The 144,179-nt window shown below is 45.3% G+C and overlaps 1 protein-coding gene across 1 annotated transcript; it reads right to left on the bottom strand.

The window, feature by feature from the left end:
- Window positions 1-41,783: 41,783 nt before the first annotated feature.
- LOC115328120 lies at window positions 41,784-129,555 on the bottom strand. The gene is made up of 4 exons (XM_042293165.1): window positions 129,551-129,555; window positions 54,885-55,066; window positions 43,139-43,261; window positions 41,784-42,151 (listed from the first exon to the last, which is right to left on the bottom strand). Exons 1-4 carry the CDS (start codon window positions 129,553-129,555, stop codon window positions 41,784-41,786), a joined length of 678 nt encoding a protein of 225 aa, XP_042149099.1.
- Between the last annotated feature and the right edge of the window lie 14,624 nt (window positions 129,556-144,179).

Raw genomic sequence — 144,179 nt, 5'->3', positions numbered from 1 at the left:
CGAAAGACCGAGGAGATGCCACCTGTTACTGCATGAACGCTGAACTGACTTCAGCCAGCGCAAGATTCTGTGGAACTGAGGCTGAGCTAGTGCAGCACTGGGATAAATCGAACATTCCAGTTCAGCGTCCAAGCAACTTCCGATTGAATCTAAGCATCAGTTCTTACATCATTTGAACTATATCGGCTGGTTCAAGCAAATCGAAAAGACCTAGTGTGACTTCCCACAACTATGCACTTAAAGTTTGCTTGCAACAGTGTGTTCCTTGAATTTCAGTGTCTATAAAAATTATAGACCCAGGAGCAGGGGGACAAAAAGGAACGGAAAGACACGAAGCTCCGGAGCTTTGTCTGTCGGTCCCATTTTGTCCCCACGCTCCCGGGTTACTACGTCTGTCCTTAACCAGCTCACCTGCTTGTTAACTAAAATGAAAGTATGTTCTATGAATCCAAATATGTATTTTCAATTATGAACAAGGGCCTCCGATTGCCTAGAGCCTCGAACACATTTCATGCCCAAAAATGTCACCATGGAAACGAGTGAAAGGAACATTGAACACACTATTCTGGGCCGGCGGTTTTTGTGCGAAAGAAAGATTTTGAGCCGCAATTGTTGTTCTGGGCATGTGTATAAATTAACAACACGGATTTGACATCAAGAATAATTTAACAAATTTAATATCCGTGTCACCACCCTTCAATGGTCCATTCATACGTGATAGGAGGAATAGCCGCGATGAGAAGGTAGTTTAGAAAAAATGGGCAGTACTCAAAGGACAGAGCCGAACATAGTTCGGTTGCAGCAGCTCTAGTGGACAAACAGACTGTTTCACAACTTTGCTAGTGCCAACTTTTCGTTCAAAAGAAAAAAATAAGTGCCTCACAGCTCCGCCGGGGAGCCAGCAGGTCCTGCGAGCAGGCCACTGATATCATGGACCTCCCCGAAAACCTGCAGGGATTAGCAGATATTTGCGACGCGGAGCATGTTGCTGTAAAACCTCCATAGTGTGAATGCATCAGAAAGCGCAAAGCGACCTAGATGACTGTGACAAGGTCACTTTATTTTTCTTCATATATTGAAAGCAAAGAAGGAGATAGGGATTCTTCATTTTGGATTTGCGCTCGGAGCTTCACGTTCCTAATGCTCGAGCTAGTCAAACTGTGACCCTTCAACAGCCTATAACACTGAAAGTTCTGAAAGCCTTGGAATATTCTATTCCATTCATTTCGTCGTAGCAGATTGCAACTTCGAAAGCCATAAGGTTTGAATATCTCACCAAGTATGAGACATCTGTGAGAAGTGGGCACTTACTGCTGACTGCTGCCAACATGACTCGAGTCAGGGCCCTCTTGGCCACAGCGCCCTTGAAGCGCCGTCATGGCACCCCTCACACTCGGCCCATGCAGGTCCTCCCTGCCGAAGATTAGCTTCGTGTCCTCTTTAACGAAGATGGAGTCTCCCCAAGCTTTCCTGACGTGATCAGTTTGTACTTTTGCACCAAGACACCCTGGCCAAGGTGACCTAGAAATAGATAGAAATGCTCTACAGGAAATGCAGCCAACCATTGGCCCTGATCTCGATCTTTCGGAAACATGTGCAGACGTCTGCCGCACAATGACACTTTTTTCGGACGCAGGACATGCGAGGAAGCTCTTCACGCAACATCTTGGTGGTATTCTCTTCGGAGCTGATCACGGAAATTCACCACGGGCACTCACTACTCATCTCCAGCTTCTCAATGTACAGAACAACCCATCTTGAGGTGCAGAACAGAGAGTGGAACAAACATAACTGCAAAGGAATCGCATAGCAATCAGCTCCAGCCATGCATGTCGTCTGCTGTACACACAAAAAAAAAAGGACACGGAAGGGAAAACAAAAAAGCTCACGGTCGGGTGTAACCACGTGACCTCTCCCCACTCACTCTCTCCTCTCCACTTCTCCGACCTCCATTTCAGTTTCAGTTCTAAGCAGTTGCGTTTTCTGGCTTTAATAAAAATATATGTCACTCTGTTGCAAAATATTAATTATGTAGTCTTTCGACACCATAATAGATCGCCTGGAAAAAAATTAAACTTTTTTTTTTTTTTGGGGGGGGGGGGGTGTAAGTGTCCGTTTAGGTGAGTTCTGAGTGAAGAGCGAAAGAAGGGTACCAATTATAACAGAAGTTTAATCTGGGCTCGTGGTACACGATTTATAAAAAAGCTCGAAATAAAACAAGCCCACCAGATAGAAAACGTTTCAGAAAAGCGCCGATTACTTGGGAAGAAATATCTTATCAATGCCCGGTTCTACTCTTTACATTCATCAGCATTTTGAAGCAGGACGATGGTTCCATTTAAGGAAGCATACAAATAACCTCATTCAAGGAGCTGTGGAAACCATAAAATGTAGTCACTTGCCCAATATCTTAAATGAATATTCAATGAAATTCTGAACTTACCTCATCATCGACCTCTGCAAGCACTGGCACACACTCTGGAGGTGCCTCCCGTGGGCCTGCTACAAGAACCGCTGCTGGAAAAGCAGCATCAGCGGCCGGTACGGGTCGAGTGTGATCTACACCAGCTTGCACAACGCGAACTGGAGCAGGAGCACCAGCTGCAGGAACTGCTGCTGGGCAAGCTGAAGGAGCTGACCCAATACCGCCAGACGGGGCATTGTCCACTGCAACATAATAAAACACTGTTTAGAAACAAGACACGGTACAGGATTTGACAGATTTTTCGGACGCGAAAAATTCAGACATGGTTGGTTATTCGGACATAAGCACTTTCCTGGTCCGTTGATGGCATGAGGGCTTCATAGTACTTCATGCCACAGAAACTATTGGCAGTGTGCCAATTTGTTTTTCCGTAACACACCGGGACTGGAAAAGTGGTGCGAGCAGAACAAAAAAAAAAGAGGACGAGACACAAAACAAAAAAGAAAAAGAAGAAGAAAGAAAATGCGCTCAAATTCGCCGGCTGTGGGCGGCAGAGAGAATGTTTACAAAAAAATACCGGTGAATAGCTAACGAATATTCATACCTAGCACTTCCGACGGTTTGCGAGATATAAGCTCAATCTTTCTGACGAAATCCAAGGCTGTAAAATATCGTCTGGCTACCTTTAACCACTTGCACAGTTGCGTCGCTAGGCGCAATCTGCCGCCCGATTAAAGTTCAGCTTTGTTGGTGCTATGGTCATGCCTACGACCAGCTTCCTCACTCCCTCCTCCTCAACAAAAACTTCTTTCTCCCCAATGACGAAAGGACGTGCTCATTGGAAAGTGCATAATTACAATGTTGGGACCGACAGAACAAACTTTCACTTAAAGCCTCATCTATGCGCACAGACCATAGTGTCTTGGTATGGACATGATTGTTTGACGAACTGCAAAAAAAAATATTACTCCGGTCAAAACAACAGTGCTGCCAAGCAAGACGGGGTCATCGACATCAGCAACAAGAAACAAACTCTCAAAGCTCCATTTACACCCTAAGAGAAGAAAATAGAATTATAGACACCAACTCATTGATACATTGAGGCCACCCTGTAGTATATGCTTACTTCTGTTTGCGACCAAAAAAAATTAAAGTTACTTTTGATCCCTCGGATAAAGTGTGAGCACATAATGTGTCGTGTGTGAGGTGGGCAACTGAAAGTGCCTCCACGCTTACCCAGTAGTGCCAGCAGCTGCTACTGCAGTCTTCTTGATAGCGTCCTCTCTATCTGGAGCTCCTTCTTCAGGTTCACCACCCTCTGCTTTGCCGACCGCAGCTTTTCAACCAGTCAGGCATGCTCCACAAGTGACACAGTGGGCGTCTTGTCCTCCGTCTTATTTTTTCTTGTACTTGCCACCCACTGCAGGGGATGGCGACATCTCAATCTGGAAAAGAAAAAAGGTCCACGCATTTCAATATTCATTTAATATGAACTTTCAACACATGATTCGGACACACATAGTTCACATTAAATTGCCCCCCCCCTTTATTTTCTAGGTGTATGTTTCGGCCCTATACCTGTGATTGCCCCCTCCCCCTAAAAGAATGCTTCCAGATGCCCATGACCATATATCCGGTATTCACTGTCATTTGAGGAAATAATTGCGACATCGCGCTTTACACACTCCAGTGTGTAAAAGACGATACGTGTACCTGTTGGCAGAAAACACTGTATAGGTAAACGAAATAGTATGATAAAATATTGTGTTAAAAGGTACTTCTCATTTAGTTAGAAAGTAAATTATGATTATATATTACTTTGCACCCAGTGTACTTGCTATGAGGTATGTGAACTCTCAGTTACTTTGCACTTGCAATCCAGTACTTTTAAATACAATAGCATTTATAAGCAAACCCTATGCACTTTAGGTCTCCGTTGGTCCGAGGATTTGTAACTGCTTTTGAAAACAGCATGCGCCGCCACATTATAACTCAGAAAAGAAAAACATACCGCCGGCACTGAGCCTCAAACCCACAACTGTTGGGGTCTAAGCCGGGCATCGTATCCACTTCACTACGAGCACACACTGGGTGCAGGTAAGAGCTCCGTTGATGCATGTGCCAGTGACTCAACCCCGTTGTTGCCATAGCAATGAGTGTCACATCTGGTCGCAGTCGCGCATAGCCACATCTGAGGAGAGCTCTGTGAACCAGACTTGAGCATCATCTATCGTTGTCGGTATGCGAAAGCAGGGGACCTATGTTATGTTGGACTTACGAGAAACTAGAAACAGAAGTGACGTAGTGGCAGGAGACGCGTAACCAAGCAACGGCGCACACCGCGAAACCGCCCTTTTTGACGCCGTGACGACATGGCAAGATTGGCATCTGTCACTCACTTGAGAGGCGTCAAGAGCCAACCACCGAAGAGCGGAAGTAGCTACGCTTTCCCGGTGTTACCTGTCTGTAATCTAGTCCCTACGCAAGCGTCTGTTTCTCCGGCAACCGGAAAGGCATTTTCTGCTTTTAGTCAAGCGATGGCAGCCAATCCCTTGCGGCGGCGACCTTCACATCGGCTCTTTTTTAAAGAAACTTGTCAAACTAAAAAAATACACGTGTTCTATTGAAATGCACAACTGATTTTGTAGCGGTTCCAGAAAATATTAGATGGAGTAAACTCGCATAAAAGGTTAGAACAACATGCGGGACGCTGATGAGCGCCTAGTTTAAATTACTGGCGCTCATGACTGCTCAAGAAACGGGAGGATGTGGCCTCTCTGGTACGCGGCGCAACTGAGCTGAGCACGGCGCTGTCCAGAGATGACAAAGTTCGTCTCCGGAACGAGCTAACCTCCCGGCTCAACTTCCTCGCGCCTCCAAGGAAGGAGCCGGAAGGTTGGAAACGCTACTGGGCCATGCGGGGGTCGAAGGCGCGGGCGCGGGCGCGGGCTACGGAGCTGGCGAAACAGGCGAGGTAATTTGCCCAGTCTACTCATAGTGTGGACGAAGCTATTGAATTACTTCCTTTACCCGCAGGCAAGCAGGGGGCGGAGGCGCCCGGGTGCGCTCACTGGCGTCATCATACTCACGTATTTTGACGCTGGTGTGCGAGGACTCGGCCCCGGGCGCTCCCGGGTTTTCCTTATTTGAAACCAAGAGGCCTGCACTCTAGCCACAACTTGGCACCCACCTGAAACTGGCCTCCGGGTTTGTCATTTTTCTTTTATCGCAATAAAGTGGAGATTTGGGCCAGTTCGTTCATTGCTAACAGAAAAAGCGACGAAAAAAACACAGGGACGCGGCCGAAGGGAAACAGGACAAGGTGCACTCTCAACTGAAGTTGAATTTCCAATAAACTTCAGTTGAGAGTGCATCTTGTCCTGTTTCCTTCGTCTGTGTCCCTGTGTTTTTTGTTTGTTTTCTTATATCATTGTTGATCTCAACATTCCTCTGCTATGGAATCTGTCATGCTTCATGTGTGACAAAACACAAACGAAATGGCAGTGTGCTGAATTAAGTGAAGTGTGAAATAATGTCTGTGATATATCCTGGATAATGACGAAGAATTTATATGGTGTTTACTAGTCCATGCACAATTTCACTTTAAAGGAAGTATAGCAACCTGTGTTTTCAAACATGTTTATTTTTCACGTTACGGCGTTGTTCCAAAAAAAAAAAAGAACGCACTTTCAAAGACAAACTGCTTGTTGTCTTCTTTATACACTCAAACTGACACAAATCCGATATGCGATTATCGATACACCTGGCTCTGTGGTAGCCATAATAGATTGTAAAATGGAGCAGGGGAATGGAAGTGTAGAGAAAATGAATCAATGTCCAAACCCGATACAAACAATATATTGCAGTAAAACAAGCAAAACGGGTCTCACCAGTAGCCTCATTGAGTTCTCCGTTTCCTACAAGGACGAGCCAGATGCCCTGTTGGCTAGCTAAATAAGCCTACAAAACCTTCTGTTATTGTCCCACGCATTTTATGCACCCTGCTTGCAAATTATAAAAAAGGCTCTATCAACATCACCGTGATGCACCGAATAGCTTCTCGGAGGCAGTTCTAGATTTCATTTCATTTTCATTTATTTACTCTCAAGGCCGAAGCATTACAGAAAGGAGTGGTGAAGCAAAAAAGAAAAAAAAAAATACAACATTAACATAAACACAGCAGAGGGATTCCAAAAAAGGTTGTAAACGGCACTTTTGAAACTGTCGGTGTCAGTGATTGAAGCGATGGAGGCGGGGGGGGTGGTTCCAGTCTGTGCAGGTTTTGGGAATGAACGAGTGGAAGTGCAAATTCGTGCGGCTGCCTGGGACGCCAACCTTGAACTGATGGTCGCTGCGGGAAGAAATGTACGATGGTGGCAGAAAGAGAGAGTCACTGAGTAGAGAATTGAAATGATAAACCTTATGAAAGAGACTAAGACGAGATAGTTTACGACGCAATGAAAGATCGGGTAAGTTAAGATTAGATTTCATAGAAGTGACACTGGCAGTTCGAAAGTAATTTGAGAAGATGAAACGCGCGGAACGGTTTTGAATGGCTTCTATTTGAAGAATAATGGAGTTAATATGAGAGTCCCAGATTGATGATGCATATTCAAGCTTTGACCTCACAAAAGTTTTATAAAGTATGAGTTTCAAGTTAGTTGGGGCTAAAGAAAAATTACGCCGTAGATAACCGAGTGCGCGATTAGCATTACTAGTGATGTAGTCGACGTGATCTTGCCATGAAAGTTTAGCAGAAATGATAATGCCAAGATATTTGTGGGACGAAACTTGGGTTAGGCGAACACCGTTAAGTAAGTAGTCACACGGTAGGGTGTGATTTGAATGACGTGCAATTCTCATTGACTTACATTTGGCAAGGTTAAGTCCGTAAAGGTAACACGGTGCTTGTGCGATGAACTGTGCAAAGCGTTGGAGTTGACACTGTGGAGCTTATGGACGACTATGACTGTGAAGCAACAACTGAAGCACATACTGCCATGGGGGGGGGGGGGGCTTCTCTGGTGGCGAGAGTGTCAGTTGAGGTGAGGACGACGGGGGGTTCGCTGTCGCCGTTGACGTCCCTGATGGGCGGGACCTCCGTTGTGGGGACGGACTCCTTGGCGCTGGTGGTGTCCCTGGTGGGCGCGACTGCCATCATGGCTTGCGTGGGGCTCCAGGGAGGCACGGCTGTGGCGGGTTCGGAACTGGGCAACAAGGCGCTGCCTCAGAGCCCTGCCCCTGTCCGAAAGGCTGACCCGAGGGTGGGCAGGAGCCAGCCTCTCGTCATCCTTGACTGACCCCTCCGAGCTCGGCCCAGACTCCAACCCTGGCTCGTCAGGGTCACAGTCTGGCTCGGGTTCTAGCTCCCTCGATGAAAGGCAGATATTGTGGAGCACTGCACACGCCGATGTAATGACGGTGGCTGTTGTTGGATGATAATACAGAGTCCGATGCCTTTGCAGACACTGGAATCTGCTTTTCAACAGCCCAATGCAGCGCTCCACAACCGAACTTATCGAAGAATGTGCCTTATTAAAATGGTTGCAAGCGGTGGAGGTGGTGTAGAATCCAGGGACAGGGGTGATGAGCCAAGGCTCCAAGGCATAGCCGCTGTCACCTGCAGAGTCAGAGGAGGAAATGTATGATATTAACGCTGTTGTCTTTAAAAGAATACTTCAACGATAGTTGAAATATACCCGTCGTGTTCAGAAATAGGCTGAATATGATCCACAATACCCGTAAATGACAATTGCCCATTTGTATTTTGAGTCTGATGGCTGCATATTTCGTTATAAACAGCCCACACTGGCAAGCGCTCGGAGAGCAGCCAGCTGAGAGCACGTCACATCCGGTGCATTTGTGATGTACTTTATCTCGGGATGAGCAAAGCTGCGGTGAGGCAGACGTCGTCAGGATGCCCTAGCTGTTCCAGTAACCAAAGCGGTCGAAGCACGCCAGCGATCGGGCCACCGCAACTAACCCCAACGCTGCTTTGTGTGAATTTTGAGCGAAGGGTTAATATTCTATAAACTTAGGACACACAAAAGAGAGTCCCGTTGAGTGTGGAGTTCCTCCCTTCACTTTTGTGCTGGTCGTACAGCTGTCCGTATGACGTCAGGTTCAAAGCATGTATAGTTCTAGGTAAGACAGTTATCATCACCACCTGTCAAGGTTCCTATATTCCGTTGCAACCTAAGAACGAAGGGCGAGGGTAAGACGGGCCGGGGAGGAGGAAGCGGACGGAACGCTGGAGAAGAGAGGGGGAAACCTCCTTCTCTTTTTAGCGTTCCGTCTGCTTCCTCCTCCGGGGCCCGTCTTACCCTCGCCCTTCGTTCTTAGGTTGCAACGGACTATAGACGGGCATTACAAACGGCTTTAGCGACATCTAGAAATTGCTCTTTGCTAATTGCCTAATTTTTTTTAAATGCCTTTTTGTGCCTTTTTTAACAAGATATGGATGTATCCGATGTTATACTGCTCTTTTAAACACTTATAAACCAAAAAATAAGCACCGAAATTTCGTTGTACTATTCCTTTAAAATTGTTGACAACTAAGCAGGTACAACTGCTGTTTGCAACCTTTCCCCCCGTAGTTGACAGCTGCGTCAGAGTGTTTCCAAGGAGACGTGTCACAGGTATGGCCAGAGCGCATGCCAGTTATCCATGTTCGGAACAGTATATGTGATATTGTAGCTTATAAGTGGTGCAGAGCCATCATGTAAAGAACCAACAAATAAAGTATGCTTACCGAGCAGGAGCCTGCCATCGTCTATCAGCCGGCCTTGCTCGAAGTTGCTCCGGAGCCACGAGTAGCGCCACGCGAAGGAGTCGTGCAACGACCCAGGATACCGTGGGTCGATGCTCATCACCCGGCACTCGCCGTCACACCTGCAATAGTGAGACATATGTCGACATTAATTCAGCTGAATCCACAAACAGTTGATTGCACTCATTGTCACGGGGCCCTGTCAAACACTATTTACATGCTGACCAACACATCACCATAAATTATGTGGTTTACAAATTTAAAGTATTAAAACAGCGCAAAAAAAAAACAAAAACAAAAACAAAAAAACGACGGACTGAATGAAGGAGGACACAGACAGAGCGCTGTTTGTGTTACAAAGATTAAAATTACATGATAAATAGCCACTACCTTTGATCCACGTAATAGTGTAGGCAAATTTGTTTTTTTCTTCAAAGGAGAGTTTACACTTTATCATGCAGGATAGGGACTAATGCTTAACAGCTTAACACGACATGAAAACAAACAGAGATCGAAAGCTTTTCAGCTAACAAACCCTCCCTTTCTTCGTCGATCAAACGCTTGTGCGGAGGATGAACGAGTACTAACAATTCACAACTCTCATTTATAAAATGGCATATCCACACCGTATTAGCGTTACGCTCTTTTTTAATCCCATTCAGAACGGGCATTGACCTATAGCTAAAAGCGCGAGCTAGCTGCTTTGGATAAAGCCCCGACGGCTGCACGAGCGCTCGTGCAGCGAGTGTTCCAGTCGAGCCGTTCGCGCTGGCACTTATGCTAAGGTGAGACGTAGTATATATGTGATCGTACATACCCCCATCCCGTTCAGAGCGTAGAATTGTTTGCGGCACCAATACGCCGCCTTCGTGACGGTGGGGTCGTTCTGTGACGGGCCGACGATGGCGATCATCGTCCCGTCGACGCAACAGATGACGTCGGGTATCCTGCCGAGCCGTTGGAAGCCCCTCTCAGCGTCGTCCCTCTTGCCGGTTGTCTGGGGAAAGTCGATTCAGCCGCGCCGGATCCCCAAACGCTGCACAATAGCGAGGGACACAGCCCGCACAACGATGCCGACTGTAGCCTGATTCCTCGCTATGTGCTCGTCGCTCGCCACCATGCCCTGAAAGCTCCCCGCACAGTTTGCTCCCCGTGGCGTAAAAGCGAAGTGCGCACAACACTTGCTGTTCCACAGACATTACCGTCCACGAACCTCGCAGCCTCAACTCTGGCTCCTCGCGCAGTTCGTCGCACAAACAACGGACCACATTCTTGGTGAGACGGTACTGCCTCCGAAAAGCTTCCTCCGGTAGTTCAAAAGCATCGCGGTGTCGCGGTGCAGCCGGTGGAGCCTTTCCGGAGGGGAAAAAAAAAGTTGAACAATAGAAAGACTGTCGCTCTGCCTCCATGACGCCGTGTTTCCAATTTCGCTACCGCGAAGAGACCATCGACAGACTCGTTCCCTTTTCAGACGAAACACCGAGGAAACGATACGTCAAAGTGATGTCACTTCCGGTCGGGGCGATTCGCCGTCTCCGCCCACATTTTCGTAGGGAACTTTTGTCATTCGAGCCTCAACCAATCAGACGCGATGTCGTCACTTCCCTTTCTTTTAGGAGAAACGAAATATTTGTCCAACATAGGTCCCCAGGTCTCACCAGAGGAACATACACGCAAGCGTGCTGAGGCACAGCGACAGCAAAGTGCCTAGGGCACTTCGGAACAACAAGAAACATGTTTGTTGAAAGCTAGAGAGGAAAGTAGCAACAAGAGGACCATCGAAGCTGATGAAGATTCAAAAGAGGAAACTTTGGCTGTAACGCAAGCAGGACGCCAAACAAACGAGGACGTCTTGCGATAGTGGAGAAGAGATGCACCTTCGAGTACAACGAGATTGAGACTTAGAGCAGGTGAGGACGCCTTGTAAGACTGAAGAGGGCCAAATTCAGATATAATGCGGTCGAGAAACAAGCAGGAGAGTATCTCTTAAAATTGAAGACGGACAACTTCGGCTACAGCACAATCGAGACCAGGAGTGGCCAAGCTGCGGCTCATTGTGTGTTAAAGTGCGCCTTGTGGTCCACTTTCATAGAGCGTATCTACCCACCGGATCTGTGTAATAGAATAGCAAGCAATTTAAAAACGAATGCCTATACAAATAGTCCTGACCAGCCATAATGAATGGACACAATTACTCATCAGGCAAACAAAATGCAAGATATTCCTTAGTCTAACCGTGCAATTTTACCGACAATTACTGCTGACTGGTAACAGAAGCGAAGTATGGTGCCGATTTTAAAAAGGGACGCAAAAGACGAACTTAAGGCCGCTGGTTTTGAACAGAGTCTAAGAACGAGGTAAGAAAAACAGTTTAAAGGCGCACATATACCTCGAACCTTGAGTCCAATATCATAGGGATGGCAACGAGCTTCTTTTTCAAGGCAGCAACCAGCTCACCTCGTGTCTCTGTACGACAAAACATGCACATTGAGCTACATCTCAAAGTTGTGTCTGTCCCCCTTGCCCCCCCCCCCCCCCCCTTGTATCGAAGTTTATAAATATGACCGTTCACCAGCTAGTCTGCGCTATAACCCTTGTTTCAACAAGTCTTTTCTTCTATATTTTTACAAATTAAATGCACCACCTAGTCGAACTTTGTGGTAAAGTTGTCGTAGCTTACAAAGCCGATTTGTTGTGATTTATTTTAAATGTCGTGGCTGCCATCGGGAGCGCCCTGTAGTTCAACAATGTAAAACCCTTCGTTTTGCCGCCCAGTTCTTTACAAATCCGGCGCAAGGACATATTCGTGCCCATCACATTTCGCGAATTCTAGACGCCGGAACGGGGGACGCCGGAATGGGGGCCCCACAAATTTCCGCTTACCACGTGTCCTTAAATTTCGCTCATTTTTGGACGTGTAGAATTTGCCAAAAATTAGGGGCTCGCGAACATTAGAGAGTTTTCGTAGACCGCCTTTCCCCCTCCGCCAATCTTTCCGCAACGAAGAAGTTACTACTGCGCCTGCACGCCGACAGCCTTGACTGTAGAGTTCCAGGTATATAGCGAGTTGCGGAGGGCGTTGCGCGACGGCGAAAACGATCTACGAAAACTCCTTATTAACGGTAAACGTTGTGCTTCGAGCCCCTGATGCGTAGAAAACAACTTACCATTCCCCGACGCACGCTCCAACAGCCTCCCAGTAGACGCTTTTCGGCACGTCGGGGTCGAAGTCGCCAACGCTCGCCGGTTTGAACTTGATACGGTTCACGCTGACTATTGCCTTCGCGCCATCAATATAAATCACGTACGCTTAGTACATATCGACACCGATACACACCGATCGATATAGCCCTTACGTCAATGCGGCTTTGGTTCAGAGAACTGGCCAGCTGGCCAGCGGCGCGGGTACATAAGGATTGGATTGGATCGAAGAAATAATCTGCCTTAGTTTATATTAGTACTATTATTACTCAAAATAGTTTTAAACACTGAAAAGCATAAAAACTTACCATGTTAAGTTTATTTCTTGTTAAGAAAAACATTGTTTGTCCGTCGTTGGTTGTTTTTCTGCACTCTGGCCAGCTACAAAATCCAATCCAATCCGATGTTAATAAACCGAAACCGAAACTACCACGTTACAGGGCTCAAAGCCATGAAGCAAACTCTCGTTTATCTCGGCCTCGCTTCCCATGGATTTGGTTTTCGCATTTTATGACTTTAAATATGCATGTCATAAAACCTAACATGCAATTTTCTGATTAAAATTCTTTATTGAAAAAAATATCACAGTTTAGTTTCGCGGTGCGCGCGTTTCCGTCGAGGTCTGATAATTTCTGGTCGCGTTAAATAGACCGATCTCACCGGCCAGTTTGACTACGCCACCGCTGCCGCAATGCAGCGAGGGAACTTCAGTCTTTGGGCACGTGCGACCACCTGGCTGGAGCTCTTCGCGTGAAGAGCACGAGAAGGCACGAGCCCTCGCGTGCACGGCCGTCTGCCTCCTGTGAACTAAAGTTATGGTGGCTTTACGCATGCGCCCAACGCTTAGTGAGATCGGTCTATTGTGTATACCGGTAGAGCCTGTACAAGGTTACCGACCGCCCATTTAAGTGCCGGCGCCGGTAAGGCGTTACCGGTCGCTCCGATACGTGGTTGCTGTTAGCCGCGCATCGATTACTGGCCACCGGTACGTTATTACGGCCCACCAGTGTGGCGTACCGGCTTCGCCTGTACGTGTTCACTCGCCGCCTGTACATGATAAGGGCATCCGGTACGGCGTATCGGCTTCGCCGGTACGTGGTTGCTGGTTACCGGTGTGGCCTAACGGCGGTGCCCGTACGTGTTTACCGGCCGCCTGTACATGGTATGGGCAGCCGGTACGGCGTATCGGCTTCGCCAGTACGTGGTTACAGGTCGCCGGTACAGTGCTACCGGTTACCGATATGAGAATACAGGACTCCGGTGTAAATCGGTATAGGCCGGTATACATTTGTACAGGTTTTTTCAGAAAGGAATCTTTGGTATCCCTGAGAACCAAGACGAAAAGAACAAAGATTTAAAATCGAAAGTATTCACATATGTTTTCCAAAACCGCCTTGGAGTTACAGTAAAGTCGATCGTACGAAAGCACAGAATCAGGCGGAAGCAACCCAACGAAATTCGGCCACTAATCATGTACATTGCAAACTTCAATGAATAAATAGAAATCTTTCGCAAGTGCAAAAAACTGAAGGGCTCAAGAATCTCTATTTCAGATGACTTTTCACGGACCACGATAACCAGACCAAAGATGCTCTGCGAAAGTGCGAAAGCAGAGAGGATGATGGCGCCCGGGTAAAGCTCGTTGGAGATAAGATTAAGATAAACGATGATTTCTACTCGTGACATGACGAGGATGACTGCCGCGTTAAGCTTAAAAAGAATAGATCCGATAATAATGAAGGGTGACTCGCTGAACAAAAACCGCGGAATTACGTGTCATAAATCTAAACGCGCGCAGTTTAGCTAATAAAGTTATTGAACTCGAGCTGGTACTAATGCTTTATAACCCCCCTGTTGTCGTAGTAACAGAAACATGGTTACACCCAGAAATAAGTGATGGAGAGATACTGCCACCTGGGTATAAGATGGTAAGAAAAGATAGAAAGACGAGAGGAGGCGGCGTAGCATTCATTCTTAAAAATAATATCGACTATGTAGTAATGAAAGACATTCAGGAAGTTGAATGTATATAATGCAAAATGAACTTTTATAACACACTCTAAGTCGTCTGTGCATTTTATAGGCGTCCGGATGCTCCTAATTCAGTCTTGGAAGCACTACACGATTACCCTAGTACTAACATTAGACTCGGAACCAGACTAATTATCGCTGGGGATTTCAACTTGCCTGGAATTAATTGGGATGAGCTTGATGCAGGACATGTGGATGTAATTAATAGCGAACTTCTTTTCGATATTGCGTTTGACAATTGTCTCACGCAAGTTGTTACGGTTTTCACTCGTGAAGTTGGAAACAGCTGCTCGTTGTTAGATTTAATATTTGTAAGCCGTCATTTACTCGAGTTTGAAGTGTCTTTTTACGAGGGTATCTCTGATCATAAATTAGTATTTTCATGTTTCAAAACTGCTAAAATTTGCAAACAAAGTGTTCTATCCAAGTGCCTAATTTTTCTGAAGCGAACGACGAAAGTGTGCTAGATTACCTCGATCTGTCATTTTCTCGGTTTTTAACTTTCGATCGTACAAGTGACGTAGATTTTTTAAGGGTTGAATTTAAACGCATTGTTACCTATTGCTTAGAACATTTTGTACCCAAACGGAAGAAATCAATAAAAAAAGCGAATCCATGGGTAACCCGAGAGATCGTACAACTCAAGCGTAAAATAAAACGCAAACGTCGTAAAAGAAAGGAAACCGAGGAAGAGTTTTTAGAGCTTTCATGTCTTTTAAAGCAAAAGTTGAGTTCAGCAAAGGGACGTTATTTTTCTGACGCCCTACCGAATTTTATGAGAAATGCACCCGACAGATTCTGGCGTCACTTAAAACCTCGGAAAGAACTATTAGAATATATAATTGAAAACAATGAAATTGTGACCGATCCAAAAGATATCGCCGATAGGTTTAATAACTTTTTCCATTGTGTGTTTCTTAATACAGATGGTGCTACAAAGAACATGAGCTTGAATGCGACAAGTAGTACTATGGGGGATATAATAATCACTGAAGAGGGAGTCTTTTCATTACCATTAAACTTAGACGTAAAGAATTCAACCGGGCCAGACGAAATACCCAACGAGTTTTTAAAAAGATACGCAGAATGGGTTTAAAAATACCTTACCATTATTTTTCGAACATCACTAAAACAACACCATATAACCCCCAATTGGCGCAGTGGGAGGGTCCTACCAATTCTTAAAAAAGGAAGTAAGCATAATATGGAAAACTACCGCCCCGTATCTTTAATGTGCATAGTATGCAAATTATTTGAGCACATTATTGCTAAAGCATTATACAAGTATTTTGAATCCTCCAACATTTTTCATTCTAACCAAGGTGGGTTTCGCCAGAAACTATCCACGGTCACGCAACTCATAGAAACATTTGACGATTTTGCCACTTCTTCTAATGAGAGAGGACAGATTGGATGCGATATGCCTTGACCTTTCTAAGGCGTTTGATAGAGTACCACACACTAAACTACTTCATAAACGTTCTTTGCATGGTGTTAATCATAACGTAATATTCTTGATCAGGGCGTAATTATCTAATCGGGTGCAGTATATAGAGGTTAATGGTGACCGTTCAATTGTATCTGAAGTGCTCTCGGGCGTCCCCAGGGGTCAGTACTCGGGCCAGTATTATTTTTAATTTACATTAATGATATCGCGGCAGAAATAAATCAAGGGGTTACTGTGGGGCTATATGCGGATGATTGTCTGGTATATTAAAAAATCGAGGGGGAAGACGACCAGCGCAGATTAAGTCCATCTGTTGGGTCTATTCAGGACCGGTGCTCGAAATGGAAGATGAAAATTAATACACAAAAAACTGTGTTCTTTCTTTTACTTACGAGCTTGATGGGGGTCCCTTGGTTGAAGTTGATAGTTTTAAATACTTGGGTGTGACACTTTCTAAAGTAAGCACATAAATGAATTATGTCACAAAGTAATGAAAAGGCTTTGGTTTTTAAGACGGAATCTGACCAGTGCTCCGCCTAAAGAGAAGTTAATGGCCTACACAACGTATATTAGGCCTACCTTCAAGTACGCTGCATCTGTATGGGACCCCTGTAGAAGAAATCAAATTGGTGAACTAGAAAAAGTTCAGATGAAGGCGGCGGTTTATTCTATCCAAATACAAGCGACTTGATTATGTCATAGATATGGTGAACAGCCTCAATCTCCCCTTACTTTCCGTCCGTCGAAAACTTGCTCGACTAAAGTTTTTCTTTATGTTTTCTCATCACCTGTATAACATTAACCAGGATTCTAGATTAACACATCGCGCATCGAGAGAACTCAGATAGGTTAGCACTAATCAGTTTGAAGTGCCCACATGTAATCTTAACGCTTATAAGTTTTTTTTCCCTAGAACTGTAAAAGACTGGAATGATCTCCCACAAAATATATTGTCATTTGACTGTTTAGATGATTTTGAGAGCGCCCTTTTGAATATGACTGATTTGGAATGATAAACAGTAGTTAAATATTTTGCTAAATAGTAGATTTCGAGTGCTGAGAATTCATTTTGTTCAGTGCTATATAATATATTGAGTGTTTGTGCTATTTCAGCCCCTTTATTTTAGGTGATATGTCGCTGAATGTTTACTGTATTGTGGTCCCGATGTTGTATGTTTCAGTGCTCTTCTATACCCCACACCTGTTAAAGCCCCGTACTTGGGGTGAACAGTATTCATAAATAATAATAATATAAAATAATCGGGTGGTCCTGTATAGATAACTGTATAGATTATTTTAGTAGGGTTCCAAAAGTTTAATTACCTGGAATATTAATATTGTATGACGGTCATCAAAAATATTCCCGTTGTTCAGATAAAATTATAATTTTAGTGCATGCGGCGATGCGTTGATGTCCAAGGAAGCTGGGGATGGTGATCAGGAAATTACTCCAATGCGGTTTGCGTTCATTTTATTAGCTAGCATATACACGGACTAGGCTCCGGCGTGAATATATTCAGGTAGATAATATAGGCTTTGACTAAAAGGTGTATTACACGATCAAACTGAGTCATGCGTGGTGGTATCGGAAAGTTCCCGGACTGGTGTCATTTCGTGGGAAATAAGAAATCTACGCGCTTGTTCCGTAAGATTTAGCTGCACGCATATCGTAAGAGTGGATGTATAAAGTAATGGGGTGATAGTACATCCATACGAGTAGATGTTTCAGGTGGTGGGGTGATAGGAGAGTTAATTCGCCTGTGGAGTTAAGAAGTTTTAGAAACCGTCTGCGTTTCGAGAAATGAATGAAAACCATGAGCAGCGGGTTTGACTGAAATTTTGAGTGAAGTTTGGTAAATCCGCAACGGGAACTCTGAAAACGCTTCGTCAGGGCTACGGTGATGCTGCTATGGGACGAAGTCAGTGGTTTCAATGGCATTCTCAGTTCAAAAGCGGTCAAATCACAGGTGGAAGACGACAAGCGTTCGGTGCTGCCACGAAATAGCCCAACATCAAAGAATGTTGCAAACAATTGCAGAACTGATTCCACTGAAAAGTGGCCGAACTATTAATGAGCTATATTAAATAGTAGAAATTGGTTACGCGAAGTACAAAGCAATTCTCATTGAAGACCTGTAGATGGACCACGTCGTCGCGAAGTTCGTTCCCAAACTCTTGACTGCCAACCAGAAGGAACGGTGTGTTGATGTGTGCGTGCAATTTGTGCCACTGAACGTGCAAACGCACGTGCAGTGCCACTGGTACGACATAAAAACCAAGTACCACTCTTCTAAATGAAAGCGTCCGAGTTCATCTAGACCAAAAAAGAAAGACAAGTGAGGAGTAATACCAAAACCATGCTCATGGATTTCTTCGATGCAAAAGGGTAGTCCACGGGGAATTTGTTTCCAAGGGGCATATTGTTAATTCAGATCTGTATTGTGACGTTCTTCAATGCCTTCGAAACGACGTCCGGCGGAAACAACTTAGACTTTGGCGCAACAAAACTGGATGTTGCATCCCCTCAAGATCACTGATTGTTGGCAAAACATCTTGGCAATCGTACCCCATCCTCCATACTCACCCGACCTGGCCCCCGAAGCTCAAATTCCTTCGCTTTGACTCCGTGGATATCATTCAACAAGAAGCGCAGAAGGTCCTCGACCGCTTCACAAAAAACGTGATCAAGGAAGTGTTCCAAGACTGGTAAACGCGCTGAGACAGATGCATTCTTTTCCACCGGTACTACTCTGAAGGACACTGAGCCTAAATCGATGTGATAACGATAATCCGTTCTGTACAACCAGTCCGGGAATATTCAAATACCACCAGTAGAATTGTCTGTTTTTGTTTCTTTTCTTCAAAGCTCATTCATTGTTTCGAGGAAAACACAAAGTATAAGTCCGTCGTTGCACTGTCGTTTCAGATAGGTTTTCATAACTGCACATGTATTTATATTTATTATGAACTATGCCGTAATTTCCATTGGATCTTTATTTCTGAACAAAACTTAATCTAACACTAACCCCTTTTCCCACGAAATTTACAGATAGGCCGCTAAATCGAGATTGTCATCTCACTAACGGGCAACAACAAAAGCAGAAAAGGAACCACTTGCTTTCATTTGGGAATTTAAATCCTCCTCCCCCCAGAGACTCGCTCATTACACTTCTTCGAATAATATCCTGACATTAGTAATCACATATTATCTTTCCGAACTCTTTTGACACCAATCATAAACATGTTGCAAACAATTATAACTGAAAGGCTTCACTACAAAACGACTCCGAAGTAATAATTTTACGTACGTTATTTGTTGCCGACTCTCTCTCTCTCTGTATATATATATATCTAGATATATATTGTTGCCGACTCTATATATATGGTCTTTTCTTTGTAAAAGCGCGTTGCTTTGAAGAAAAGTTCTAAACACTATTTACACCTATGCATTCGAAAGTCACATTGATGAAGAGAAAAATCTCTATTCAAGAATTAATATATACGACGTTGGTTGTCTGCGTTTTTAGACCTAGGCTGTCGGCACCTAAAATAAACTTCTCAAATAGTGTGCGTATTTGCACGTTATTTGAAACACCCCTAGGGTCATAACATTTTTATCAAATATATATTTATTTATATTGTTTTATTTCGGTGACATTCGGTTAAGCTTAACGTGGAGTTGCGAATCCAATTCAGAAGACGGTATATATCCAAATTTATTAAAGACATATCTATATTAAAGCAAAGCTTACGGTCACCGCAAGTCCTTAAAAAAAACTTGTCGGAGAAACATGCTCCCTACATATATGTGCTAATGTTTGGCGTCAAGTGCGATATGTCGTAAACAATTGTGAGCGTCTGTCTCAAGAGAGCCATTACGGAACTGATCACTGCAATCAACGGAGGGAGATATGCCCAATTTAAGTTATAGAAGACCTGCGCTAGGATACTGAGCTAGTTAGACATGATTATTCCCCAAGATCGGCCCAAAGATCTTGTTCAAAACGTTCCTTACGTGACATATTCGTAATCAAATGGGATCTTGATTCATGTTACGTATTTATTTTAAGTATGAGGTGTCAACAACTGCAACTCGCAGACATTTCAGGTAATTCCCTGATTTCGATTTTGAAAACATAAGACAGCAATTAACTCTGGTTCTAATACTAAAATCACGATGTAGGCAGCAGATTTAAAATGCATTAAGAGCATATATATCGTCTCCGAAAATCGTTTTATGCGTTCGCTTCTTTTTTCATAATGGAGGCCGGTTTGTTGGTTGGAAGAGCAACACTGGGATGATATACGAACATTTCACTCAGTACTTGTAATTCTTGTTGCTAAAATTTAATTTATAAATTATAGTAAAAATGCGCCTAGGAATATTGTTATGTAATGGGAGTCGTGCGCATAACGGTTTAGAATGATAAAGATTATGATAAAGATTATAGTTGCACATAAAGGAGTCGCACATTGCAACGATCTCTCATTTTGTGCCAAACCATTTACATTAAAAAAATGTATTTCTCTTGATGTACAATGGGAATATATTCTGAATAGTGGTAAAGTCAGCCCAGGTATCGGTTCCCCGTATTGTTTAATTAGAAAACATGATTGCGCTTGAAGACGGGGATATAGGAAGGACAGACACCAGTGAGCGCTAATTTTCAACTGATTTAGTTCAAGAACCTCAGCGTCGAAAAACACTGCGTCACCGCACCACATCTCAACCAATCCGTGGCCCGGCCACGGACCGCAAGTACGCCAACTCCTTATCCGCCAAGTCAATTGACGCCACACTGACACAACACGTGCCGGAACTATTTATAGCGTCAGCCTCCATAATCTATGGTGTCTTAAATAGCAACACTTGCCCATAGTTTACTAGTCTTGAGTAATATAAACTGTATGAATTCTCCTCATTTCTTCTGTGTAACACGACACCTTTCATTTAGCTCAGATCTTTTCAAAGCAGATGACCAACCGCCTTTCGCAGAGCCGAAATGGGCGATGTTGATCCCCGGGAGGAAGCGCACTTTCCTGCCTTCTTTATCAGACATTCGCTTATATTTTCGACCACTGAAACCACGCTCTTCCCCAGTAACGAATTTCTCGCTGGCCGAGGAGAACATAACCCTTAGCAAAAAGAGGCCGTACTTGAAACGAAGTTGAAATATATTGAATAGGAATATTCATTTTGTATTCATTCTGTATTATTTTGTCCACATCCGAAATACGAGCGTAAGGTATTCAAAATATATCATAAATATTAATCAGAAAAGATTTTAGATATAAAAATATAATTGCCTTCCCACTCAAGATGCCATTTGTGTATAAAAACGGCTACACAATTTTTTTTTCATTTTTTTATTGTAGATTTTGTTCCTAGAAACAAACACAAACACCATGGCACACGGAACACCCGAATCACACTCCGGATAAATGCTCTAGAGCCTTATATTGACAACATATTGAAGGTAATCATTTGGCCGGTGACCACCTCTGCACTTATTAAGATTACAAGTATTCCACCTTCTCCTCAGGAGTCTGTCAAAGTGGAAACAGTGTTTTGAAGTTCGTGGATGATATCTCTTACTAAACAAATATTGGTACAGCTAATAATAATTCGGCACAGTCGCTAAACCAATATCCACAAGAACGGCTCCTAGAAGCAATTTTATTCTTTCTCTGCGTCGCACCACTCAGGGCGAAGCGAGTCAAGGCAGTTTCTTAACTTTAAAATAGTTATTTTGCTTTTTCTTACTAGTTAACTATTTAATATGGTCGCTAACGTCACTATATTAAAGTCACTACTCACATCACGTACAATGGTGAGTTGCACATTCAGTGAACTAACATTTTGATAACACAACCACGCCAAACATATCTGCTCACAGCACTTGCAGAAGCTTTCCAGCATCAGAAGTGTTGTGGTTGTAGTTCCCGAACCCTGTTTGGGACCGGTGTGCAAGAAACTCATCAGGTGTGTTCTGGATACAAAAATGGAAACAATAACATAAACTGGGCTGATTTATCAGTGCGATGCTGCAGAAGTCAATTGACAAACTAATCAAGTGTTGTATTTAGGCACTTCAGCGTACTCGTCGATCCACATCGGCCTGAAGTAAACTTCTAGAAGGCGAGCTTTTCAATACTTTGGTAGTTTAAGTCAAACTACCAAACTATTGCAGTGAAAAGGTACTTAGTGTATAACACAACAGTATTTACGATTTCCACGTATTTTAAGAGCATTCTGCCCATATTTTTGATCGCTGCATTTTTATTAAAGTTGGAGTATATTTTGCATGAAATAAATAAATATTTAAAAAATCTATGTAAAAGGTATTTCGTGCCTACTAATTCAGTATTTACATATTTCAGAACGAATGAAGGGAACTTCAAATGTGGTTTAAATAAAGGTATTTTAAAAATATTTTCAGAGGTTTATTTTAGTACTAATTAAAAAAAATGAAGTGTAGTTTTTTGGTTCATTTTTCGTGTACTTACACTTAGGAACTGTACTTGAAATACACTCAAATTAGAACGTGGTATATTTGGAACGTATTAGTTTTCGCTAAGGGGAGTGTCCTGTTTGTACCGCTGTCACTGCCTGCTTTGACCCACGCACTCCCGGTTGTGTGCCCGTTTTTCGCCATAATTACTGCAGGAGTCATTTGTGGCAAGAAGTAATCACAGGCCGTCTTGCAGTTGCTTAGGTGAGAACTGCGCGTATCTCTACCTCAGTCAGGTCTAATCCACCAACGGCCAGCCTCTGGCCAGGGAGGGTTTCTAAATGATGGACGAGGCAGTCAAAGCAAATAGCTGCTTTTCGAGTTTTTTTCTATCTTTCCGCAGGGCCACTAAGGGGTACGTGTTGGGTTTTACACACGAGAAACAACATTCAGGGCATTGCCTACAAAATTGCGTGTTACTGAACGAATCATGCGAATTAAATACTTTTACTTGTGCCTCGGTTTATATTAGATAAGTTAGAATTGTCGCCTTCTATAATATGCGACAATCCTCACCCATATGGCAGTTAAATTCATTAAGCCCCAGCCACCCTATTCGCCTGGCGTTCACTTCTAAGTGACAAGAGGCCATAATTTTTTATAGGGAAAATTGTTATTTTCCACCTTCTAGCATGAGGCAAGTATTTTTTTCCTACAATCTATCTTGAACGACTCCTCTGCATAGTGACTTAAGTTGTTTATACCCGAGCCGTTCTCATGGTAGCGTGCCCGCACATGCATACTTAAGACGCCGCACGGGCCATCGTTTTCGGAGAACCGTAGATTTCTTAGCGGCCTTGTGACGCGCTTCATTTGTTGAATGATCCCATCCAACCGTCGCTACTGCACTAGAATGAAGGCAGTCTATTAAACGACTCCAATCGATTTTGTTATCGTAATGCGGTTCCAGGCTCTTATGGCAGTCCCCGCGTGCAAAAGGTACACCGGTTCTTAAATGTTGTGCTGGAGTTTTAGATATGCTTACTTCATATGATAGTTTTTGTCTTGCTTTAAGCGACTTCATCTTACAGGGACAATAAAACAAAAATTGGTAGAAAGTACCATTCGACATAATCATAAATATATTTCCAGTTTTTGCTTTTGAGGACAGCGGGCGACCTTATGGGGCTGTAATTTTCGCTGGCTAGTATGCTCAACGCTCGTACGAGCGTACTAGTTTCGTCTCCATGGGGTCCAGAGCACCAGGCCACCACCTTTACAAGACACAAGACCATCAACGCGCGTGGGACTCAGCAGCTCCAGCCAAGCATCACATGCTTGTTTGTTCCGCGTCTTGAAATCGCCCAATTAAGGTGCGATGTAGTTATTTTTTTCTCCTGAATATTTAACTCTATCTTTCACCTCTGCGGGGTGCACCAAGGTAAATAATCTAAATGGATGAGTGAATTTAACATTGAGAATAGGAGGGAAAACTTGTCTCTAGTGAATGCATAAGGCAGTGCGATCGTAACTCGGATGAAGCTTACTGTAAGTCGTATGCTGCTGTAAGAAGAATTAAACAATTCTTTCTTATATGAGTTATGGCTTAACCTTATATTATTATAATTTACAAGTAAATTTCATCGCAGATATGACAGTCAATTCTTCTGGGCAAGTTCCGCGTAGACGTGACCGGTCAGAAAGGGTAGTATTGATATCAACATTTAACGAAATAAATTTCGTTTTATGGCTCTGTCTCATACGCTCGGCGCTATTTCATGCCTGTGCTCCAACATCGGATAAGAACGTTCACCCTTACGGCTAAACTTAATCTTTGGTTCAGTATTTCTAGAGGGATACGACGGCGGCCTAGTCCGGGGCTGAAAATTTAAAATTCACCGTGCATTTTTCCCATCATCGGTCATTTATTTGTATGCGTCTGCTATTAAAGTAATTAAGTTTAAAGAAAGTTATCCCGAATTTTCCGCGCTGCCGCTCAGGCCTATGGCAGACCTCTTTCTCCGGAGCACCAGGAGGCACAACATCATCCAGCATCACGAACCTTACTTTCACCGTATGGCTTATTGCGTTCAAGCAATGTATTTTAAGAGCGCAACACTTAGGCGCCCGTTTCCGGGCTGAGCGGCGTCGGCATCGCCGTCGGCGTCGGTGTAACCGCATCCTATTTAGCGGAAAAATGCACGTCGCGTGACCTCTACACCAATTCTATTCCCAACTAAATGTAGCGGGAAAAATGACGTCACATGACTTGGTGTCCCGTCACCAATGAACAAATTCAGCTTCTCTGCTAGGCTTAGCGGGAGAATTGACGTCACGCGCAGAGAAGGAGGAGGGCAAGGTATGGAGGAGGAAGAGGGAAGGGAGAGGAGGAGAGAGAGAAGGAGCAGGAAGAAAGGAGGAGGAGTAGAGTGGAGGAAGAAGAGGAGGAGGGGAGGGGTGGGGAGGAGGAGGATGAGGGGCGGGGTGGAAGGGAGAGGAGGAGGAGCAGGAAACGGGGAGGAGGAGGAGGGGGGAGGAAGACGAGCAGAGGAGGATGGAAGTAAGAGGAGGGTAAGAGGACGATGAGCAGAGGAGGATGGGAAAAGGAGGATGGGACGAGAGGGTATGGATTAGGAGGAGGAGCATACCCTCCCCTTCATAACCTCTCCTCCTCCTCTTCAAAAGCTGCGCTCTAATTTTGCGTTAAAAAATTTGTAATCGTCCTTAATTGTGTTTTTAATTTTTACACATAAAACTGGTAATCAATTCGCGCCTTAGATATAACAGTACTTTATAGTGTTTCATAAGGACATCAATTTATTTTACGAAATCAATTTAATATTTTATTCAGCAGAATGAACTCACAGTTTACATAAAGTTCACATTTTCATCGTCTCACGAATTGGTGACACGCAATTTGCTGTGAACCTTCACTGTTGGACAAATTATTGAACATATTCTAATTTATGTGATTCTCGGAAATAAGTTTTGCTGAAGTATTATGATTATAACAAGAAAAGCGTGCGGGGTTGAGGCATTTAGTTCACGAAAGCATTAAATAAAAACTTGCCTTATTGAAAATAATAGACAAACTAAAAAAAAAAACAATTAGAGCAAGACATTGTTACGTTTTACTTAACAAAAACAAAGATGAAAAAAATTAATCGTCTGACTTTCCTTCGGCTTTCTTTTTTTGCATATATCTAAATAATCCAGGGGTTTAAAATTATATTTTGCACTGCCCTGTTGCTTAGAGAACGTCAAACTCAAAATTCTTCGTTTTTCACAAAACCAATTTCTCTAACCAGCCGCTCTCTGTAGACAAAAAGTACAGGATCCATAATGCAATTTACAAGTAACATCGTTGTTTAGAGCGCCTGAGTTCAGTTTTGTAACTCGCGACAAATATCGCGCAATAAAGTAAGTCACGTCTGGTGCAGATAATAAAAAGGCATCTAGAGTGCATACTCTCACCGGGTCACCACAAATATCGCACCTGCAAACGAAAATTCAGAGTCAGGCATACACCGGCTTCACTTTTCTCACCTGAGACATATCACCTGCAGAACGGAAGTAAAATTAATACGACGCAGCCTACTTAAAGAACATAATAGCGCTTCACAACAGGGACGAAGAGTAGGAACGAGACAACACAATGCGGTCTCGTTCCTACTCTTCGTCCCTGTCGTGAAGCGTTATTATGTTCTCCAAGTTTCAGTACCAACTCGCCCAAGAATCCGCATTACTCGACCCAGCCTAGGCGCAACTGGGCAGATTTATTCTTCGCTGAGCTGCAATTTCCATTTTTTTTAAGTTATTTAAACGGTCAGTATATTTTTACGAGCTCCAGGTTCCCGCAAATGAAGCGAAAATTGCAGAACTCGAGCCGCTTTTACTGGCTTGATTCGCATGTGAATACATTGAAGAAATGAAGTGTTTGATGACTACCTTTAACCATACAACTAAAAAAAAAAAAACAAGATCTTTAAAGCAATCAAGCCTGATTATGTATATTGCATAATTAGCATCAAATCACAATGAAATTTTTAGGGTTTTCAGGGGACGACCAAAATATTTCTCCTAAGCTATGGCCTAAACAAAATATACCAGAAACATATCGGCAAGAACATAAAATGCATCATTGGATCCTGTATTTTTGAGATGGAATCTCATTGAATGTGACGATCCTTCTTCACTACTTTTTAGTATTTTTATAACCTATGTAATAATTTTAGCGAAGGTGATGATATAACTTTTCTGAAAATACCTGATTATTAAACAAACAGTTTAAACTTTCACAAACAAGGTATGAAAGAAGTTGAAAACAATGAAATGGTTAAATGTAACATAAGTAGCTATTCCTTGAATCTACCAGAAACAGTCTGATGATGGCGATTGATTGGGATTGTAGTTCTCATGGCATTATATTTGGTAGATAGAAGAGTTTAGTAAAGAGCGTGTTTTAGGAAGGTTTACTTCAACACTGCAACAGTGGTCAAGGTGAGATATATAAAAACAATGTGACTTGTTAGCTATTATTTTTGACCGATTTTCGTAACATGCTAAACAGCACGACAAATAATTATCAGTAGAAATATTTACTTTTTAGTGACATATTTTTTGTGTTGCAATATAAATATTTTTAGCCTCAATATCTTCAAACAAGATTAGAAAGTAATTGCAACTAGGTTTTAATTGTTTCTAAAGCTGAAGCTTCATTCTGGAGTCCCACACAAACAAAAAATTACTGAGAAACTGGTTGCCTTCCTAACAACTCATGAGGCATTCCCTCTGTAAGGCGCTACCAGTTTGTCATAGAGATCCGGAAAAACTAATTTCTGCTTTGAAACTAATGGAAAAACGAAACCGAATATAAAATTTCTGCCCATTTTAAAAGTTACATATTTATTTAATAAAGTGATATATACTTGTATGACTGACCATTCATGTGGTTCATGAAAATGGTACATATTCGCCAAAATGGTACATATTGCAAGTTGGACGGTGGCATCAATGAAAACAGTAATGTAGCAAGCACACTTGTGTAAAAACTGCAGGTTGCCTATCATTGCAGAGAAACACAATAAATTGTCCTGTCAAGCAGAAAAAAAGTTGGCGCTAGCGGTCAGGAAAGGCAACAGTTGAAATCGCATAGAAACACTCTGAAAGCTTGCTACAAGTTCGGCAAGATGGCGCCACACTTGAAAGTGGTACAATATTGTATCATTGCCGCGACGCGGTTGTCTGAGAACATGTTCGCAAGTGGTGCATGCACAAAAGTCGGTCCCTCAAAGGGTTTGCAAATACTGCGTCAGATGGCTGGCTGTGGATGTAGAACTAACAACTCTCACTTGAACATTTTATGTGCTCATTTGAGGGTGCTGTGCACCCTCAAATGAGCACATAAAATGTTCAAAACTTATCTAGCGTCGTTTCTTATCAAAATAAATTTTTTATTGCGCTGGCATTTTGAATAATTTATGAGTACGCAATTCGGTCATTTCCTGATATATTAAACTGGTTTCCTTCATTTGTTTAAGCGCGTACTAGCACCCATATGTCGACCTCCGTTTTATATGCCGGAAAGCAAGTGTCACTAAGACCTCCACTGGTGCTGCAAATAAAAGAAAACAGACTGCTTCGAATTGATTGATTTTTTGATTGATTGGTTGATTGAACGAATGATTGATTGGAGTTTTATGGCCCAAGGGCTGCTCAGTCCAAAATGCATCAAGAGTGTATTCTATTGTGCAAAGCAAGGGTGTAGTAGAAGAAAGAGCTATTGTAGCTGGTAATGTGATAAAACTATGTAAATCAGATTCTGAAAGTGCCCCAGGCAGCACCGAGTTCTGGGCCAAAACTTGGCTTGCGTCTGGCAGTTTAGGGCATTAAAAAGCCCGAAGAAGCCAAAGTAGTCCCAAACCTGACCTCCCTTGGCAACAGTCTGGGTATCTTGGCCCTAATTCGCCAAACAAGTGCCAAACTTAGGCTTCGCTGCCGGGTAGTTCGGCTGTCGTCTGGCATCTTCGGGCCTAAATCGCCTAAAAAATGCCAGATTTAGGCTTACTGCCCGGTAGTTCGGCAGATCTTTGGCATTTTTGGGCCAAAATCGCCAAACTAATGCCAAAGTTAGGCTTCACTTTTTGATAGTTCGGCTATCGCCTGGCACATTCGGGCCAAAATCGCCACAGATGTGCCAGAGGTATGCTTACTACCTTGTAGTTCGGCAGAGCTTTGGCATTTTTGGGCCAAAATCGCCGAACTAATGCCAAAGTTAGGCTTCACTTTTTGACAGTTCGGCTGTCACCTGGCACATTCGGGCCAAAATCGCCACAGATGTGCCAGAGCTAGGCTTACTACCTTGTAGTTCGGCAGAGCTTTGGCATTTTCGGGCCAAAATCGCCAAACTAATGCCAAAGTTAGGCTTCAGTTTTTGACAGTTCGGCTGTCACCTGGCACATTTGGGCCAAAATCGCCACAAATGTGCCAGAGCTAGGCTTACTACCTTGTAGTTCGGTTGAGATCTGGCATCTTTGGGCCCAAGTCGCCAAACGAGCGCCCAAGTTAGGCTTCGCTTCCCGATAGTTTGGCTGTGATCTGGCAGCTGCGGGCCAAAGTTGCCAAGCAAGTGCCAGAACTAGGCTTACTGCCTTGGAGTTCGGCTGATGAGGTATTTGATGTACGCGGGTGGTCTTCATCTTAATTAAATAGAAATCAAGTTTTATTCGGCTGGCAACTTTATTTTATTTTGGGTGTCTCTTGATTTCTGCAGTCCAAAGGTTGGCTGAATGTTTTGACGCGGCTGGAGCAGGCTTTGCAAACGCAAATTGTGCCAGATGTTGCACTCGCGCGTAGGTACACAAGCCAATATCGGGACGCGCCGTGAGACTGGTTCGACATTATGGCGCGTTCACACCGGCGATGCGATCTAGTCGCATGGCGCGACTAGATCGCATCGCCGGTGTGAGCGCGCCATCGCAAAAGCGACCATAGCGGGCAAAAAGTGACGGGTTTTTAGCAGTCGCTTGCTGACCCGACTTTTTACGATGCACTCTAGTCGCGGAGAGGCCGTGCCAACCAACGGCGTTCGGAGCGAGAGTTTTTGAGAAGCTACTCGCGAACGAAGGCGTTGGACTCGCTCATCGCGCACGCCAAATTGACCAACTAATTACTTTTATTTTTTTTTTTTTTTTGCGATGCGATTTAGTTGGATTGCGCGACTGCTTACATTCCCGGTGTGAATCCGCCTTTACAGAAAGTGCTGCCATTGAGCTAACACTGCGCAAGACGGATGTACGCACGTTTCCACAAGAGATATCATTATTAGGCGGCGCATTGCAAAAGCGAGCGTGGCTCTGTGCGTGTCTTGCATTGTGATTGAGCACTGTCAAATCCTAGCGATAACAAAGAGCGGAAACGACCGGGGCTCCGTGGCGCAGCTCCCGCATCACAATTGGAGAATGAAAATAAAATCCCGTAAATTGTACTATTTTATACTTCGTTTCAGCTTCCGTCCGAGCACAGCCAAAGGCTGAGGGACGGTTCGCAACTTCGAGAAGCGCATTCCTACGCACCACAAAGTAGTCCGAAAAAAGTTTTTTGTTCCTAAATAACTGTTTTGTGCGTAAACAGTGCACAATATTCCAGATATCTACGGCTGATAATTATTTCCAACTAAAGGAATTAAATATCTGAAGTTTATGGTTTTATTAATATATGTAAATGCATGTGGTTTGGTGAAAGCACATACATCCGCTGGCAACACGGCTGCAGCGCTCAGTTTTTCTGTGTGATTTTGTTCCCGCAATGGCCGCATCATGTGCTTCGCTGCTTTCCTCACCGGGTCGCTTCAAAACGTCCTTTCGGAAAGGTACATTTGGGCGTCAGGCGCGAGAGGTCGTGATGAATGTCTGCTTTCGAATTCGGCAGGAGACTCCGGCCGCATCGTACCGCGATTCGCGAATGCGTTGTAAACAAGAAAAGCGTCCGGGCCACTACAATTCACTGATACGCGGCGAACTCAGGGCACCCCTTTACCTGCCGATCACATTGAACGCCGAGAAGCTGGTGAAGTGAAAAGGACTGCGCCTCGAGGCCTGGTATATCCGTACAATACAAGGAAACACCAACGGCCAGGTCATCGGGCACCTTGCGACCTGTACTTACATCTCCAAACTATGCCGAACAGGTGGAAAACTCGGACACAGACGGCAGCGGCCAGCCTACGTACTGACATCCCCTGTGACTAAATTTCAGAACGTGAAAGGGCATTTTTTAAACCTGTAGCAGACGATACCGCCCGTTGCAGACGAAATACTCGGCGGGAGCGGGCGGCGCGGACGACCAGCGGCGCAGCGGAGTGATACAAAGGTGCAGGTGACATCGCGTGACCTATTGCCGGCGTCTGATTGGGTCTGGCCAATCAGACGCCACACGTAGCTTTGGCCAATCAGCCACAGCCACAGCCACATGTAGCTTGCCACACGTAGCTCTGGCTGCGCTCGGACGGAAGCTGAAACGAAGTATAGCGTGTTGATACTTTTTAAACATCAAAAGTGGAGACACAAAAGGGACGATACAGACAGGACAATCTGAACTTTAAAGGCCGCTGTACAAACGGGACGTTCTACAGAGAAGAACCTTCTCTCCCGAAGCTGGGGGACGGGGAGGGAAAGGGCCATCGTTGGGTGGAAAGAGCGTCTGGAGAATGGGATTAGCCTCGGGGCGAGCCATCCTCTCGAGAGGGAGTGGGGACGGAGCAAAGCTGCCGTGGGGGTTCCGGCTACAGGTGGAAGAAAGATAAGCTTGTCAAACGGTGACCTCGGATACGAGGACAGGCACGTTAAAGTATTTGCAAAAAGCTGCTTGATTAGCCGGACGATCCAGGGCGGTCTACTGGTTCTAAAAGGTGACTCGGATGAAGAAAACTCGTTTTGCTCGAAAACTCTAAATGCATTCTGGACGTGAACTCTTGCCACAAATAAAAATAACACATGCATGAAAAACTACGAAGGCAACTAAGCTTTCTCCTATGATGAAAGAATGCGTGAGCGTTACAGGCAGAGTTATGTTGGCGCAACTTGCAATAAAGAAAGAAAAAAAAGTTATGTTGGCGCAACGGACAGCGCGCTAGTTTCACGATCAAGAGGGCCTAGCTTCAAAACCGGGCAGGGGGTGGTTTTTTTTCTCGTGTTCATTTTTTTATTTCGTTTATTTTTTATTTTTTTTGTTTGGTCACGTAACAAGAAAAATCACATGAACATAATTTTTTTTTGGCCACGTCACCAGAGATTTTTTTCTTATTTCTCCTTTCCTTCAGTCTTTCTTTCTTTCTTTTTTTTTCCTTTTTTTCGGTTTACGCTTCCTATCGCAAACTCTTTGCACCTATTTTGCGTTACATTGGCGTTAGCCAAATCATTTTATTTATGGCAGGGAATTCTGCCGTATGTACCTTATGTTACTATTACCAACCCTGGCTTGCAATTTCTGCTATCCAAAGGACTGGACTATGCCCTTGCTCCAGGGTACGTTCCAAAACGTGACTTCATAATTGAAATTGAAGAGAAACTCAGACATGTGCTCGATGTCACAGGGGTAAATCTCGCGAGAAGCCGCGTTGTCAGTGTTTTGAACAATGCGAAACCGGCCGGGTCAAATTTAGATCAACAAGAACGCATTGCTCTTAACAAGTTGAAGTCAGACAGCTCCATCATGATTTTAAAGGCCGACAAAGGAAAAGGAACCGTTGTGCTTGATAGGGATGACTACATGAAGAAGATCTATGAAGTTATAAATGACAGTCGCTATTTCGTGAGGCTATCGAGAGATCCCGCTGCTAAGTCCGAAAGAGAGTTAGTTGACCACTTCGGGAGCTGAAAAAGAAAGGACGCATCCGTGACAACCTATACCGTCGTCTCTTCTCCTTTGACGCCGCGACACCCAAGATGTATGGACTCCCCAAGATTCACAAACCGGGTCGCCCCCTACGCCCGATTGTATACGTTATTGGTTCATCCACTTACAGCCTTTCTAAATATCTGGTTATGATTCTGAGCCCTTTTACGGGAAACAATGAGTTTAGCGTCCGGAATTCCCGTGACTTTGTTGAACTTATACGCGCTCAGACCCTGCTACCGCACGAGGCTATGGTATCCTTTGATGTGATTTCCTTATTTACGAATGTCCCCAACGCCCTGGCGGTTGATGTCGCCCGTAACCGGTTGTTGGCAGACCAGTCGTCCACTCGCACAACCCTCCTTGTTGATGACGTTATACTCCTTTTGCGTTTTTGTCTCAACCAGTGCAATTTTAGTTTTAATGGGGACATATATCATCAGGTCAGCGGATGCCCTATGGGGAGTCCAGTTTCCGTAACCATCTTGGATCTCGTCATGGAATATGTTGAGGAAAAGGTAATGTCTGGCATTGATTTCCCCGTGAAGTTCTACCGTCGCTATGTCGATGACACTTTTGTAATAGTTAACAGAGAGAACGTAACCGATTTTCACCGCAATTTGAATAGTGTCTACCCCTAAATTCAGTTCACCTGCGAAAATGAAACCGATAGTACCTTGCCGTTTTTACATGTACGTGTCTGTAAGGGTTCTGGGAAAGACGGCTGGTTTCTCGATCGGCCGGGCGACGGTCGTCTTGTCCGGCGGCGTGTATGATGCTCCCTCCCCGGTCGTTTTGTGTAGTTTTATTTTTCTAACGGGAGACCGCGTGGGCCTTTCTGCCGTCGCGGCCCCCCTGGAGAGCGTCTCCCTGTGTCTCCCCCATCGGGATGATCCCTCGGGAAGAGATGTTGTTTTTTATTTTGAATCTGGAGGCTTGCGCATTCTACGCGGCTTCTTGGGTTTCAACCTGGGGGTTCCGGAGAGGCGCCGCTATGTCTGCAACGGGATGCACGGACGAAGTTACGGAGCTGTCGGCTGTAGTCCGTTGGCAAGTTAACAAATGTGTATCGACGCCCTTGCCAACTACTGGACGGTGGATATCACGTGGCTCCAGCAAAGCTTTGAAATGATTGGTTGATCCTCGCCCGAGAGTGAGGGGGTCAGCGTCTTCAAAACTCCGTGACGGGGGAAGAGAAGCCCTTTCTGGCTTGGACTTGGACTAATTTGGAGGACGGCGATTTTCCTTTGCTTTGTATAGACCGTGTACAATAGCTCGTAACGTCTAAATAAACGGTTTAGATGAAGTCCTCCCGCATCTGTCGCACTCTTCTGATCACCCACCGAACAAGGCTCATCAAACGATTGGCCCCGCAAGACACCGCCGGGCAGTCATCATCTATTCAACCAAGGGACGAACCTTTACTGGCGCAGCTCGACAGCGATGAGCGAGCCTCGGTGACGATCAGAGGATCAAGAAGGCGACAGAGGTGGTCCAGCTGAAGCTTCCTCGCTGGCCAGGTGCTTGAACGGAGCGACCTACGGAATCCGTCGACAAGCAGCGCTGAGCGTCAGGGAGCGGTACTGCCGAAGCGGCCTTCTCCGGTGGAAAGCGGCGCATGTGGCACATCGACGGAGAGAAAACCACCTGGGTCATCGGACAGCAACGCTGAACGACCGGTGGCTGAAACCAGGGACCTCAAGGGTCAGGAGTTCCGACGCCGAGGCCAAGGACGACTACTGAGGACGCAGTATCCGGGCTCTGGGCGTCAAACTGTAGCAACGTTTGCGCCGGGTGAGTGGGATTTCTTCCGTCGGGTCGAGGTTGGCATGGCTGGTAGTTGGCGGGACTTATGGTTTTGACGCGTCAGATGCTGGCCGACATGGAGAACGGGTTAAATGGAGAGAACTCGCAGGGGACAGGAGCCTCTGGTCAGGGGCAGGAGGCGCCACAGGGTGCGACAGAAAAGGAATCGGAGGCGGTCACAATTCGAAGGCTCGAACTAGAATTTGAGTTGCGGAAAGCGCAACTTCAGATTGAGTCCGAAGAGCGGATTGCGTTGCGCATGGCACAGCTAGGAAAAGAAAGTGGTCGACCTTCGTCCTCTGGGTCGGAAACAGACGACCAACGGCACGCAGGCTTAGACCCGGTTGCGCAATGCGCAAAAGTTTTGAAAGGGTACAGCCTGCCATGTGACGCGGACGTTCCTCTATAGTTTGATGAGGTGGAAAAATTGTTTACCACGTACCAGGTTCCGGATAGTGGTCGAGTACATTTGATTATGCCGGTGCTAACGGAGCGTGTCCGCTACCTGCTGCGCAGTCTAGGGCAAGACGATTGTTTAGATTACGAGTCGGTAAAACGGGCGGTGCTGACCGAACTGAAGCTCACGCCAGCTGAGTACCTAGACAGGTTCGACAGTGCAGCCAAAAGAAAAGATGGAACATGGGCTCAGTTCGCCTCCCGTGTCCGAACCTACTTCACGTATTACCTTCAGGTGAGAGGTGCGGACACGCAGGAGACAGTAACGGAGCTCATGGTTGCTGATCGGATTAAGGCGAGCCTGAGTACCGATGGTCTGGAGTATGTTCGCCTTCGCGAGGGAGAGACTTGGTTAAAACCGGTCGAGGTGGCGAGGGTGTTACAGACTTATGAGCAGGCAAAAGGGAAAGGGAGCGCCACAAAACAGGTGTATGTTCCAACAGAACAGTCAGGGACGGGGCGCTCGCCAGGGTTCAAAGGTCCCGTGAACTCGGGTCGAGCAGCTGTAAGGTGTCATGCATGTCATGAGCAGGGACACATTGCCAAGCACTGCCCTCGCGCTTCGGGTAGTGAGGTGCCTCAGGGGCTGGCAAATGTTCCTGAACCGAAAGGGCAGACAGACAGAGTGTTAACCGCTCGGGTTGAGGTGAGGCGGTCGATTTCGGAGACGGGCCGCTCGAAGCTACAATTGGTTCAACTGGAGTGCGGTGACGTGCACACCGAAGCAGTGCTCGACACGGGTACCGAAATGACGGTAGTACGGGAGAGCCTGCTACCTCAAGCTTTGAGGGAACCGTCGGGCACAGTGAAGCTAGTGTCCGCTTTTGGCCACGCCATTGATGCCAATCTCGCACCACTTCCAATAAGGTTGAGCTGTCCAGGGGCGGTAGAAAATCCAACTAGAGCCGACTTAGTGTGCGCGCTCACCAATCAGCTGGCGGAAGGGGTGAACTGTTTGCTTGCCTGGGAAGATTGGGAACTGTTGAAAGCTAGGAGCGGTAAGGTCCAGGTGCAACAGGGAGGTACAGCGGCCTATCCTTGTGAAGTTGAGGAACAGAACGTCGGAAGAGATGAAGACAGCGAAGCACTGACTTGTGGGGTTGGCTAGGTAGGCCTTGGCCTTTCAGCGTTACATTGTAACAGCCCAGCAAGGGAGGGGAACCAGTAACGGAAATACTGACGCGTAGTGTGGGCTCAACAATTTATGTTGGGAGTCGACTGAGTGATCATACCATGCCGCCTCGGTTAGACGTGAATGTTCCTCTCGCCCGTGCCGCAGGGCGCTGTGGGGCTGTGAAGTGAATGGGCGAGTTGAACTTGGGGACCTAAAGGGACGTTTTTCTCGTTGCTGTTGTGAATACGTTCAATGCGAATGTAACGCTGTTTTCCTCTTTGTGTGTGTGTTATTTTTCAGCCTTTGGGATGTCACGCACGCGTTTTGGCCCCTTTCTATGTTTGCACTGGGACATTCCGGTTTGTTAAAGTAGAATCTGTTGTCTTTATGTGTTTTGTTTTATTGTCAGCTTACGATTATGTTTGCACGCTTTGAGTCGGTTCTGAAGAACTTCACGTTAGTGTTATCTAGTTTTATTTCTTTTGCGTGTGTTTAGATTAACTGTTTCGCAGGTCCAAGAAGGACCAGAAACAGTCTTGGGGGGAAGGTGTAAGGGTTCTGGGAAAGACGACTGGTTTCTCGATCGGCCGGGCGACGGTTGTCTTGTCCGGCGGCGTGTATGCCCTACTGAAAAAAACCATTTGGCGCCCATATGAAAATAAACGGGTCCATACCGGTAACCGTTTAACCATACTGGTCACCAGTTTGTCAAAGGGGTCGCCCGTATGGCTCAAAGGGGTCCCCCGTATGAGCCATAACGGTCACCTATTTGGCAAACGGGTCGCTCGTCTGGGCAAATGGGCGACTCGTTTGGGCAAAGTTGTCGCACGTTTGCTCAAACCGGCGACCATGTTGCAAACTGCACCGGTTTAATCAAACGGCTCTCCGGAGCCCGTTTGATATTGAACGTACAGATCGGCGGCGTGGGCACGCCTAGCGTTTCAGCCGTGGCAGCCAATGTTTTCCGGAAGGCTGGGAGCGCCGGTTCATCGATTTCAGATCGTCCGCGTAATGCAAGTAATTATATTTATATTTCAATAGCGCAGATTTTCGATTATACTGCAACTAAAACTAACACTTTTTTTTGTTGTTTTACGTAAACGCGCGACGTTGGTGAGCCGATATTTTTGACAGACCTTTAATACTTTGTCCATCTTAGTTGCCTCAATTTACTTATTCAGCTCGAATCTCTCTCGCAGAACACGCGACCGCGTGAAAGACTGTACGTCTAGACTCCGTTTCACTTTAATTCAAGACGCAGCGAAGGTAGCACGCGTACACGCGGCTGCAAGAACATCGAGCATTGCGAGAGCACGCCCGCCGTTGCAGCACTCAAACTACGAGCTTGCGCTGAGTACTTTCTTCGCTCGGGCGCAAGCCGAGCTTCTGGCTGCCCCGCCACCATTTCCAAAGTTCGAGCGCGCGCGCGCGCGCGCGTTTGTTCTTCGGGACTACAAAAACGCATCTCCCTGGAATGCCTGGGGAGAGGGAGAGGGGCTGTCCCGGTGGTCCCAGCGCCTTGACCTCGCCCCCTCCCTCCTCTCTTGCCATTCCTGTCACGTGACCCACAGCAGCGCGCAAGCTACGCGCTGATAAGCATCGAGATCCGGAAGGGCGCGCGGGGCGCGCCTTGCAGCCGCTTTTTTCTTTGTCTGCTTGTTGTCAGTTGCTGCTCGAAGTTCGCTCGTCCTACCTGCTTCAATCTGTCGCCTAACCCTGCGGTCTTATTGGGATGTCTCTCGACAACGTATTGGATGTGCACCAAAGCTATCAGTGTTCGAAAAGACCCACGTGTATGTCGGCAACGAGCGATTCTTCAAAGAAGTCGCAAATTCTCGCGGTTTGGTTGGGTTCGGCAAATGACAGCTTGTGCGCCGCATCGTGTTGAAACTTCCAAGGAGCCGTTCCCTCTCGTTTGTGTTTGTGTGGTTGTCCTGCTTTGACCGTGTCGACAAATATCACGGATTACATCTTTCAAGTCCGCTATTGTTATGGTAAGTGCACTGCAACCTATGTGTTGGCAACGATTGACCGTTCTTCTACGCGTACTCTTCTAGATTATCTAAAGAATTATGCAGCGCCTATTCGCGCGGCAGCCAGGAGAATAATTTCCCCGAAAGTCTACCTGTATAGTGTTCACAGATCGCTTGCACGTTTGTACTTGTCTACAGAAGAGGTAATAAACTTCGAGGAGAATTGAAAACAATCTTTTGTGTCGGTTTTCCTGTCCACTTACAAGCACCTACGCGAGTGCATTTGTTCTACGTGTTTTCTCCATGTTATAAATACGTTTATGAGTTTCGGGACGTCTTAAATATGTTTAAGATAACCAACCTCCCAGACGATACCCATTTAGGGCTAGCGCATAATTTGCCAATTCGGATGGCACGTTCAAACGTGTGGTCACGTGCCATGTCGAACGGGTACTCGTACCATACGGCACCCGTATCAAACGGGTACCTGTATCAAACGGGTACCGTTTCGAACGGGTACCGTTTCCAAACGGGTACCCGTATCCCATAATCACGTTTGATCCAAACGGATCGACAAGTTTGATTCAAACGGGCGACCAGTTTCCCACCCGTTTGAATTTCAAATGGTTTTTTTCAGTAGGGTGATGCTCCCTCCCCGGTCGTTTTGTGTAGTTTTATTTTTCTAACGGGAGACCGCGTGGGCCTTTCTGCCGTCGCGGCCCCCCTGGAGAGCGTCTTCCTGTGTCTCCCCCATCGGGATGACCCCTCGGGAAGAGATGTTTTTTATTTTGAATCTGGAGGCTTGCGCATTCTACGGGGCTTCTTGGGTTTCAACCTGGGGGTTCCGGAGAGGCGCCGCTATGTCTGCAACGGGATGCACGGACGAAGTTACGGAGCTGTCGGCTGTAGTCCGTTGGCAAGTTAACAAATGTGTATCGACGCCCTTGCCAACTACTGGACGGTGGATATCACGTGGCTCCAGCAAAGCTTTGAAATGATTGGTTGATCCTCGCCCGAGAGTGAGGGGGTCAGCGTCTTCAAAAGTCCGTGACGGGGGAGAGAGAAGCCCTTTCTGGCTTGGACTTGGACTAATTTGGAAGACGGCGATTTTCCTTTGCTTTGTATAGACTGTGTACAATAGCTCGTAACGTCTAAATAAACGGTTTAGACGAAGTCCTCCCGCATCTGTCGCACTCTTCTGATCACCCACCGAACAAGGCTCATCAAACGATTGGCCCCGCAAGACACCGCCGGGCAGTCATCATCTATTCAACCAAGGGACGAACCTTTACTGTGTCCATAGAACTAGTGAATCTTTCTTTAAGATGGAGACATCCGTATATGTTAAACCATGTGACAGACAAAACTTTCTTGACTACCACTCTCATCACCCTACTCATCAAAAAAACTCAGTTGTAAGATCGTTACCTTCATCGTTCAGAAACAGTCCCATCAAACTCAACACTTAGCGATCAAGAACTTAGCCACGTGCGGGAGGCTTTGAAGAAACGTAACTACCCCAACCGGTTTATCAATCGCGTTAAAAAACAAATGTCCCGTCCGCGCCCGGATCGAGCCGAACGAACACGTGACGTCGTGTGCATCCCGTACGTTAAGGGGGTTTCGGAGGCATTGGGACGCGCCCTTAGGCCGTTGGGGGAACGAACTGTATACAAACCCTACAGAACAATTGCCAATGTTATCTCCAAGCCAAAAGACCCGACCCCGCCAGAGGCAGAAAGGGTCGTGATCTACCAGGTGCAGTGCAAGGAATGTGACGCTTCCTACATTGGAGAGACAGAACGAAAAAAAAAACAAGACTAAAATAACACGCACGGGATGCCGCCAATTCCACGAACGCCACCCGCTTCAAGTCCGAACTCGTCGACCATGCATGGACGTCAGGACACCAATTTGACTTTGACAAGGCGAGGGATAAAAGGTGGGGACCGAGGAAGCTGCTGGAATCTTGGTTCATCCAGAACGACAAACGCGGAAGGGATTCATCGCTGGTAAACAAGAACCGTGGCCCCCTGCCGGACGTGTACACAAACTTTATGCCTAAATAGCCGAACTTTTTTGTGCGACTCTCACTCGCTCTGCGCTCTACTGAAGATGCCTCCGGCATGGGTGGCGAAACGTTTAATTAAATTGTTATTTTTGTTATGTCAAGCCGTTTTTGTTATTTCATTTATCATGTCTTCGCCCGGCTTCTGGAGTATTTTTGCGCTCCTAATTTCACCGGCACGACCGCCATAGGAGGCCACTGCGAGCGAGTGGGGACAAAAATAATTGAGGCCTATCGGATGGTGACAAGCCCGAAGAACATAACCACCCCGTCCATTTTGCTCTCAAGAAAGGAGATTATCTTTCTGAGGCCCTCAATGGAAGCCGAACGCTGACAGACTAGGCAAGGCGACAAGGTCACCGGCAAAGAAAAATTGGCTTGCTCTTTATGTTTATACAGCCTTGATGGAGATGCGCCTCAACGGGTAATCGGTCTCTTAGCTGTAGATGAGAAATTTGGCCAGTGCGGTACAACCGCTAACCTGGGGTTTTTAACGTGCATCACGCAGTAGTGATCACACGAACGCGTGCCGGTACGAAACTCATCCAGATCGAAACGGGCGGGGGCAGCGGGGATCGAACCCAGGAGGTTCCCAGCGCAAGCTTTCGCTCCACGCTCCGAGCTGAGACGCGTTAGCCCACTCGGCCACTTCCTCCCTTTAGGTCACCGGCAGAAGCGGCCTTTCCTTTTATGCGTTGTTGATTCCCCTTCGACCTCGCCTTTTACAAATCCTCCCCACCTGCTTTTGTGTCTTCGTGTGGCTGTCAGCGAGCGCAACAGCCTCTTTAAGCAAATCAAAAGGGTGAAGCGAAACGCGTGACCCAGGTGACCTCTCTACGTAGGACGCGTAGGACAAAAACGTTTGGACGAAAATTTTTCACGTGACTTTCTCTGTCACGCTGATGGGATCTCTGGGGCTGTCGTTTTCGCCGTTTGCCTAGTTATAGAAATAAGCGGGCCACGTAGGTCCGGTTTTCGCACTGCTCTTCAGTGTTCTGTTGCTTTCGTGCGTTGCAGACGCGGCTGTGTTTTTTTCGTCGTAAACGGTCGGAATACGTCCATGCCAATTTTTCGGTAACAGCCATTTTTTGCACCGGAGTTCGTGGAATACTTGTGATGTGTTTGTTGGACACGCTTGGACAAAAACTGCTCCTCGCCGACAACGAGACGTCAGTTGAATGTGCGCAACCTTCTCTCTCGAGTGTGTTTGCGGGGTGCCCTGAGTTGGATTATACATCTATTAAGGATTGCATGATATCGCTCTTTTATTAGTAAGTACACTGCAAGCATGATTCTGATAGTCGTCCTGCTTTCCTCTCAATCTCCGCGGTTTTTGTGTGATGAGTTTTGCTTGGCACGAGGACAGCGTTAATTGTATTTTATAATTTGCTTTTCGTTTTACAGAGAAGTGTGACCTTTGTAAATATGTTGAGAATACACTGTGTGCAATGATAGTTGTTTAATAAACTTCTGGGAGCGATCGAAAAAATTGGTTTGTCCGTATAAGTGATTGGATATGCAACAAATGACATGCAACGTACACATACTTGCACGACGTTCGGCCAATACGAAGCAGACGCATCGTAGAGTTTTCGCACAATATTGCGCGAACGCTAGGCCGGGGTGAAACAGCTGTACGGCAATACCTGCCGAGTATCAAACGGTGGTGCGAAACTGGACAGTTGAGCAATATTGGAACCGACTTTCGGCCGGCACTGGCACGATACTGCAAAGTATTGCCGTGCTGCTTGGGAACGGAGGATGACATCTTACCATCGTGTTTCCAACGCTTATTTAATTTATTTCTCTTCTGGGACGCGTGAAAGAGCAATTCTGTGACACACCAGAGATATTCGAAACTTGGGTTGGTGCTACGTAGCAACCGCACATACGGTGCGTGGACGACTGACGAGACCAGCGCTGGGGGACTGGAAAAGAACGTTTATTCGTCCGTGAACAGAGTATTTAACGCAAGCAAGAGAGAGGGAGTTGGGAAGGGAGAAAGGGCGAGGAAAGACATAACGCTGCTGTTGTTGATACGTCACACGCCTGGCTCAGGCGGCGGGAGATAGCATATCAAGATGATTTACAACATTTCTCCTCCCTTAGTATTGAAGACGCTGTACAGGCTTCCTTTCCCGAGTAGATCATCGCAAAGCTTGAGGGGGTTTCTGCGCCTTCTGGATAGGCGGCGATGCTTGTGCCGGCGCCACCTGGTCTGTAGGCTGCTCGTTCAAATCGCCTTCGTTGTCGGTCGGTGGGGGCGCAGCTGCAGCCGAAGGGCTCCCCTCGTCTTGGTCTCGAACGCCGCTCCGAGCGGATGCCGGGCTCGGCCTGGAACGCACTTGGTCTATGTGACGTCGAACCACCCCAGTAGGCGTTTGTATGGTGACCATGCGTGACCCTGTAGTGGACTGCACTTTCCCTGGTGTCCATTTCTCCCCCTGGCCGTAGTTACGGGCGTACACGGCTGTGTCGGGCGGCAGTGTCCACTCTTCCGTCTCCTGGGTTGACCCTGGGAAAGGTGGGAAACACGAGTCCAAGCGCGAGCGGATCAAGTAGCCGAATAGAAGTTCGGAAGGGGATTTTCCCTCGTGGCACGGCGTTCTCCTGTAGTTGAAAAGAACTTTGACTAGCTTCTCTTCAAGTGTGCCTTCGCTCATCTTCTTTAGCGCTTCCTTAATCGTACGAACAGCTCGTTCAGCAAGTCCGTTAGACTGTGGGTGATACACAGCCGTACGTAGGTGTGCGATGTTATTGTTCTTAGCAAAGATGGCGAATTCTTCGCTAGTGAACTGCGTGCCGTTGTCCGTAACTATTGTGCGTGGAACACCGAATCTGGCAAAAATGCTGCGCAAGCTGGCAATCGTAGATGACGTGCTTGCCTGCCTCATGGGCACGGCTTCAATCCACTTAGTGGCAGCATCCACGACTACCAGTATCATGCTGCCTGCGACCGGCCCGGCGAAATCGGCGTGGAGCCTCGACCATTTTTCCTTAACGGCTGGCCAACTGATGGGTTGAGCAGAGGCCGGCATAGGCAGGTTTTGAACGCAATTGTGGCACGACGCTGAGAGGTGTTCTATCTCTCGGTCTAGTCCCGGCCACCAGAATGCCGATCTGGCAACCGCCTTCATGGCCGAGGACCCTTGATGCGTTTCATGCATCATGTGTAGTACCCGTTCTCGTGCTTCTGTGGGAACAACAACTCGATGACCCCAGTATACCAACCCGTGAGCCACAGATAGTTCCAACCGGCGTTCCGAGAATGGCGCCAATCCCGCGTCCTTTACATGTGTAGGCCAGCCGTGCTTCGTATACTCCACAACCTTCGTTAGTAACACGTCCTGCGCAGTTAGCTGTTTGAGTTCCTCGACAGACACAGTGCCATCATCGAAACTTGCCAGCGCGTGAACATACTCGGGGGGTTCGCTCCTTGCTGGTGGTTCTGGAGTGTGCAGCGGTAGCCGGCTGAGTGGGTCGGCGTTTAGTAGCAGCTTACCGGGCGAATACTGAAGTTTGTAGCGAAATCCACCGAGGTAGAGAGCCCAGCGCTGTATTCGGGCTGCGGCCAACGCCGGCGTAGGCTTGTCCGCTTTCAGCAGGCCCAGGAGCGGCTGATGATCTGTGACCAAGGTGAAATCTGTGTTTAAGAGATAGTCGCGAAATTTCGACACCCCAAAAACCAGAGCCAAGGCCTCACGTTCTAGCTGAGAGTAATTCCGCTCGGCACTGGTCAGCGTTCGCGACCGGAAGCCAATGGGCTGGTTTACTTTTCCGACCGTATGAAACAGCACTGCACCGATGCCATGCGGAGAAGCATCACACTCCAGTTTCAATGGTTTCGCGGGGTCGTAGTGAACGAGTACCCCTGCCGCAAGTAAGCACTGCTTTGCGTTGGCAAAGGCGGCCTGCTGAGCTTCTCTCCAGACCCAACGCGCATTTTTCCCCAGCAACTGGTACAAAGGTGCAAGCACGGATGACATATTCGGCAGGAACTTGGAGTAATACGACAGCATGCCCAAAAACGAGCGAAGTTCCTGCACATTTGTCGGGTTAGGAGCCTGGGCGATTGCTTCCACATGTTTCTCAGTGGGATGTAGGCCGTCTTTGTCGATTTGGTGCCCTAAATACGTGACTGAAGGCTGACTAAATTTGCATTTGTCTCGCCGGAGTTTTACACCGTGCTCGCGGAAACGCTTCAGTACCGCTCGCAGAGTATCGTTACTTCCTTGTCGCTCCGCAACCAGCACATCATCGAGGTAAGCTTGCACGCCTGGTAGTCCCTGCAGGACTGTTTCGATTTTACGTTGAAAGATGGCTGGGGCAGACGCTATGCCAAAAGGCAGCCTCTTGAAGCAAAATAGCCCTCGATGCGTGTTGATTACGCATAGCTTCTGTGATTCTTCGTCTAGCGGTACTTGGTTATACGCGTCACGAAGATCGAGAGTACTGAAGTACTCTCCCCCGTTTAGGCACGCAAACATGTCGTCAATCACCGGCAATGGGTACTGCTCCAGTTCGCATACAGGATTCAACGCGATCTTGAAATCGACGCAAATCCGAACTGTTCCATCTTTCTTTAAGACAGGCACAATGGGCGTAGCCCACTCCGCATGCGCAACCGGTGATAACACGCCAATTGCTACCAGTCTGTCTAGTTCTTGAGAAGCCTTATCACGGAGAGCAAAAGGGATGGATCGTGCCTTACAGAACTTTGGTGTAGCTCCCTCCTTGAGTTGAAGGTGTACAGCCCTCCTGAAAAAACCTGTATAAAAATTCATACTGGTTGACCCGTATATCTCATACGGTGTTATGGGATACGGGTCTCCCGTATGATACTGGGAACCCGTACCTGTACAGGTTGACCCATTCAGATACAGGAACCCGTTCAGATACGGGCCCGTACCTGTACGGGTTGACCCGTTTAGGTAAGGGAAACCGTGCCTGTACGGGTCGACCCGTTTAGATATAGGAACCCGTACCTAACAGGTTGACCCATTTAGATATAGGAACCAATATTTATACATGTTCATCTGTTCAGATAGAGAAACCTATATCTTTAAATATTTATCCGTTCTGACGCAGTAATAGGAATCAACATGGTGTCCGACGTTTGCAAACGGATGGATGGATCTTTGCAGGTTTAACAATTCGCATGCATTTGTCATGCAAAGAATGAGCATGAGAAAGGTCATTTCAGGTTATACGTGTATTTAGTGAACGCAAATTGGCATCTGCAGAACACCAACAAGAAGCTTAACCTCTAAGCAAGCTTAGAAGTCAAACTTCTAGTTAATATCCTGCAGTAGGATATTAACAAATTTGCATACTGCAGTAGATTCACCCGAGCTGTCCTCTTCCCTGGAGAGGCCTCTCGAGGATGCCTCCATAGGTACTCGTTGAAGGCATCTGCAGGGGAAAAGAATACAACAATAAGTCATGTATATCTACAGTTTGCTGAAAAATTTAATATTTTACTTCCTGCAATTATAAGTAAGCAATTTCCGCTACAATTTATGCTTTGTTAATATCTTGTGATACCATGCAGACCCCAAGAGTAACTTCTTACGATTACGCAGTCTGTTTAAAAGAGCAGGCATGCATGATTCGGCCCGAAAGTTTTGAACCAGTTCAGACCGAGTTCAGAGGAGTGCAGAAGCAGTGCGAAAGTCGGGCTGCGGCTGCGTGAACTTAAGCTGCAGCGTTACAAACGACCCTGTAATTGGTTTCCGAAAGACCGAACAGTTGCCATCTGTTACTGCATGAGCGCTGAACTGACTTCGGCCAGCGCAAGATTCTGTGGAACTGAGGCTGAGCTCGTGCAGCACTGGAATAAATCGAACAGGCCAGTTCAGCGTCCATGCAACTTCCGGTTGAATCTAATGAGTCAGTTCTTACACTATTTAAACTAGATCGGCCAGTTCAAGCAAATCGAAAATACCTAGTGTGACTTTCCACAACTATGCACTTAAAGTTTGCTTGCAACAGTGTGTTCCCTGCATTTCAGTGTTTATGAAAATTATAGACCTTGAAGCAGCGGACAAAAAGGAACGGAAAGACACGAAGCTCCAGAGCTTCGTGTCTGTCTGTCCCTTTTTTTCCCCACGTTCCCGGGTAACTACGTCTATCCTTAACCAGCTCGCCTGCCTGTTAACTTAAGTAAAAGTATGTTCTATAAATCTAAGCATGTATTTTCAATTATGAACATGGGCCTCTGATCGCCTACAACCTCTAACTTATTTCATGCCCAACAATGTCACCATGGGAACAAGTAAAAGGAACACTGAACACACAATTCTCGACCGGCAGTTTTAGTGCGAAAGAAAGATTTTGACCTGCAATTGTTGTTCTGGGCATGTATATAAATTGATAACACGGATTTGATATCAAGAACCATTTAACTAATTTAATATCCGTGTTACGACCCTTCAATGGTCTATTCATACGAGATAGTTCCCTGGTAAGAAAACTGAGCACTAGAAAGGAGGAACACCCACGGTGAAAAGGCGGTTCAGAAAAAATGGGCACTACTCAAAGGACAGAGCCAAACATAGTTCGGTTGTAGCAGTTCTAGTGAACAAACAGACTCACTTTCACAACTTTGCTAGTGCCAGCTTTCCGTTCAAAAGAAAAAATATGTGCCTCAGCAGAAGGTCCTGCAAGCAGGCCACTGATATCATGGACCTCCCCCAAAACTTGCAGGGATTAGCAGATATTTGCAATGCGGAGCATGTTACTGTAAAACCTCCTCAGTGTGAATACATCAGAAAGCACCAAGGGACCTAGATGACCGTGACAAGGTCACTTTACTTTTCTTCATATATTAAAAACAAAAAGGGAGATAGGGCTTCTTCATTTCGGTTTTGCGCTCAGAGTTTCACGTTCCTAAAGCTCGAACTAGTCGAACCGTGACCTTTCAACAGCCTATAACACTGAAAGTTCTGAAAGCCTTGGAATATTTTATCACATTAATTTTGTCGTAGCAGGTTGCAACTTCAGAAGCCATAAGGTTTGAGTGACTCACCAAGTATGAGACATCTGTGAGAAGTGGGCACTTACTGCTGCCAACTTGACTGGAGTCAGGGCCCTCTTGGCGACGGCGCCCTTGAAGCGCCGGCATGGCACCCCAGTCACACTCCGCCCATGCAGGTTCTCCCTGCCGAAGATCAACTTCGTGGCCTCTTTAACGAACATGGAGTCTCCCCGGGCTCCCCTCACGTAGAACAGTTTGTCCTTTTCCACCAAGACACCATGGCAAAGATGAACCTAGAAATAGATAGAAATGCTCTAGAGGAAATGCAGCCAGCCATTGGTCCCGATCTCATTGATCTTTCGGAAACTTGTGCAGACGTCTGCCGCACAATGCCACTTTTTTCGGACGCAGGACATGCAAGGCAGCTCTTCACACAACATCTTGGGGGTATTCTTTTCAAAGCCAATCACAGAAATTCACCACGGGCACTCACTACTCGTCTCCAACTTCTCAATGTAAAGAACACCTCATCTTGAAGTACAGAACAGAAAGTGGAACAAACATAACTGCAAAAGAATCGCATAGAAAACAGTTCCAGCCACGCATGTCGTCTGCTATGCACACAAAAAAAAAACAAAAAAACGGAGGGGAAAACAAAAAAGCTCACGGTCGGGTGTAGCCACGTGACTTCCGCCCACTCACTCTCTCCTCTCCACTTCTCCGACCTCCGTGCGCGGGTTTCAGTTTCGGTTCTGCGCAGTTGCGTTTTTTGGCTTTAATAAAAATATATGTGACTGTTGCAAAATATTAATTTGGTAGTCTTTCGACACCACTAAAAATCGGCTGGCAAAAAATGAAAACTTTTATTGGGGGTGTAAGTGTCCGTTTAAGTGAGTTCAGAGTAAAGAGAGAAAGCGAAAGAAGGGTACCAATTATAACACAATTTTAATTGGGCTACTTGGTACATGATTTATGAAAAAGCTCAAGATAAGACAAGGACACTAGATAGAAAACGTTTCAGAAAAGTGCCAATTCATTGGGAAGAAATATCTTATCAATGCCCGGCCCTACTCTTTATATTCATCAGCATTTTGAAACGGCCCGATGGTTCAATTTAAGGAAGCATATAAATAACCTCATTCAAGGAGCTGTGGAAACAATAAAATTTAGTCACTTGCCCAATATCTGGAATGAATATTCCATGAAATTCTGAACTTACCTCGTCAGCAGCCTCTGCAAGCACTGGCACACACTCGGGAAATGCCTCCGGCGGGCCTGCTACAAGATCCGCTGCTGGAACTGCAGCATCAGCGGCCGGTACAGGTCGAGCGTGATCCACACCAGCTCGCACTACGTGAACTGAAGCAGGAGCGCCAGCTGCAGGAACCACTGCTGGGCAAGCTGGAGGGGCTGACCCAACACCGCCAGACGGGACATTGTCCACTGCAACATAACAAAACACTCTTTAGAAACAAGACACAGTTCAGGAGTCAACGATTTTTCGGACGCCAAAAATTTAGACAAGCTTGATTATTCGGACTGCAGCACTTTCCTGGTTCGTTGATGGCATGAGGGCTTCATAGTACTTCATGCCACAGAAGACTACCGGCAGTGTGCTTATTTGTTTTTCCGTAACACACCGGGACTGGAAAAGTAGCGCGAGCAGAACACAAAACAAAAGGATGAGAAACAAAACCAAAGAAGAAAAAGAGGAAGAAAAGAAATGCGCTCAAGTTCGCCGGCAGTGGGCGGCAGAGAGGTTGTTTAGTTTACAAAAAAAATATCGGTGAATAGCTAATGAATATTCATGCCAAGCATTTCCAACGGTTTGCGAGATATAAGCTCAATCTTTCTGACGAAATCCAATGTTGTAGCAGATCGTCTGCTCACCTTTTAACCAGTTGCACAGTTGCGTCGCTAGGCACAATCTGCCGCCCGATTAAAGTTCAGCCTTGTTGGTGCTGTGGTCATGCCTACGCCCAGCTTCCTCACTCCCTCCTCCTCAACAAAAAGAACTCCTTTCTCCCCAATGACGAAAGGATGTGTGCTGGCCGGGCTCATCAGAAAGCGCATATTTAAAATGTTTTGACTGACAGAACAAACTTTCACTTTAAGCCTCATCTATGCGCACAGACCATGGTGTCTTGGTATGGACATGATTGTTTGACATACTGCAGAACCAGAAAAAATATTTCTTCAATCAAAGCAAAAGTGCTGCCGAGCAAAACGGGCTCATCGCCATCAGCAACAAGAAACAAGCTCTCAAAGCTCCATTTGCACCCTAAGAGAAGAAAAGAGAATTATAGACACCTCTTAAACTCATTGATACATTGAGGCACCGCTGTAGTATATGCTTACTTCTGTTTGCAACAAAAAAAAAATTAAAATTACTTTTGATCCCTCAGATAAAGTGTGAGCACATATTGTGTAGTGTGTGAGGTAAGCAACTGAAAGTGCCTCCACGCTTACCTAGTAGTGCCAGCAGCTGCTTCTTGATAGCGTCCTCTCTATCTGGGGCTCCTGCTCCAGGTTCAGCACCCTCTGCTTTGCCGACCTCAGCTTTTCAACCAGTCGGGCATGCTCCCCAAGCGACACAGCGGACGTCCTGTCCTCTGTCTTTTTTTTTCTTGTACTTGCCACCCACTGCATGGGATGGCGACATCAAAATCTGAAAAAGAAAAAGGTCCAGGTGTTGTAATATTTATTTAATATAAACTCCAACACATAATTGGGACACACATAGTTCACAATAAATTGCTCCCCCCCCCTTTATTTTTTGGATGCAGGTTTCAGCCCTATACCTGTGACTGCCCCCTCCCTGAAGAAATGCTCCCAGACGCCCCTGACAAGATATCCGGTATTCAATGTTATTACAGGAAATAATTGGTATATCGTCCTTTACATACTCTAGTGTGTAAAGGACGATACCTGTTGTCAGAAAACACTGTGTAGGTAAACGAAATAGTATGATAAAATATTGTGTTAAAAGGTACTTCTTAGTTAGAAAGTAAAATATGATAATACTACTTTGCACCCAGTGTACTTTCTATGAGGAACGTAAACTCTCAGTTGCTTTGTACTTGCAATCCAGTGCTTTTAAATACGATGTCATCTATAAGCAAAGCATATGCATTTTAGGCGTCTGTTGGTCCGAGGATTTGTAACTGCTTTTGAAAACAGCATGTGCCGGCACATTATAATTCAGAAAAGAAAAACAGGCCGCCGGCACTGTGCCTCAAACCCACAACTGTTGGAGTCTAGGCCGGGCATCGTATCCGCTTCACTACGAGCATACATGGGTAAGCATTTGCGAAAGAGCTACTGGTTGCAGGCAAGAGCTGCGTTGATGCACGTGCCAGTGACTCAACGCCGTTGTTGCCATAGCAATGTGCGCCGCATCTGGTCGCAGTCGCACATAGCCACATCTGAGGAGAGCTCTGTGAACCAGACTTGAGTATCATCTTTCGTTGTCGGTATTAGCCGATTCGCACGACGGACTGATCCGCGGACGGATTGATCACGTGACGACATGTCCGCGGTTCGTCCGTCTCCCAAGCGCATCCACACGAGGGAGACGACGAGCAGACGCCAGTGAGGACGGACTGAACCTGTTCGCACCCCACAGTGCCGCGAAACTCCAACATCGCACAGTAGCACCGTTGTCCAAGAGAAAAATCGACGGTTGCTACCGCGATAAAGAATCGTACGCCGCTGCTACGTACAGATCGAGAACAAAACACCGGGACAGGCTTCGCGCGAAGCGCCACTAACTTTACTAACCCAAAGCATGACAGTGACACAGGCATGATCCTGCCCGAGAAAGCTTCGGCGTAGACGCGACGAACTTCTGGGCTCGCGGAGAGGCGTTTGGAGATGCCTTCACACACTCCGCGCTCGTGCACAACACTCAAGCACGCTGCACACCACATGCACAAGAGAGGGCTTGCTCGGTGAAATCCTGATTGGACGTGAAAGAATTATCGCGGCGTGCTAGACGAGTTTCGACGGGAGCTTCTTGACACGGACCCGGAGGAGCACCGGAACCTGCGTCGCGTCAGCCGGACAAAGTTTCTGGCGTTTCTCTCAAGCGTGGAACCAAGAATCGTACGACAAAATGAACCAACAAACGCACAAAACGCAACGACGCGCCATTTTTGTTTTGAACGACCAGAAGCAAAATACCAAGAAAACCATGTACCGTTGCCAGACTGAATGCTTTCCAAGTCAGTCTGCCGCCAAACGTCCGCGAGTGAAAAAGGCGCTCGACTTTATCAGTCCGCACCTCCGCGGAGGAGGCGCGGATCGCAGGAATCGGTGACGTGCCGGTCACGTGGTACACGGTCCGCGGACGAAAATCGCGATTTGGTCCGTCGTGTGAATCAGCTATATGCGAAAGCAGGTCTCACCAGAGGAACATTACGCAAGCGTGCTGAGGCACAGTGAAAGCAAAGTGCCTAGGGTACTTCGGAACAACATAAAACATGTTTGTTGAAAGCTGGAGAGGCAAGTAGCAACAAGAGGACCATTGAAGCGGATGAAAAGATTAAAGAGAGGAAACTTCGGCTGCAACGCATGCAGGACGCCAAACAAATGAGGACGTCTTGCGATAATGGAGAAGAGATGTATCTTCGTGTACAGCGAGATTTTGACTTGACTTAGAGCAGGTGAGCACATCTCGTAAGACTGAAGAGTGTCGAATTCAGATTTAATGCGGTCGAGAAACGAGCAGGAGAGTGTCTCTTGAAATTGAAGAGGGACAACTGCAGCTACAGCACAGTCGAGACCAGGAGTGGCCAAGCTGCGGCACTTTGTGTGTTAAAGTGCGGCTTGTGGTCCACTTTCATAGAGCGTTCTACCCACCGGATCAGTGTACCAGAATAGCAAGCAGTTTAAAAAGTGTCTGTACAAATAGTCCTGACCAGCCATAATGAATGGACACAATTACTCATAAAGCGAACAAAATGCAAGATATTCTTTAGCGTAACCGTTCAATTTTACCCACAATTACTGCCCACTGGTAACGGAAGTGAAGTATGCTGCTGATTTGAAAAAGGGAAACAAAAGACGAACCCCCTCCTTCTGAACAGAGTCAAAGATGAGGTAAGAAAAACAGCCTAAAGGCACACATAAACCTCGAACTTTGAGTTCAATACCATAGGGATGGCCACGTGCTTCTTTTTCAAAGCAGCAACCAGCTCAGCTCGTGTCTCTGTAAAACAAAACATGCACACTGAATTACATCTCAAAGTCGTCGTGTTCGTCTCCCTTTCCCCCCTTGTATCGGGGTTTATAAATAGGACCGTTCACCAGCTAGCCTGCGCTATAACCCTTGTTTCAAACATTTTTTTTTCGATATTTTTACACATTAAATGCACCACCTAGTCGAACTTATGTGGTAAATTTGTCGAGCTTACAAAGCCGATTTGTTGCGATTTATTTTGAGTGTCGTGGCTACCGTCTGGAGCGCCCTGTAGTTAAACAACGTAAAACCCTTTGCTCTTGCCGCCCAGTCCTTCACAAATCGGGCGCAAGGACCGAATCGGGCGCAAGGACATATTCGTGCCCACCACATTTCGCGCATTTTAGACGCCGGAACGGGGGAAGCCGGAAAGGGGGCCCACGAAATTTCCGCTTTCCACGTGTCCTTAAATTTCGGTAACTTTTGGACGCGTGGAATTTGCAAAAAATCGGGGGCTGGCGAACATTAGGGAGTGTTCGTAGACCGCGTTTCCCCCTCTGCAACGAAGATGCGCCTGCCCGCCGATAGTCTTGACTGTAGAGTTCCGGGTATAGAGCGAGTTGCGGAGGGCGTTGCGGGACAGCGAAAACGATCTACGAAAACTCCCTATTAACGGTTTGCAGTATACGTTGTGCTTCGAGCCCCTGATGCGTAGACAACAACTTACCATTCCCCGGCGCACGCTCCAAAAGCCTCCCAGTAGACGCTTTTCAGCACGTGGGGGTCGAAGTCCCCAACGTTCGCCGGTTTGAACTTCTTGATACGGTTCACCACGCTGACTATTGCCTTCGCGCCATCAATATAAATCACGTACGCTTAGTACATATCGACACCGATACACACCGATCGAGATAGCCCTAACGTCAATGCGGCTTTGATTCACAGCACTGGCTGGCACTGGCCGGCTGGCCAGCGGCGCTGGTATGTAAGGATTGGATTGGATTAAATAAATAATCTGCCTTAGTTTATATTAATACTATTATTACTCAAAATAGTTTTAGAACATTTAAAAGCATAGAAACTTACCATGTTAAGTTTATTTATTGTTAAGAAAAACATTGTTTGTCCGTCGTTGGTTGTTTTTCTGCACTCTTGCTTGCAGCTACGAAATCCAATCCAATCCGACGTCAATAAACCGAAACCGAAACTACCGCGGTACAGGGCTCAAAGCTATGAAGCAAACTCTCGTTTATCTCGGCCTCGCTTCCCATGGATTTGGTTTTCTCATTTTATGACTTTAAATATGCATGTCATAAAATGGTTGAGTTTGATAGCTGAAACTGTTAAACTTAAATGACCTAATATGTGATTTTCTGATTAAAATTCTTTATTGAAAAAAATATCACAGTTTAGTTTCGCGGTGAGCGCGTTCCCGTCGAGGTATGATAATTTCTGGTCGCGTTAAATAGACCGATCTCACCGGCCAGTTTGACTACGCCACCGCTGCCGCAATGCAGCGAGGGAACTTTAGTCTTTGGGCACGTGCGACAACCTCGCTGGAGCTCTTCGCGTGCAGAGCACGAGAAGGCACGAGCCCTCGCGTGCACGGCCGTCTGCCTCCTGTGAACTAAAGTTATGGCGGCTTTACGCATGCGCCCAACGCTTAGTGAGATCGGTCTATTGTGTATACCGGTAGAGCCTGTGCAAGGTTACCAACCGCCGGTTTAAGTGCCGGCGCCGGTAAGGCGTTACCGGTCGCTCCGATACGTGGTTGCTGTTAGCCGCGCATCGATTACTGGCCACCGGTACGTTATTACGGCCCACCAGTGTGGCGTACCGGCTTCGCCTGTACGTGTTCACTCGCCGCCTGTACATGATATGGGCAACCGATACGGCGTATCGGCTTCGCCGGTACGTGGTTACCGGTTACCGGTGTGGCCTACCGGCTGTTCCCGTACGTGTTTACCGGCCGCCTGTACATGGTGTGGGCAGCCGGTACGGCGTATCGGCTTCGCCAGTACGTGGTTACAGGTCTCCGGTACAGAGGTACCGGTTACCGATATGAGAATACAGGACTCCGGTGTGAACCGGTATAGGCCGGTATACATTTGTACACGTTTTTTCAGTAGGGAGGGGGACCGCTGATGCAGCCGAGTTCCGCACTGAAGACGTCTTGAAACTCGTTGGCGATGTCGTCCGCGGCCGGGAGACTCGTTGGCGATCCGGCTTCCGCAGTCATGTGAAGAATAGGTGACCCTGCGTTGCTCAGCTGAAACAGTAGATCCCGCCCGCATAGACTAGGACCGGGGCAATTCAATACAATTAGGGGGCACTCTACTACGGCACCCTTGTAGGCTACCTTCATGTCCAATTGTCCTAGGACGGGGAGCTTGCCAAGATAACAGGACAGCTTGACACCTGAAGGTTGCAATGGCGGCCATCTCTCCCGGTTCTTTTCATAAATTTCGCGGGGCACAACACAGACGGGCCACCCCGTGTCTATCAGCATTGGCATGTCGACACCGCACCACGTGAATGTCCTGTGAATTGGGGGCTCTAATTGCCACTTCCGAGAAGAAGTCAAAGTCCAGAGGTGCATCGCTTCGTCTACGTTCCCCTCCGCACAGTCTTCCGCCATCGCCAGTGCTCGTCCCCGCATGCCTTGTGTCGACGCCGTTTCGCGTTTCCTCGGAGCGTCGCTCGAGCACATTTTCGCAAGATGACCCGGCCTACCACAGTGATAGCACCTGCTCTTGGCCCAGCGGCATGCGTGGCTGTTGTGCTTCTTACTTCCGCAACGCCCGCATTTTAGAGTCGGCTCGTTCGTCAACACGCGCTGCGCGTCAACCTACAGTACGGTGGTTGTATCGCCCGATATCTTATTTGCGTCGTCATCTGCCGTTTCGGCTGATAGTGCTATCGCTTCGGCCTCTTCCAAAGTCGAGTTTGCTTTTGCCAAAAGCTGTTTTTGCAAGGCCTTTGATCTGACGCCACAGACTATACGGTCGCGGAGCATTCGTTCCAGCATGCTGCCGAAATTGCAGTTGTCTGCAATGCGTCGGATGTCGACAAGGAAATGTTGTAAAGGCTCACCTTCGTGCTGACATCGATTGAAGAACCGGAAGCTTTCGGTGATCTCGTGGCGCTTTGGGTCGAAATATTCATTCAGTGTTGCAACTACTTCTTCGTAGGTCAGACTGTTGGGTTTCTTCGGAGCGACTCGTCCCGCTAGGATCTGCACAGTCTTTGTGTTTAACGCTGCTACGAGCAACGCCCTTTTTTCTCGCTGTGTCGGTAACTCCCGTTGCCTCGAAATAAGCTTCTGCCTTGATGGCGTACGCTCTCCAGTTGTCCCTTTCGCCGTCATACTCGGGAAGATGGTGGTGAGCCAAGGCTGGCGTTGTCATTGCTGCAGGTTCTTGAAAGGCCGTACCGTGGCTTTGCTCGCCGTGATCTTCTTTTAGTGCATGGGTTCCTGTCTTGCTCGTCGCCACTGCTACGTAGCAAGCGCACATACGGTGCGTGGACGACTGACGAGACCAGCGCTGGGGGACTGGAAAAGAACGTTTATTCGTCCGTGAACAGAGTATTTAACGCAAGCAAGAGAGAGGGAGTTGGGAAGGGAGAAAGGGCGAGGAAAGACATAACGCTGCTGTTGTTGATACGTCACACGCCTGGCTCAGGCGGCGGGAGATAGCATATCAAGATGATTTACAACAGTTGGCCTCTCGGCTTTCTTTGCCACTTTTGGCACTTATTTTCCACTTCAGTGGGTAGCCAGAGAAAAGCCAAACTTCGGCATGCCCCGAATCGACAAATTAAGATTTACTGCGGCAGTTATGGCTCAAGTCTGGCACTTACTTTGGCACAACTGTGGCGGTCCAGAGAAAAGGCCAACTCGGCGAGGCCGAAATACCGAAATTAGGCGTTGCTTTGGTAGTTATGGCTCAAGTATGGCACACTTTGGCACTCCTGTGGCGTACCAGAGAAACGCCGAATTTTGGCGTGTCCGAAATACCCAAATTAGGCGTTGCTCTGGCAGTTATGGCTGAATTATGGCACCAACTTTGGCGCTCCTCTGGCGGACCAGAGAAACGCCAAACCTTGGCACGTCCCCAATACCGAAATTAGGCGTTGCTCTGGCAGCTATGGCTGAAGTATGGCACCAACTTTGGCGCTCCTCTGGCGGACCAGAGAAACGCCAAACCTTGGCACGTCCCAAATGCCGAAATCAGGCGTTGCTCTGGCAGTTATGGCTGAAGTATGGCACCAACTTTGGCGCTCCTCTGGCGGACCAGAGAAACGCCAAACCTTGGCATGCCCCGCATTTCCAGATTAGGATTTACTATGGCAGTTATGGCTCAAGAATGGCACCAACTTTGGCACTCCTCTGGCGTACCAGAGAAGAGCCAAACTTTGGTATGCCCTAGGATCGCCCAACTAAGGCTATGGTTAGGCACCATACTTTGGCACTGATGAGTGCCATGGTGCAAAAACCTAACTGCGCCAAAGTTGAGCCCTTATGTTTGCCAGACCTTTGCCCAAGTTGGGCATTCTCTGGCGTGCTACCTGGGGTATTCATGATGGATATTACTTGATATTATAAAACTAAAATCATAGTCGGCGTAAAAAGACGATGTTATTAAGAAAATTCACACAAAAATATGCAGAATCAGCTGCTCATCGCCAAGTGAAATGACTAACTGAATGTTGTGAAATGACTAACTGTGTATGTTTGCGAATCGTTATAAAACGTTATTTGGGATACTTGGTGCACTCATGAAGGATGTGTGATATTGTTAGTGGAATGTTGCAGTGCTCACACTCTAGGGTATCCTCTCCCCGCAAGAAATGCCCATGGGTGAGACGTGTATGCCCCATTCGTAACCGGCACAGGAGCAACTCATAAAAGCGTTCCCCACGCCGTGCACTCTCCCATTCACTGCATGTTGTAAGGCTTACAACATGCTCTTTGTTATATGTTTCATTTTTCCACTCACGTTGCACTTCGTTCGAATGCAAGAATGAAATGGGCGCGGTAGTCATAGTATGGTATTTCATGTATGTCTACTTCTTTCTAATTTGAAGAAGTTTCTGCACAATCGGCCTTTTTATTACCTGGAATTCCGACGTGGCTTGGGACCCAGAAAACATTAACTCAATCTGCTTGTATCAAGACGCGGAAACCTTACTTTTTAATTCTAGAACAAGTGAATGTCTGGTTCGCCGCAGTGCTGTAAGTTCCTTAATAAGCTCAAGGTATCCCTGTAAACAATTGAAGGGTGAATCCTTTTTTTCTTTGTTACATTATCAACAGCTAACAACAGATCATAGAGCTCTGCTCTTAGTATGGTGGCTGCATTGTGGATTTTTTTACCTCCTCTAGAGACGTCTCTGTCACAGCGGATCTAAACACCGAGTCCGTTTTAAGCCTATTTGTATAAATACCTATATACTGTAAAACCCTTTATTTTGGCGGCCCCTTATTTTTGCGAATCGGTCACAGATGACATAATCGCGAGCACTAAATTTCGCGAATTCCAGAAGCCTGCATTGAAAATCTTATGGACCGAAATTTTCGCGCGCCCTTAAATTTCGCGAATTCTTCAATTCGTGAACTTCGCGAAAATTGAGGGCTCGCGAACATTAAGGGTTTTACAGTAGTGTTCATATTGAATTTAGAGCTGAAAGAATTTCTCCCTTATGACATGATTCAGTGCATCGGGAATGTTTAGTCAGTGCAAGTTCGCAATGAACTGTATTTATAATCCCACGGAGCTATGATGGTTAAGCATTCAACTACTGGAGGCTTTGAAAGTAATCTTTCAGACCCAGCTGAACTCATGTTCCTCAATGCAAACGGTGGAACAACAACTGGTTTATTTGCAAACGTTCCCTGTAACCTGGTATTTTTTAGGTTATCCCGAGTAGGGTACTGAGGAACTGACCAAACTTGAATAAAAAACATAAACCCCAGAGCCAACCCCCGAGTTTCAAGCGATGGTTTTTGGCGTCTGTATACAGGCAAAATCCCGGGGAGGCGCGCAGTGCACTAATAGCTCATCGCAGTCCCTCATGGCGAATGGGGTCTAACGTCTTTAGAACGGATTCTCCGGCAGAGTCAAACAGAATGCTACAATAATCAAGCCTGGAGCGAAGAACCCCCGGTGTATGCGTAACTGACGTAGTCTATCAAAGCCCCTCGATGCATGTGTTATAACCTTAAGTATATTCAGTAATTTGAGAGATTTACGTTTTAATTTCCTACTATGTAGAAGAAAAGTCAAGTTCGAATCAAATATGAATCGCTCAAACGTGTGTTCACTTTTTGTGCGTGTTTGTATTCCATTCATTTTTAAGGAAGGTTATTGCCACGCTGGCGAGAGAAACCCACAAGCTGAGTTTTCTGGTAAAGAATTAAAACCATTTGCGTCAGCCCGTTTTTCGTAAATTGTTCATAGCCAGTTGGACCCGGCTTCCAATATTTAAGAATTACAGGACGATACAGAAATTTGAATAGTGTTTGGAAGAAGGTAAAACACAAGGAGTCCAATTCATCGTTACAAGAACGAGAGTTACTCTACGGACACCTCCCTGGGGAACTCAATCTTTTCGAATAAGCTCCCATAAATGGTGAATCTCAATCTTACAGAAAAAGTGCGACGTTTGAAGCAACTTTGAATAGCACCTAACATTTGACCTCGAAAACCAAAGTCGATCCAAAGGTCCAAAATTCCAAAATGCCAGGACTTATCATATGCCTTCTCTAAATACTAAATACGGAGAAACAGTGTTACCTATTTGCAAATGCCTCCATCACACTCGTCTAATTTAAAAACAGGTGATCGAGCATGGATCGATACGTGCGGAAGCCGCACTCATAGTTCTCTAAAGTATTTTTTTTTTCTAGTTTGTACATAAGCCTTTTATACGTAAGCCTCTCAGTGTCTTTTGAGACACAACTCGTTAGTACTACTGGTCTGCAACTGGAAACACGTGAATCATTTTCGCCCGGCTTGAGCAAAGGGATGAAAGTGACTACCTTTCAAGACGGCGGAAGTTGACTCTTTGACCAAACGCGGTTGAATAAGTACAGGGTGTCACAAAAGAAAATTTACAGGGTTTTTTTCCACCGCAAAAATAAACTAGGCATCGCCGCACGCTCATTCTCTGTCCAAATGTAGTGCTAGATTTTACAACCAGATGCCATAGTTTCATCCCGATCCGTTGCCTTATTCAAAAGTTAGAATTGATTTTTCAAAATTTCAGTGGAACAATGAAGCCCATTTTTACCCGTTTTCGGTTTCTGGTGCCATAGAGCCCCATCTATTCGAAAGCTCCGTCGGCCGCCAGTTTCCCATTGAAATTTTCAGAAAATCACATAACTTTTGATAAAAGGTATTGGATCGGGCTGAAACTTTAGCATCTGGTTGTGACCTCTAGCGTACATTTGAGCGGAGAATAAGCTTCCGGCGATGCCTAGTTTATTTTTGCGGTGAAAACAACCCTGTAAATTTTCTTTTGTGACACCCTGTACATTAAGAGTTCAAGCACATCGACAAGTGTGGGAAGCTGTAGCGTTGGCCTGACTTATGCGTGTCAATGTGGATGATGACACGCACAAAAAAACAGCTGCATAAAATATAGGGTTCAATAGACGATTTACATTGTGGCTTCAGAAGACAAGCAAAAGGCGGACGAGTTCACGTTTAATGACAAGCATCAGGTAAAAGCTGTGCAGAGATGGTTGAAGATGTGGCATCGATTTCTTTAACAGACCCATCCGCAATTTGGAGCATTTGTGAGATGAAATTGCTGTATACGAGACCGGTTTTGCCATGTCATGCTCCGCACAGATAGACCCGCATCTAGGTTTTTCACACTTGGAAAGACTAAAGTTCTTATTACGCATTGGGGCAGCGATGATGTAGCGAAACTCGCTGATGAAATAGGTCTATTATGCAATACTTTATGCTTTAGGCCTTTCTTGAGGACTGAGAAGCCCTTTTTTTAAAGGAGCTGGAATCCCACCCTTCAGGTGGCATTTTTGTTTCTATCGCTTGGTGCAGTGGTCAATGCACGCAGCAAATGGTGCTGTGATATCTGTACTTAAAGTACTTGATTTTTATAAATGCAGACTTGAAGAAAGCACTTTCTTTCATTTTATGAGCTCGACTTCATGTTCTTGTTGCGCGAGTTGACCTGCACTAGACGCAAGTTATTTATCTAGAGGTGGCAAATTTGTTACTTCGGAAGGTAATACATGATTAGAACTGCATATGCTGAGTATATTCAGTAAATTAAAAAAAAAAGCCTCTCTACCTGCACGTTGGGCAGTGAGGACGGGTGAATACTATGTATAATAAACCGATATTTACAACACATTTTTATAGGTCGTGCAGAGCTTGTTTTATTTAAACACTGATCTTTTAATTACATTTTATTTACAGGTTGACCTGGGGGGAGGAGTCTTCGTTTTCTAGCAAAACCTGGATGATTCATTAAAGGCTGAAGAAATGACAGACTCAAGATTCTGCAAAGATGTCCTCCGACGAATGTACCGGAAGGGGGAGCTGCTTTACAGGAGCGTGACAGGCTCGAAGAGCAGAAGGTTCATGAAAGAAGATCGGGAGGTCAACAAGGGGAATAACTTCAAGAAAGATGGCTGTGAAGAGTGAGTGCGACAATTGATGTCAATTAATTGACCAAACTTATGGAAGTGAAAAGTCTGGGATTGCTGATCACATGTGAATGAAACTAATGCTGCACAGGACCAGCAGCAGTGTATGATTGCGACAATTTCTTTAATTCAATACAATGTTTTCTTTCTGTTAATATATCTAATTTACTATACCTAATGCACTCGCCTGATTGAAACCATTCTTAAATGTCCGTGTTGCTCCTACCCTGTATATTCCCCCTCATTTTACGTTTTACTAGCCCTCTACTAAATACCGAGATAAAAAGATGAACTAAAAATTCATTTTATGTGGCAAAATTTTGAGCGGCAGTCCACAAAATCCTTTTTTTCGCCCATAAAGTGCAAGATCGCCGATTTTTTTGCTTCCCAAACTGCACATTTTCCGAATACTTGGGCTTTGCTGTTCCTGGCGCGCTCTTTTGCATCTCTAAATTCAGAAGAGCTATTGAGAAAATGCCGATGCCAAAACCAACATTTAAATTTCACCTCGCTTTCCTGTCTACTGCAATTCCCCCTCCCCCGCCTAGATGGGGGCGAAGCTCTGGCCTTGGGGCTTCTCCAAAAAAGGGGAGGGGGGCACATAGAGGAGCTCCCCACCCCTAGCCTTCCCAAATGGTGGAGGGGAGCCTTTGAAACGGAGTGAGTAACCGTTCGTCGAGGCAGCCTCTGTAAAGGGATGCTGAACCGAAATCTGGATTCCACAAAACACGCGGCAAAAGCGTGCAACGGGATGCTACAAACACCAAAACATTACTCATACCGCAATATCTCGAACGGCTAACCGTATTTTTCCAGAAAAAGAATTTAGCAGAAATGTTCACGTCATGTTTCTCCAAGAAGGAGAGGGAACGGCCTCGCGTCTTCTCCGCCTCGCGGCCATGAGGGAGCGAAGCGAAGAGAGGAGGAAACTAGGTATCTTCACGGTCACGCGCCTCGTCGGCCTGGTTCAATCTGGACCTCTTTTTGTAAAAATACGGCCGTCCATTCGAGATATCGCCTTAGCCGTAATGTTGTAGGAACACACTTCGCGAAGTGCGTTTGGGACACATGTCGCGTTCCAGAGCCACGTCGATCTTCAAAAGTACTTTGGGGATCTGCGAGCGTTGGGTCTTCCGCTTCACTTTGAGTCCCTCCATCGACGCAGTGTTAGGAGCCGCTGTCTTGCTTTTACGATGTCTAGACTTGACGCTCGTTTTAGGCAGCCATCAGACTCACCGTCCACTTCTGTAAAGGTTGTCACAGGTTTCATCCCCAGCTTGACAATTATTTTTTTTTCTGTTCTAAGGTCGACACTTCAGTCTAAATAAAAGCAAACTACTTTACTGGTCAGAAAATCAGGTAGATAAAGTATACAACGTTCGGGAGCCATCCTCCTCTTTTTTTCTCGTCTCGTCGCAGTCGCACAGCTCGTGATTAAGCGGCCTTGTTAGTGGCAGCTCCAATTCTTTGGTCGCGTGCTTGCCCCCTTTTTCTAGTGTCGACGCGCGTTCTGAATAGTGTCAACATAACGTCTGTTTGAGTCAGTTTTTTTTATTATATATATGAGTAACGGAAGACAAAGACGAAGCGTAATACCATAGCCTACTCTATACTCACAAAGCTTGGCGCTTCGACGACGGAGCCATAGAGTGACCGGTCGCAGATTTGGAGCGCGAACGTCTGGTAGCACAGAGCATTTCTCGGGGAACCTGGACGTCAGCGCACAGCTTTTGCAGGGGCGAGGACAGGAAACATTGTTTTTAAACCCGACGAGAAAAGAAGCGGTAGCGCGAGGAGCGCGGAGAGCACGAGCGGAGATTCCATCGCTCGAAAGAAGCGTGTTTCGGCGTCTCGCCGCTGCGGGTCGCCCGTCATGTGGCTCTCCTCTCATCCGTTGTCTGCCGCTCTACCTTTTTCAATTTCGGCGGCCGCTTCTCATGGCAATCGTCCTGGCGTTGTCAGTATAGAATAGGCTATGGGTATAAAAATGAGAGTTGAGAGTCAGCGCGGTGTGGGTGTTCTTCCGTCATGGGTGTGAACATTTGAAGTGTGTCTGCTCTTATGCGCCTTGAACTTAAGAGTATATCGCACCTCCCGAGCCCTATGCAATTCCAATGGCAACTTTTTAGTATTTTTCTCAAGAACCACCGGACGGATTGACTTGGGATTGGTTTTATTAGAAAGATAATAAAAAAACTGAGTAATATTGTGGCGCTACATTTTTTGATTTGTACGCTTAAAATGTTTTACAGGAACTTAAAGATGACTGAAAAAACCTTTTTTTCTCGTTCCGTGCTTCATAAACATTTAAAAATAAACCGGGACCTAAATACAACTTTAGGCTCCACAATATTCAAGACAAGGACTTTTTGAATATATCTCTTACAAGATCTTTTTTCCAGAGATTATGGTTGTAATAAATTTTAACCAAGTTTGTAGACTATCAAAACGTCAAAAAATTCAGCTGTCAGGTGGCGCCATCTATGAGTGAGTCCGAGAAACTTGCTCTTGAAATTGCGCAATGTGTTATTGCGCCCCGGACTACTTGCATCTTCAAAGTCGTTGGATTGACAGTCGGGATTTTGAGGAAAAGTGCCTCTCGAAACAGATTTTTTTTTTCTTTTTTTCTTTTTTGTTTGGGGGGCGAAGATATTTTGCGGGTTATCGCGATAGTGAGTAATAAGTTGTACATCGCCCGAGCGCGTCCTTGGGAGGATGTTCCGTTCTTTGTTGGTGTTTTGGGGTCGCACAAATGCAAGTTTTTTGTTTGGCGACGGAGATATTTAGCGGGTGGGTGAGAGTCATTAGTTTTCAATCGCCAAAGCGCGTTATTGGGAGGATGTTCCATTCTTTGTGGGCATTTCGGGTCAAGAAAATGGGAGTGAAAGATTTCACGCTTCAAGCAGTCCTTGCACGAGGACTGAAGTTAGCAAATGTAGGCAGACAAAAGCTACCGAAGGGTCAAAGAGTAGATACTGTCTTACCACTTCTTTCTGTTCGAAATAGGATAGGTGATCTGATCTGGCGATTTCAAATATTCTGCAGAGATGCATTTAAAATGTTTACTTATTTTAAATGCGGAAGAGACATACGTGAGTTCGTCGACATTCGCTTTGCATGTCAGCTTGTGGAGGCGGATTTCTACCCAAATAAAACAAACATTGCGAAACAATTCAGTGAAGCTAGAAACAGAACAAGCATTTTGGAAGTAGGCGTGACACGTTGCAATTTGGAAGTTGTGAAAGTCGCGCTGAAGATTCTTTGTTTGACTCGAACCAACACACTCTTGATTCAGTATTTTATGAAATAGAGGCAAATGTATTAGACTAGAACCCGCAAGCCTTTTATTATGGTGTTCGTCGATTGCACTGTCTTGGCTGCGATGAGCCCTTGGTCGGCTGTTACTATTGAGCGACGGACAAAAAATCTCACCGGAGAACGGGCGGCGGAGAAAAGCTCACCGGACAGAAGCTCACCAGTGAAATGCTCACTGCAAAATCGTCAAATGCAAAGAAAAGCTCATCTACGAAATATTTTATTACTGTTCGCACTGCGGTGCTTATATTTAAAACTCACGTCCGCACTTTGCTCAGCGCTCGCGCGCTTTTTGCGTGTTCGTATATTTGTAAAACCAAGTGTTCTCGTTCAGCCCCAAAAGAACAGCTTACTTTCTAAGAAAAATGGGGAAGAGGCCGACGAATCTGCAGTTTTGCAGAATGCGAACGCATGAAAAAGTGGGGAATGCTTTTTTTTTTATCACTTTTACATGGAGACAGGGCATTGCCTCAAAGATGTGTACTACGAAAACAACGAAGTGACCCCCGTCTCGCACCCGACGACTCCTGGCCCCCAAAAAGTATCAAGTTCGTCTTAGGCCTCATAACCGAAGGAAGTCATTGTTTACTACAAAACAAAAGAAAAACAGCACATAATATTACCGCGTGCGCGGCTTGCCAACTAGGCAGCGCGCCCGTGGCCTAACGGACGCGGACATTTCATCGAACGCCGTTTCATCGAACGCCATTTCATCGAATGAATGGACATTTCAACGAACGCCATTTCATCGAACGCCGTTTCATCGAATCGCTAAGGGCCGTTTCATCGAATTTCTCTGTATCGAGTTTTGAGGCATAACAGTGCTTTATAGATGTTTACCTTACATTTGTTAAGACTAAGGTAGTCACTTGTGAAACTGTTTTTAGGGTGGAGCCAAATTACTAGAAATAAAAACCATTGGTACAAAAACAAATGGGTATGAGACTTACTGAAAAGTTTTACTCATGTACATGACAGAAAACATGACACTGGAGGTAAAGGACCGACGCTTAAAACACTTTTGAATGTCTATGTCGTTTTTTTTACCGGCTGTCTGGGGGTTTCAGTAATGTGCGATTCACACCAGCTCGTTTGCACACTTACGCTAAGTTGAAGGTTTATTCACGAAAAGCATTTAACTGCCAGGGCAGCACGCTTATAACAAAACGATACTCTGCCAGGAGAGCACACGAAATAATATATAACGATACTCTGATTATCGGCTTTATGCTCAAGTTAAACGTTCCTGCTTTATTTTTTTTTTTCAAATTCTACAGAGTCAAAAGCTGCACAAAGTGTCAGCCAACATGGTTTCGGTTTTCGGGCTACACCTGGACTGGAACCACCTCCCTTTCTCTGCCAACTAGTCACCGACCCTTTTGCCTATGAATGGTCTTCAGGACGCTTTCTTAGGAAGGCCAACCCGCACCAGACAATAGTAAAGGATTACGAGCCTGAATGTCCAACGAGACGGAAGATCCAATATTGGATATTCAGGCACGTTGGACATTCAGGCTCGTTTGACATTCCGTCTCGGTTGGATCTTTCGTCTCGATGGACATTCGGGCACGTTGGACATTCCGTCTTGGTTGGATCTTTCGTCTCGATGGACATTCAGGCTCGTTGTATATTCCTTTCGTCTCTTTGGACATTCAGGCAAGTTGGACATTCCGTCTCGCCTGCCACGTGATAGAATAATTTTCCTTCTTAAATGTAAAACTTGTGTGCATATTTAGTCGTCGTTCCTGTAGGCATTGCTGTAGTTTCAATCTTACTAAAATGTCGTGCCACAAAAGCCGACGTTGACAGACCGACAAAGAAACAGAGCAGATACAAATATTATAATCTCATCTATAGGAAGGCTTGATGGTTGGTTAGCTGAGTGCCGATGCGCAGCTATGTACCAATCGGTTAAAGGTGTCGATTGTACGACGCCAAACGCTCCTTTGATATTAAAAGTTCAAATGTTTGGAATGTTCCGATGACATAGGTCAACCAATTTGAAATATATAATAGGGATGCAATGTCTGGGTGTTCAAGTGCATCGCAATTGGGGGACGTCTATGAAAGCCGCGCATCAGATCCCAGGAATTTCAAGTTCAGTCCTCATCCCTGCCCATTTCAATTTATATATATGAGCTACATATGGAGACCCGTATTGTAAACACATGACCGCCCGGCAGCGCCACTGACTATGCGCAGAGTCAATATTTCATTTTTTAAATGGAGCTTTGAGAGCAGTGGGTGCGAGGCACCAAGAGTTTGCACAAGCGTAATTTCCCACTAATAAAAAAATATAGATATCTTTTTTAAATATAAAATCTACATCTAACGCGTCCATAAATGCATGGCGGTGGTGGGGGGTGTGACCCAGAAATTCCTGAGTAAAGGCAGAACAATTGTGTGAATTTGATAATTTTTATTTTTGTTCTTTTATCTTTGGAAGAGACAACTACTCACTGTACACTGCAGTCGTCAGTAGTTTACATGCGCATGCATTACCTGCCAATAGGTTTGTATGTCAGTGAGGAGAGCGATAACACTAGTATCACGCAGTACGCAACTTTTTTTTTTTTTGCATGTGACATGCGGTTCCCGGACATTTCATCGAACGCCGTTTCGTCGAACGCCGTTTCATCGAAAAAATGGACGTTTCGTCGAACGCCGATTCATCGAACGCCGTTTCATCGAATCGCTGACGGCCGTTTCATTGAATGTCTTTTAAATAAAAAGTGTGAAAGATGCTCGTTTATGCACGGATCGAGTGTATTTTCGAGTAATTCACTCTTTCATCGTCAAGTTTTTTCATGACCAAACTTGTAGCTGTTACAATTTATTTTGATGCAAGTAACCCATGAGGATATTTGTACCTATTTTTATGTTTGTTTCGCATATTGTGCTTATCTGTTCACCCCCTCTGTATTACCCGATGGGCCTTGAGGGTATTGTAACAAAGAAATAAAAAGTCGCACTCTCGGTAAGAGCGCACTCCAACTCATGGAGGCCAGAAGGCGACTTAGGTTTTGCGCAGGCGCAACAACTTCAGCCATGTGAGCCTCCTATAGCCTCTCATGTCTTTCTATTGATACTTTTTTTACTGCCCGAAGCTTGCAGTAGCTAAAGCTGAAGTGCTATTTATGAAACTACAACGAAACATTGTATTTTTAGTTCTAAGACTCAATGAAGTCAAAAGTAAGTACGTCACTTCAAATTTTATTTGAAAACTTTCGGGGGTTCATGTGTTCGTGCGACAGCCATTCATCGTTTGTAATGATGAGGAATTGCTCTCAAAAAGTCTTCTACAGCCATGCTCCGTCGGTTCTCATAAAAAAGACGGGCCTTTTCATTTCTTGCCGCTATGGCCTTCTTCTGGCGAGGAGGCGCTTGGGAACTCTGCATCGCCCCCAGCTTGTCTTCCGTCAGTTGATGTTCTGCGGCGATGCAAGTCAAAAACTTCCAGAACTCGGGATGGGCACCTCCGACCAGCTTTAGGACGCGAGAATGCAACCTTGGCGTTCGATAAGACGGCGTTCGATAAAACGGCGTTCGTTGAAACAGCTTCGATGAAACGGTGTTCGATGAAACGGCGTTCGATGAAACGGCTTCGATGAAACGGCGTTCGACGGAACGGCATTTGATGAAATGTCCGGTCCCAGTTGAAATTCGGTGCTCTAGAAAAAATGTTGGGACTCTAATGGCTGCTGATGGTATCGGGAACTGGTTCATTTCGTTTCTTTCTTCACACAAGGAGACCAGACACTTTTTAGAGTAAGTAGCTCTATTTTTCTAAGCACTGCTTCGCAATAATGAAAAGAAGGCTCTGAGGGGGCCGCTATTTAGGACGCAACGCCATTCTGACTTGTGGCAGACTATTTCGCAACATTATGACACGACACATGGCGCATTTCGTTTTGTAATGAGGATATCAACATTCTACATATTATATGGAAATTGTACCGTACGAATAATCTCGGAACGCGAAGAACCGAGTCAAATGAATCTAAAGTATTAGGCAGCTAAATGGGGCGTTCTCTAACCGCGATTTTTTTTTTCTTCCTAATCCGATCAGAATAGGAGTCGATGGCCTCGGAGGCCCACAACACTCCCCGCTATCCTCTTTTTGAACGGACAAAAAACAAAGCCATTCTCGCAGCTCGCAGGGTGGTGGGACGGGATGGGTGGGGTGGGGGGCTGTCAGTGTCAAGCCGTCCGCTGAGAACCGGAACAAAAAGTCGAGCTTTTTCTTTATTTTTATTTGGAAGCAGCACTATATCGCGTAAGCAGTTGAGTGGAAAGGCGTCCTCCCCAAAGCCATCTGGATTCTTAAAAAATACCTATCGGAGATGAAATTCTACTGAGATATCCTCTTAAGGCATAATCCTGGATGCCGTTAGAAAAGCAGCAGCTTTTAACAAACTCATGTTGCACAATATAGAATTTATACATTTCAACAAAACAAAAAAAGCAATTAAGAAATGTTGGTACAAAATAAAGTAATGTTTGATTAGTTATCAAAACTTATGAATAAGAAAGATCGTTTAAAGTTATAAAGTATTAATACAAAAAACACCAAATAATTCATTCCAATAACGATGCTTGGTTTGGGGTACACATTTGTAAACTATTAGATTTGAGAAGACAATATCTTAGGTAGAAATGAGCATTACGCAGATGTGAAAGCGCAGCGTTTTCACATGTATGTCATTTTTTTCCTTCTGTCTTGCAGATCTCTTTTTGTAAGTTTATAGTTTACTTGTATATTTAGAATACCTTCGCAGCGGAAAATACCTTATAAGATTCCAATAAAATATTCCCCCCAGAAAAAATATATATAACAAAATATCTTACAAAACATAAAATTGATGTCATTCGCCAAATATTATTTATGACTGATAGAGATTTTCTTGAAAATACTATAGGTAATGGTTGATAGTTTACTTAGGTCACAAAGCGTTCCAGCCAAAACTACAATTTATTATCATACTTACAAAGAGATATGCACAGCCGATGACAAGATGATTGCAAATAACTGAAGCCCTGGATCGTATCTCTCTACCCTGCTCTCGTCTCTTCTACCATAGAACAATTCGTTTCTCAGTAAAATATGTAGGAATGGTGCTTTCAAAGTTATATGCCGAACTCAGCTCCGATATCATACCATAAATGATAGATGTGGCACTAAGGCACGCCATGCGACACATAAAATGCGTCTTGAGTAATAGGAAAATAAATGAATACATTTCCCTGGGTGAAATTCGATCAGATCAACATCCCCGACGTCGGGTAGTTCCTAAAACAAATTAATTGCAATGAAATTGCATCACGTCTTGGAAGTAATGTGCAACTCTAAAAGTAACAATGCTATTAGTTTTTACTGTAATTATCTACTGTTTGAAAAAACTTGTCGCCATTGTAAATAGATTACAGTTTCAAAGTAATTTACTCAAGTCTGATGGAAAGAGTGGGAGATGAGAGAGTAGAGGTTTTAGGCATGACGTATCACACGCGATTGAACATAGACAATATGAAATAATCAGCATACGTTTAGGTTGCTACGAGTGCTGAAACAAAGAAATCTCCAGCAATATTTTAGAAGGATGCGCATTCCTGTTTAAGGTTGCACAAATGCAATTTAGAGTAATGTTTGAAAAGAAGGGCTATAGACATATAACGTATTAAGTGTCTAACCATACACCACGATCATATTCGTTCTGAATATTGTATTATCGGTTTAAAGTATTATGCTGTTCTAAATTATTGCATCAAAATACGTTTGCTATAGTAGTGTTCGATAGCGGTTAAATTTAAAAGATGCAGTGCGGCGAAAATTGCATATTCCACATATCCTTCAATATTCTGTTTTATTTGCCACTCATCACATCAACTGGGAATGGTATTAATGAACAAATTAATTATTTTACACTAAACTATTTATATTTTCATGGCCATTCACAAAACTAATAGGAAGGATATTCGAAGAGAAATTCCGAATCGGGAAACTTTTTGTAGAGATAAGGAATGAGGGAGGATCAAGGGAAGAGCTTGTTGCCCATCAGAGGTAACATGGTACCCTTGATTGAAATCGTATTTTTACTTATAAGAGAGGTTCTCTGCCCATGGTCTGGTGAACCTGAGGCAGGAGTGTGGGCTGTGGAGGTTGTTGGGAGAGAGGATTATGATGATGACTATGTTAGCTGGCTTGATGGACCCGGATGTCCAGCTAAAACGTATCAATGAATCGTATCAGCTAAGATTTGTTTACTGTGTTGTGCCTGTCCCCCGGTTGGGTCCAGGCTTTTCAATTCTTTCGTCTCGCCTCGCTCGTTAGCGAGGCCCACGCGTCTTGTCTGAATTTCTGCAGACTCTTAGAGACACATAGCACGTGTGTTTTTATCAGCAACCCTGCTGCGATGCATTTCTTGCACGCAGGGTCAATGTCTTCATTTCCAGCTTCCTTCTTTTTGTAAATGTTGCTTTCCTTGCCGGTGTAAAGGCTTTACCGGTCCTGATCCTTCGTAATCGTACATTCTCCTACCACCTGTATCCTTGCGGAGTCGGGTCTTCCAAACTACAGCAACCGGCGACAGGGCTTTCTGGCGAAACACTAATCGCCTGTTTCCACAGGTAGGAAAAAGTGTCTTTATTTTTAACTAAACACTTGGTAATCCCTGTCGCTGACTGCTGCTCGACAGTATAATTTGAAATGTGTAATAGTGATGACGTTGATGACGTGTGCAGGCATTGTAAAAAGACAAAATACGATGATAACACTGTTTTGCAGTGTACCGAATATCACTTCAGTTATCACCTTGGTACTTGCGCGGGCCTAACCGAAGACTCGCGCCGGGGGGAAAAGCCGGCGTTTAAAGAGACCTGGAAGAGACAAACGTGTCTTGGAGCTAAGGCAAAAATTCGCAGCGCTCATGAAGATGTGTCGACCACAAAAGTGACGCCAGATGTGCAGCAGCAGCTAACCCAAATAACGAGCATGTTGGCGATACTTGCGCCTCTGAAAGAACAAGTTCATGAGTTGGCAGTAATGAAAGAAACCGTCAAGCACATTGAAAGGTCAGTGCAGGCAATGTCTGAAAACTACGACGAGGTGCTAAAACAGATGAAACACCATGACAGCGAGATTAAACAATTAAAAAATGAAGTAAACCAACTGGAACAAGACCGAAAGACTGATGAAACTGCGCAATTAGAGAAAGAACTAAATAAGCTGGAACAATATGGAAGAAAAAACAATCTCGAAGTCCACGGTCTTATGTAAACCTTGAATGAAAACTTTCTAAAAAAACTAAACAAAATCGCTTACAGCGTAGATGTTCGACGGCTGGCAAAAGAAAACATAGAGGCGGTCTTCCGCGTTCCAACTAAAGCAAAGAAAGCGTCCATGGTGATAGTGCGTTTTGTAAATCGAAATGAGCGAAACGTATGGCTTCATAACAAGCAGAAGTTGAGGACTGAAACTTCTAATGATAACGTTTATCTCCAAGAAAATATGACGCCATTAAAAGACAGTTGTTTTACGATGTTAGAATAAAGGCCAAACTCCTCGGCTATAAGTTTGCTTGGCACAAAGAAGGGTGCTCGTACGAGAGGAAGCAAGAGGGCGAACTGACAATTCGAATTGAGCACGTGGGCGATCTGGAAAAGAATAAGGAAGAGAACTACTTGTGATAAACTTTTTTTTCTTTTTTTCTTTTTTTCTTGGAAATGACAACCAAAAAGCACACTTACCTCGCGGAAGACAGGCAATATGAGTACGGCTATCGCAAGAGCTTAATTTTAAATGAATACTTTCACAATGAAGGACATTTTTATACGCTTTATTTGCAATTTTCTATCCGAGGGTGGGCACTGACCTTATATACGTATGTTCCCTTGATTTTTAATGGCAAATGAAGCCTTGAGCTTCCGCAAAATTTGAAAAGTAATGTTGGTGCGGACTACATATATGATGTGCTTTCATTTAAATTTTAGTTCGGCAAAAAACAAAGCTGTTGAACTCGAGTTGCTTTTTGACGGATTTGGTTTAAATTTTGAAGTAATAATGCTTACTGAAACATAGTACACCGAAGAGACTAATATACTAAGACTGCCTTCGTACTGCTCTTTTTATATAAATCGTACTGAAAAACGCGGTGGTGGTTTAGCGATACTGACAAAGTACACACTAAACATCGTAACACCCTTCTGGGTGTAAATGGCTTGTCCTATAACTAATACCCATTTGAGTGTAGCAAAACGCCCTGAATAAAGGGCGTTATTCCTAACGCCCCTAAAATAGGGTGTTTTTCCCTAACACCCTTAAAGGACGGCGTTATTCCGAACACCTTTCAATTAGGGTGTGATTCCGCTGTACACCTTTTTATTAAGGCGTTATGTCTGCGCAGTACGCCCTCTAAATTGTGTGTATCACCGCCAGAAAGGTAAATAAAAAAAGGTCCGATTACCAACACCCATAAAGTAGGGCGTAATAACCCAAAAGAGTGCACGAGAAAATGACTGCAAATGACAAGTTCACTTTTTATTTTGTTAATCAAGGTTCTAACAGGTTCTACGAAATTCTCTATAGACGATTGCAAGCAGGTCATCTGGCCGCAGCCATGTCTCTGCTTATGCGGGCAGGTGCGTGCAATCACAAGCGTGCCAAAGGGCAAAGCTACGTTCACGCGTACGTCATCAAACTTGGCGAAGGCAAGACTGAAAGAAATAGTTCTCTTTTATCCTCGCAATTCCACCGCGACCGAGACGCTTCTAAACCAGTGGCGGTCCGTGCGTGTAAGGTCATAAATATTTCAACCGGATATTGTTTCATAACCCCTTCAAATTGTACAACCGAAGGCCCTAGTTGAATCTCCAACTGTACGTTTCTTGTGACGTTTATGCTTCCTTGCACTGGTGACGTGGACAAAACTGAGAGGCTTGCAAAGACGGTGCGACCGGGAGTTGCTGTAGACGTAAGCGGCAGTTCATGTTTGTAAACCGTAAAATGGTCTATTGAAACGGAAGCAGGGAGCCTATGTTCGACAAATGTTTCGTTACTCCTAAAAATAAACGGAAGTGGCGGAAGTGACGATATCGCGTTTGAATGGTTAGAGGTTCAAATGACGAAAGTTACCTATTTTCGCCATTTGACCTTCCAACCAATCAAACGCGATATCGTCGCTTCCGTCACTTCCGTTTCTTTTTAGGAGAAATGAAACATTTGTCGAACATAGCCCCCTTGGACTACTATCAGAAGCATGCTTCCAGACTACTTACAAATAAAACAGCGATCTCATGTAATCCGTGATAGATGCATAATCCGATTCGGGCAGCACAGAACTATCCACAAACACAATGTCGAGGATGAAGGCGGTCGCTCACATTCAGCAAAAGTTTCGCGGTCACCGATGAGCACACCTCTGTCGTGATAGATGCTTAATCCGATTCGGGCAGCACAAAACAACGCAAACACAATGCCGAGGTTGAAGGCGGTCGATCACATTCAACGGAAGTCTCGCGGCCGCCGATGAGCAGCTCTTTGTCGAAACGCGTCCAACAAGTACAGCACAATAATTCCATGGACTCCGACGAAATAAACGACCATTTCCGAAAAGTTGGCATGGATGTATTCCGGCCGTTCACGACGAAAAATCACGGCCGCGACTCAAACGCACGAAAAACAAGAATACACTGACGGGCGCCCCCCCCCCCCCCCCTTTTGTAAAGCGGACCTACGTGGCCCCTACAACTCGCCAACTTGGCATACTGCAAAGACTACGGCCCCAGTAGCCCATCAGCGCGTCAGAGCGAATCACGTGACAAATTTTCGTCCAAGCGTCCTTGTCCCACGGAGAGCGGTCAGGTGTTTTGCGCCACCCCTCTGATTTGCTAGAAGTGTCCTTCACACTCGCTCACAGACACGAAGACACAAAAGAAGGTTTCGAGGCTCATCAGAAGACGAGGTCAAAGGGGGTTGGACAAAGCCGCTAATCTCCCTCTGCTGCTTTGTATTGCCACCTGCCCTGCCCAGGGAAGGTCGCGAAATCGGACTCGCCAGGGCTTGCTTTGCGTAGTACAACCTTGAGCGTCTCAAACTGCCACTCCTGTAGACGCGCATGATCTGGTACGGACCGCGAGATCACAGGATAAATACGAAAAAACATTTTTAACGCCGCCGAAGACGCGGTTTCACGCGTACCAAAGAAAAACCGGGAAAAAAAAGCGTCGGAATTCTATATATTTTGGTGTCTTACGCAGAGATAAGAGTCTCGTCCCTGGGGGTGTCATTAATCCGGCACTTTCGATCGTCTTGCAACATTGTTTCTTCAGAGCTACACTCCAAAATAAAGTATCAGTGAAGGTGCTATCAGTAGTGCAAAACCCAGTCAGGTGAGTTTGTAATATCCGAAATGAGGGCGCCACAGTTTTGTTCAAGTCTTCAGCTTGAAAGGTCTTTCTCAGGTTAAAAGTAAGCAGATTCTATTTCGGTGAATCTTGCTTTGTATTGTTTTTTTAACGTCGGATTTTAGACAGTCAAGAAATAGAAACACCTTTCCGGCATGGCCGATCCACGCAGGACACTCTTGACACTCAACCAAAAACGGCGCCAAGTACGGTATGTCAGGACAACGTCGGCGCCACCCATCCCATTTTTCAGATATTGGCTAGACCAAAATAATATCAACACAATCTTTCCGATTTAATTCCATAACAGCGCAATAGTGTGTGCTGCCTAGGTTGTATATTTATACGTCTTCAATCATTTTTTTTTTGCGAGCGGAGATGATTTTTTTTTTATAATCAAGGTTGAACCGATAAACTGATGCACGCGCGAAACGTAATTTTAGGCTCGTGTCGAACGAAGAGTTCAATAGGAGTTGCAAAAACTATTCACTAGCACTTCCTAATCATACGCGACTCCGTGTGGCGATTAATTATACTCGATGTTTGTACCGCCGTAAATCAACAACAGTTTCACCAAAGCAATAAATATTGCTTTGTATTGTAATAAAGCAATAAATATTGCTTGCATTGTAAACGGGTGATAGGACCACGTCAGGCAGAGATACTCTGCCTTTTGTCTTGTTACTCTTGACCTAGTGTCTAAATAAAAACCAATTCAATTCAATTTAATATGAACGGCCATGAAATCATGGGTGTATTTGACAGCATCACTACGCCCCTTTCTCACCGTGTGGATGAAGGGCGTAAAATTCGCCCATACACCCTTTTTACACGATTTCAGACACCATCGCTGGTAGTGGGGCGTAAAGAGGGCCTGTAAAGGGTGTAAAACGTCAGCACTCCCTTTTTACAGCCACCGATATTCAGAAATCGTGTAAAAAGCGTGTAAAAAGGGTGTTTTTCCTAACCTACACCCTTTTTACACGATTATGGATGTTACAATATTTAGTGTGTATGTTCTTTGTGAATTAGAAAGTGATTACAGCGTTATCACTCCAGATTACGAAATGTTGTGTATACGTAATAATAAGCATATTTTTTCAGCGGTTTAGAGACCACCAAACAGCAACGTTGAATCATTTTTTTAGATCTTAAAACATTTTTCTTGTTTTTGTTAATAAAAAAAGTGCATTGTAATATGTGGTGGGGATTTTAACATCGACATGAGCGCTGATACCGCCGTTAAAAAGACTTTAGAATCTTTTTCTAAGATCTTTTTCTAAGATTCTAAAGTCTTAGTTTCTGTAAATGTTATCAATGGACCTACACGTGTTCCTCTTTTATCGGAAACGCTAATAGATTTGTTCACTTCGAATAGCTCTGTTGAATATATAAAGGCCGGTGTCATTATCCGTGATCTGAGCGATCACCTCCATTTATTCCTCTTAAAAACGTCTCGAAAAAGGTCTGCAAAACGAAGCGGACACTGATTCGAAAAAATAATTTTATGTCGACTAGACGCCTTGGAGATCGCCGGTTCAACGACAAATTGGAATACACACTAAACATTGTAACACCCACAATCGTGTAAAAAGGGTGTAAGAAGGGTGTAGGTTAGGAAAAACACCCTTTTTACACGCTTTTTACACGATTTCTGAATATCGGTGGGTGTAAAAAGGGTGTGCTGACGTTTTACACCCTTTACATGCCCTTTTTACGTCCCACTTGCAGCGATGGTGTCTGAAATTGTGTAAAAAGGGTGTATGGGCGAATTTTACGCCCTTCATCCACAGGGTGTGAAAGGAGCGTAATGGTGATGCTGTCAAATACACCCATGATTTCATAGCCGTTCATATATGATTGAATTGAATTTTATTTAGACACTAGGCCAAGGGTAACAAGACAAAAGGCAGATTACCTCTGCCTGACGTGGTCCTATCACCCGTTTACAATGCAAGCAATATTTATTGCTTTATTACAATACAAAGCAATATTTATTGCTTTGGTGAAACTGTTGTTGATGTACGGCGGTACAAACATCGAGTATAATTAATCGCCACACGGAGTCGCGTATGATTAGGAAGTGCTAGAGAATAGTTTTTGCAACTCCTATTGAACTCCTGTTCGACACGAGCCTAAAATTACGTTGCGCGCCTGCATCAGTTTTATCGGTTCAACCTTGATTATAAAAAAATAATCCCCGCTCGGAAAAAACAAAAACAAAAAAAAAGAAATGAATGAAGACGTGTAAATATACAACCTAGGCAGCACACACTATTGCGCTGTTATAGAATTAAATCGGAAAGATTGTGTCAATATTATTTTGGTCTAGCCAATATCTGTAAAATGGGATGAGTCGCGCCGACGCTGTCCTGACATACCGTACTTGGCGCCGTTTTTGGTTGATTGTCAAGAGTGTCCTGCGTGAATCAACTATGCCGGGAAGGTATTTATATTTCTTGACTGTCTAAAATCCGACGTTAAAAAAACAATACAAAGCAAGATTAACCGAAATAGAATCTGCTTACTTTTAACCTGAGAAAGAACTTTTAAGCTGAAGGCTTGAACAAACTTTGGCACCTTTATTTCGGATATTACAAACTCACCTGACTGGGTTTCGCACTACTGATAGCACCTTCACTAATACTTTATTTTGGAGTGTAGCTCTGAAGAAACAATGTCGCAAGACAATCGAAAGTGCCGGTTTAATGACACCCCCAGGGACGCGACTCTTATCTCTGCGTCATGACACCAAAATATCTAGCATTCCGACGCTTTTTTTTCCGGTTTTTCTTTGGTACACTTGAAACCGCGTCTTCGGCGGCGTTAAAAATGGTTTTTCGTTTTTATCTTGTGATCTCGCGGTCCGTACCAGATCATGCGCGTCTACAGGAGTGGCAGTTTGAGACGCTGAAGGTTGTATTACGCAAAGCAAGCCCTGGCGAGTCCGATTTCGCGACCTTCCCTGGGCAGGGCAGGTGGCAATACAAAGCAGCAGAGGGACATTAGCGGCTTTGTCCAAACCCCATTGACCTCGTCTTCCGATGAGCCTCGAAACCTTCTTTTGTGTCTTCGTGTTGCTGTGAGCGAGTGCGAAGGCCACTTCTAGCAAATCAGAGGGGTGGCGCAAAACACGTGACCGCTCTCCGTGGGACAAGGACGCTTGAACGAAATTTTGTCACGTGATTCGCTTTGACGCGCTGATGGGCTACTGGGGCCGTGGTCATTGCAGTATGCCAAGTTATGGCGAGTTGTAGGGGCCACGTAGGTCCGGTTTACAAAAAGGGGGGCGCCCGTCAGTGTATTCCTGTTTTTCGTGCGTTTGAGTCGCGGCCGTGATTTTTCGTCGTGAACGGCCGGAATACATCGATGCCAACTTTTCGGAAATGGTCGTTTATTTCGTCGGAGTCCATGGAATTATTGTGCTGTATTTGTTGGACGCGTTTCGACAAAGAGCTGCTCATCGGCGGCCGCGAGACTTCCGTTGAATGTGATCGACCGCCTTCAACCTCGGCATTGTGTTTGCGTTGTTTTGTGCTGCCCGAATAGGATTACGCATCTATCACGACAGAGGTGTGCTCATCGGCGACCGCGAAACTTCCGCTGAATGTGAGCGACCGCCTTCATCCTCAACATTGTGTTTGTGGATAACTCTGTGCTGCCCGAATCGGAATATGCATCTATCACGGATTACATGAGATCGCTGTTTTATTTGTAAGTACTCTGCAAGCATGTTTTTAATAGTAGTCCAAGTGGGCTATCTTCGACAAATGTTTCATTTCTTCTAAAAAGAAACGGAAGTGACGGAAGCGACGATATCGCGTTTGATTGGTTGGAAGGTCAAATGGCGAAAATAGGTAACTTTCGTCATTTGAACCTCTAACCAAACAAACGCGATATCGTCACTTCCGCAACTTCCGTTTATTTTTAGGAGTAACGAAACATTTGTCTTACATAGGCTCCCTGCTTCCGTTTCAATAAACCATTTTACGGTTTGCAAACATGAACTGCCGCTTACGTCTATAGCAACTCCCGGTCGTACCGTCTTTGCAAGCCTGACAGCTTTGTCGACGTCACCAGTGCAAGGAAATATAAACGTCACAAGAAAAGTACAGTTGGATATTCAACTAGGGCCTTCGGTTGTACAATTTGAAGGGGTTATGAAACAATATCCGGTTGAAATATTTATGACCTTACACGCACGGACCGCCACTGGTTTAGAAGCCTCTTGGTCGGGATTAAATTGCGAGGATAAAAGAGAACTATTTCTTTCAGTCTTGCCTCCGCTAAGTTTGATGACGTGCGCGTGAACGTAGCTTTGCCCTTTGGCACTCTTGTAATTGCACGCACCTGCACGCATAAGCAGAGACATGGCTGCGGCCAGATGACCTGCTTGCAATCGTCTATAGAGAATTTTGTAGAACCTGTTAGAACCTTGATTAACAAAATAAAAAGTGAACCAGGCATTTGCAGTCATTTTCTCGTGCACTCTTTTGGGTTATAACGCCCTACTTTATTGGTGTTGGTAATCGCGCCTTTTTTATTTACCTTTGTGGCAGTGATACACACAATTTAGAGGGCGTACTGCACAGACATATCGCCCTAATAAAAAGGTGTACGGTGGAATCACACCCTAATTGAAAGGTGTTCGGAATAACACCGTCTTTCAAGGGTGTTAGGGAGGAAAAGCTCCCTATTTTAGGGGCGTTAGGAATAACGCCTTTTGTTTAGTGTGTTTGCTACACCCAAATGGGTGTTAGTTATAGGACAAGCCATTTACACCCAGAAGGGTGTTACGATGTTTAGTGTGTAGTATACTTTGCGAACTTAGTGCCGATAGTGCTTGCCACACCTTTATTGAATCATTTCTTAGTTTGTATAAGACATACTTTCCTTTCACAGTTATAAAACAAATAAACGCATAAGAAAACCTTGGATAACTCCAGAGCTACTTTGTAAAATTAACACAAAAAAGCCTTATACTGTAAATTCGCAAAGTCCAGAGACCAGAATGATGTATCAATATTCAAAAACTATCGCGACAACTTAACAAAAGAACTACGGCGTTCGAGACAGCGTTTTCATTTCGTGATGTTCAAAGCCACACAGGGGCGTGCAGACGTCATGTGGAAGCAGCTTAACTATCTTTATCACCGTGATCGCCCATCGAGTTCTAGTGGAAAAAAACATAATGCATAATGACACTGAACTCACTCTTTGCTCATTGGCAAATGCTTTCAAAGATCATTTTGTAAATGTTGCAAACACGTCTGCAATAAGTAATGCTACGGTTTTTAAGGGTAAAGAAACAGTAACACGATATTTTCAGACCATGTGGTCTAACCAGAAGTGTTCAGTGTATTTTTTTCCGCTTAAAAAGAGTGGAAGCTGTGACATAGATGGTATTCAAATAAGGCCTGTAAAGCACATGATTCATTTGCTAGCACCTGTGAGAACTGACATATTTAAAATTTCTCTAGCCACAGGAGTATTTCCTAAGCGAATGCAGACTGCTAAAGTCTCCGCATTGCATAAAAATACGAGCGTAACAGAAATGAGAAAATACAGACCCATCTCCATATTGCCAGTGTTTTTCAAGGCACTCGAAAAAGTGATTCATACACGAATAACCACATTTTTTAATATGTATGACCTGATAAAAGCGTGGCAGTACGGTTTTAAAGAGCACAAATCTACGGAATCTGCCCTACTCGTTCAAAAAGAATTCATTTTGCAAGGTTTTGAAAACACAAATGATGGCCCTTGGAAGATTCATAGACTTTACTAAGGCTTTCGACTTTCTCAATGATCAAATTCTTTCTAAATTCGATAATTATGAAATTCGAGGGCGGGCTTTAGAGTTAATGCGGTCGTATCTTGGGCATCGGATGCGATATGTCAGTATTAATTAAAACTCCTCCACCATAAAACCTATTCTTTCTGGCGTACCACAATGTAGTAGTATTTTCCCAGGTAGCACGCCAGAGGAATGCCCAACTTGGGCAAAGGTCTGGCAAACATAAGGGCCCAACTTTGGCGCAGTTCGGTTTTTGCACCATGGCATTCATCAGTGCCAAAGTACGGTTCCTAACTATAGCCTAAGTTGGGCGATCCTATGGCATGCCAAAGTTTGGCTCTTCTCCGGTACGCCAGAGGAGTGCCAAAGTTGGTGCCATACTTGAGCCATAACTGCCATAGTAAATCCTAATCTGGGAATTCGGGGCATGCCAAGGTTTGGCATTTCTCTGGTCTGCCAGAGGAGCGCCAAAGTTGGTGCCATACTTCAGCCAGAACTGCCAGAGCAACGCCTAATTTCGGTATTTGGGACGTGCCAAGGTTTGGCGTTTCTCTGGTCCGCCAGAGGAGCGCCAAAGTTGGTGCCATACTTCAGCCATAGCTGCCAGAGCAACGCCTAATTTCGGTATTTGGGACGTGCCAAAGTTTGGCTTTTCTCGGGTCCGCCACAAGATTGCCGAAGTAGTGCAATACTAGAGCTATAACTGCCACAGCAATGCCCAATTTGGGTATTTTGGACATGCCAAAGTTTGGCGTTGCTCTGGTCCGCCAGAGGAGCGCTAAAGTTGGTGCCAGATTTGAGCCATAACCGCCATAATAAAACCAAAACTGGGAATTCGGGGCATGCCAAGGTTTGGCGCTTCTCTGGTCCGCCAGAGGAGCGCCAAAGTTGGTGCCGTACTTCAGCCATAACTGCCAGAGCAACGCCTAATTTCGGTATTTGGGACGTGCCAAGGTTTGGCGTTTCTCTGGTCCGCCAGAGGAGCGCCAAAGTTGGTGCCATACTTCAGCCATAGCTGCCAGAGCAACGCCTCATTTCGGTATTTGGGACGTGCTAAGGTTTGGCGTTTCTCTGGTGCGCCAGAAGAGCGCCAAAGTTGATGCAATAATTCAGCCATAACTGCCAGAGCAACGCCTAATTTGGGTATTTCGGACACGCCAAAATTTGGCGTTTCTCTGATACGCCACAGGAGTGCCGAAGTGTGCCATACTTGAGCCATAACTACCAAAGCAACACCTAATTTCGGTATTTCAGCCTCGCCGAGTTTGGCTTTTCTCTGGTCCGCCACAGTTGTGCCAAAGTAAGTGCCAGACTTGAGCCATAACTGCCGCAGTAAATGTTAATTTGTCGATTCGGGGCATGCCGAAGTTTGGCTCTTTTCTGGCTACCCACTGAAGTGCCAAATAAGTGCCAAAAGTGGCAAAGAAAGCCGAGAGGCCAGCCCAAGTTTCGAATATCTCTGGTGTGTCACAGAAGTGCTCTTTTACGCGTCCCAGGAGAGAAATAAAATAAATAAGCGTTGGAAGCACGATAGTAAGATGTCATCACCTCCGTTCCCAAGCAGCACGGCAATACTTTGCAGTATCGTGCCAGTGCCGGCCGAAAGTCGGTTACAATATCGCTCAACTGTCCAGTTTTGCACCACCGTTTGATACCCGGCAGGTATGGCCGTACAGCTGTTTCGCCCCGGCCTAGCGTTCGCGTAATATTGTGCGAAAACTCTACGATGCGTCTGCTTCGTATTGGCCGAACGTCGTGCAAGTATGTGTACGTTACATGTCATTTGTTGCATATCCAATCACTTATACGGACAAACAAATTTTTTCGATCGCTCCCAGAAGTTTATTAAACAACTATCATTACACACAGTGTATTCTCAACATATTTACAAAGGTCACACTTCTCTGTAAAACGAAAAGCAAATTATAAAATACAATTAACACTGTCCTCATGCCAAGCAAAACTCATCACACGTAAAACCGCGGAGAATGAAAGGAAAGCAGGGCGACTATCAGAATCATGCTTGCAGTGCACTTACTAATAAAAGAGCGATATCATGTAATCCTTGATAGATGCATAATCCAACTCAGGCACCCCACAAACACATTCGAGGAAGAAGGTTGCGCACATTCAACTGACGTCTCGTCGTCGGCGAAGAGCAGTTTTTGTCGAAGCGTGTCCAACAAACACATCACAAGTATTCCACGAACTCCGGTGCAAAAAATGACTGTTACCGAAAAATTGGCATGGACGTATTCCGACCGTTTACGACGAAAAAACACGGCCACGTCTGCAACGCACGAAAGCAACAGAACACTGAAGAGCCCAGTTCGAAAACCGGACCTACGTGGCCTGCTTATTTCTATAACTAGGCAAACGGCGAAAACGACAGCCCCAGAGATCCCATCAGCGTGACAGAAAACGTCACGTGACAAATTTTCGTCCAAACTTTTTTGTCCTACGCGTCCTATGTAGAGAGGTCACGCTGAGTAACGCGTTTCGCTTCATCCTTTTGATTTGCTTAAAGCGGCTGTCGCCCTCGCTGACAGCCACACGAAGACGCAAAAGCAGGTGGGGAGGATTTGCAAAAGGCGAGGTCGAAGGGGCATCAACAACGCATAAAAGGAAAGGCGGCTTCTGCCGGTGACCTTGTCGCCTTGCCTAGTCTGTCAGCGTTCGGCTTCCATTAAAGGGGTCATGAAACGCTTTTCCAACTTTTTCCTGTTTCGCTTTCCTCCTGAACTCATAAATCGCGCATTCCACAAACAGTTGAAGAAGACGAAAAGGGGGAGTCCCCTCTTGCTCGCACTCCCGTTTGCGTAATCCCGGACACATCCATTCTCCCCCTAGAAGATTAGCCCGTCGCTCAAAATTCAGACAAAAGTCGCTTTCCCCACCCCGTTCATTCCGAAGCTGACAGTGCTGTTGAAGCTACGTGCTCGTTGGGCCAGCCACACTTGCCACGTGAGCGTGGCAAATGTGGCTGCAGAGAATGAAGTCAGGTGATGAAAGGGAGGCGGCTGATTGGTCCGGCAAGCGTGTAGCTTCCACCACAATGTCAGCTTAGGGCTGAAGGGAATAAGTGAGGTCCGGTTGCGTGTGACCTCAGTTTGGACCCGATAACGCGCTTTTGGGACCGCGGTTGTATCACAGTGAAAAGGCAGAGAGGTTGCGAAGGGGAGGAGGTACGAAATAGTCCGCTCTGTTTTCAAATTTTCGCACTGAAAGTCAGGCTTTTGACTTTCTACCTTTTTCTTTTGGTCCACTGAACGATGTGCTATTAGTAAAATCCCAATCTAAAATGATTTATCCCAACCCAAAAATCGTTTCATGGGCCCTTTAAGGGCCTAAGAAAGATAATCTCCTTTCTTGAGAGCGAAATGGACGGGGTGGTTATGTTTTCCGGGCTTGTCGCCATCCGATAGGCCTCAATTATTTCTCTCCCCATTTGCTCGCAGTGGCCTCCCATGGCTGTCGTGCCGGTGAAATTAGGAGCGCAAAAATACTCCACAAGCCGGGCGAAGACGTGATAAATGTAATAACAAAAACGGCTTGACATCACAAAAATAACAATTTAATTAAACGTTTCGCCTCCCATGCGGGAGGCATCTTCAGTAGAGCGCAGAGCGAGTGAGAGTCGCACAAAAAAGTTCGGTTATTTAGGCATAAAGTTTGTGTACACGTCCGGCAGGGGGCCACGGTTCTTGTTTACCAGCGATGAATCACTTCCGCGTTTGTCGTTCTGGATGAACCAAGATTCCAGCAGCTTCCTCGGTTCCCACCTTTTATCCCCCTCCAAGGTGGATGCCTTGTCAATGTCAAATTGGTGTCCTGACATCCATGCGTGGTCGACGAGTTCGGACATGAAGCGGGTGGCGGTCCCGTGCGTGTTCTTTTAGTCTTGTTTTTCTTTTTCGTCTCGTCGCTCCAATGTAGGAAGCGTCACATTCCTTGCACTGTACCTGGTAAATCACGACCCTTTCTGCCTCTGGCAGGGTCGGATCTTTTGGCTTGGAGATAACATTGGCGATTGTTCTATAGGGTTTGTATACAGTTCGTACCCCCAACGGCCCAAGGCCGCGTCCCAATGCCTCCGAAACCCTTAACGTAACGTGTTCGTTCGGCTCGATCCAGGCGCCGATGGGACATTTGTTTGTTGGTCAACAAGAACGCATTGGTCTTAATGAGTTGAAGTCAGACAGCTCCATCATGATTTTAAAGGCCGACAAAGGAAAAAGAACCGTTGTGCTTGATAGGGATGACTACATGAAGAAGATGTATGAAGTTATAAACGACAGTCACTATTTCGTGAGGCTATCAAGAGATCCCGCTGCTAAGTCCGAAAGAGAGTTAGTTGACCACCTTCGAGAGCTGAAAAAGAAAGGACGCATCAGTGACGACCTATACCGTCGTCTCTTCTCCTTTGACGCCGCGACACCCAAGATGTATGAACTCCCCAAAATTCACAAACCGGGTTGCCCCCTACGCCCGATTGTATCGTTTATTAGTTAATCCACTTACAGCCTTTCCAAATATCTGGTTATGATTCTGAGCCCTCTTACAAGAAAAAATGAGTTTAGCCTCCGGAATTCCCATGACTTTGTTGAACTTATACGCGCTCAGACCCTGCTACCGCACGAGGCTATGGTATCCTTTGATGTGATTTCATTATTTACGAATGTCCCCAACGCCCTGGCGGCTGATGTCGCCCGTGACCGGTTGTTGGCAGACCAGTCGTTGTCCACTCGCACAACCCTCCTTGTTGAAGACGTTATACTCATTTTGCGTTTTTGTCTCAACCAGTGTAATCTTAGTTTTAATGGGGACATATATCATCAGGTCAGCGGATGCCCTATGGGGAGTTCAGTTTCCGTCACCGTCTCGAATCTCGTCATGGAATATGTTGAGGAAAGGTAATGTCTGGCATTGATTTCCCCGTGAAGTTCTACCGTCGTTATGTCGATGACACTTTTGTAATGGTTAACAGAGAGAACGTAACTGATTTTCACCGCAATTTGAATAGTGTCCACCCCTCAATTCAGTTCACCTGCGAACATGAAACCGATAGTACCTTGCCGTGTTTAGATGTACGTAACGACGGCAGCGTATTCAAACAGTGTAAAATAAAATGTATATAATATTTATAAGAACACCATCGTCTTCACTGCTTGGCTTTCAAATTTTTAGCGCCGCAAATAATCGTAATCAAAATATTTTTATAATTGAAGACCCCTCGTCGTGCATCGAACCCAAAATTACGCTTACGTGAAACATGATTCGGCGCGGGAGCAACTCGAGTCACCGTAATTTTTTTTTTTTTTAACGTGGATTTTGTTTTTTAATTTTACTGAGGTACCACTGGCAGAACACGAATCGCATACTTGGAAGGATCTGAAAACTCATATAGCTGGTTGAGTGAATGCAATACTATCGCATTCGTTGAAGCTCGATTTGTTGATTCGAACTTCAACAAATCACACGCACCCATTCTCCCTATTTCTGTTTACCCAATCATAGTCGTTCCCTCACGATGCAATACGAGTACAAGTAACGGCAGTTTATGCAATGTTGACGATACACAGCCGTGATCGCACGGTTTTTAGAAGCGCTATAGAACGAGCACAAGCGTCGAATTTCGGTACTCTGATTGATTTCTGTCTTCCCGCCGTGACACCACACGAGAAAAGCGATTTCGTTCTGTCTGTGAAACTAGGAACAAAGAAAACAAGATATAATCCCGTAATAAAACAACGCGAAATGGATCTCTGCAGCCAATACCCAACCGTTCGCGAGGTGACTGGGCAAAAGCATATATTACCTCCGTGCCTTTACTCTCTGCGCACCGCCAGAGAGAGTCATACAAACTCCTTTGCGCTATTATCAACACGATTGCGTTTGCAAGCCGGTAGTTTGACTCGGCTGGGATTCGTCCCTTCTGACTTTCATAGCTCTCTATGAAACCAGAAAGGTAGATACTTTTCTCCATTGGGTTGGTTTGCCCGGGGCCTCCAGTTATTTACGGCCAAAATCACACTAGAGGCGCTTCAGCAATGTTTACTCTGGTCGACACACGTGCTCCTTAAAGATGCCTGTCGTCAACTCTTTCCCAAAAGATACTTGAAGAGCCAATCTTAGAGGCCGACGGATAACGAGGCCTTAGACCTCAAAGAAATTATAACAGAAATTTGGCGTCGTCATTCCCAAACTGGTTGCCGGACGAAATCCAGGGTTGGTAATAGTAACATAAGATACGTACGGCAGAATTCCCTGCCATAAATAAAATGATTTGGCTAACGCCAATGTAACGCGAAATAGGTGCAAAGAGTTTTGCGATAGGAAGCGTAAACCGAAAAAAAGGAAAAAAAAAAATAAAGAAAGAAAGAAAGAAAGAAAGAAAGACTGAAGAAAAGGAGAAATTAGAAAAAAATCTCTGGTGACTTGGCCAAAAAAAAATTCTGTTCATGTGATTTTTCTTGCCACGTGACCAAACAAAAAAAAAAAAACGAAAAAAAAATAACACGAGAAAAAAAACCATCCCCTGCCCGGTTTCGAAGCTAGGCCCTCTTGATCGTGAAACTAGCGCGCTATCCGTTGCGCCAACATAACTTTTTTTTTTATTTCTTTATTGCAGCCAACATAACTTTTTTTTTTCTTTCTTTATTGCAAGTTGCGCCAACATAACTTTGCCAGTAATGCTCACGCATTCCCACATCATAGGCGAAAGCTTAGGTGCCTTCGCAGTTTTTCATGCATGTGTTATTTTTATTTGTTGCAAGGGTTCACGTCCAGAATGGTTTTAGAGTTTTCGACCAAAACGAGTTTTCTTCATCCGAGTCACCTTCTAGAACCAGTAGACCGCACTGGGTCGTCCGGCTAATCAAGCAGCTATTTTCAAATTCTCTGGCGTGCCCGTCCTCGGATCCGAGGTCGCCGTTTGACAAGCTTAACTTTCTTCCACCTGGCCGGAACCACCACGGCCAGCTTTGTTCCGTCCCCACTCCCTCTCGAGAGGATGGCCTCGCCCCGAGGCTAATCCCATTCTCTAAACCTCCTTCCATCCAACGCTTGACCTGTCCCTCCCCGTCCCCCAGCTTCGGGAGAGAAGGTTCTTCTCTGCAGAACGTCCCGTTTGTACAGCGGCTTTAAAGTTCAGAGATTGTCCTGTCTTTATCGTCCCTTTTGTGTCTCCACTTTTTAATGTTTAAAAAGTATCAACACGCTAAAATAGGACAATTTCCGGGATTTCATTTTCATCCCCCAAGTGTGATGCGGGAACCGCGCCAAGGAGCCACGGTCGTTTCCGCACTTTGTTATCGCTAGGATTTAACAGTGCTCAATCACAATGCAAGACACGCACAGAGCCACGCTCGCTTTTGCAATGCGCCGCATAAAGGAATGTCCAAACAGGACACGACTCCGACAAATCGTGCAAATTGAAGCGGGCTTGAAGCGGGCGCGTCCGCTTCAATTTTCACGATTTGTAGGAGTCGTGCGTTTTGTAGTGTCCAGTTTGGACACCCCTTAATAATGATATATCTTGTTGAGACGTGCGCACATCCGTCTTGCGCAGTGTTAGCTCAATGGCAGCACTTTCTGTAAAGGCAGATTCACACCGGAGATAGCAGTCGCGCGATCCAGCTAAATCGCATCGCAAAAAAAAAAAAGAAAAAAAAAGTAATTAGTTGGTCAATTTGGCGTGCGCGATGAGCGAGTCCAATGCCTTCGTTGGCGAGTCGCGTCTCAAAAACTCTCGCTCCGAACGCCGTTGGTTGGCTCGGCCTCTCCGCGACTAGAGTGCATCGCAAAACGTCGGGTCAGCAAGCGACTGCTCAAAACCCGTCACTTTTTGCCCGCGATGGTCGCTTTTGCGATGAAAGTTATGGCGCGACTAGATCGCATCGCCGGTGTGAACGCGCCATAATGTCGAACCAGTCTCACGGCGCGTCCCGATATTGGCTTGTGTACCTACGCGCGAGTAAAACATCTGCCACAATTTGCGTTTGCAAAGCCTGCTCCAGCCGCGTCAAAACATTCAGCCAACCTTTGGACTGCAGAAATCAAGAGACAACCAAAATAAGATAAAGTTGCCAGCCGAATAAAACTTGATTTCTATTTAATTAAGATGAAGACCACCCGCGTACATCAAATACCTCATCAGCCGAACTCCAAGGCAGTAAGCCTAGTTCTGGCACTTGTTTGGCACCTTTGGCCCGTTGCTGCCAGATCACAGCCAAACTATCGGGAAGCGAAGCCTAACTTGGGCACTCGCTCTTGGGCCCAAAGATGCCAGATCTCAACCGAACTACAAGGTAGTAAGCCTAACTCTGGCACATTTGTGGCGCTTTTGGCCCGAATGTGCTAGGTGACAGCCGAACCGTCAAAAAGTGAAGCCTAACTTTGGCATTAGTTTGGCGATTTTGGCCCGAAAATGCCAAAGCTCTGCCGAACTACAAGGTAGTAAGCCTAACTCTGGCACACCTGTGGCGATTTTGGCCCGAATGTGCCTGGTGACAGCCGAACTGTCAAAAAGTGAAGCCTAACTTTGGCATTAGTTTGGCGATTTTGGCCCAAAAATGCCAAAGCTCTGCCGAACTACAAGGTAGTAAGCCTAACTCTGGCACATCTGTGGCGATTTTGGCCCGAATGTGCCAGGTGATAGCCGAACTATCAAATAGTGAAGCCTAACTTTGGCATTAGTTTGGCGATTTTGGCCCAAAAATGCCAAAGATCTGCCGAACTAACGGGCAGTAACCCTAAATTTGGCATTTGTTAGGCGATTTAGGCCCGAAGATGCCAGATAATAACCGAACTACCCGGGAGCGAAGCCTAAGTTTGGCACTTGTTTGGCGAATTAGGGCCAAGATACCCAGACTGTTGCCAAGGGAGGTCAGGTTTGGCACTACTTTGGCTTCTTCGGGCTTTTTAATGCCCTAAACTGCCAGACGCAAGCCAAGTTTTGGCCCAGAACTCGGTGCTGCCTGGGTTGGGTCCTTTCCTATTCAATATATATGCTAATGATATCACAATTATAACAGAAATGCAAAGTTTGTCAACTACGCTGACGACACAAGTATACTCTTTATTCGAATAATGATGATACCTTAATTTATATGGCATACCTAACTCAGTCTAGATTAAAGATATGGAGTGCAAACATCGTGTTGTAAATATATGTGAAGAAAATAAAAGCCGCGCTCTTTCGTCCTAAAAATAAACTTGTGAATATTACAAAAGACTAAATTTAAATTTTAGAAAAATTGAAATGGCGAACCCCATTAAATGTTTAGTTTCTCCAGTTATTACCGCCTCATCACTTGTCATTCGTGGCATTTTGGTGGAGGTGCGGGGTATTTGCGTTCTATGCCCGTGGACCGTACCCCTCCGAAAACACGCCGGCAAGTGACGTGCTCAGCCCTGGGAGGCTACCCTTCGCAGAAGACCAGACCAATGCCCGGTCAAGTCGCCGTAACCAAGGCCTGCCCCCGGAACTCGGACCCCTGCCGCAGAAACCAAAGAAGACCGCGACGATGACCACTCCACCCTTTGTTGTCCTACCCGTCGCTGCCCGTACGCCCGCGTCCTTCCACGGTGAGCCTTATGAAGACATCGAGGACTGGCTACCGCAGTACGAGCGAGTGGCCCAGCACGACGGATAGGCGGACGAACAGCGCCTGCAGAGTCTTTACTTTGCTCTCCAAGGGACGGCCAGGCACTGGATCGAGAATCGCGAGACTTCCTTGATCTCCTGGACCGCCGGCATAGATGCGTCGCTCCTAGGAATCGAACCCCGGCTTTTCGCGTGGGAGGCAGGAACGATAACCGTTAGGCCAGGCGCGCGCTGCCTACTTGGCCAGCTGCGCGCGCGGCATTACTAGAGACGTTTCCTGTGAATTTCTAATTCGACAAGACTGTGCCAGGGACGTTATTCTCGGCATGGACTTTCTCTGTAAATACGGCGCCGACATGGACCTTGGTGAAAACAGATTGACGCTGCGGACGCCTGTTCCACCTTCAGAGAAACCCAAACAGGGTCAGCCACTGTCCGAGTCGCTGCCGACCACGTGAACCTACCGCCGCGATCAACTGTTGTCGTACCCGTCGCGACCAATGCAGCTAACCGCGGCGAAGTTGTTCTGGAAGGCAACCTTCAATTGCTCCTGGGAAGAGGAATAGGCGTCGCAAGAGGAGTGACTAAACTTCAGGATGGGCGCACCATGGTCCTTTTGACAAACTTCCGACAAGAGACGCAACACCTCACAAAAGGTGCCGCTGTGGGCCAGGTCGAGGAACTTTGGAACTCCGCCGAAATCGCCGCGATTGCTGAAGAATCATCGCCACCTCAGCAAGACATTACGCTGCCAGCACAGCGATTCCGACTGCCTGTCCAGAGCCGCCATCGAAACCCCTTCCGGCTGCAGTGACGACAATGACGACGAGTGCTTCCTAGGAGCAGTGAACACCGACGACATGTCACGACGTCAACGGGACGATCCTGAGTTGCGCGCATCAATCGAGCACCTGTAAGGGGGCGGGACTACCGTGCCATGTGTCTTCTCACAAGTACTGCCGACCTTTGCCATTCGACAAGGTGTGCTCTACAAAGAGAACTTCGGGGACAACAACGCACCATGGCTGCTGGTAATCCCGACCGACCTTCGAGAGGAGATCTTTCAAGGATGTCACTACGACCCGACGTCCGGACACCTCGGTTGCAGCCGAACACTGGCCCGCATTCGAGAGAGGTATTACTGGCCAAAGCTCCCCAAAGCAGTCCACCTCTACACCCGATCGTGACACGAGTGCCAGCGACGTAAGAAGTCGCCGACGAAGCCAGCAGGTCTCCTGCAGCCGATTGCTCCCCCGACCGCACCGTTCCAGCAGGTCCAATGGATCTGCTTGGCCCTTTTCCGCCGTCGACTTCGAGAACTTGCTGGATCATCGTCGCCACAGATTATCTCACGCGGTACGCCGAAACGAAAGCCCTTCCATCAGGTACGGCTGTTGAAGTCGCAAAGTTTTTTATCGAGTCCATTGCCCTCCGGCACGGCGCCCCCCAGTCCTGATCTCAGACCGTCAATACTCGTTCATGGCCCAGCTGACACAGGAAGTCCTTCGTCTCAGCCACACCAGCCATCGTCGCACAACGGCGTACCATCCGCAGACCAACGGGCTGACGGAAAGACTCAACAAGACCATCGCCGACATGATTTCCATGTACGTCGATGTGGAGCACAAGACATGGGACGAGGTGTCGCCGTAACTCACCTTTGCCTACAACACGGCCGTGCAAGAGACCACCGGGGTTACACCCTTTCAACTTTTTCATGGTCGCAAAATGACGACAATGCTGGACGCTATGTTACCCCACGAACCGGCAGTCGACGGAAGCGACGACGCCCAGGTGGTTGCCCAACGGGCAGAAGAAGTCCGTCAGCTCGCCAGACTCCGGATTCAAGTCCAACAACGTATCGACACTGGCCACTACAACCGTCGTCGTCGGGACGTCCACTTCCAGCCCGGAGACAGGGTGTGGGTGTGGACACCGATTCGCCGCTGGGGTCTCAGCGAGAAACTCCTGAAGCGCTACTTTGGACCCTACAAGGTACTTCGTCGACTTGTATATCCGAACTACGAGGTGATGCCCGACGGAACAAGAACATCATTACGCCGCCCACCACGACCTGAAGTCATCCACCTCGTTATCCTGAAGCCGTACTACGCTCGATAGGACTTTGGACCTATTGTGTTCAAATGACTCTTTAGTTTACCGTTCTTTTTTTTTGCTGCTTTGTCTTGTACTGCATTGGGACGATTTTAAAGACGGAAGTAATGCAGCGCGCGCAGCTGGCCAAGTAGGCAGCGCGGGCGTGGCCTAACGGTTATCGTGCCTGCCTCCCACGCAAAAAGCCGGGGTTCGATTCCTAAGAGCGACGCATGTTTTGTTATTCTGCAATTAATTTTCTAGTAAATTCGAAAATCGTGTTGCTTGTTCGAGGTCCGAATGTTCAACGCGTCGAACATTTTACGCCGGCCATTCCGGAAGCTCACGCATGTACTATCGGGGAAAAATGAAATGCGAACAGAGGAGCGCGTGGCCCGCGGTACAGGCTGCGCCGCCTGGAAGTGAACCTAGGGGCGAGGGTGCGTGGCCTACTTCGATGTGTTCATGCCCCTCAATTGGCGCTCCCCCAGCTTCGGCAGTGCGCCTCTCAGTGCGCTGAAAGCTGTAACCGCTATCTTTGCCTGCTCGACGAGTGCGGCGTGCTTCTTTGCACCGCAAGCGCTGAGCCAGCAAAGATAGCGGTGATAGCTTTCAGCGCACTGAGAGGCGCACTGCTGAAGCTTGGGGAGCGCCAATCGAGGGGCATGAACACATCGAAGTAGGCCACGCACCCTCGCCCCTAGGTTCACTTCCAGGCGGCGCAGCCTGTACCGCGAGCCACGCGCTCCTCTGTTCGCATTTCATTTTTCCCCGATAGTACATGAAGGGCTCTGCGTGGCGAGCCGCAATCAGTTTCGCCCCAGCGTTCGACTCTGCTGTCACGCCGACTTCGACGCCCGCGACGCTCTGGTTTATTCTGTTACCTTTTTTTTTATTTTTGGGCACAAGTTCGCCCCATTAAACGTTTAGTTTCTCCAGTTATTATCGCCTCATCAGTTGTCATTCGTGACAATATTGCACAAACACGGAACACATTCATAGTTACCATACCCGCGGAGCTGAATGATCGGAGGTGGTTACACCGAGAACAAACTATGGCACAGAAACGCTGAAATACACGGTTCCTAAATTATTGAATCTGTTTTAGCTAAAGGTATTAATTGGGACAAGTTATCGTTGAGGGAAGTGAGGTCACCCTTTTCTCACTGATGATTAGTGTAATTGCTCTCCTTACTCCGTGCTTAATTCTTATTACTATGAGCTTATTTTTTGTGTTTTTTGTTTTTGTTTGCCCGTCATGCCTATATGTCAGCATTGTTTGATCTAAAGTATTGTGCTTAGAATGTTGCGATAGCAATCATTTTCTGTACATTTGTGTTTCTGTTTTGATCGATGTATTATTTCCCCACTCTGTCGCTGCTACTGTTGGCGGTTAGGAGCCCGTCAAGCAGCACCTCACAGCTTTTTTTTCTCATCGCCACAATCATCTTATGGTAGAAATAAACACTATTGTTAGTGTCAATAGAAGGCCTTTCAGGTAGAGTTTGCGTTCTTCTTTTGCCCACTTGGCTCTTTACCCGGGTCAATCGAAGTTTCGTCGGTTGCTTTTTCCGGGGAGGTTCGGCAAGTTGCAGAGCTAGTGCTGCTAGTTGCCCCCGCGCCGGCCCTGTGTGCCCCCTCGTTGCCCGGGATGCCAGCGTGCCCGGGTAGCCATTCAATTATTAGTGTAGAACCTTGTTTTTTGAGCTCATTTGGGAGTATGTTGATGTTTTAGAGCGCAGCTCTTTGTCGCCCGTTTCCGGCTTGAGCGGCGTCGGCGTAACCAAGGTCACCCCAAGGTCACGTGACCCCCAGGTCATATGACCCCCAAGGCTACGTGACCCCTCCCAAGATCACGTGACCCCTCCCAAGGTCACGTGATCCCCCAAGGTCACGTGATACCCCAAGGTCACGTGACGCCCCAGGTCATGGGACTGCCAAGGTCACCTCAAGGTCACGCGAGCCCCCAAGGCCACGTGCCCCCCCCCCCCCCCCCGAGGTCACCTGACCCCCCCCCCCCGGAGTCAAATGACACCCCCCGAGGTCGCGTGACCCCCTCCCCCCGGAGCATATTAAAGAATGAGGAGAGGACGAGGAGAAAGAGGAGAAGTCTACCCTCCCCTCAGTACCCATTCCCTCCTCCTCCTCAAGAGCTGCGCCCCGATTCGGCGTTACAGAGAGTTGTAAAAGGCTTTCACTTTTTAAGTGTCCAGTTTCTTTTTGTGGTGTTTCTGCGCGCTTTAAGTCTTTAAATATTCGGGCCGTGTACCTGGGTTATAGAGTTTTTTTCTTTCTTTTTATATCTGCAGCAGCTGCAGTATAGCCTTCAGCTAGGCCTCTTTGATGGATGTCCGTTCCGAGAGTTTTGCAGTTTCAATTTTGTTCCCAGTTTCATATGTCCATACTATATAAACGGCGGTGTTGCACACGTTCCTCAAAAAAAGGAACGAAAGCTCGTTCCTCGTTCCTTCTGGTTTTTGGAATACGTTCCCGTTACAAGTTCCATTTGTGAAAAAGGAACTCGTTCCCGTTACAGTTTAAATAATGGAACGTGCCGTTACATATACGTTACATTTGTATTTCGATGACTACCATATTCAATTGGATCAAACATAGTTGTTTTTCTTTTTTTTTATCTATCCCATCAAATGGCAACATACGAATTTGAATTCCGTGATGGAAGGACAGGAGAAGAAGACAAGCGGAAGCAAGGTTTCATTTGTTGATGTATTCACGTTTAAAAATCTCAGCTTTGGGCCATATTCATCTTTGTGGTGGGCAGTTCAGACGAGCCAAATGTACTGCTGCACGCGTGTTTTACAACAATCTCAGACGTTTCAATCTAGTAAAGCTCCTTGTTCGAACTTAACAACATTTGCTTCTCGATGTTTCTGTCCGCAAGACGAACAAGTGGAGAAGAGGGTAGCGTTTTTGGAAGGCCAGCCTTAAACGCTGCCAGTCCTTCGTGAAGGTTGAATTTCTTGTTCTGTTTTAAGGTGGGGGACAACGGGAGAATGAATAAAGGTTAAATGTTGGGTATACTTTAAGTGACCACTGTTCGGGATACAAGGATGCGTTTGATGTCTGGTCACTTCTTGTTCTGTTGTCACTGTAGGTCTCTTTCTGAAAGTTCAGTGCTGGCTGTAGTCGGCGTTTGATTCCTGGTATATGAAGATTCTTGAAATCAAAGAAAGTAACTGAGTTTGGGACGTCCCTCTTTCTGTGTCTTTCTTTTCCACTAAAAGTTTTTTTTTTTTTGTACTGCAGTCTCGGCCACTGAAAAAAATGTATCGATGTCCATTAGCTTTCCTGCACTTAACTGTTACCAAGAGAAAACCTCACAAAATAAACCCTAACGCGCCATTCACACACTTGCAGCCAAGTACGAACGAGAGAGACAAGACCGGTTTTTAAGCCTCTTCCGACGTCTTGGGACCAGCTCCACAGCAGCGCATCCGGTCCTAAGTCGTCGCAACAAGCCTAAAAACCGGTCTTGTCTCGGTCGGTCCGGCTTGGTTGCAACAAGGTTAACGGGCCTTAACGTGCCGTTCACATACTTGCAACCGAGTACTCAGCGAGACAATACCGGTTTTTAAGCCTCTTATGACGGCGTAGGACCAGGCGCGCTGCTGCGGAGCAGGTCCTTCGCCGTCATAAGTTGCTTAAAAACAAATCGTGTCTCTCACGGTCGTACGCGGTTGCACAAGTGTGCCTTAAGTTAAGTAACAAAAGGTTAACGAGAACCTGCTCTTCATAATGATATTGTTTTTATACATTTTAGAATTTCCCTTTTAGCAATAAATTACAAACCACCCCACTGGACGAAAAAAAAAAAGGAACGCCGTTCCTTCTTCCGTTCCAGTAAAATGTAGCGCGTTCCCGTTCCAGTTCCACTGATGCAAAATGGAACGGCGGCGTTCCTTCGTTCCTCCGAAAAGGAACGCGTTCGAGGAACGCCGTTCCGTACAACACTGATAAACGGCCGCGGTGTTCTTCCGCGGCACCCGTATATCTTATTTCTTCCTTTCTTTCTTTTTCTGTACGTTGTTCCAGCCACTTGTTGTGTTTCTTAGCTGCGAAGGCTCTTCTGACCGTCCCTTTCTTGGATGTCTGTTTGTGGTCCGTTATTTAAATGTCTTTCCAGGGTGGCAGGGCGTCCTGGCAGTGGGTACATTCCTTCTACTGCATAGCCCAAAATCCCAAGAAGGCGTCGGCCGGGAGCGGTTCTCTCTTGGCCTTGAAAGTGTGCGATATTTGGCGCTTTTGCCTGTTCATCTATTGTGTTCAACCCTGCGTATTTCCGGAGGCCTTTTTTTCGATGTCCAATATCCATTGTCAGAATATTGATACTTGAATGAACGAATCAATTCTTTTTTTTTCCAACGGAGAAAGTCTGAGGGAGCTAAGGCATAAAATGCGAAAGTATCTTCTGACTTGGCAGCAACTATTGGTTCCAGTACTTAGAAGAAGAAAATAATCCAAAGAAAAAAAACACATCGCTCACGAACATCAACAGGACATCACACCCATTTTGAATAATGGCAGTAGACAAAAAAGCTAATCTACCAACTACAGATCATGAGACAAAAGTCATATTTTGCTGAAAGTTTTTTTTCAATGTCTTGAACGAGCTGGTAGTTGAACCAATTAAACTATGACAGGGTGCCTGTTTAGGGCATCAGTAACGAGGTATACAATTTGCCGGAAATGCGAACTTTGCTTTTCACGTTTGTACTTCATACTATATTGTAGTTCTCTGGAGTTTTAGGATAGTTGTTTAAAAATGTGATTGGTTCTGCTTCATTCGTTTACATGATGATTTATAACTTAAAGGTTGTGATTTGGTCACCGCCCAAGCAGCACGTTGTGAATGGGCCATCGCTGGCAAGTGTACTATGGCCAACCAGATTTTCGATGGCCCAAGTTTGGCCAAAGTGCTCGGCAATAGAAGTGTTTTCGTCCTCGTCTGGTGACTTGCCATTCACTTTATGCCAGTCGCTGGCCATTCACTTTAGGCCAGTGACTGGCCATTCACTTTAGGCCAGTGACTGGCTATTCACCTTTGTCCAGTGGCTGGCCATTCACTTTAGGCCAGGGACTGGCCATTCACCTTTGGCCAGTGACTGGCCATTCACATTTGGCCAGTGACTAGCCATTCACTTTAGGCCAGTGACTTGCCATTCACCTTTGGCCAGTCACTTTCGGCCAGCCACTGGCCATTCACGTTTGGCCAGCCACTGGCCATTGACTTTCGGCCAGTCACTGGCCGAAAGTGGCTGTTGTTATACACTTAATACATAATTTATCACAGACTGCCTCAGCGTTCCTCAGAAGACTGTCAAGAGTTTCGGGAGGTCATGTTTTATAACTCAACCCCAGAAACTCTTACATAATAATGACACGCGAAGCTGCTGCAAGGCTGCTCAATATTTATTGGACTTTTTGAGTACTAAATTTTACGACGCTGGTTGCGACCACTATACAGTCGTCGTAGGTTCAGGGATGGTATGTTGTCCCACCATTAAAATCCCCCGGTAGTACAGCAGTAAAAAAAATAAATAAAAAGAGGTAACTTTAGGTGAAGGGACAGTGCAACAATAGAGAGTTTTAGTAGATCGTTCCGATACCTCCGATAGCCCCGATAACGATACCATGCATGCGCAAGGGAGGCGGTGGCGGAGTATCGGGTATCGTTATCGGAGTCATCGGAGCGATCTACTACAACTCTCTACTGTTCAGTTCCAATATTTTTCACTTTACACAAGCTTACTGGCACTAATGGGAAAGAGAAACATTGAGTACACATTAAAGGTTTTTACACACTTAAGGGTGTAAATCAGTTTGTCCCTGGGCTAACACCCTTCTGGCGTTCAGGCAAGCACCCTTCACAAAGGGTGCTAGCTAACACCCTTGGTGAAGGGTGCTTGGCATGAAATGGGCACCTGCTGGGGTGGCCCAGTGGATGCTGGGCCACCCCAGCCAATCTGGCGCCGGGAAAGTATGATGCGACGTTTTGGTTATGTGGAGTTCAAGGTCACATAACACTCTCTCGACGCTGGATTGGCTGGTAGCGTCCGCCGCGCTCGGCCGAAGGGTGAAATGAAGTATAGACCCCAGTGAACATTTCATTGGAATGTGTCCAATACACATATCAGAACTTGTACATTGTACGAAAATCATATATGGTATTGCATGTTCTTATATTATTATTATATCATTTACAGCTTATCATGTTTACTGAACACATTTACATTTTTTCACTTAGAGGAATTGCCACATCACCACATACGAGGCACGTGATAAAGAAATAATGAGTCACACTAAACACAACTCACTTCATGAAGAAGTAATACAAAAGAGCTCCTTGCAACCCACATCATAACCCCGTGGGCACTTGGGAAGTGTTACGGCACCCCCTTTCTCGAACTCTAAGTGAGTAAGCAGTGGCCCCATGCATCGCACTGCACGGCTGAACCATTGCGAACATCATGGTTTGCCACCAACGAAGCATGTAAAGCTTTCCTGTTTGGAGATCAAGTGACATGTTTTGTTTGTCTCAGAGGATTGGAGGAAACACGCTTCGCTTATCACTTGTCTCCTACGCGCATCTGTTTACTAATTGGAAGCAGGATAGAGGGGGGTGGTTTAGCCCTAGACTGAACCACAGCAGTATTTCATTAGGTGAAGCTCATTATGACATCAATTGGAATGTGTTAAATTGAACATTTATTGAACCTTGAGAAATGGAAAATATAATGTATGCCATTCCCTGAAATAAAGAATGCTATCTGCAAATATTTAATGAAAAATATTATAGAATGAACTTGCACTCTACGGCAAAAAGGCAAACGTTTCAGTAGAAGACGCTATCCTCTTGCTCACGTACAAAGAAAATTATAAAGTTCTGGAAGACGACTATGGGCAAGGAACTCGTACAGCTAAATTCTAAGCACCTCGTCTACAGGAGGTCAGAATCAGTTATCACAGAAAGTGCCCAACATTTATAGAAAGAAAAAGAAAACATGCCTCCATAAAACTTTCTATCATTCGTTCTGGAAGCAAAATAAAAATTAACCTGATAATACTGGCGAGAAAAGTGGATTATACACTTTTAAAACGGCTCACAAAACATCTCTTCAACCACATACCTTTCTGCAAACTTTGTTCAAAAATTTAATTACGACTGTCCTTGGATTGGTGTCGCTCAAGCCAAGGAAAATCCTCTCCAGAGCAACCAGTGTGTTGGAGGCCTTGCATTCGTACTGGATGCTGAAAAGCCAATATGCTGCCAACAACATGCACAGCCCCTCTTCTGCGTTAAAAACGGAAAACAAGCGCTCACGATCCTCAACAAGGTGAAGAAACTCTGCATCGTCCAGCTCTTGCTTGTTGTGGAGGACACATGGTGCCGGTGGGGTGTTCTCGTCCTGCGTTAGGTAAAAGGATAAAGCAAAACATTTTTTAATGTAGAAGGCCAAAACATGTTTGCTCTTGTCAACTGTCAACTTGTCAACATTCGCTGCAGTTAAGGCCATCAGCATCAGCCTCCAAACAGGCATACAGTGCTTATGTTGGAACAAGTAACCGGCGTTTGCAGCAATGTAAAACGAATGAAGAATTACAATCGGGGCAACATCACAACATGCAAGCATTGCGATGTAATCTTAGGGGCCCTTGTCAGTACGTCTATTTCTGTACCGAAATGCATTTCAGAAATCTATTTGTGTTTCAGTAGTGAAATACTTTTGCGATATATTATGATACGCTGCTAGACTTATGTATCTTGTTACATTTATTGTTAGAAATGAGCTGACAGGTTTGGAGATACAAAAAAGAGCCACTGAAAAATGCGACGCATCACTGGTTTATTTTCGTAATGAGTGATTTTTTGCTTTGCTCTCACTTTTAACTTCTACAGCGGCCGGTTTTCTTTCTGCTGACAGCAGTCTTCCTGTGCACATTTGAGGTTATTGTATGGGTAAGAGGCCACCAACAATTGCACAGATGAGAAACAATATGTCTAAAAGAAGAAGGCAAAAAGCAGGGACGTTTGGGCAGACACGCTTTGTCAGGCGGTGTCATCGGTCGCCATCGTTCACTGGGTGCGATAATGGGTTCTTTTCGGTATCCGCGAACATACCCAAAGGAAGTCAAGTTGCAAAAAAAAAAAAAAAGGGACAAACACCGACAGAAGGCGGGGAGCTTAGGTGCTACAGTCTATATTTGCCACAGACGCACCCTTCTCATCTCGCCACCCTGCATTTATGAACCGTATGGGGCTGCCGACTGACCATAACGGTACATGCTAATATTTGTCCCTTGGCCAATGTTAATTTTTTTGCCTCCTCCTCTACACTGAAAAACCCAAAGATAAAGGTTACACAAAACAGCCAACATAAAAATGTTTCGCATGTAGCTGTAGAAGTTAATTTTCAAGAGCTACATTTTAAGTACAGTTGCCGGCCATATGAACTCCCCCGCCCAAACACCAACCGATGCAGCAAAAATCCAGCATGCAGCATGTCGAGATTGACGGCTGCGGTTTTCAGCGGTGGAAGGGGTGATTACACATTAAAAGGTGCTCGTGATAATGTATTTCTACGGCTATCTATGATACACTGTTGCGTTTGCACCTCAATGCACCCCTCGAATCCGTGACAGATCAAAGGTGTTCTGACAAAATATACAATGAGCTGTCTGCGTCGAGAGAAGAGCAATCTCGGTGGCCCAACAGGTGACCAGCGGCTGGTGGATGACTTCGTGTAAACGGACCCAGAATTCAGGGGCTTGGAGAGAGGTTCACAAACTATGTGACATTCAACTGAAAAGTTACTAAGCTCAAATTATTATCCATTTTAAGCCAAAATCCATGATTCGCACATGCCTATTATTTTCACAATGAAGCCAAAGGCGAACCAAGTAGTAGTCCGTTGATTTATTACCGAATAGAATACACTTTGAGTACCAAACTGGATGCTTTGCTTATGTTTGGAAGGTTGCAATGACAAATGCAATACTTAATTGGGTGAAAAGCAAAGTTTTGTAACAATTATGTGCATGATTACATTCTACAAGTCGTTTTACGTGTAAACACTCTGCACAGCTTTCTATTTGAAAGCTATAAACATTTAAAGAAAAAGGCCGTGAGAGTTCTGTTGATGTCTTCACTGCGTGTTCGTGGGACTTGGCGGATATTAGTAAAGGGGATAACTGTCACAGTACGTTGACTAATTGACCAAAATCTGTTAGCTTTGTAAGTCATGGGTTTATGGACCATGTTGCAACTGCAGTGTTGAAAGCCAGTCAATATTAAAGGATATCCCCATTTAAACCATTCACAAAAAGCCAAGCGGCTTAGAGGTATTCATTGCCCAACTTTTGCGTTTTTAATGTCGGATGCAAAAACCGTGCTCAGCTTGAGCTCAAGATTTCGTGCGTGCCGTTAATAATGGGGAGCATAGTCCCCTAGTCATACCGGGTACGTCGTCACTATCTCGACAGTCTGTCCTTGGCGGAAGCATCGGCGTCATACTTCCAGGATAGTGAAGGTGCGTCCGAAGCAACCAGGTCCGCACGACATCCTGAGGCCTCCTGAGCGAAAGATTTTGGAATTGGGCGACGAAAAGACAGATTTTTATCACTGAATATTTCGAAACTTGTTCCCATTCGAAAATTGTGTCAATTGTGTTAGTCTTTAATATTCACTGCCTTTGAAACTAGAATTGAAACATACCCCATAAAACCATTATTAAAAATTTTGGTTAATTAGTTTTGAATAACATACTGCTAAGGGTTTTCCCCTTATGTAATATCCTCTGAGCCCCACAAACACACATTGAAGTCAACATCCAAGTAACACCCACGCCGTTTTTTTTTTACTTTGTTTGAAACAAAATAGAAAGCTTTGTATTTATGTATATATAAATATAATAAATACCGGGAACATGTACATGCAGCCGTGCACCATCCCACTATAGAGGTCCACTTTTTTCTGAACTAAAACTGGTTCAAACGGAAAAGGCCAGTTTTACATAAACCCCCAGCACTGCATGTACCAAAGACTGCCAAACATGATTGCTCACCTCATAGAACACTCTGCGCGGCTTGAAGATAGCGGCTTGCGGTCTTTGACGGTGAGTCTACTCACTTGGTGCAGCTGGGAACTGCAATAAATTCAATACCGCTTGCCATATCCCACAAAGTAAAAAAGAAAAGCCAGTAATACATAAGTCTACAGCACGACATGTCCCAAGGACCGCTAGAAATTCTCGCTCGACTCATAAAACACTTCATGCGACAAAACCCTGCATTAAGGACCGATTGAACTTAGTATAAATGTTTCAGAAAAATAAGGATCTGTATTCAGCTGTGTCAAAACACGTGATCTAATGTAATAATTGTGTGGCCTTAAAGGGGTAGGTAAACGAAATTTCAGCGCTCATTTTATAGCTTGAATGTGTTGCATGTTGCACCCTAACCTCAAGAAGACCAGTCCTCCGTTGAAAGGCACAAGAAACCAAATTTTAGAGCTAAATAAACGATCTCTCAATGTGCACCTGGTGGATGCATGCGGAGCCTATTTGGGAGGTAATCTAGCAACACTGAGGAACTTGCTACGTAGTCGTGACGTAGCAGATTCCTTCGGAGCAGCGCCGCCCTTTGGAATTTCAACATTTTCTTTCTTATAGCGAGTTCGTTTCACGCGCACTGGCACCGTTCGAGTTCTCTCCCAGAATGCATCGCACTCGCAGAGTGTTGCACGGAATACTGGACTGAACCTAACTCGCCAAATGCACCGAGTGCAGAAGGTTGATGCTGCCGCCATCTATGTTGTAGAAAAGGTACTGACTTCAAACCGAAACTAGCGTCTTTCTGTTCGGAGTGATGGGTGGGAAGGCGAGAGTGCAGTCGCTACCAACGTTTATCTACAAACGTTGGTCGCTGCAACCTGTAGTTTATAGTTGCGACGACTTCAAACAGCTCGGCTGCCGTAGAGATAGTTACAGATCGCGTAATTTTCCGCAACCAGCTGTCTACAAAACAGCTAGTTGAGATCTTTCAATTCTTTTAACTGTTTACACTGAAGAAAACTGATGATTCTGTCCGAGCAGAAGCTTGATCCATTTGAGCATGGTATTATCCGTGAACCACTAAAAGGGTACGGCTTAAAACTAGTCTGTTGGAATATCCAGCAAAACTGGGACTTTCGATTTGGATCGTCATTATAGGTGGATTAGATATTAGCCTTGGTGAGGGCGTTGAGAACGAGAGTTTTCTCGAACAAAATACGACGGTGCTAGTAAGCTGACGTAGGTAAATGTTAAACATGATGATTTTGCCCAATCCTCTTATGCTTATTGGGCAGTCAGAGGTTTCTGCTGGGGGAGTGTGGTCGACAAATGAATTTTTCACCCGCACACGGATGGTAATAAACATCTCGGGGGCCGCTGTTGCGTTTGTTCTGAGCATCTCTTTACACGCTGGTATATTTCAGCGTTTGTACGGCAACAGAGCGAATTAAAACCTGCAAATAAATCACGGGTTCTCAATTGGTTCCTTCGTGAAATAGCAGACGTTTACAATTCAATATCGTGTTTGATTTCGTTGTCCGCGGGACGCGATTTCTATAAGAAAATCTACTTTTTTTCCCCTTTCGGTTCCTCGACACATCGTAGCAGACGAACCCACCGTCGTCTGCTCCCGCTCCTCGCCGGCCTCGCTGGAGCGAGGCATGACGGGATTGCATTTTGGCGCACTCTCGATTTTCTCGGTGCAGCGAGTGCATGCACGCGTCAGCGCTGAAACGAACTCGGAGAGTGCAACAACTCGTGGAGTGGCGGCCGAAACGAACCCGCTCCACGCTGCGAGTGGGCACGCGTGGGCACGAGTGCCGTAAAACGAACACGCTATTAGCTTTCCTCCTGGCTCAACTCACAAATCGCGTATTGCACCAAACGGTCCAAGAAGACGGAAAGGAAGGACTCCCCCCATTCTCGGACCCTCGTTCGCGCAACCGGAAACAGCCATTTTCCCCCTAGAAGATTAGCCCGTCGCTCAAAACTCGAACAAAAGTTGCTTTCCCCCTCCAGTTCAGCCCTAAGCTGACAGTGTTGTGGAAGCTACGTGCTCCTTGGGCAGCCCACGTGGGCCAGCCACACGCTCGTCACGCCACGGGTTCTTCGAACGGCTGGGTTGTAACGCGCTGACGCAATAGACCTTTGCAGAAACAGCTCGCTGGCCGCCGCCATTTTGCGACTCAAGTGACCCCTATCAGCCAAATATTTCTGCCACCCGCCTGGGCTGTGGAAACCTGGTCAGCGCGACTCCCCACCTGCATTGTGTGTTCGGAGTTCGCCGGCTTTCCTTGAAAGTGTTTACTCTATTTGCCTGCTCAGGATGCTTGCGTGTTTCGTAATCTTCCACTGTGAGAACCAGGGAATACCAGGGCTTGTAGCCTGCTGGACCTTCGCAGGAAAGGAACGAAGAGAGCGAGCGAAGAAAGCGACGTCAAGCAGCCCGCGACGCGGGCCGTTCGACGTTCTTCGAGGATTATTTCCGTTGAGATAATCTCCGAAAAGCCTTCCCGGATATGTTCGCGGTCTTGGCGAGAAGTAGCTGATAGGGTCCGGGGTATGGGAACTGAATAGATACGTTCGTTCATTTGCTTTAGTGATGTGTAAAAAAAAAAATCACTCTTCAAAACGTACCCCAAGACAAGCCGGATTCCGTCCGATCGTCCTGAATTGACTATCGTCGACACTGTATATTGGATAAGCTGTGTTATTTGAGACCTTTCTCAAATCCTGTTCGGATAACGCGGCACCGTGGGGTACGTACAGCATATGTTGTTCGATTGATGAGACTCGTTTAATTTCATATAGTCAGGGGGCAATACCCATGCAGTTCGGTTATCCTCTTGTGTGGTCAAATATGTTAGGCAGTTAAGATTTTTGTAGGTTGACACGGCTGAGTGTATGGCGCCGTTAAAAAAATCAGCATAAAATGAAACACACATCCCAGTTGCATTTGTTCTGTCGCGCACGGACTCGCCGAAATTAGCTTTCATTTGTTTGTTTTTGCTCTCGAAAATAGTTCAACGCTTCCTTAATAATTTCTAGACACTCTCTTCGCCACAGAACACAAAAGAAAAAAAATAAAGCGAGGCGATTTTGCCGCCACCAGCGTTCGAAATTGCTCCTACGCAGGCTGCCACAGCCTACTGACGAGAAAACCCACAGCTCAGCGCAGTCGGGCAACACTGACGTACACTCTCAAAACCAGGGATGCGCGCTGCAAATCGCTTCGTTCGAGACTGCCGCTGGAAAGGTCTATTGACACCACCACAACGCTGACAACGCCACCAAGGGCAAAGCTCATAACCACGCCTGCCTTGCTACTCCACGAACGCGGGGAATATTTTCTTTCTGTTTTTGTTTGCGCCAGATATTCCATGACGCATCGCGCTCTCCGTTAGCTTCTTTTCGAGCGCTTGCTCGAGTGCACCGTTTGGAACGAAAAATATAGCCAGTCGTTCAAAATACAAACGTGCGATAATCATTTACGGTTATTTTCCGTCATGCTTGACTCACTTCCAAACGAAATTTGAATATTTCAATTTTTGCTTCCGTACCCCTTTAAAGAACACAACTGTGATGATGAATTAATGAATGATGATGATGAAATAATTTTGACTAAAGAGAGTGACCACAAGTGTATACTGAAAGAATCACTAACAATGATGAAACCTAGAAATCTATTAGTGCCTTCCCTGTGTTTTGCCATCGAGTGGAAGAAGTTTCTTGGCCTATATTTTTGTTAGAAACAGGTGTGATGCGTCCGTCTGTTTTTTTTTTTTTTAAATCTTGATGTTGTGCATATTTTTTATTTCCTAGGTTGAAAGGTCAAGGCATTCCCTGTTGTTTGTTCAATCACATTTACCCAAATGTTAGTAGGTTGCTTTTTTATGTTTACTGTCCTTGGGTATGTCAGGGGTTGTGAGCAGTAAAACGCTGTAAGGCCCAGGAAGGAATTCCCTTTGTAAAGTGGTGGCAAGCAGAAGAGAAATTGTAAAGACTGACTTCATGTCTTCCCCTACGTTTTCTTCTTTGGGTCGCCTATTCATTTTTTGCCCATTAATACTCAGCTGTGTTTGATACTTCTCTGCGTTTGTGTGATCCTTCAGAGAATCCGTCTTTAATAAATTATGTGTTTAGCCTGTTTAGCTAGCTTCCACCCTCGTTTTTGTTTATTAATAGATGACTGTAGGATTCAACTGCAAGCACGGTGTTAATGCATACTAATAAATAGCAGCATACTTTTATTGACTAGTGCTGATGATTGGACTAGTTAGTAACCAATTATTAAAAAGAAATCATGAAGAATATGGGAACGGAGGATATGAACACAACACAACGCTGTGTTGATCTCCTCCTTCTTGTCCGTGCCATTCACATTCCACGTTTTTAATAACACATTTATTAATAATTTTCTGCTTGGTATCATCTGTATAGGGGTTCACTGGAACGACCCACCTGCTATTGCATTCACTTTAGGGCAGCTCCCCCTTCCTCAAGGTGCCATCGTTCAGGAAGTGCAAGGCGGGTGTTACTCTCACTCTTGTGGTTCAGTTCCCCAGGTTCCCATAGGTTTCAAGCTGCTAGCCAAACTGAGCCAGGCCTTCCAGCCCTGCAGGAAATGTCAATTCCACGTTTTTAGACGTAGACACCCACATTTTGCATGTACGTGAAAGAAGCTCTAACAGAGAGGAAACAAAATGATTGGCCTTTTTTTAATGCATCCTTTTCTTTTGCTGAGAACATACATAAACGTTACATGCTGTTGTACATACAGTGGTGCGGCTTAATTTGGAGAGAACACTTTTTTTTTATATAACTTTTATATAAAGAAAAACTCAATATAATGGGCCGGGCATAACTGGTTGCTATGAACTGCCCTATACATTTACACAATACCTGATATCATCAAAAGAGTAGAGTAGCGTAGGTCTGCACTGCACCAATTACGACTTTATAACCAATTAATAGTTTGAATTTATTTGTTTATTACTATTGGCTGTTATTCTTTGACAGAAAGAATAACCGGGCGAGTTGGTACGGTGGTAGTCTTTGAACTCCATCAAACACTCAGGTTTGACATTAGTTAATCTTTTCCGCCTTTTTTGATGTTTTTGCTTTTTCTAGCTGCTCTGATTTTTGTAAGGGCTTTCGCCACTACTAAAAAACGTGACATCTAAACTCCTTTTATTTTTTGCATCACACAATCGTTAACGTAAAAAGTGTGCCGGTTCGGTAAACGCGAAGAGACCTAACTTCCGAGGGTAAAAGCTCTAAAACAACGGACAAGTAAAAGAAACAAACAACACAGGGCGTTGTTTGTCCGTTTATTTCAGCGCTTTTACCCTCGGAATTATGACGAAGAGACCGCGCGTCTCTACGGCACAGGCATTAGCTCATGCAAAAAATCATGCTGCATGCCCGCTCTTGTAACGTTTTTCTCGCTCCCGCTTTATGAAACAAATCGGTGGCGAGCGGCTGTTAGGACAAGACGTCAGAACTAGCATGACCTGTGATTAACACTTTGGGACGGCGACTGAATGCTTGAACTGCCGTCAGACCGCACTTGAACGCTCCACACAAGCGTCGTCGGACGAGCGCCGCACGACGGCGCCCAGAACATGCCCAGGGTTCCGCCGCGCGGGAATCTTTCTCACACTGCATGCGGAGCGAGTCACAGATTTTGAAGAAGATACGCTCTTTTCAAATAACGAAATAACACAGGGCAGAAGCATAGTTAGAATCAAGCATAGCTTAGCAAGCGCACGGTACACGACAAAGTTTGAAACAGCAGCCCACTTCGCAGAAACAAAAGAAAGTTGCTTACCCGCGTTTGCACGAGTCGTGCATGGGCGGTTCTGAACTTACGGGCGTTGGCAAGACGCAGCGTCTCCCAGCTCTGTCATCTATTGCTATTCTTGAACACGGTATTCGTAAGGAAGATATCTAAAATATCCACTAAAACGGCTAAAACGTAAAAAAAGGAGATTTCCGAAACCTCTGGAACTTCAACGACCATTCAACCGAGCCCAACGGAAGCTGATTGCAATAGCGATTGCCTTGCTCAGTCTTCTAGAGTCTCTTTTCCTTTTTATTTACTGTTATTTTTTTAGAACGATACTAAGCAAATTAATATTATATTAGTAACAATATGAATGTCCTTAGAATAATAATGTAAAACATTACAAAAGGTGAGTCCCCGTGCATGCACACGCATGCACACGTCCGCGTGCATGCGTGTGTGCGTCTCTGGTTGTGCGTGCGTGTGCGTCTGCGCGCGGGCGTGTGCATGAGTGTGTACGTGCGTGCGCGCGTGTATGAGTGCGACTGCGAGCGCGCAAGCGTCTGTTTGTGCGTTCTATTGCACTGCGCCCGCAAGAAGAACAATTGGATGTCCCTGGACACTGTTAAAACACTCACTTATTGACGATCATTATTATCATTATTATTATTATTATTATTATTATTATTATTATTATTATTATTATTATTATTATTGTTATTGAAACATAGCCCTGAGTATTTAGACACATGGCCCTAAACTTTACTATAACTGGCTGTAGCTGTATGTGTAAATTTCGAAGGACCCCCATGCAAAGCTACAGGCGGTGATAGCCTGCCATTGAATTTTCCATAGACGACCATAGGCCATTTTTGTATGGGATGTCTCGGACTGGTTTATTATGGGATTTGCCTCTTTATGTGTGTGAGTTTTTCTGCATGTCACCATATTCTCAAATGAATATTTTACTCAGGTTGACATGGTCATGTGACAGGTTAGAGCAGCATGTCATTAATATTTGTCAAACATTTTCACTATATTTTGATTTCATGTTGCCAGATATAAACTCGAGACTGATTTTTTTTACTGTACACTTCCATCAATAAATATTTGTAAAACATGCTACTATAGAGCATTTCACCGTACTTTCCAATTTCTGAGCATGGAGTGATTTGTAAGAAAAGGAAATATGAACTCACAGATAAAATTTTGTTTGTAAAGATAAAAATTGTATGCATAAGAGGCACTTTATTATCAGCTATTTGCATGAATTACAACTGACATTATAACAAATAGACTGCTAACAACTGTCGCTTTTCGAGCAGAAATCTTACCTGTACATTATGGACAGAGCCATATATTAGCTTTCCAAAACCATTTCACATTATTTATTTAGCACCCTCTTCTACACCCGGCTCACATTCTTCACTAAGTGTTGGGTGTAAAACGAAACAGCAACCTTTTCGTTAAAATTATGAGGTTGTATTCCAAGTTTGAGGGTGTTAAAAGGGTGTAGCCGAGGGTGTAGGTTGCTACAACACCCCTTTTACACCCTTAAAGATGTAAAAACTTTTACTGTGTAGTACGGCCGAGCATCACTGGTGTCAATCACCACGATAGCGTTAATAGCGACACGGCGTTGCCCACCACCCGCCAACAAACAAGTTCTTAACAACAAAACCAGCGTTCTGCACATCTAGGTCGAGATGTTCATTTTCTTTCTCTTTTACGTGTGGCTCGATTTTGAATGTTTCCGTTGCGGTTTTAACCGAAGCTGTTAGCTTTCGTTGGCTCAGAAAATCAGTATCATAGAACCTATATAAAAATTACTGAGACTAGCTTAAGTTTAATCAATATATGAGAGACCTCCTGTTTAGGCTCTTCCAAAACACAAATCCTGAAATATCCACTCTTATCCGATTCAAGCACAAGCTGATCGGGAAGCGTGGCTAGCGTGGCGGTTTACTAAGCTGAGTGCATTGATACACCTATAGGGAATATTCACTGGACGCCATATTTGTGGGTGCTGTTTAGAGCGCATGCTCACAACGAGCTCACATTAATAGGTTGCTAAGACCGGCAATCTTGATGGTGCGGAATGCACGTTGCAAAAGAACTGTGGAAGCTCGCCGTCAGCACACGCTCAGCATTCGCGCACACAGCTATGGCCGCCAGTGAATACTCCCTATAGGTTTTTAAGGTAGAGAAGGGGGCTTATGGTCGGTGTACAAGTATCTACTGGCTGGGTAGCGGAGGGCGCGTCTTCCAGGAAAGCGAAGCATGTGCGCCCGATGCACCCGACTACAACTTTTTTTTCTTCGAGTGCAGTTGGGAAGTAAATATGTGGAGCACTAACCGTAAAATCGCGGATGCGGTATTCGCGCTAAGAGTGCCGCGCAGCGACAGAGCGGTATTGTTAGCGCGAAGGTATCGTCGGCGCTGTTTTCGTATTTTATTTTCATAGAACAACGACGGGCACAATATTTTCCCACTTTTGGTAATGTTCCAAATGAACATACCACACGACAGTGCTAGTTAAGTGCTAGTTTCCTTTCAAGTCTAACGAAAAAAAAAACTGAATAAAACGGTGATCGTTTGCTTGCGCTAACAGTGTTCGCGCGATGCACGCACTAATATCCTGCCAACCACTCGCTCATGATGCTTCTCTCGCTGCCCGTCGTTATGGCAAAGTTTCGTCAACGCGATGAAAGTTTAGATTATGGGTGTCCCTCCGGCGAAACTGAAAATAAGCACTTTTGGCCGAACTTGCTGGCCGTGTTTATGTCCCCGGCGGCCAAGTTGAAAATCAGCACTTCTGGCCGAACACTTGCCGGCCATGTTTATGTACACGGCGGCCAAGCTGAAAATCAGCACTTCTGGCCAAACACTCGCCGGCCATGTTTATGTTTCCGGCGGCCAAGCTTAAAATCAGCACTACTGGCCAAACACTTGCCGGCCGTGTTTATGTCTCCGGCGGTCAAACTGAAAATCAGCACTTCTGGCCAAACACTTGCCGGCCGTGTTTATGTCCCCGGCGGCCGCGCTGAAAATCAGCACTGCTGGCCAAACACTTGCCAGCCGTGTTTATGTCTCCGGCGGCCAAGCTGAAAATCAGCACTTCTGGCCAGGCGCTCGCCGGCAGTGTTTATGTCTCCGGCGGTCAAGCTAAAAACAACTAGTTTGTGGCCGGACTCTTTCCGGCCTTGTTTATGTCTCCGGTGGCCAAGCACTTAAAGTGGCCAAGCTGTCCAGACACTGGCCAACCGTCGGCCGATCGAAAATCACTTTCTGGTGCTGCTTGGGTAGTTAATATTTGGTACTCATGAACGAGTGGCGTTGAGTGGTAATACCTTTGAATTTGCCCAAAATATCTAACGGTCTTCTTTTGACAGATAAATAACTTTTGGCATTAGTTCGCATTTGTCTCCCCTACCATAATACAATACTACAGCTATCATGCGAGAGATTAATAATATAGTTGTAACTTTAACCACTTTCGTAATAACTGTCCTAGACTATAAGAATACTTCTTGCTCTAGATATGAAGCATCTCACTTTCTCAATATGTAAAATTCAGTTAAGTGTTTCTTGAAAAAAAAAAAAAACACCAAGAAATTGTGTGTTCTAACATGCTCGATTTTTTTATCTGTCGAAATGATTACGTAAGCCATACAAAACACCTTTTTTTTTTTTGCTTAAACAGTAGAACTATTTGTTTACTTGTGTTTATATGTAGTTATTGATTGTAGTTTGACCCATAAGATAAATCCCTGAGCAAAATATTTCTGATTTGTTCGTGATAAACTAGGTCCATTGTGTAATGAAGAACGCTGGTATCGTCAGCATATAAAATATCCCGCGTATGAGGTATGCTTAAAATCGAATATAGGTATAAAATAAGTAACACAGAGTGAAGTGCTTGAGGAACGCCGTAAATCATTGGGGCAAGTTGTGACTTACATCAATATTACATGTACTATTGTATGCTTGAAACTTGAGGAAAAATAGCTGGGAATTTGTTTTGAGCACGATCTCCCTGATTTCCCTAAAGAGCTAGCTTTTAGTTAGATTTCGTGCTTGAGAGAGTCGAATGGCCTTTCCACAAATCTAAAGCGATAGCCATTGTGCATGTACTGTTTGCAATGTTCTCTAATATGTTATTCTAATCTGCATCCAGGCTGACTTGGTTGATTTATTCTTCTGAAAACCAAACTGGTGCTCGGTTGTGAATTTATTAATTAAAAATAAAAGTAAAGTCTTCATTTACCATTATTTTCTTTTGTATTTAAGAAAAAAAGGCAATGCATATATTTATAACATTATTGGAATTTTCATGCACGATTCTTGTGAGAAAAGCCAACTTTGAAATTTTTATTTCTTCCAAGAAAACTTCCAGACACAATTATTCTATTGAAAATATGAACAAGAGGCGATAATTTTAAGTTGAATATTATTTCAATTGGAATAAATTTACATCTAGACTGTCACATATAGAATTATTTTTAAGGGGAATTATTGCATTTCCTATTTTTGCTTCATCTGTTGGATGTAAAAAAATTAGTTTGAAACAATTTCTCTACAAGTAGGGAAATATTGCCGTACAAATCCAATGATACACAAGCACCCGATAACAAGAAACTTAAACAACTTGTTTTCCAACGAGATTTCAGTGTATGCACTAGCGTCGATTTCGAGGTGTTCTGGAATACACTTCATTTATTGATTATAATTCTTCATTGTGTCCCATACCTTAGCATGTACATATATATATATATATATATATATATATATATATATATATATATATATATATATATATATATATATATATATATATATATATATATATATATATATATATATATATATATATATATATATATACATATATATATATATACATATATATATATATATATATATACATATATATATATATATATATACAGTATGTATAGTATATATATACATAGTATGTGTATAGTATATAGTATAGTGACACAGACAGATGCGCTAGGCTCGCAATGCTGGCGCTCGAGAGAACCAGCATTGCGAGCCTAGCAAGGGCAGTGTGGCATCGGCGAGGGCCAAGCAAGCCCTCGCCGATGCCACACTACTCGTGCATCCTATGTCAAACACCCCGACGCGTATCATGGTAGACGCGTCCGATGTTTCTGTCGGCGCTGTCTTACAGCAGTACGGCGAAAATGGGTGGAATCCACTTGGATTCTTCTCACACAAGCTCAAACCTGCAGAGACACGCTACAGCACGTTTGGACGCGAGCTCTTTGCAATTTATGCGACCGTTCGGCACTTCCGGTACTTCTTGGAAGGCCGAGTTTTCCACGTGCCATAAGCCCCTGATTTACGCATTCGTGGGAAATCACAATTCCTACTCCGCCAGAGAAATTCGACACCTCTCGTATATCTCCGAGTATACTACTGATCTACGCTATGTCGCCGGAACGGACAAAACGCCAGCAGACGCACTCTCACGCATTGACGGTGTTTCAGCACCTCCTGTTGTCAGTTTTTCGGAACTGGCCTCCGCACAACAGGAAGACTCCGAGCTGCAAACGCTACGAGCATCCTCTACATCTCTGCAGCTCCAACCCGTCACACTGCCACTCGCCAACTGTGAGCTTGTCTGCGACGTGTCAACCGGCACACCTAGACCATACATACCCGAACGATTTCGACAAGCCATCTTCCATTCCATTCATGATCTTAGTCATCCGGGCATTCGTGCAACGCAACGCCTCGTTACGGCACGATACATCTGGCCCCGGATTAATGCTGACATCCGTCGATGGACCAATACATGCAGCAAATGTCAACGTTCCAAAGTACTTCGACACACGAAGACACCGCTGCATGCATTTCGACCTCCAGATGCCAGATTTGATCACGTCCACATTGATATTGTGGGACCTCCACCATCGTCAAGCGGTTTCCGATACGTTTTGACATGTGTGGACAGGTTCACGCGATGGCCGGAAGCTGTTCCGCTCACCGACATAACCGCGGAGACAGTCGCCCACACCTTCCTATCTACATGGATTGCGCGGTTTGGCTGTCCGTCCACCATCACGACCGACCGTGGCCGACAGTTTCAATGTAAATTTTTCACAGTCCTCACCAAGATCTTGGGCGTACGCCACGTGCACACCACTGCATACCACCCTTCATCCAATGGTATGGTTGAACGGCTCCATCGCCAACTCAAGGCAGCACTGATGACGAAAGAAGATCGTGCTCATTGGGTTAGCCACCTTCCTCTCGTCCTCTTGGGAATCCGTCCTATCTTCAAGAGATGAGAAATTTCTTTTCCTACCTGCGGCCAGTGGCGCCCTGACAACAGACTTCACGGCAGATTTTCATTAGCGACGACCTCCACACCTGTACACACGTATTCGTGCGAAGAGATGCTGTACGAGCACCCCTCACGCCACCATACGACGGACCGTATGAAGTTCTTTCTCGAACAGAAAAAACCATCACGGTCAACATCAACGGACGTCACGATGTGGTCACGCTGGACCCCGTGAAACCTGCCTATTTAGCTTCCTCCGTGACAATTCCTGTCGTTTTCCCGCTTGAACTGTCCAGAACAACTACCCAAGTCACCAACACCCGCCAACAACCTGGTTCCAAAAAGATCGTTACGTGGAGCACAACCACAACTTTTGCTCCGCGCAACTAGGGGGGGGGGGGGGGGGGGGGGGATCCTATAGTGACACAGGCAGATGCGCTAGGCTCGCAATGCTGGTTCTCACGAGCGCCAGCCTCTGCCAGCGCTCGTGGCTTGGGAGCCTGGAAAATAAAGAGAAAGAAGTTGACTCTAGCCAAAGCTCTGGTTCGGACGCCTGCATTTTTCCTCCGGCGTTTATAGAACACCGCCGACAATAGTATATACTAGTATGTATATAGTATGTAGTATGTATAGTATGTATATAGTATATAGTATATATAGTATGTATAGTATGTATATATATGTATATATATATATATATATATATATATATATATATATATATATATATATATATATATATATACATTGCAGAAATTATTTTTAGAGGAGTTTACTTTTTCATTTATTTATCTAGCAAAAATTGTTTTTTATACTTTTTTTATATTCACATCTATTATTTTCCTAAAAAGTTTTGGTGAATCACAAACAACTTGTTGTTTTGGTTTTATTTGTTTGTAAAGCTCATGTGTTCTCCACAATTTTCTCCATTTCTTTTTCATTTAACAAAATGCTTTGTTTAACACTCTGGAATTTCATTATGATAAAGCCATATATATAACCTTTCTTTGAGGGGGGATTCAGTTTATTCAATATATTATACAAGTTTACAGCGAAACTGTAGAGGGCTCTCACGTGGAATGTTGTTGTGTCCGTCGACAGAAAAATCACACGCGCGGCTTATCGCCCTTCGCGCACGCCATATTACTTATCACGTGGTTTTGACACTTGTTTCAGTAAGAAAACTACAAAATATCTGTCAAAACTTCGTGATAGATTTGAGGCGCGCGCGAACGATGATTAACACGTAGGACTCCACGCATGCGTTTCCCTGCTGAAAACTGCGGTTGCATAAGGTACCAGTGCAATCGGGAGAGTGCGAAGTGTGGAGTGACGTCACCAGCCTCGCTAACATTGTGAAACCCGCAGCGCTCCCCGCATGTGTATATCGGCAAAGATTGTGGTTGCATAAGCTGCCGCGGCAATTGCAGTGTACGAAGTCTGTCATTTACGAAAAAAAAAACGTTTTGGTGCAGCGCATTTAATTTTTATCGTCAATCATTTGGTATAGACCCTTTTACTGTCTACAAACATGAACTGCCACTTGCGTCCCAAGCGACTTCCGGTCGCACTATATTTCCAGGCCTGTTGAGCTTGCTTATGTCACCTGGATAATTGGTGGTTAAACGTTTCATCTACATTTCAAGCGGCGGTGTTAAGGTTCGTACGCACGTTCTCTGGCACGTCAAAGACTGGAGCACCACATTGTGGCGCAAGCCATAAAAGGGGTCGATAGTGCTGTTGCCATACGTAAATAAAAACTATATGTAACGTTTTTGCTCTTGAGAACAAGTGTGAGCGACCGGATCGCTTCCGTTCTGATTACAGCCTTCACTTAATTTAGAGAGTAATCATGCATCAAATTTGCCCGTGCTCTCCATGAAACAAAACCCAGCGTTAAACCAATCCACATAGTAGCGCTTGATAGACCGAGACGCAAAAGCGTGTTCCCTGGGCATCCGGTATCTGCTTGCCACTCGGAACATGAAACTGGGTTTTCGTGGTGCCTACTGTTTGTATTTTGGTATGTGTCGGTTGTAAAAGCAGGGGAGGGATAGCTCGCATACTTTTAACTCTCTCTTGCAATCCCGTTTCCTCATTAGCTGGCAGTGCGGTGCAACACAGTTTGATAAGTCGTACGCCTGCCTTTCGACACATCACTCTCCCGCGCCGTATACCCATGCGCAAAAGAGAGGGGTCAACTAATGAAAGTGAAGCTGTCGATTTGTCTCTTGAAACTGTTGCTCCCACCCCACTGTCATGTTAGGGGCCTTCGGGGAGAGGTCATCTTTACCTAGGGCCCTCGAAGTCACTCACAAGCATGCGTAGGCCGTAGCTGTAGGCACCTGCATTAGCAAGCTCCATGGAGCGCCCGGAATTCACTCGAGCACTAATCCGGGCGATTTCAGGGACAGCTCACGTCTCCTCCTGTTCAGGAGCCTCAACATTTCTGGTGTTCCCCTTCGTCCGTGAAAGACTTTCGTTTCTTCATCAAACTTGAGGGAGCAATGGCCAGGATAATTTTTATGCACCCAGATACTTCTACGGCAAGAGCGACGGACCGAAAGACGTAATATAGAATTTTTTTGTCTTGATAACGCGGTGAGTAATGAAAGAAACATCAAGCGCCGTAAAACAAAAATGGGTGATCTGATGGGGAGGGAGGGGGGCAAGCAAAAGTTTTGGGGATGTTCTGACCCGGGAGCTACCCCCCCCCCCCCCCTCCCCTCCGTTGTTACGCCCCTGACTGGTGGATCAAAACGAAACTCGATGTGACCCAAGCAGCACGGTGGTACTCGACCAGTGCCGTGCCGATAGGGGCCGAAAACCGGATACAATATCGGCCAAGTGTGCGCTTTTGCACCACGTTTCGCCGTTATGACATGCCAAACGTTAGCTTTCTTCGGCGGCCTTAGCCTTCACCCACCAGAGCAGTTATTTTTTTTTTTTTTTGGAGGGGGGGGGGGGGAGACAGATGTTTTAAGTGTTTAGTATTCGATGACAAATTTTAATCGATTAGTAAAGAAACACATTCACCAAAACACCAGTTTTTGTCGATAACCTGTAGGTTAAGTTTCAGCCGAAAGAGCTTATGAGCAACTAATTCAAGAACGCTTCAGATATAAAAGGTGCAGTCAACCCGAGAAACACTGTTCAGAGCTGAGTAGACAGTACCAGTGAATACTAAGTTGGGAGTTACAAACAGACGTAAGGAGAAATCGCGAATATTTTCCGCAATGATTGAAATCACATAGTACTGAATGATCGAAGCATATTACAGCAAGACATTCCAAAATATATATTTACGGTTCCACTTCACATGCGAAGATAAACCGTAAACCGCATCCAGCACTGGTGGCCGCCACTGTACTCTTCTTTGCCGCGCGCCTGAAGTGTTGTTAATCAATAGACTATTTCCAACAGCGGGACGCCACTACTGCTATTCTACACAGCAGGCAAACATGGGGACGTTCACAAATGAGGAAGCTTGTTTGTTATCGTAGAAACATTCCCCCGGTGCCTTTTGTATTCAGACAAATTAATTAACGGAGCTGGTACGTGTTTCAGGCTTACAACAAAACCGGATGGAATGGGGCGATAGCGCGACATAATTACGACCTTGCAGCACCGATACCAGGCTTTTTGTCCTACAGAAGGAGGTCAGGTCTAGTTTCTAATTAAGAAGCCGGAAATGAACGCCGGTCGTTTTGACAACAAAGCATTGTTCTTAAAACCAGCCATATTGTTCAGAAGCACTCCTTGAGGTGCATATTCACCGAAATCCTTGGCAAAATGCTTATTATCATGCCTGGGCAGCGGCGAGTATTCACTTTAGAAGTAAAGATATCATCGTCTGAATTAGCGATTGTTTCAAAGGATCTGGCAAACGACATTGTCCCACTGCGTCTATTCCTTTATTTATAATAGTTTCCGTACATACATGACGTGAGAAGCAGGCGCATTTAAGGAATTAGCCACGACCTGTTCAGTAGCACAAGCAAACTATGGTATGTTAAATGAGTGCGAGAAGCTTAGAGGGGTAAATGTCGTATTATTTTTATTAAGTCATAACTCATAAATTATATAACATGAAAACCTTTGTTTTTATATAATACGGCAGCATTTTCGGTCACTGATGCAAACACTTTGATTTCCGAAAAAGGAATGAACTTGGCTGAACCCGCTCGGACTACGCGAATGAAGAATGTTAAGACCTAGGTCTTAGGACATGAATAGTATTTTGTGTGGTATCAGTGCTGCAAATTCTGCAAAACGCATTGATAGACGGTCGCCTACGGGTGAAAGGCTCATCTCATGCCAGTATCGATGGAGCTTTTTCTTTTCTTTCCATTTTACGTTGAGCAACATGGCGCGGAGAGGCGGCGGTATTCTAATCGGCACTTAAAATTATAAATTAAATGGTGCCTACTTCCACACTTCTGCAAAGTTTTAGACTTGTCAAACATGTTCAGCTCCCTTTCAACGACCAATAATTGTGACTCTTGGGACTTTTTAACAAAAACAATGAGTGTGTCAGTTCTTATGTGTTTTATTCTTTCGTGTTTCAAGGCATTTCTAATATTCTGCATATTCTCGCCCGCGCAGTCACCCAAGTAGTTAGCGTGCCCGTGGCCGAATGGCTATCGTGCTTCGCCACGCAAAGGGCCGAGGTTCGATGTCTGGGAGCGGATGCACATTTTTGCTATTCCGGTAGATGTTGCCTTTTAGCGCTTTCAAGATTTTCTTCCTTATTTGAGGTTCGAATGTTCTACTCGCCGAATCTCCTACGTGGACTGTTCCAGAAGTCTACGCGTGTACATACGGGGCACCGTGTGGCGGTCCGGGCGCAGTCTCGCCCTGCTGCTCGTTCCTGCTGTTACGCCGCCATCGACGCCTGTGACATTAGCTTTCTCTCTAATTTGTTTTGAACACAATGTTGCCCTATTAAACGTGTAGTATTCTTGAGTCATTCGTCGCCTCGGCAATAGTCATTTGTGTCAGTTTATAAAAAATTGTTTTTAGGTTCTAAGAGAGCAGGCCTCACGGGAAAAAAAAAGATTACAATGCCTAACTGCTCATGGGGACAAAATAGTGATCTATATATAATTGAAGTGTTTATTATCCGAACACAGCACTTTTTCCAGCGTGTTTTATACCAACTTACATATCATCGCGAACCATATAGAATGGTTAGCATGGGATGCCTCATTATTATTTTTGATCGTTTACTTCCACTTAAACATCCTTCAATTTCAATCGCCTTTATACTGTAATTATCTTCAAAGTCATTGCTGGTATTATAGTTGAAATTTTAAAAGAAACATTTATTTTAAAATTTCAACTTTCTGTTTGTTTTTATAGCAATATCTTTAAGAAAAAGCTTACTGTCTTCTGTATACATATATCATTGGATTATTTAGACAAAGAAAATTATGAATAAAAACCTAAACAATTGATTGCAAAGAAAAAAGCAAAAATAACAATTAAAACATCGAAAATTAAAAAAGACGAACAAAATGCTGCATTCTAAAAAAGGCCGCACTATCCATTCAGTCTATCTCCGCCGAAAAATATATAAAAACGATTACCAAAAAAATTCCTAAATATTTCTTCTTAAACCGATTTTTTTTTTTCTAGACAACACCGCGAAAATATCAAGGGGATATTTCGCCATCCTGAAAAATTAAACTGCGAATCCGGGGCTCTAAAAAAAAGTTCATTGTCTTCCACTCACTCTGTTGAAGACTAATAAAGTATGAGAGCACATCGCTTAATTCTCAGGCTTACTCATTTGATAAGATCGCCTCGAAGTTTTAATAATCAAAGAAGAGTATATATATATATATGTGTGTGTGTATATATATTTATATATTCCACGGAGAGTTAATTCCCACTCGACGCAAACGCCTATGGTGCGTCACTGCCAAAAGGTTTTCGCTCCCTTGCTCAAGGCAAATAATTTAATTTGAGGGCGGCAAGACACGCATTCTTATAAGAAGTCGAGGGCGTAAAATGAAACCGGATATATTAAAGTACGCTTCAGAGTTTTCCGATATTATAATTACGACGACACTCATCAATTACGAGCATTTGAAAATGCGGGCGCAACAATATTAAAATTCCAGAAATGCACTAATCTTAGAGTATTGCTTTTTTCCATCTCATAATAAAAATTGTTTTTTCTCAAAGATATATATTCTTGCCATGAAAAAAAAAAATGCTGTTAGGATTTTACGATTTGTACAATTTTTTTCCAACGCTTTTCAAATTGTGAAGAATATTTTTTTTGGAGTGGGTTTAATTCGGTCAAAAAGAAATAAGTAAATTTTAATGCGCACGTATAAGAGTAGATGGGATGTAAATTTTGTTTGTCTTTGTGGTGTTCGGGACCAAGGGATGTTGAGCTGTACAGGCTTAATCGTTTACATTACGTGCCACTTGTGTTAGACAGTAAATTAAAAAAAAATGGGAACAAACGCCGCGCCCACTGAACGTCTCGCTAGTAGAAAAAAAAACGCATTGACCTATAGTTACTATTTGCCAATTGCCTAAGAAGCGAACCATGCAAAATGCTTGAACATGTTGTTCACTCTCATCTTAGCAACTTCCTCGACTTAAACGTTTTTTTTTTAATATTGACACAAATGTACTGAACTGCGGACTGAATGTTTCTTGCTTCATCGCTCACAATTCGTAACTGCCAATGACTCTGCTTCCTCTGTCTCCCCCGTTAAGTTCGGTGTTCCACACGGTTTAGTTTTAGGTCCATTGCATATACTTATTTATATTAATGATCTGCCAGCATTCATTTCATCTCATTCCTCTTTATTTCCAAACGACTTCATTGTTTGTCGTGAAACATCGACGAAAACGACATAAACGTGCTGCAGACTCACCTAATTTCAACAACAAAATGGTGCCGTATATGGCTAATATACCTAAATATCACGAACTGCACATCAATGCGTGTGTCTCGTCGTGATGCAAGTTGCCCTGCTTACTACCTGAATAATATTTGCGTGGAGTCCGCGTGTTGCTACAAATATCTTGGTGTTCACATATTATCCAACCTTTTGTGGAGCATTCACATAGAGCACATCATTAACAATGCTAACCGCGTGCTCGGTTTTCTCTGGTGAAATTGTAGTTCTGTGCCCTCGTTCCTCAAACCACTTCGTTAGAAGTCACTGGTTAGATCGAAGCTTGAGAACGCAGTTACTGTCGGGGATCCTGGCATGGGAGTACCTTACATTGTCCTTCGAATCAGGTCAAAACAAATCGGCAGGTTTAATACTTTTTTAGTTACTACCGTATGGATAGAAAAGCATCTATGAAAGTTTCATTAACGTTACCGAATGTTGCCCTGCGTAGACAGTGTTCCCCTTTGTCTCCATTTCACAATATATATCAATATTATTCCCCGAGTCCAACGCTACTAACGTTCCCCTTTTATACTTCCAGTCATTTATATCACCAAAAAAAGGTTGGCGTTCCTCGATGTAATACAACTGCGCGCAGTCATTCTCTTTCACCCCTCGCAGAGCTGTATAATAAAACAACCTTCTCCACCAAATTGCAACCGTACATGACCAAGCTGCTTTCCAAATTGCTCTAACTCTTCGTTTTGTTCTGAACCATGATTTTTTTTTTCTCTTTGTCTTATTGTATTTTGTTCGCTTAGAAATTATGTTTATGTTTCCTTTACCACCCTTTTTTGTAGAAATAACGACCTTGATAGCAAATAAATATATAAAATAGTATTTCATTGTTCAAAGCACCAAAAGAAAGTAGTTTTACCGATAGAAGTAGATATCTTGGTTCGTCTAGTATGTGTCTAGCAGTATTTTCATAATTTATTTTAGGTTCACTTCAGCCTGTTCGTTCTGCTGTAAGAATTGCACTCTGATTAGTATCTTGATGGCAAGGTGTTAACTTCCGGCGATATGAGCAGTTGGCCGGTGTCCATACACCGGTCCGTTCGTATTACATTTCTAGGTAATAGCTTTGAATGCTTATTCGATACGGTGTTTTGTTGTTCAATACATAGCACTTCAACTTTCGGAAGATGTAACGCGCACTGCAGAAGAAAAAAAGAAGCGCTTTACGGCATATAGTTAAAGAGGATCCCACACCGTCGCTCTCGTGCTTCCTCAATTATTGTTTGCAATATACAGGGTAATTCAAGGAGAGGTCAGGCTTTTTAAATCGACCGCAAAATTCGGCTTCTTAACCCATCGCGCCACGACTTTTTGCAGCGTTGCACACAGATGGTGCTTTTTTTTTTTTTTTGTAAAATTTGCAAAGAGCGAACTTACCTGAGAAAAAAAGTAGAGAAAGAGAAAGGCTCAGCTCCTATAGAAAAGCAGCGAAGCCACCGGTCTTCAAAGAACAGGGCGCCGTTTCGCACGGGAGACAAGAGATGGCGCAAGCGGTCGCGACGCCAACTGCCGCCAACGAACGAGCATACGACGCCGAGAGCCGGCGTCTTTAGCAGACAAGCAACTGCAGTTCCTTGTTGTTACCGCGACTGTTTTTGTTTCTGCGACTGTCGCCGCCAGCGGAACGCGCGCCGCTTTTGATTCGAAAAGATCGTCTGCTAAATACGTCGGTTTTACAGCTCAGCACGCCAGATGCACCTCATGTGTCGTTTCACTTATTTCGGCTGGCAAAACACTTGGCTAGCTAGTACTGTCGCAGATGTTGGGTCTTGGTCTTGCCTTGCTTTTATCGAGTTGTCCTCAATGGGCTGTAAAACACCCCAGTGACCAGTGGCCAAGGCCACTGTAGTATTTACCAGTTATGTGGTTACCGGTCAGGTGGCACTCAACATATTTTTATATACAATATTTACGAGAAAACCGAAACAGTAGAAAATATCGTCCGATCTAGCCGCCGGTCCGCTCGGTTGCCGAATCGCAAAGCTCGTGTCTCGTGCTCTCTTCTCGTGCGCCTCGGCTTCTTTTCTTTCGCTCCAGTGGTACTGCTGGCACGGCTGCTACACTCCTTAATCTTCCCTAGCTTTATGTTTTGTTCTTCTTGTTACACGCACTTGATTTTCTTGTCGATCACACACTTTGTGTTTATTTGAATCTTGACAACGCTTAGATTTATATTTTGACGACATTCCGCTGTAGAGCATTTGGAAGCGAAATAAATGAAGCCCATTGTAAGTCGAACCGACCTTCAATATAAAACTCTAGAGGAAATTCCACCTATCATGCGGTAAAGCCAACTTTTTTTGCGCATTTTCCAGTGTGTTGAAATGTTGATACCTCATCAAACCTAAATATATAGTTACCACCGCTCAATTGCTAATATAAAAAATGATGCTTGTATTTTTTTTTAAATATTTTTTCAAGTATGAAAAGTTTTATTAAAAAGAGATAGGTATTGAAAATTTTGGATTCCGATAGCAATCATATAAAATTAGGGGTAATGTCTTCTAAGAAAAATACGTTTCTGTGTGCTCTCTTCGTAACTTTCGAGTGCATTTTTCTTTTTCAGTGTGATTTTCTGATTCACGGTTTTAGTGAAACGTGTAAACATAAGAATACAAAATATGTCAAAATTGATATGGCGTTCAGTATTTTCTGCGAGTCGCGACTGATACATTCCCTTCAGATTTTGTTTCCTGTCTTCGCATAGCTTCAATTAAAGTGAAAGAAAAAAATAAATAATATCAGTTCCACTTGTTAACGCGGTTTCGACTTTTAATTTCTCATACTTCCTTTGTAGAGTCCAGATTCTTCCAAATTACTGTTGAAAGGAAGTATGCTTTTCTGTGCATTCTTTCCTCTCTTTTACCAAATAAAAGTTTCTTCGCAATGCTTTTTTTTGCGAACAGTTTTGAGTGTCATGTTTTCGAAAGAAATATTCAAGAAGAAAACAAGAACGCGTGTCTCGGAAGTTCAGGATAAAGACTTTCCTTGTCGGCGAGAAACTCGCCGGTTTTATAGTAAGCCTTCCGGTTCGTGTCAACTGAAAATTGAATTCTTGAATTTTCCACCATGTCACGACCATTGCTATTTTTACGAGCTTCGTTGAGGCTTGTGCTTGTGAACTTCCATTTTTTCTTATAGATTTTGTGCTGGTTTTCGTTCAGCGGCACGCGCGTAACGCCAACCTCTCTCGCACTACCCTGAGGTCGCTTAGATTGTGATTCTCTCTATCTCCACCTCTGCCGCACCGTTCTTGAACGCAGTTGTCTTGTCCCGTGAACGAGCCATAAGGGCACCGTGTCGTGGCCCCTGTATGCACAACGTGCCTGCACCACAAAAAAAAAATGGCTTAGCAACGTTCTGCTCATCGCGCGCACGTCCTTCGTGCACGCGCTAACTGACCTGACCTCCCTGCACCACGGAAGAAGAGGGTTTTGAAAATTTTCACCCTATCAAAAAAGTGCTGAGATGCTCAATTCACGATGCCTTAAAAGACCGGTGCGCGAAATGGTGAGGCATTTCTTAGAGAATAACGTAGGGACAGCAGCGATTCCGGCACAATTTTTATTACCACAAACGAAGACAATATTCAAGCAGTGAAACCATTCATGAAACATACGACTATAAGGTTGTTCTCTATCAAAATATTAGAAACAAAGAAGAACGTATTAAACCAATGTAATTCTTTAGTCTTCACCGTAGGGCATTATGTCTTTTTCAAAAACGCATCAGTAGCTACATTTTATTTTATTAATACTGCGTCTTTTTCGAACTATGTCTTCATTGATATTTGAATATGAAGGCAAGAAAACTTGTTTGTTAGACACATTTCATTAATCTTCTGGATGGCATTTGATTTTCTTTGTTAGATTTTGCCGCTGTGGTATGCTCACTCCACAGGTTGCAGAAGATATTAACGTAAAATTGACGTAACGCAAGGGGAATAAACAAAGCGCACTTAATGCAGTTCCAAATATCTTCCAAAATAATAAAAAAAGTTTTACTGCAGCCATGACCTTCAGTTCCTGATTGCGCTAAACCACACAAGGCTAACCATGTTTGCTCGCATTTTCCTTGCAGGGGGCACCTGTGACAGCAGCTGTTTGGAGAGTGGCGTCTCCACGGACCCCGAGCCCCGCAGGGGGCGCCTGCATCTTAGGTGCCAGGTGCTTGGTAAGTAGCGTCACCACGGACCCCAGCCACGTGGGCCACCATACCTGTACGCAGGGGGCACCTACTTTATTAGGTGCTTGGTGAGTGGCGTCACTACGAACCCCGAGCCATGTGGGTTCGCCCACCAAAGTCTGGCTGTGCGTGGCGTACCCGTGTCCGGGGAAAAGGGGATCCTTGCGCTTGAGCTGAACCTGGGGTACGTTTGGACCCTTCGGGGCCCCCGCCGGGCGAGGCAATACACCGCTTCGGCCCCTGCTTCTCGTAGACGGGTGTCCTGGCTTGGCCCGACCAGGATGATTTAGTCAGTCGCCTCTTCTACCCTCGTCTTCCTTCTTTCACTTTTCCTTACACCTCTTTCTCTTTTGTTCTACGCTCTCTTCCTTTCTTTTTCACCTTCTTAGGCGACAAGGCCAACCTTGAGTGGAAACAGGTCCTGTCCCTGCAACCACACTAGGGTATAGCGCCCGGGCTGCACTGGTAGAGTAATTTTGTCAGCCAAGCCTTTCTTGTTATGGCACATTACCTACCCCCTTGTTGGGCTCCGTGGTGGGCGGTGCACCCGGGCACAAAATCTCCTCCCATCTCTCATGGGTTCCAAAGTAAATTTCCCCCTGATCGGGCCGTGAAAAGGGTCCGCACCGAAGTCCCTCTGAAATTCATTACCTCATCTCCCCCTACATTCCGCAAATTTTTGTTTATTTCTCTCTGAAGACGATACTCCACTCTCCAAGATGTCCCCCTTTCTTGTTGCGAAAGTGCTAGATGATGCGGTCGTAAAGAACTTCGAAGCCAAAAAGATGCCCTCAGGTGACCTGCTCGTAAAAATTGAATCCAGACAGCAGAGTACTGCACTCCATGCTTTCAATTCTGTGTCTGATCACAAAGTGACTGTTTCACCCCATCGTACACTCAATACTATTCAGGGCGTTATCTCCGAAGATGACCTGATTGAGGCCCCTGACACTGAAATACTTGAAGGGCTCTTTGACCAAGAGGTTGAAGCTGCGAGGCGCATCTCCATGCGTCGGGACGGTCAAGAGCAGAAAACTAAACGCATAGTCTTAACCTTTGACTCTACAACACTTCCCGAGGCTGTTAGGGCTGGCTATCTTCACTGCCAAGTTAGGCCCTATGTGCCTAATCCTCGAAGATGTTTTAAATCCCAGAGGTTTGGCCACGGCTCTCAGAACTGCCGTGGTAAGGTCACTTGTGCCAAGTGTGGGAAAAATGACCATTCTGCGGACTCCTGCTCCAACGAAGCCCATTGTGTCAACTGTAGTGATCCACACCCAGCGTATTCTCGCTCATGCCAGATATTGAAAGAAGAGAAAGAAGTGCTTACCCTTGAAGGTCAAAGAAAACCTCTCTTACCCGAAAGCGCGCCGTCGTTTTGCGTTCTTGCGCAGGGGTGGCTATGCGCAGGTGGTGCAGCGGCGACCTGCAGCACTGAAGGTTGCGGTGGCAACCCAGACGTCCTTTTTAAACTATGGGAAGCCGCGGCAGTCCCCCACGCCCCAGCTGAAGATTCAGCTTCCGGGGCATGCAATCTCGGCTGGGCGGTCTACGGACCTTCCCAGCCAAAGTGTGAACCCTCGCACTCCAACAGGGCAACAGCCTGTACCTTCTGAGGCTGTTTCCCAAACCCAGGATGGGCCGGTGGCTGCCGCAACCGTCCCTCCTCTGCGATCTCCTTCCAAGATAAGGGTCGACACTCTCACCCACACTCCCTGGAAAGAGCATCATCGAGGGAGCGGCATGGCTCTCGTGCCGCACCTGCACCGCCTAAGGGTCAGGAATGGGTAGACTTGTGCGACGCTTCGCCCAGCACCTCCTCTGCCCCTTTGGCTGGGTCTCGTGGCGGGCGAGGCATGGCGCCCCGTTCCCCGAAGCTGAAGAAACCTGCAGGAAAAGCCTCGCCTCAGGAAACTGAGGCCATGGATGAGTGTGAAGTCTCCACTCCTGAGTCTGACCAAGACGACATGGAGTGGCAGACTACTAAGAGTAAGCACAAAAGCAAAAAAACCGGTGATCCCACCAACGCGATGTCCTACATTCTTCATTGTTCTGCGCGGCAGAGTGGACGTTTTTACTTTTACTTGTACCTTACTACTTTTACTGATTTACTAATTTTTAACTTTGTTTTAGAATAATGGCTAAATTTACTCTTATGCAGTGGAATTGCCGCGGCCTTTTACGGAATATTGACGATGTTAACGTTTTTATGAACGACCTCCGTCCTATAGTTCTCTCCTTACAAGAGACGCACCTTATTGATCATAATGTGTCTATTTTATGTCGTCATCAAGTTTTTAGAAAAGATCGTTCCACAACATACTCATCTGGTGGAGTAGCGGTAAAACGTCCAAAGTGGAGTTGCTTGCCCTACTGAAAAAACCTGTACAAATGTATACCGGCCTATACCGATTTACACCGGAGTCCTGTATTCTCATATCGGTAACCGGTAGCTCTGTACCGGAGACCTGTAACCACGTACTGGCGAAGCCGATACGCCGTACCGGCTGCGCATACCATGTACAGGCGGCCGGTAAACACGTACGGGAACAGTCGGTAGGCCACACCGGTAACCGGTAACCACGAACCGGCAAAGCCGATACGCCGTACCGGTTGCCCATATCATGTACAGGCGGCGAGTGAACACGTACAGGCGAAGCCGGTACGCCACACTGGTGGGCCGTAATAACGTACCGGTGGCCAGTAATCGATGCGCGGCTAACAGCAACCACGTATCGGAGCGACCGGTAACGCCTTACCGGCGCCGGCACTTAAACCGACGGTCGGTAACCTTGTACAGGCTCTACCGGTATACACAATAGACCGATCTCACTAAGCGTTGAGCGCATGCGTAAAGCCGCCATAACTTTAGTTCACAAGAGGCAGACGGCCGTGCACGCGAAGGCTCCTGCCTTCTCGTGCTCTGTACGCGACGAGCTCCAGCGAGGTTGTCGCACGTGCCCAAAGACTAAAGTTCCCTCGCTGCATTGCGGCAGCGGTGGCGTAGTCAAACTGGCCGGTGAGATCGGTCTATTTAACGCGACCAGAAATTATCAGACCTCGACGGGAACGCGCTCACCGCGAAACTAAACTGCGATATTTTTTTCAATAAAGAATTTTAATCAGAAAATCACATATTAGGTCATTTCAGTTTAACAGTTTCAGCTATCAAACTCAACCATTTTATGACATCCATGTTTAAAGTCATAAAATGAGAAAACCAAATCCATGGGAAGCGAGGCCGAGATAAACGAGAGTTTGCTTCATAGCTTTGAGCCCTGTACCGCGGTAGTTTCGGTTTCGGTTTATTGACTTCGGATTGGATTGGATTTCGTAGCTGCAAGCCAGAGTGCAGAAAAACAACCAACGACGGACAAACAATGTTTTTCTTAACAATAAATAAACTTAACATGGTAAGTTTCTATGCTTTTAAATGTTATAAAACTATTTTGAGTAATAATACTATTAATATAAACTAAGGCAGATTATTTATTTAATCCAATTCAATCCTTACATACCAGCGCCGCTGGCCAGCCGGCCAGTGCCAGCCAGTGCTGTGAACCAAAGCCGCATTGACGTTAGGGCTATCTCGATGGCATATCGGTGTCGATATGTACTAAGCAGTCTGTGCGTGATTTATATTGATGGCGCGAAGGCAATAGTCAGCGTGGTGAACCGTATCAAGAAGTTCAAACCGGCGAGCGTTGGCGACTTCGACCCCGACGTGCCGAAAAGCGTCTACTGGGAGGCTGTTGGAGCGTGCGCCGGGGAATGGTAAGTTGTCTACGCATCAGGGGCTCGAAGCACAACGTATACTGCAAACCGTTAATAGGGAGTTTTCGTAGATCGTTTTCGCTGTCCCGCAACGCCCTCCGCAACTCGCTATATACCCGGAACTCTACAGTCAAGGCTATCGGCGGGCAGGCGCATCTTCGTTGCGGAGGGGGAAACGCGGTCTCCGAACACTCCCTAATGTTCGCCAGCCCCCGATTTTTTGCAAATTCCACGCGTCCAAAAATTAGCGAAATTTAAGGACACGTGGAAAGCGGAAATTTCGTGCGCCCCGTTCCGGCGTCCCCCGTTCGGGCGTCTAAAATTCGCGAAATGTGGTGGGCACGAATATGTCCTTGCGCCCGATTCGGTCCTGGCGCCCGATTTGCGAAGAACTGGGCGGCAAGAGCAAAGGGTTTTACGTTGTTTAACTACAGGGCGCTCCAGATGGTAGCCACGACACTCAAAATAAATCGCAACAAATCGGCTTTGTAAGCTCGACAAATTTACCACATAAGTTCGACTAGGTGGTGCATTTAATGTGTAAAAATATCGAAAAAAATAATTTTTGAAACAAGGGTTATAGCGCAGGCTAGCTGGTGAACGGTCCTATTTATAAACCCTGATACAAGAAGGGAAAGGGAGACGAACACGACGACTTTGAGATGTAATTCAGTGTGCGTGTTTTGTTTTACAGAGACACGAGCTGAGCAGGTTGCTGCTTTGAAAAAGAAGCACGTGGCCATCCCTGTGGTATTGAACTCAAGGTTCGAAGTTTGTGTGTGCCTTTAAACTGTTTTTCTTACCTCATCTTCGACTCTGTTCAGAAGGAGGGGGTTCGTCTTTTGTTACCCTTTTTCAAATCAGCAGCATACTTCACTTCCGTTACCAGTGGGCAGTAATTGTGGGTAAAATTGAACGGTTAGGCTGAAGAATATCTTGCATTTTGTTCGCTTCATAAGTAATTGTGTCCATTCATTATGGCTGGTCAGGACTATTTGTACAGACACTTTTTAAATTGCTTGCTATTCTGGTACACAGATCCGGTGGGTAGAACGCTCTATGAGAGTGGACCACAAGCCGCACTTAACACACAAAGTGCCGCAGCTTGGCCACTCCTGGTCTCGACTGTGCTGTAGCCGCAGTTGTCCCTCTTCAATTTCAAGAGACACTTTCCTGCTTGTTTCTCGACCGCATTAAATCTGAATTCGACACTCTTCAGTCTTACGAGGTGTGCTCACCTGCTCTAAGTCAAGTCAAAATCTCGCTGTACACGAAGTTACATTTCTTCTCCACTATCGCAAGACGTCCTCATTTGTTTGGCGTCCTGCTTGCGTTGCAGCCGAGTTTCCTCTCTTTAATCTTCTCATCCGCTTCAATGGTCCTCTTGTTGCTACTTGCCTCTCCAGTGTAGCGCAGCGTCACTAGCTGATACCAGATCAGCCTTGTCATCTTCCCCGATTATCATTAACAAGGTCGCCGCCTGGACTTCTTTCGGTTGATGGCTGAGCAGGGTGGCCGTAGAAAACAGTTGAAACTCACACTTCCAAGTTGTCCAGTTCCGCCACAGGTCTCCCGTCGTGTCCAGGGGTTTTGGGGGCTGCAGCAGTGTTGTACAGGGCAGCACGATGGCCTGCTGCGGAGACGCCATCGTCCGGGTGGTGTGGCTGTCGCCTACTTTCCGTCGCTCGCTGGCTGCTTCATTGATCCGCGGCGCTCGGGCGATAAAGCACTTCTGACACCATGTGGCTCGTACGCAAGTAGCGAGTTCAACAACGTTTATTGCACGCACCGTGAGCCCTTATATACAGTATGCCCTAGCGGCGCAGCTGCTGTGCCGATGACAAGGCTGAAGATGACAAGGCTGATCTGGTATCAGCTAGTGACGCTGCGCTACATCCAGCTTTCAACAAACATGTTTTATGTTGTTCCGAAGTACCCTAGGCACTTTGCTTTCACTGTGCCTCAGCACGCTTGCCTAATGTTCCTCTGGTGAGACCTGCTTTCGCATACCGACAACGAAAGATGATGAACTCAAGTCTGGTTTACAGAGCTCTCCTCAGATGTGGCTATGTGCGACTGCGACCAGAGGTGGCACACATTGCTATGGCAACAACGGCGTTGAGTCACTGGCACGTGCATCATCGCAGCTCTTGCCTGCAACCAGTAGCTCTTGTGCAAATGCTTACCCATGTATTCTCGTAGTGAAGCGGATACGATGCCCGGCTTAGACTCTAACAGTTGTGGGTTTGAGGCGCAGTGCCGGCGGCATGTTTTTCTTTTCTGAATTATAATGTGCCGGCACATGCTGTTTTCAAAAGCAGTTACAAATCCTCGGACCAACAGACGCCTAAAGTGCATATGCTTTGCTTATAGATGCTATCGTATTTAAAAGCACTGAAGTGCAAGTACAAAGCAACTGAGAGTTTACGTTCCTCATAGAAAGTACACTGGGTGCAAAGTAGTATAATCATATTTTACTTTCTAACTAACTTAGAAGTACCTTTAACACAATATTTTATCATACTATTTCGTTTACCTACACAGTGTTTTCTGACAACAGGTATCGTCCGTTACACACTAGAGTATGTAAAGGACGACATACCAATTATTTCCTGTACTGACAGTGAATACCGGATATCTTGTCAGGGGCGTCTGGAAGCATTTCTTCAGGGAGGGGGCAATCACAGGTATAGGGCTGAAACCTGCACCCAAAAAATAAAGGGGGGGGGGAGCAATTTAATTTGAACTGTGTGTTTCCCAATTATGTGTTGGAGTTTATATTAAATAAATATTACAACACCTGAACCATTTTCTTTTCCAGATTTTGATGTCGCCATCCCCTGCAGTGAATGGCAAGTACAAGAGAAAAAAAAAAGACAGAGGACAGGACGTCCGCTGTGTCGCTTGGGGAGCATGCCCGACTGGTTGAAAAGCTGAGGTCGGCAAAGCAGAGGGTGCTGAACCTGGAGCAGGAGCCCCAGATAGAGAGGACGCTATCAAGAAGCAGCTGCTGGCACTACTAGGTAAGCGTGGAGGCATTTTCAGTTGCTTACCTCGCACTACACATTATGTGCTCACACATTATCTGAGGGATCAAAAGTAATTTTAATTTTTTTTTGGTCGCAAACAGAAGTAAGCATATACTACAGGGGTGCCTCAATGTATCAATGAGTTTAAGAGGTGTCTATAATTCTCTTTTCTTCTCGTTGGGTGCAAATGGAGCTTTGAGAGTTTGTTTCTTGTTGCTGATGGCGATGAGCCCGTTTTGCTCGGCAGCACTTTTGCTTTGATTGAAGAAATATTTTTCTGCAGTATGTCAAACAATTATGTCATACCAAGACACCATGGTCTGTGCGCATAGATGAGGCTTGAAGTGAAAGTTTGTTGTCAGTCAAACCATTTTAAATATGCACTTTCTGATGAGCCCGGCCAGCACACATCCTTTCGTCATTGGGGAGAAAGGAGTTCTTTTTGTTGAGGAGGAGGGAGTGAGGAATCTGCTCGTAGGCATGACCACAGCACCAACAAGGCTGAACTTTAATCGGGCGGCAGATTGTGCTTAGCGACGCAACTGTGCAACTGGTTAAAAGGTGAGCAGACGATCTGCTACAGCATTGGATTTCGTCAGAAAGATTGAGCTTATATCTCGCAAACCGTTGGAAATGCTTGGCATGAATATTCATTAGCTATTCACCGGTATTTTTTTTGTAAACTAAACAACCTCTCTGCTGCCCACTGCCGGCGAACTTGAGCGAATTTCTTTTCTTCCTCTTTTTCTTCTTTGGTTTTGTTTCTCATCCTTTTGTTTTGTGTCCTGCTCGCGCTACTTTTCCAGTCCCGGCGTGTTACGGAAAAACAAATAAGCACACTGCCGGTAGTCTTCTGTGGCATGAAGTACTATAAAGCCCTCATGCCATCAACGAACCAGGAAAGTGCTGAAGTCCGAATAATCAAGCTTGTCTGAATTTTTGGCGTCCAAAAAATCGGTTGACTTCTGTACTGTGTCTTGTTTCTAAAGAGTGTTTTATTATGTTGCAGTGGACAATGTCCCGTCTGGCGGTGTTGGGTCAGCTCCTCCAGCTTGCCCAGCAGTGGTTCCTGGAGCTGGCGCTCCTGCTTCAGTTCACGTAGTGGAGCTGATGTGGATCACGCTCGACCTGTACCGGCCGCTGATGCTGCTGTTCCAGCAGCAGATCTTGTAGCAGGCCCGCCGGAGGCATTTCCCGAGTGTGTGCCAGTGCTTGCAGAGGTTGATGACGAGGTAAGTTCAGAATTTCATGGAATATTCATTCCAGATATTGGGCAAGTGACAAAATGTTATTGTTTCCACAGCTCCTTGAATGATGTTATTTGTATGCTTCCTTAAATTGAACCATCGGGCTGCTTCGAAATGCTGATGAATGTAAAGAGTAGGGCCGGGCATTGATAAGATATTTCTTCCCAATTAATTGGCACTTTTCTGAAACGTTTTCTATCTAGTGTCTTTGTCTTATTTCGAGCCTTTTCATAAATCATGTACCAAGTAGCCCAATTAAAATTGTGTTTTAATTGGTACCCTTCTTTCGCTTTCTCTCTTTACTCTGAACTCACTTAAACGGACACTTACACCCCCCAATAAAAGTTTTCATTTTTTGCCAGCCGATTTATTATGGTGTCGAAAGACTCCCAAATTAATATTTTGCAACAGTTACATATATTTTTATTAAAGCCAAAAAACGCAACTGCTCAGAACCAAAACTGAAACCCGCGCACGGAGGTCGGAGAAGTGGAGAGGAGAGAGCGAGTGGGCGAAAGTCACGTGGCTACACCCGACCGTGAGCTTTTTTGTTTTCCCCTCCGTGTTGTTTTTTTTTTTTTTTTTGTGCGCATAGCAGACGACATGCGTGGCTGGAACTGTTTGCTATCCGATTCTTTTGCAGTTATGTTTGTTCCACTCTCTGTTCTGTACTTCAAGATGAGTTGTTCTTTACATTGAGAAGTTGGAGGCGAGTAGTGAGTGCCCGTGGTGAATTTCTGTGATTGGCTCCGAAAAGAATACCCCCAAGATGTTGCGTGAAGAGGTGCCTTGCATGTCCTGCGTCCGAAAAAAGTGGCATTGTACGGCAGACGTCTGCACAAGTTTCCGAAAGATCAATGAGATCGGGACCAATGGCTGGCTGCATTTCCTGTAGAGCATTTCTATCTATTTCTAGGTTCACCTTTGCCATGGTGTCTTGGTGGAAAAGGACAAACTGTTCTACGTGAGGGGAGCCCGGGGAGACTCCATGTTCGTTAAAGAGGCCACGGAGTTGATCTTCGGCAGGGAGAACCTGCATGGGCGGAGTGTGACTGGGGTGCCATGCCGGCGCTTCAAGGGCGCCGTCGCCAAGAGGGCCCGGACTCCAGTCAAGTTGGCAGCAGTATGTGGCCACTTCTCACAGATGTCTCATACCTGGTGAGTCACTCAAACCTTATGGCTTCTGAAGTTGCAACCTGCTACGACAAAATTAATGTGATAAAATATTCCAAGGCTTTCAGAACTTTCAGTGTTATAGGCTGTTGAAGGGTCACAGTTCGACTAGTTCGAGCTTTAGGAACGTGAAGCTCCGAGCGCAAAACCGAAATGAAGAAGCCCTATCTCCCTCTTTGTTTTTAACATATGAAGAAAAGTAAAGTGACCTTGTCACAGTCATCTAGGTCCCCTGGTGCTTTCTGATGAATTCACACTGAGGAGGTTTTGCAGTAACATGCTCCGCATTGCAAATATCTGCTAATCCCTGCAAGTTTTGGGGGAGGTCCATGATATCAGTGGCCTGCTTGCAGGACCTTCTGCTGAGGCACTTATTTTTTCTTTTGAACAAAAAGCTGGCATTAGCAAAGTTGTGAAAGTATGTCTGTTTGTTCACTAGAACTGCTACAACCGAGCTATGTTTGGCTCTGTCCTTTGAGTACTGCCCATTTTTTCTGAACCGCCTTCTCATCGTGGGTGTTCCTCCTTTCTGGTGCTCAGTTTTCTTACCAGGGAACTATCTCGTATGAATAGACCATTGAAGGGTCGTAACACGGATATTAAATTAGTTAAATGGTTTTTGATATTAAATCTGTGTTGTCAATTTATATAAATGCCCAGAGCAACAATTGCAGGTCAAAACCTTTCTTTCGCACTAAAACGGCCGGTCGAGAATGGTGTGTTCAGTGTTCCTTTTACTTGTTCCCATGGTGACATTGTTGGGCATGAAATAAGTTAGAGGTTGTAGGCAATCAGAGGCCCATGTTCATAATTGAAAATACATATTTAGATTTATAGAACATACTTTTACTTAAGTTAACAGGCAGGCGAGCTGGTTAAGGATAGACGTGGTTACCCGGGAACGTGGGGAAAAAGGGACAAACATACACGAAGCTCCGGAGCTTCGTGTCTTTCCGTTCCTTTTTGTCCCCTGCTCCAAGGTCTATACTTTTTATAAACACTGAAATGCAAGGAACACACTGTTGCAAGCAAACTTTAAGTGCATAGTTGTGGAAAGTCACACTAGGTCTTTTCGATTTGCTTGAGCTGGCCGATCTAGTTCAAATAGTGTAAGAACTGACTCATTAGATTCAACCGGAAGTTGCATGGACGCTGAACTGGCCTGTTAGATTTATTCCAGTGCTGCACGAGCTCAGCCTCAGTTCCACAGAATCTTGCGCTGGCCGAAGTCAGTTCAGCGTTCATGCAGTAACAGATGGCCACTCTTCGGTCTTTCGGAAACCAATTACAGGGTCGTTTGTAACGCTGCAGCTTAAGTTCACACAGCCGAGCCCGACTTGCGCACTGCTTCTGCACTCCTCTGAACTCGGTCTGAACTGGTTCAAAACTTTCGGGCCGAATCATGCATGCCTGCTGTTTTAAGCAGACTGCGTAATCGTAAGAAGTTACTCTTGGGGTCTACATGGTATCACAAGAAATTAACAAAGCATAAATTGTGGTGGAAATTGCTTGCTTATAATTGCAGGAAGTAAAATATTAATTTTTTCAGGAAACTGTAGATATACATGACTTATTGTTGTATTCTTTTCCCCTGCAGATGCCTTCAACGAGTACCTATGGAGGCATCCTCGAGAGGCCTCTCCAGGGGAGAGGACAGCTCGGGTGAATCTACCGCAGTATGCAAATTTGTTAATATCCTACTGCAGGATATTAACTATAAGTTTGACTTCTAAGCTTGCTTAGAGGTTAAGCTTCTTGTTGGTGTTCTGCAGATGCCAATTTGCGTTCACTAAACACACGTATAACCTGAAATGACCTGGCTCATGCTCATTCTTTGCATGACAAATGCATGCGAATTGTTAAACCTGCAAAGATCCATCCATCCGTTTGCGAACGTTGGACGCCATGTTGATTCCTATTACTGCGTCAGAACGGATAAACCTTTAAAGATATAGGTTTCTCTATCTGAACAGATTATCATGCATAAATATTGGTTCCTATATCTAAATGGGTCAACCTGTAAGGTACGGGTTCCTATATCTAAACGGGTCAAGCTGTACAGGCACGGTTTCCCTTACCTAAACGGGTGAGCCCGTACAGGTACGGGCCCCGTATCTGAACGGGTTCCTGTATCTGAATGGGTCAACCTGTACAGGTACGGGTTCCCAGTATCATACGGGAGACCCGTATCCCATAACACCGTATGAGATATACGGGTCAACCAGTATGAATTTTTATACGGGTTTTTTCAGTAGGGTGTTCTCAGATTCCTCTTTCTACACCCCTTGAGGCTGTAGCTGTACGTCTCCTCTTGGACCGCTTCATCACCATTGTTTGCATCTATATTCCACCAAATGTTCCACTGCATATACATGATCTGCAAGATTTAGTTACTCAGCTGCCTCATCCCTTTTCACTTTTAGGAGATTTTAATGCCCACCATTCCTTGTGGGGTGGCACACGCCAGGACTCGCGCGGTGGGTCATTGAATGGTTTTTACTCTCATCTAGTCTCTGTCTTTTGAACAGCAAAGAGCCTACCTTTTTTAGCGCAGCTCACAACTCATTTACATCCATTGATCTTTCCATTTCATCTCCATCCTTTGTGTCTTGTTTCACATAGGGCGTTTTAAATAATCCTTTTGGAAGCGACCACTTTCCGGTTGCTCTGGAGAGCGTGAAATCTATCCCAGTCTCATGAACCGAACTCCGCGTTCTAAGCTAGAAAAAGCAAACTGGACTCTTTTTAGCAAAAATCCAAGCTTGTTTCCTCTATGTTCTCTTCATTTACTCATGACGATGCCACAGCCTACATCACAGAGCATATAATTGGTGCTGTTCTTTGCTCCATTCCTCAAACTTCTTCGAACATCCCCAAGAAATGTAAGCCATGGTGGAATGAGGATTGTTCCACCACAAAGAATAACCAAGATAAGGCTTGGGGTGTCTTTCGTAGATACCCGACATCTGTGAACTTGATGGAATTCAGGAGACGCAGTGCTTGTGCCCGCTGGACTCGGAAGCAGGTTAAAGGAAAATCTTGGAGAGGTTACTTGTCCTCCACCAGCAGCTATATTCCAGCAAAGGAAGTGTGGGACCGACTTCACAGAATCGAGGGGAAATACCGTTGTTTTACAATCCCCCTTTTTTTTTTCTTCTGGAGCCCCATTGTTAGACCAGGCTACTGTGTTGGGTACTCACTTCGCTGCTGTTTCAAACTCCGCACATTACTCTCCAGCATTCGTGAAGTGTAAGGCAAGCATGGAAAACACGAGGCTCTGCTTCAGAAGGGGAGCGTCTGCGCCTTACAATCAGCCGTTTACAATGGTTGAGCTCGGAAAGGTTCTGAACTCCCGCAAGAATTCTGCCCCCGGTCCTGATGGAATTCACTACGACATGATCCAACACTTATCTTGAGAGCCACTCAGTGCTCTTCTCACGTACTTTAATGTCCTGTGGTGTGATGCCTACTTCCTTGTTGAATGGAAGCGGGCTGAAGTTATACCGCTGTTGAAACTTGGCAAGGACCCTTCCATCCCTGCGAGTTACAGACCTATAGCATCGTCAAGTTGTCTGGGAAAAACCTTTGAAAGATTAATTAACAGGCGTCTTATTTATTTTCTCGAGCAGCATAATATTTTGGATATCAATCAGTGTGGCTGTCGGTCTGAACGCTCTACAACAAACCAGTTGGTGCGGCTGGAGACCTTTGTGCGCGAGGCATTCGTCAACAGGCAGCATTGTGTATCTGTCTTCGTTGATTTGGACAAGGCCTCTGACACCACTTGGAAGTACGGCATCTTGCACGACCTTTCTATGTACGGAACACGCGGCAGAATGCTTCAGTGTATAAAGAGCTTTTTGTTTAAACACACTTTTCGAGTTCGGCTGGGAACAACTTTTTCAGATGGGTTCATTGAAGAGAATGGTGTTTCTCAGGGTGGAGTCCTAAGCGTCACACTCTTTGCAATAAAAATTAACTCTCTTAGTAAAGTCATTCCTCCTTCAGTATCTTACTCGCTATATGTCGATGACATTCAGATATCTGTAGCGTCATGTAATATGTCTAGCTGTGAGCGGCAGCTACAACTGGTCATAAATAAAATTATTATATGGGCTGATGAGAATGGTTTTAGGTTCTCTCCGGAGAAAACTGTTTGTGTCCCTTCTTTTTTAAGGTGTGGCCTCTGTTTAGATCCTACGCTTCTTTTAATTGGAAACAACATTGCTGTCAAAACGGAGCACAAGTTTCTAGGAGTTACTTTCGACCGTAATCTTAGCTTTGTTTCGCATCTCAAACAGCTTAAGCAAAAAACTCTGCAGGCGTCGAACACACTCATAGTTCTTTCGCACAAGTCATGGGGCTCAGATAGGAAATGTCTCCTTCGTCTATATTCTTCTTTCATTCTATCCCGCCTTGACTATGACTCCATCGTCTACGCCTCTGCGAGACCGTCTGTTTTAAAAATGCTCGATCCAGTATATCACCTTGGGCTGCGTTTGGCATCTGGTGCTTTTCGCACCTCCCCTGAGCTTAGCTTGTATGTTGACTGTCATGAAATGTCGCTTGAAAAAAGGCGACAGCTGCTTAGCCTCACCTCTGCCTACAAAATTTTGTCGGACCCCAGCTCCCCCACTTATGGTTGTATTCAGAACTCTTGGTTTTCTCGCCTTTTTAACCATAAGCCAACTGTTGTGCTGCCTTCAAGCCTCCGTGTCGAGAGTCTTCGCTCCTCCCTCAATCTGACTCGTGATTTTAACCTCTTGAATAGTTCATACCATACTGCCCCATGAAATGTCAAACACATTTTTTGTCACTGGTGCGTCAAAAATTTGAGGAAGCAAAGAGTCTCACCTTTAATTTTACAACAGAAATTCTTTGCATTGGAGGAAAAATACAAAGATTTTAATCATTTTTACACTGATGGTGCAAAGTCGTCAATGTATGTTGGTGCGGCTGTATACTCTCCTCGTTTTTCCAAAGTCGCTCGTCTAAACACTCTTGCCAGTATTTTTACTGCCGAGCTATATGGGGTCATGATGGCGCTTGACCATATAGTTCAGAGTAAAATAAAGAAAGCCATCATCTTTATAGATTCCCAGAGTGTTGTTCGGACTGTATGTTCTGTTTAATCAACAGAGAATCGGCTGACCCTGACTGTGCGTGTTAAGGTTCATCAGGGCCTATAGGATGGGCACGATATTATGTTTTGCTGGATTCCTAGCCATGTGTGCATTGCAGGCAACGAGGCTGCAGATAAACTATCCGTCTCTTCGCAAAATCTTCCCGTGTCACATGTCCGCATCCCCCACCAAGACTTGGTGAGCGGCCACTGATCTCATTCAAACGTCTTTTTGATTTACTTGAAAATACCGGATTTTTAAACAAACTATAGAACTATTCTACTCCCCATAGTTTAATTCTACTCATCCTTTTTATTGACTTACCTTGTTTGGCGCAGTAAGGCCATTGATGCTCTTGCGCCAATAAAACCGCAAAGAACAACAACGAATTTGCTCGCATTTTCTTCTAAGTTTTGACGAAAATAATTTTTTTCCATTTATATTAAAACTTATTTATAGCACTGTATTATATAATGCATTTTTATGTCCTTCCTCCAAAACTAAAAAAAAAAAAATACTCTACTTAAAATCGAAGTATCGACAGATATTTAAATATTCGAGATATAGCAATAAATGACAAAGCAAGAGGATTATATACATGAACCCCATTTTATGTCACTTTGTGAATTGGTTTTCTGATTTCGAGCTGTCGTTTCAAGTGATATTTTTTCACTGGAGAGTTGAAAAGGCGGAACCTCCATAAAAGCTCGCACTGAAACGTTTCAATAAAATTCGGGATTAAATAAATGTAAGGTCGCTTGTATGTTTCTAAAAATGGTTGGTAGTTCTTAAAGCAATCTGTTACCAGACTACTCTATTATGAATGAGCAGACGAAAAGGGTCTGGCCAACTAGATCGAAAATATATGTATTTTCTGGAGGCATAAACTTCGCCACGAAAGGTCACCAAAGCGGTACAGTTGGTTGACTTTATTTGAACCGATCGTGTTTCAAAAACTTCGTAGAGATAACTAGTATATGACTGTAAAAAGAACGGCAAAATATATCGAAATGATGCAGGCCACATGATTCATCAGTTTCTCAATGTTTAGTGAAGAAGCCCGCGCAAGCGCTGGCGTTTCTATGCAGAAAACAAGAGTCATAATTAAGATCTACAATAAAATGCCGCACTCAATTATCTGGACAAGACTTGGTGCGTAACTCATACGAAGCCCGAAGGTCATCACCGAGCAAACAGGACGAACATATTTCATTGTTTTCTGAAGTCGCTTCTACGGTCTATAAATACGCGGTTTCGCAGACCCGTAATTTAGGTCCACTACATCGGCGAACTCGCTTTTGTTTGCATTCAGTAAACACACAAGAGCTGTGCGCTCAGAGGCACTGTGTGGAGGAATGCATACAAAAACGAGCAGTAGATGAAGCCCTCTGCCAACCGAGTTCTTTTTTTATGTATCCTTGCTTAGAAATTGGTTTTAATATATTACTGACCTTAAATGGCGTGGTAAATGCAGCAGATACGTAATCCCCATTCCGCCACTGGAACGGTTGGATTATAGACATCGGAACACAGGCATGCGCGTTATCCACTAAAAGACACTAAGGCGAACCTTTTTTATTTGTGTTCTTTTGCTTGTCATACAATATTTATAAAAGCTCGGGCTTTGGCAGATGTAGTGCACGCGGAAAAGTTATTTCTTCGAACGTCGATTTGTGGACGACTGTGGATAGGCTAAACTTATTGCAGATAAGATTAAATATGTGCTATTTAAAACGCGAAATAATCTAACCCCTGATTTGTTTGAAATACTATTAGGTTCTTCTACACTTAAGATGGTAATGACAGTCAGTATACAAGGAGTGTTTTTCACTGAATTATTATCATGAAGTGAGCACGTTCATCATATGTGTAGATAAGTTTGCACATCTATTAACTTCTTTTGCAAAAAAATGATACATATTTCCAACCATTGCAAAATTTATTTCATATCATTCTATGATTTATTCTTATTACGTGTATTGACATCTAATTTGAGAACAAACAATGACACAAAAAAGGGGACTACTACTGAACAAAAAAAAAAGCTTTTCGAATCGTTGCAGACATGTTACTTTCTAGCAAACTTCTAAAAGTGTTTTAATAACAACATCATTTCTGTACAATTTGTATAGGTTCCGGTTGAGGCGGTGCATAACGTGGCATTAAAAGACAACAAATTCTTTTCTTTTTGCTTGTCAATATGAAATAAAAATTATGTCAAACGTTATTGTGACATAATACAGTATTGACGCCTTATGCCGATTCTTGTTTTGCACTAGTGAATGCGCCTTCCTATAATTATGTTTTATTACCTTAGTACGAATGACAGTACAGCCTCTCTGTTCTGTCAATGGTTCGTGAAGATGCCCTTCCACGAGCTCTCTTCTGCTTTCTCCGCTTCAGCAGTCACTACACACCATAACAGTATGCTTTGCCGTCGTTCTTACTAAACTACAATCGTAATGTCATGATTGTTTTTTTTAAATCAATACAAACGTTACCACCACTGTTATATAGTCAATCTAATTCTCTACGTGCCACCTGGAGTGTAAGATGCCGTATTTAAATTTAAATTATTTTTTCGCGCTGGAGGTATTTATTAGTGCATTCGTATCAGTAGTTTTCTCGCGGTTGTGTTTTAGTTACCGCAAGTATCTAATGGAGCAATAAAGAGAGCAGTTGTATACGTATTTGGGTTTTTATCTTATCACCTTTTTCTGCAACATTGCTTTTATCCACCAACGAGAGCCAACAAAAAAAGGCACCGTGAAGTTGCAAAAGCAGCTTTTTTGAGAGAGGAAGGCGAAGTCTTGGAGTTCGATGGGCTTCATTTCGAACTCTCCGCAGTTTTGGTTCTTAAAAAAAAAAAAAAAAAGAACAGTTGCCCTTCTAGGGCTCACAAGTTGCTCAGGCGTGTATTACTACCACTGAACATGGCTGACGCCGACAGATGATTGTTTCTATACCGGCATGTATATTGAAAATTGGCGCCCGAAGACCTCGGTCGGCGGTTACGCGTAGGGTGACCACACCTTGCCCCGACGGAGAAAAGCAACCCGCGGCAGTAACGGATGAGGCTCTGCAAGCGCCTACAGCAGAAGGGAGCGCGTCGTCTCGACGCTGCTCCACTCGCTGAACCATTTCCATGACACGTCCAGCTCCGGGCTGAATCCAGTCATGGCTTCCCTTTGCCAAGCAACCAGCTACATCACCTGACGCCCTCATAGAACAAACCCAAGTCATGGATTCCGAGGAGTCTCTCCCTGAAGGAGCGAGTCAGCGTTCTTCCTGCCCAACCTGGACGGCGACGACACGCTGGAAATTCCACCACTCAAAAAGGCGAAGGCCTCCCCGGTCCCCTCCATTAATCCTCACCCGACCTTTTCTCCCGATGGATCATTCCGCGTACTCATGCGACCAACCGTGAGGTTCGATCTCACCACCGTTCCCACAAATGCATACATGTAATAGACCAGTGCCTTGGCACTCGCGGCTGTCAAGGGTTCGTGATCCACAAGGGCTCGAACACCCTAACTGCTCACCTCGCCTCCATAGAAGACGTCGATAAGATCTGCGGTATTAGCCGAATCGCTATTAACGCCGACAACCAATTCTCAGTCAAAGCATACTTCGCATCTGGGCCCAACGTGAAACGATGCGTTGTATATGGCATAAACCCCAACGACTCTCGTGCTATAGTCATGCAGCACTTGAAATCCCAGACCCACACCATACTCGCAGTTTGCCGCATGGGCGCTAGCACGACTTACCTTGTCATGGAACAAGGCCCTTAGACCCTTACAGAAAAAGTGTATTATAACGGATGTATTGTGCGCCCGAAGCTCTACCGGCCGCGTGCTGTGTACTGCTACCGGTGCTATCAACTGGGGCACCTGCAAAAATATTGTCCAAAAGCAACTATTGACGCTGAAAAGACAAGACCAGAGGGCCAGCCACGCTACCGATGCGGCCTCTGCAAGACTGATGAACACGAAGTAACATCTTCGAAATGCCCGACCAAGCAGAGGGCCTCGACCCGTGCGCGAGGCCGCCTCAAAGTCAGATCCGCGCCACTGATTGTCTACAACAGCTTCCAGGCATTAGAGTCCATGGAAAACACGCAGCCAGAGGAGGCAGAGGAGAACGCATTAAAGGGTCCCTCTATGCCGCCGCCTTGAAGAGACCTGGGAACAAAGGTCGTCACTCGGCCCACCGCAGCTCTGGGAATCCCCCAGAGCCATTCGGAATACCCGTGACACAGGACGACCTGGACGCAGAGAGAGCGCAACTGCCACGGCAGATTGAACTTCTACGCCAGAGAAATGCGCGCGTCACGGCTCGTCGTAAAGAACGCGTAGCTACGCAACCATATTCAGGCACGCATATATCGCCTACTCCTATGCCACTCCAGACGGAAAACACGACCCCCTTCGATCCGGCAAATTGGATGGCCGTAGTTGACACCCTAAACAAATTGAAACAGCTGATAGAGTCTTGCCTTCGCCATGGCTAAGTCTCAACGGCAACCGGTCGTCCTACAAGGGAATTGCCGAGGGCTACATAACAAAGTTGGAGAACTCAAGATCAAGATTTTTTTCGGCAAACTTCATGTGTGGACGCTCCTCTTACAGGAATCTAATAAACTTAGTGCTCTCCCACACTTCATTGGCTATGACACTCCTTCCATTCGAAATAGACGAGGGGGCTCCCACTCGAATAAACCCGGAAAGGCGGAAATATACGCCGCATACCATGTCCCTTAAACCCGGGTGAGCCTGCAGAGATGGTGTAATCAGCAACAAGCGGTGGTTGCAATCTTAACAAGCCGGCCAAGACACCCCTGCTTCTTGTGTCATTTTA

Source organism: Ixodes scapularis, unplaced genomic scaffold (assembly GCF_016920785.2).
Source record: "Ixodes scapularis isolate PalLabHiFi unplaced genomic scaffold, ASM1692078v2 PGA_scaffold0__279_contigs__length_252992795, whole genome shotgun sequence".
Taxonomy (NCBI): domain Eukaryota; kingdom Metazoa; phylum Arthropoda; class Arachnida; order Ixodida; family Ixodidae; genus Ixodes; species Ixodes scapularis.
The sequence above is the reverse complement of the archived record's forward strand: the minus strand, read 5'-3'. Positions and strand labels throughout refer to the sequence as shown.

Coding starts and splice junctions, on each gene's coding strand:
- LOC115328120 (XM_042293165.1), bottom strand. Junction 43,262..54,884: donor CAATCGATGTCAGCACGAAG/GTGAGCCTTTAC, acceptor CCTTGGTCACAG/ATCATCAGCCGCTCCTGGGC. Junction 42,152..43,138: donor CAAACTTCAGTATTCGCCCG/GTAAGCTGCTAC, acceptor CACCTTTCCCAG/GGTCAACCCAGGAGACGGAA.